General features: G+C 40.7%; 25 non-coding genes and 12 pseudogenes across 25 annotated transcripts; all 37 read left to right on the top strand.

Annotated features, from left to right (window-relative positions):
- Window positions 1–42,940: 42,940 nt before the first annotated feature.
- On the top strand, window positions 42,941–43,059 carry LOC143007134 (5S ribosomal RNA). Its single transcript, XR_012964355.1, has one exon. It is a non-coding gene; the product is annotated as a 5S ribosomal RNA (ribosomal RNA).
- Window positions 43,060–43,516: 457 nt separating this feature from the next.
- LOC143007185 (5S ribosomal RNA) lies at window positions 43,517–43,635 on the top strand. The gene has a single exon (XR_012964404.1). It is a non-coding gene; the product is annotated as a 5S ribosomal RNA (ribosomal RNA).
- A 439-nt stretch (window positions 43,636–44,074) lies between these two features.
- Window positions 44,075–44,194, top strand: LOC143007218 (5S ribosomal RNA; annotated as a pseudogene).
- A 463-nt stretch (window positions 44,195–44,657) lies between these two features.
- On the top strand, window positions 44,658–44,776 carry LOC143007254 (5S ribosomal RNA). Its single transcript, XR_012964419.1, has one exon. It is a non-coding gene; the product is annotated as a 5S ribosomal RNA (ribosomal RNA).
- Window positions 44,777–45,021: 245 nt separating this feature from the next.
- On the top strand, window positions 45,022–45,140 carry LOC143007250 (5S ribosomal RNA). Its single transcript, XR_012964418.1, has one exon. It is a non-coding gene; the product is annotated as a 5S ribosomal RNA (ribosomal RNA).
- Window positions 45,141–45,603: 463 nt separating this feature from the next.
- On the top strand, window positions 45,604–45,722 carry LOC143007223 (5S ribosomal RNA; annotated as a pseudogene).
- A 7,625-nt stretch (window positions 45,723–53,347) lies between these two features.
- On the top strand, window positions 53,348–53,466 carry LOC143007217 (5S ribosomal RNA; annotated as a pseudogene).
- Window positions 53,467–53,911: 445 nt separating this feature from the next.
- On the top strand, window positions 53,912–54,030 carry LOC143007269 (5S ribosomal RNA). Its single transcript, XR_012964433.1, has one exon. It is a non-coding gene; the product is annotated as a 5S ribosomal RNA (ribosomal RNA).
- Window positions 54,031–54,275: 245 nt separating this feature from the next.
- LOC143007167 (5S ribosomal RNA) lies at window positions 54,276–54,394 on the top strand. Its single transcript, XR_012964387.1, has one exon. It is a non-coding gene; the product is annotated as a 5S ribosomal RNA (ribosomal RNA).
- A 472-nt stretch (window positions 54,395–54,866) lies between these two features.
- Window positions 54,867–54,985, top strand: LOC143007174 (5S ribosomal RNA). The gene has a single exon (XR_012964393.1). It is a non-coding gene; the product is annotated as a 5S ribosomal RNA (ribosomal RNA).
- Window positions 54,986–55,442: 457 nt separating this feature from the next.
- LOC143007275 (5S ribosomal RNA) lies at window positions 55,443–55,561 on the top strand. The gene has a single exon (XR_012964439.1). It is a non-coding gene; the product is annotated as a 5S ribosomal RNA (ribosomal RNA).
- Window positions 55,562–55,808: 247 nt separating this feature from the next.
- LOC143007241 (5S ribosomal RNA) lies at window positions 55,809–55,927 on the top strand (annotated as a pseudogene).
- A 244-nt stretch (window positions 55,928–56,171) lies between these two features.
- Window positions 56,172–56,290, top strand: LOC143007155 (5S ribosomal RNA). The gene has a single exon (XR_012964375.1). It is a non-coding gene; the product is annotated as a 5S ribosomal RNA (ribosomal RNA).
- Window positions 56,291–56,749: 459 nt separating this feature from the next.
- On the top strand, window positions 56,750–56,868 carry LOC143007133 (5S ribosomal RNA). Its single transcript, XR_012964354.1, has one exon. It is a non-coding gene; the product is annotated as a 5S ribosomal RNA (ribosomal RNA).
- A 239-nt stretch (window positions 56,869–57,107) lies between these two features.
- On the top strand, window positions 57,108–57,226 carry LOC143007239 (5S ribosomal RNA; annotated as a pseudogene).
- A 460-nt stretch (window positions 57,227–57,686) lies between these two features.
- On the top strand, window positions 57,687–57,805 carry LOC143007293 (5S ribosomal RNA). Its single transcript, XR_012964456.1, has one exon. It is a non-coding gene; the product is annotated as a 5S ribosomal RNA (ribosomal RNA).
- Window positions 57,806–58,053: 248 nt separating this feature from the next.
- Window positions 58,054–58,172, top strand: LOC143007191 (5S ribosomal RNA). The gene has a single exon (XR_012964409.1). It is a non-coding gene; the product is annotated as a 5S ribosomal RNA (ribosomal RNA).
- A 245-nt stretch (window positions 58,173–58,417) lies between these two features.
- Window positions 58,418–58,536, top strand: LOC143007287 (5S ribosomal RNA). The gene has a single exon (XR_012964450.1). It is a non-coding gene; the product is annotated as a 5S ribosomal RNA (ribosomal RNA).
- A 463-nt stretch (window positions 58,537–58,999) lies between these two features.
- On the top strand, window positions 59,000–59,118 carry LOC143007215 (5S ribosomal RNA; annotated as a pseudogene).
- Window positions 59,119–59,363: 245 nt separating this feature from the next.
- On the top strand, window positions 59,364–59,482 carry LOC143007235 (5S ribosomal RNA; annotated as a pseudogene).
- A 460-nt stretch (window positions 59,483–59,942) lies between these two features.
- Window positions 59,943–60,061, top strand: LOC143007292 (5S ribosomal RNA). The gene has a single exon (XR_012964455.1). It is a non-coding gene; the product is annotated as a 5S ribosomal RNA (ribosomal RNA).
- Window positions 60,062–60,309: 248 nt separating this feature from the next.
- LOC143007190 (5S ribosomal RNA) lies at window positions 60,310–60,428 on the top strand. Its single transcript, XR_012964408.1, has one exon. It is a non-coding gene; the product is annotated as a 5S ribosomal RNA (ribosomal RNA).
- Window positions 60,429–60,673: 245 nt separating this feature from the next.
- LOC143007286 (5S ribosomal RNA) lies at window positions 60,674–60,792 on the top strand. Its single transcript, XR_012964449.1, has one exon. It is a non-coding gene; the product is annotated as a 5S ribosomal RNA (ribosomal RNA).
- A 463-nt stretch (window positions 60,793–61,255) lies between these two features.
- On the top strand, window positions 61,256–61,374 carry LOC143007284 (5S ribosomal RNA). Its single transcript, XR_012964447.1, has one exon. It is a non-coding gene; the product is annotated as a 5S ribosomal RNA (ribosomal RNA).
- Window positions 61,375–61,619: 245 nt separating this feature from the next.
- LOC143007189 (5S ribosomal RNA) lies at window positions 61,620–61,738 on the top strand. Its single transcript, XR_012964407.1, has one exon. It is a non-coding gene; the product is annotated as a 5S ribosomal RNA (ribosomal RNA).
- Window positions 61,739–61,983: 245 nt separating this feature from the next.
- On the top strand, window positions 61,984–62,102 carry LOC143007224 (5S ribosomal RNA; annotated as a pseudogene).
- A 457-nt stretch (window positions 62,103–62,559) lies between these two features.
- Window positions 62,560–62,678, top strand: LOC143007183 (5S ribosomal RNA). Its single transcript, XR_012964402.1, has one exon. It is a non-coding gene; the product is annotated as a 5S ribosomal RNA (ribosomal RNA).
- Window positions 62,679–63,135: 457 nt separating this feature from the next.
- Window positions 63,136–63,254, top strand: LOC143007198 (5S ribosomal RNA; annotated as a pseudogene).
- Window positions 63,255–63,493: 239 nt separating this feature from the next.
- Window positions 63,494–63,612, top strand: LOC143007281 (5S ribosomal RNA). The gene has a single exon (XR_012964444.1). It is a non-coding gene; the product is annotated as a 5S ribosomal RNA (ribosomal RNA).
- Window positions 63,613–64,069: 457 nt separating this feature from the next.
- Window positions 64,070–64,188, top strand: LOC143007211 (5S ribosomal RNA; annotated as a pseudogene).
- Window positions 64,189–64,427: 239 nt separating this feature from the next.
- LOC143007137 (5S ribosomal RNA) lies at window positions 64,428–64,546 on the top strand. Its single transcript, XR_012964358.1, has one exon. It is a non-coding gene; the product is annotated as a 5S ribosomal RNA (ribosomal RNA).
- Window positions 64,547–64,791: 245 nt separating this feature from the next.
- LOC143007280 (5S ribosomal RNA) lies at window positions 64,792–64,910 on the top strand. The gene has a single exon (XR_012964443.1). It is a non-coding gene; the product is annotated as a 5S ribosomal RNA (ribosomal RNA).
- A 6,389-nt stretch (window positions 64,911–71,299) lies between these two features.
- LOC143007132 (5S ribosomal RNA) lies at window positions 71,300–71,418 on the top strand. The gene has a single exon (XR_012964353.1). It is a non-coding gene; the product is annotated as a 5S ribosomal RNA (ribosomal RNA).
- A 244-nt stretch (window positions 71,419–71,662) lies between these two features.
- LOC143007197 (5S ribosomal RNA) lies at window positions 71,663–71,781 on the top strand. The gene has a single exon (XR_012964413.1). It is a non-coding gene; the product is annotated as a 5S ribosomal RNA (ribosomal RNA).
- Window positions 71,782–72,244: 463 nt separating this feature from the next.
- Window positions 72,245–72,363, top strand: LOC143007205 (5S ribosomal RNA; annotated as a pseudogene).
- A 239-nt stretch (window positions 72,364–72,602) lies between these two features.
- On the top strand, window positions 72,603–72,721 carry LOC143007186 (5S ribosomal RNA). Its single transcript, XR_012964405.1, has one exon. It is a non-coding gene; the product is annotated as a 5S ribosomal RNA (ribosomal RNA).
- A 460-nt stretch (window positions 72,722–73,181) lies between these two features.
- Window positions 73,182–73,300, top strand: LOC143007244 (5S ribosomal RNA; annotated as a pseudogene).
- The last annotated feature ends 29,793 nt before the right edge of the window (window positions 73,301–103,093 follow it).

The raw sequence follows: 103,093 nt of genomic DNA, 5'->3' as shown, positions 1-103,093 counted from the left end.
GACAGAAATGTCATCAATGTGTGTAAATTTGGGGCAAATTGGGGAATATTGAAAATTTTGGAAAAAAGTTGAACCCCGGGTCATCAATTTTTGAAACTGGGGAAAAATTGAAAAGCCCATATCTGTGACAAGGAAGGAGATAGAGAGCTAAATTTTCAGACGCAGCATCCAGACAGAAATGCCATCAATTTGTGTAAATTTGGGACAAATTGGGGAATATTGAAAATTTTCTAAAAATGTTGACCCGGGTCATCAATTTTTGAAACTGGAGAAAAATTGAAAAGCCCATATATGTGACAAGGAAGGAGATAGAGAGCTAAATTTTCAGACGCAGCATCCAGACAGAAATCCCATCAATTTGTGTAAATTTGGGACAAATTGGGGAATATTGAAAATTTCCTAAAAATGTTGACCCGGGTCATCAATTTTTGAAACTGGAGAAAACTTGAAAAGCCCATATCTGTGACAAGGAAGGAGATAGAGAGCTACAATTTCAGACGCAGCATCCAGGCAGAAATGCCATCAATGTGTGTAAATTTGAGACGAATTGGGGAATATTGAACATTTTCTAAAAATGTTGACCCCGGGTCATCGATTCTTGAAACTAGAGAAAACTTGAAAAGCCCATATCTGTGACAAGGAAGGAGATAGAGAGCTAAAATTTCAGACGCAGCATCCAGACAGAAATGCCATCAATGTGTGTAAATTTGGGACAAATTGGGGAATACTGAAAATTTTGGAAAAAAGTTGAACCCCGGGTCAACAATTTTTGAAACTGGAGAAAAATTGAAAAGCCCATATCTGTGACAAGGAAGGAGATAGAGAGCTAAATTTTGAGACGCAGCATCCAGACAGAAATCCCATCAATTTGTGTAAATTTGGGACAAATTGGGGAATATTGAAAGTTTTCTAAAAATGTTGACCAGGGTCATCAATTTTTGAAACTGGAGAAAACTTGAAAAGCCCATATCTGTGACAAGGAAGGAGATAGAGAGCTACAATTTCAGACGCAGCATCCAGGCAGAAATGCCATCAATGTGTGTAAATTTGGGGCAAATTGGGGAATATTGAAAATTTTCTAAAAATGTTGACCCGCGGGTCATGGATTTTTGAAACTGGAGAAAACTTGAAAAGCCCATATCTGTGACAAGGAAGGAGATAGAGAGCTAAAATTTCAGACGCAGCATCCAGACAGAAATGCCATCAATGTGTGTAAATTTGGGGCAAATTGGGGAATATTGAACATTTTCTAAAAATGTTGACCAGGGTCATCAATTTTTGAAACTGGAGAAAACTTGAAAAGCCCATATCTGTGACAAGGAAGGAGATAGAGAGCTACAATTTCAGACGCAGCATCCAGGCAGAAATGCCATCAATGTGTGTAAATTTGGGGCAAATTGGGGAATATTGAAAATTTTCTAAAAATGTTGACCAGGGTCATCAATTTTTGAAACTGGAGAAAACTTGAAAAGCCCATATCTGTGACAAGGAAGGAGATAGAGAGCAACAATTTCAGACGCGGCATCCAGGCAGAAATGCCATCAATGATTGTAAATTTGGGACAAATTGGGGAATATTGAAAATTTTTGAAAAAAGTTGACCCCCGGGTAATCGATTTTTGAAACTGGAGAAAACTTTAAAAGCCCATATCTGTGACAAGGAAGGAGATAGAGAGCAACAATTTCAGACGCGGCATCCAGGCAGAAATGCCATCAATGATTGTAAATTTGGGACAAATTGGGGAATATTGAAAATTTTTGAAAAAAGTTGACCCCCGGGTAATCGATTTTTGAAACTGGAGAAAACTTTAAAAGCCCATATCTGTGACAAGGAAGGAGATAGAGAGCTAAAATTTCAGACGCAGCATCCAGGCAGAAATGCCATCAATGTGTGTAAATTTGGGGCAAATTGGGGAATATTGAAAATTTTCTAAAAATGTTGACCCAGGTCATCAATTTTTGAAACTGGAGAAAACTTTAAAAGCCCATATCTGTGACAAGGAAGGAGATAGAGAGCTACAATTTCAGACGCAGCATCCAGGCAGAAATGCCATCAATGTGTGTAAATTTGGGACAAATTGGGGAATATTGAAAATTTTCTAAAAATGTTGACCCGCGAGTCATCAATTCTTGAAACTAGAGAAAACTTGAAAAGCCCATATCTGTTACAAGGAAGGAGATAGAGAGCTACAATTTCAGACGCAGCATCCAGACAGAAATGCCATCAATTTGTGTAAATTTGGGACAAATTGGGGAATATTGAAAATTTTCTAAAAATGTTGACCCGCGGATCATCGATTCTTGAAACTAGAGAAAACTGGAAAAGCCCATATCTGTGACAAGGAAGGAGATAGAGAGCTAAAATTTCAGACGCAGCATCCAGGCAGAAATGCCATCAATGTGTGTAAATTTGGGGCAAATTGGGGAATATTGAAAATTTTCTAAAAATGTTGACCCGCGAGTCATCGATTCTTGAAACTAGAGAAAACTGGAAAAGCCCATATCTGTGACAAGGAAGGAGATAGAGAGCTAAATTTTCAGACGCAGCATCCAGACAGAAATCCCATCAATTTGTGTAAATTTGGGACAAATTGGGGAATATTGAAAATTTTCTAAAAATGTTGACCCGGGTCATCAATTTTTGAAACTGGAGAAAACTTTAAAAGCCCATATCTGTGACAAGGAAGGAGATAGAGAGCTAAAATTTCAGACGCAGCATCCAGACAGAAATGCCATCAATTTGTGTAAATTTGGGGCAAATTGGGGAATATTGAAAATTTTCTAAAAATGTTGACCCGGGTCATCGATTTTTGAACCTGGAGAAAACTTGTAAAGCCCATATCTGTGACAAGGAAGGAGATAGAGAGCTAAATTTTCAGACGCAGCATCCAGACAGAAATCCCATCAATTTGTGTAAATTTGGGACAAATTGGGGAATATTGAAAATTTTCTAAAAATGTTGACCCGGGTCATCAATTATTGAAACTGGAGAAAACTTTAAAAGCCCATATCTGTGACAAGGAAGGAGATAGAGAGCTAAAATTTCAGACGCAGCATCCAGGCAGAAATGCCATCAATGTGTGTAAATTTGGGGCAAATTGGGGAATATTGAAAATTTTGGAAAAAAGTTGAACCCCGGGTCATCAATTTTTGAAACTGGAGAAAACTTGAAAAGCCCATATCTGTGACAAGGAAGGAGATAGAGAGCTAAAATTTCAGACGCAGCATCCAGACAGAAATGTCATCAATGTGTGTAAATTTGGGGCAAATTGGGGAATATTGAAAATTTTGGAAAAAAGTTGAACCCCGGGTCATCAATTTTTGAAACTGGGGAAAAATTGAAAAGCCCATATCTGTGACAAGGAAGGAGATAGAGAGCTAAATTTTCAGACGCAGCATCCAGACAGAAATGCCATCAATTTGTGTAAATTTGGGACAAATTGGGGAATATTGAAAATTTTCTAAAAATGTTGACCCGGGTCATCAATTTTTGAAACTGGAGAAAAATTGAAAAGCCCATATATGTGACAAGGAAGGAGATAGAGAGCTAAATTTTCAGACGCAGCATCCAGACAGAAATCCCATCAATTTGTGTAAATTTGGGACAAATTGGGGAATATTGAAAATTTCCTAAAAATGTTGACCCGGGTCATCAATTTTTGAAACTGGAGAAAACTTGAAAAGCCCATATCTGTGACAAGGAAGGAGATAGAGAGCTACAATTTCAGACGCAGCATCCAGGCAGAAATGCCATCAATGTGTGTAAATTTGAGACGAATTGGGGAATATTGAACATTTTCTAAAAATGTTGACCCGCGGGTCATCGATTCTTGAAACTAGAGAAAACTTGAAAAGCCCATATCTGTGACAAGGAAGGAGATAGAGAGCTAAAATTTCAGACGCAGCATCCAGACAGAAATGCCATCAATGTGTGTAAATTTGGGACAAATTGGGGAATACTGAAAATTTTGGAAAAAAGTTGAACCCCGGGTCAACAATTTTTGAAACTGGAGAAAAATTGAAAAGCCCATATCTGTGACAAGGAAGGAGATAGAGAGCTACAATTTCAGACGCAGCATCCAGGCAGAAATGCCATCAATGTGTGTAAATTTGGGGCAAATTGGGGAATATTGAAAATTTTCTAAAAATGTTGACCAGGGTCATCAATTTTTGAAACTGGAGAAAACTTGAAAAGCCCATATCTGTGACAAGGAAGGAGATAGAGAGCAACAATTTCAGACGCGGCATCCAGGCAGAAATGCCATCAATGATTGTAAATTTGGGACAAATTGGGGAATATTGAAAATTTTTGAAAAAAGTTGACCCCCGGGTAATCGATTTTTGAAACTGGAGAAAACTTTAAAAGCCCATATCTGTGACAAGGAAGGAGATAGAGAGCTAAATTTTCAGACGCAGCATCCAGACAGAAATCCCATCAATGTGTGTAAATTTGGGACAAATTGGGGAATATTGAAAATTTCCTAAAAATGTTGACCCGGGTCATCAATTTTTGAAACTGGAGAAAACTTGAAAAGCCCATATCTGTGACAAGGAAGGAGATAGAGAGCTACAATTTCAAACGCAGCATCCAGGCAGAAATGCCATCAATGTGTGTAAATTTGAGACGAATTGGGGAATATTGAACATTTTCTAAAAATGTTGACCCGCGGGTCATCGATTCTTGAAACTAGAGAAAACTTGAAAAGCCCATATCTGTGACAAGGAAGGAGATAGAGAGCTAAAATTTCAGACGCAGCATCCAGACAGAAATGCCATCAATGTGTGTAAATTTGGGACAAATTGGGGAATATTGAAAATTTGGGAAAAAAGTTGAACCCCGGGTCATCAATTTTTGAAACTGGAGAAAAATTGAAAAGCCCATATCTGTGACAAGGAAGGAGATAGAGAGCTAAATTTTGAGACGCAGCATCCAGACAGAAATGCCATCAATTTGTGTAAATTTGGGACAAATTGGGGAATATTGAAAATTTTCTAAAAATGTTGACCCGGGTCATCAATTTTTGAAACTGGAGAAAAATTGAAAAGCCCATATATGTGACAAGGAAGGAGATAGAGAGCTAAATTTTCAGACGCAGCATCCAGACAGAAATCCCATCAATTTGTGTAAATTTGGGACAAATTGGGGAATATTGAAAGTTTTCTAAAAATGTTGACCCGGGTCATCAATTTTTGAAACTGGAGAAAACTTTAAAAGCCCATATCTGTGACAAGGAAGGAGATAGAGAGCTAAAATTTCAGACGCAGCATCCAGACAGAAATGCCATCAATTTGTGTAAATTTGAGACAAATTGGGGAATATTGAAAATTTTCTAAAAATGTTGACCCGGGTCATCAATTTTTGAAACTGGAGAAAAATTGAAAAGCCCATATATGTGACAAGGAAGGAGATAGAGAGCTAAATTTTCAGACGCAGCATCCAGACAGAAATCCCATCAATTTGTGTAAATTTGGGACAAATTGGGGAATATTGAAAATTTTCTAAAAATGTTGACCCGGGTCATCAATTTTTGAAACTGGAGAAAACTTTAAAAGCCCATATCTGTGACAAGGAAGGAGATAGAGAGCTAAAATTTCAGACGCAGCATCCAGACAGAAATGCCATCAATTTGTGTAAATTTGAGACAAATTGGGGAATATTGAAAATTTTCTAAAAATGTTGACCCGGGTCATCAATTTTTGAAACTGGAGAAAAATTGAAAAGCCCATATATGTGACAAGGAAGGAGATAGAGAGCTAAATTTTCAGACGCAGCATCCAGACAGAAATCCCATCAATTTGTGTAAATTTGGGACAAATTGGGGAATATTGAAAATTTTCTAAAAATGTTGACCCGGGTCATCAATTTTTGAAACTGGAGAAAACTTTAAAAGCCCATATCTGTGACAAGGAAGGAGATAGAGAGCTTAAATTTCAGATGCAGCATCCAGACAGAAATGTCATCAATGTGTGTAAATTTGGGGCAAATTGGGGAATATTGAAAATTTTGGAAAAAAGTTGAACCCCGGGTCATCAATTTTTGAAACTGGAGAAAAATTGAAAAGCCCATATCTGTGACAAGGAAGGAGATAGAGAGCTAAATTTTCAGACGCAGCATCCAGACAGAAATGTCATCAATGTGTGTAAATTTGGGGCAAATTGGGGAATATTGAAAATTTTGGAAAAAAATTGAACCCCGGGTCATCAATTTTTGAAACTGGGGAAAAATTGAAAAGCCCATATCTGTGACAAGGAAGGAGATAGAGAGCTAAATTTTCAGACGCAGCATCCAGACAGAAATGCCATCAATTTGTGTAAATTTGGGACAAATTGGGGAATATTGAAAATTTTCTAAAAATGTTGACCCGGGTCATCAATTTTTGAAACTGGAGAAAAATTGAAAAGCCCATATATGTGACAAGGAAGGAGATAGAGAGCTAAATTTTCAGACGCAGCATCCAGACAGAAATCCCATCAATTTGTGTAAATTTGGGACAAATTGGGGAATATTGAAAATTTCCTAAAAATGTTGACCCGGGTCATCAATTTTTGAAACTGGAGAAAACTTGAAAAGCCCATATCTGTGACAAGGAAGGAGATAGAGAGCTACAATTTCAAACGCAGCATCCAGGCAGAAATGCCATCAATGTGTGTAAATTTGAGACGAATTGGGGAATATTGAACATTTTCTAAAAATGTTGACCCGCGGGTCATCGATTCTTGAAACTAGAGAAAACTTGAAAAGCCCATATCTGTGACAAGGAAGGAGATAGAGAGCTAAAATTTCAGACGCAGCATCCAGACAGAAATGCCATCAATGTGTGTAAATTTGGGACAAATTGGGGAATATTGAAAATTTGGGAAAAAAGTTGAACCCCGGGTCATCAATTTTTGAAACTGGAGAAAAATTCAAAAGCCCATATCTGTGACAAGGAAGGAGATAGAGAGCTAAATTTTGAGACGCAGCATCCAGACAGAAATGCCATCAATTTGTGTAAATTTGGGACAAATTGGGGAATATTGAAAATTTTCTAAAAATGTTGACCCGGGTCATCAATTTTTGAAACTGGAGAAAAATTGAAAAGCCCATATATGTGACAAGGAAGGAGATAGAGAGCTAAATTTTCAGACGCAGCATCCAGACAGAAATCCCATCAATTTGTGTAAATTTGGGACAAATTGGGGAATATTGAAAATTTCCTAAAAATGTTGACCCGGGTCATCAATTTTTGAAACTGGAGAAAACTTGAAAAGCCCATATCTGTGACAAGGAAGGAGATAGAGAGCTACAATTTCAGACGCAGCATCCAGGCAGAAATGCCATCAATGTGTGTAAATTTGAGACGAATTGGGGAATATTGAACATTTTCTAAAAATTTTGACCCGCGGGTCATCGATTCTTGAAACTAGAGAAAACTTGAAAAGCCCATATCTGTGACAAGGAAGGAGATAGAGAGCTAAAATTTCAGACGCAGCATCCAGACAGAAATGCCATCAATGTGTGTAAATTTGGGACAAATTGGGGAATATTGAAAATTTTGGAAAAAAGTTGAACCCCGGGTCATCAATTTTTGAAACTGGAGAAAAATTGAAAAGCCCATATCTGTGACAAGGAAGGAGATAGAGAGCTAAATTTTGAGACGCAGCATCCAGACAGAAATCCCATCAATTTGTGTAAATTTGGGACAAATTGGGGAATATTGAAAGTTTTCTAAAAATGTTGACCCGGGTCATCAATTTTTGAAACTGGTGAAAAATTGAAAAGCCCATATATGTGACAAGGAAGGAGATAGAGAGCTAAATTTTCAGACGCAGCATCCAGACAGAAATCCCATCAATTTGTGTAAATTTGGGACAAATTGGGGAATATTGAAAATTTCCTAAAAATGTTGACCCGGGTCATCAATTTTTGAAACTGGAGAAAACTTGAAAAGCCCATATCTGTGACAAGGAAGGAGATAGAGAGCTACAATTTCAGACGCAGCATCCAGGCAGAAATGCCATCAATGTGTGTAAATTTGAGACGAATTGGGGAATATTGAACATTTTCTAAAAATGTTGACCCGCGGGTCATCGATTCTTGAAACTAGAGAAAACTTGAAAAGCCCATATCTGTGACAAGGAAGGAGATAGAGAGCTAAAATTTCAGACGCAGCATCCAGACAGAAATGCCATCAATGTGTGTATATTTGGGGCAAATTGGGGAATATTGAAAATTTTGGAAAAAAGTTGAACCCCGGGTCATCAATTTTTGAAACTGGAGAAAAATTGAAAAGCCCATATCTGTGACAAGGAAGGAGATAGAGAGCTAAATTTTGAGACGCAGCATCCAGACAGAAATCCCATCAATTTGTGTAAATTTGGGACAAATTGGGGAATATTGAAAGTTTTCTAAAAATGTTGACCCGGGTCATCAATTTTTGAAACTGGAGAAAACTTTAAAAGCCCATATCTGTGACAAGGAAGGAGATAGAGAGCTAAAATTTCAGACGCAGCATCCAGACAGAAATGCCATCAATTTGTGTAAATTTGAGACAAATTGGGGAATATTGAAAATTTTCTAAAAATGTTGACCCGGGTCATCAATTTTTGAAACTGGAGAAAAATTGAAAAGCCCATATATGTGACAAGGAAGGAGATAGAGAGCTAAATTTTCAGACGCAGCATCCAGACAGAAATGCCATCAATGTGTGTAAATTTGAGACGAATTGGGGAATATTGAACATTTTCTAAAAATGTTGACCCGCGGGTCATCGATTCTTGAAACTAGAGAAAACTTGAAAAGCCCATATCTGTGACAAGGAAGGAGATAGAGAGCTAAAATTTCAGACGCAGCATCCAGACAGAAATGCCATCAATGTGTGTAAATTTGGGACAAATTGGGGAATATTGAAAATTTGGGAAAAAAGTTGAACCCCGGGTCATCAATTTTTGAAACTGGAGAAAAATTGAAAAGCCCATATCTGTGACAAGGAAGGAGATAGAGAGCTAAATTTTGAGACGCAGCATCCAGACAGAAATGCCATCAATTTGTGTAAATTTGGGACAAATTGGGGAATATTGAAAATTTTCTAAAAATGTTGACCCGGGTCATCAATTTTTGAAACTGGAGAAAAATTGAAAAGCCCATATATGTGACAAGGAAGGAGATAGAGAGCTAAATTTTCAGACGCAGCATCCAGACAGAAATCCCATCAATTTGTGTAAATTTGGGACAAATTGGGGAATATTGAAAATTTCCTAAAAATGTTGACCCGGGTCATCAATTTTTGAAACTGGAGAAAACTTGAAAAGCCCATATCTGTGACAAGGAAGGAGATAGAGAGCTACAATTTCAGACGCAGCATCCAGGCAGAAATGCCATCAATGTGTGTAAATTTGAGACGAATTGGGGAATATTGAACATTTTCTAAAAATTTTGACCCGCGGGTCATCGATTCTTGAAACTAGAGAAAACTTGAAAAGCCCATATCTGTGACAAGGAAGGAGATAGAGAGCTAAAATTTCAGACGCAGCATCCAGACAGAAATGCCATCAATGTGTGTAAATTTGGGACAAATTGGGGAATATTGAAAATTTTGGAAAAAAGTTGAACCCCGGGTCATCAATTTTTGAAACTGGAGAAAACTTGAAAAGCCCATATCTGTGACAAGGAAGGAGATAGAGAGCTACAATTTCAGACGCAGCATCCAGGCAGAAATGCCATCAATGTGTGTAAATTTGAGACGAATTGGGGAATATTGAACATTTTCTAAAAATTTTGACCCGCGGGTCATCGATTCTTGAAACTAGAGAAAACTTGAAAAGCCCATATCTGTGACAAGGAAGGAGATAGAGAGCTAAAATTTCAGACGCAGCATCCAGACAGAAATGCCATCAATGTGTGTAAATTTGGGACAAATTGGGGAATATTGAAAATTTTGGAAAAAAGTTGAACCCCGGGTCATCAATTTTTGAAACTGGAGAAAAATTGAAAAGCCCATATCTGTGACAAGGAAGGAGATAGAGAGCTAAATTTTGAGACGCAGCATCCAGACAGAAATCCCATCAATTTGTGTAAATTTGGGACAAATTGGGGAATATTGAAAGTTTTCTAAAAATGTTGACCCGGGTCATCAATTTTTGAAACTGGAGAAAACTTTAAAAGCCCATATCTGTGACAAGGAAGGAGATAGAGAGCTAAAATTTCAGACGCAGCATCCAGACAGAAATGCCATCAATTTGTGTAAATTTGAGACAAATTGGGGAATATTGAAAATTTTCTAAAAATGTTGACCCGGGTCATCAATTTTTGAAACTGGAGAAAAATTGAAAAGCCCATATATGTGACAAGGAAGGAGATAGAGAGCTAAATTTTCAGACGCAGCATCCAGACAGAAATCCCATCAATTTGTGTAAATTTGGGACAAATTGGGGAATATTGAAAATTTTCTAAAAATGTTGACCCGGGTCATCAATTTTTGAAACTGGAGAAAACTTTAAAAGCCCATATCTGTGACAAGGAAGGAGATAGAGAGCTAAAATTTCAGACGCAGCATCCAGACAGAAATGCCATCAATTTGTGTAAATTTGAGGGCAAATTGGGGAATATTGAAAATTTTCTAAAAATGTTGACCCGGGTCACCGATTTTTGAACCTGGAGAAAACTTGTAAAGCCCATATCTGTGACAAGGAAGGAGATAGAGAGCTAAATTTTCAGACGCAGCATCCAGACAGAAATCCCATCAATTTGTGTAAATTTGGGACAAATTGGGGAATATTGAAAATTTCCTAAAAATGTTGACCCGGGTCATCAATTTTTGAAACTGGAGAAAACTTGAAAAGCCCATATCTGTGACAAGGAAGGAGATAGAGAGCTACAATTTCAGACGCAGCATTAAGGCAGAAATGCCATCAATGTGTGTAAATTTGAGACGAATTGGGGAATATTGAACATTTTCTAAAAATTTTGACCCGCGGGTCATCGATTCTTGAAACTAGAGAAAACTTGAAAAGCCCATATCTGTGACAAGGAAGGAGATAGAGAGCTAAAATTTCAGACGCAGCATCCAGACAGAAATGCCATCAATGTGTGTAAATTTGGGACAAATTGGGGAATATTGAAAATTTTGGAAAAAAGTTGAACCCCGGGTCATCAATTTTTGAAACTGGAGAAAAATTGAAAAGCCCATATCTGTGACAAGGAAGGAGATAGAGAGCTAAATTTTGAGACGCAGCATCCAGACAGAAATCCCATCAATTTGTGTAAATTTGGGACAAATTGGGGAATATTGAAAGTTTTCTAAAAATGTTGACCCGGGTCATCAATTTTTGAAACTGGAGAAAAATTGAAAAGCCCATATATGTGACAAGGAAGGAGATAGAGAGCTAAATTTTCAGACGCAGCATCCAGACAGAAATGCCATCAATGTGTGTAAATTTGAGACGAATTGGGGAATATTGAACATTTTCTAAAAATGTTGACCCGCGGGTCATCGATTCTTGAAACTAGAGAAAACTTGAAAAGCCCATATCTGTGACAAGGAAGGAGATAGAGAGCTAAAATTTCAGACGCAGCATCCAGACAGAAATGCCATCAATGTGTGTAAATTTGGGACAAATTGGGGAATATTGAAAATTTGGGAAAAAAGTTGAACCCCGGGTCATCAATTTTTGAAACTGGAGAAAAATTGAAAAGCCCATATCTGTGACAAGGAAGGAGATAGAGAGCTAAATTTTGAGACGCAGCATCCAGACAGAAATGCCATCAATTTGTGTAAATTTGGGACAAATTGGGGAATATTGAAAATTTTCTAAAAATGTTGACCCGGGTCATCAATTTTTGAAACTGGAGAAAAATTGAAAAGCCCATATATGTGACAAGGAAGGAGATAGAGAGCTACAATTTTCAGACGCAGCATCCAGACAGAAATCCCATCAATTTGTGTAAATTTGGGACAAATTGGGGAATATTGAAAATTTCCTAAAAATGTTGACCCGGGTCATCAATTTTTGAAACTGGAGAAAACTTGAAAAGCCCATATCTGTGACAAGGAAGGAGATAGAGAGCTACAATTTCAGACGCAGCATCCAGGCAGAAATGCCATCAATGTGTGTAAATTTGAGACGAATTGGGGAATATTGAACATTTTCTAAAAATTTTGACCCGCGGGTCATCGATTCTTGAAACTAGAGAAAACTTGAAAAGCCCATATCTGTGACAAGGAAGGAGATAGAGAGCTAAAATTTCAGACGCAGCATCCAGACAGAAATGCCATCAATGTGTGTAAATTTGGGACAAATTGGGGAATATTGAAAATTTTGGAAAAAAGTTGAACCCCGGGTCATCAATTTTTGAAACTGGAGAAAAATTGAAAAGCCCATATCTGTGACAAGGAAGGAGATAGAGAGCTAAATTTTGAGACGCAGCATCCAGACAGAAATCCCATCAATTTGTGTAAATTTGGGACAAATTGGGGAATATTGAAAGTTTTCTAAAAATGTTGACCCGGGTCATCAATTTTTGAAACTGGTGAAAAATTGAAAAGCCCATATATGTGACAAGGAAGGAGATAGAGAGCTAAATTTTCAGACGCAGCATCCAGACAGAAATCCCATCAATTTGTGTAAATTTGGGACAAATTGGGGAATATTGAAAATTTCCTAAAAATGTTGACCCGGGTCATCAATTTTTGAAACTGGAGAAAACTTGAAAAGCCCATATCTGTGACAAGGAAGGAGATAGAGAGCTACAATTTCAGACGCAGCATCCAGGCAGAAATGCCATCAATGTGTGTAAATTTGAGACGAATTGGGGAATATTGAACATTTTCTAAAAATGTTGACCCGCGGGTCATCGATTCTTGAAACTAGAGAAAACTTGAAAAGCCCATATCTGTGACAAGGAAGGAGATAGAGAGCTAAAATTTCAGACGCAGCATCCAGACAGAAATGCCATCAATGTGTGTATATTTGGGGCAAATTGGGGAATATTGAAAATTTTGGAAAAAAGTTGAACCCCGGGTCATCAATTTTTGAAACTGGAGAAAAATTGAAAAGCCCATATCTGTGACAAGGAAGGAGATAGAGAGCTAAATTTTGAGACGCAGCATCCAGACAGAAATCCCATCAATTTGTGTAAATTTGGGACAAATTGGGGAATATTGAAAGTTTTCTAAAAATGTTGACCCGGGTCATCAATTTTTGAAACTGGAGAAAACTTTAAAAGCCCATATCTGTGACAAGGAAGGAGATAGAGAGCTAAAATTTCAGACGCAGCATCCAGACAGAAATGCCATCAATTTGTGTAAATTTGAGACAAATTGGGGAATATTGAAAATTTTCTAAAAATGTTGACCCGGGTCATCAATTTTTGAAACTGGAGAAAAATTGAAAAGCCCATATATGTGACAAGGAAGGAGATAGAGAGCTAAATTTTCAGACGCAGCATCCAGACAGAAATCCCATCAATTTGTGTAAATTTGGGACAAATTGGGGAATATTGAAAATTTTCTAAAAATGTTGACCCGGGTCATCAATTTTTGAAACTGGAGAAAACTTTAAAAGCCCATATCTGTGACAAGGAAGGAGATAGAGAGCTAAAATTTCAGACGCAGCATCCAGACAGAAATGCCATCAATTTGTGTAAATTTGAGGGCAAATTGGGGAATATTGAAAATTTTCTAAAAATGTTGACCCGGGTCACCGATTTTTGAACCTGGAGAAAACTTGTAAAGCCCATATCTGTGACAAGGAAGGAGATAGAGAGCTAAATTTTCAGACGCAGCATCCAGACAGAAATGCCATCAATGTGTGTAAATTTGGGACAAATTGGGGAATATTGAAAATTTTCTAAAAATGTTGACCCGGGTCATCAATTTTTGAAACTGGAGAAAACTTTAAAAGCCCATATCTGTGACAAGGAAGGAGATAGAGAGCTTAAATTTCAGACGCAGCATCCAGACAGAAATGTCATCAATGTGTGTAAATTTGGGGCAAATTGGGGAATATTGAAAATTTTGGAAAAAAGTTGAACCCCGGGTCATCAATATTTGAAACTGGAGAAAAATTGAAAAGCCCATATCTGTGACAAGGAAGGAGATAGAGAGCTAAAATTTCAGACGCAGCATCCAGACAGAAATGTCATCAATGTGTGTAAATTTGGGGCAAATTGGGGAATATTGAAAATTTTGGAAAAAAGTTGAACCCCGGGTCATCAATTTTTGAAACTGGAGAAAAATTGAAAAGCCCATATCTGTGACAAGGAAGGAGATAGAGAGCTAAAATTTCAGACGCAGCATCCAGACAGAAATGCCATCAATTTGTGTAAATTTGAGACAAATTGGGGAATATTGAACATTTTCTAAAAATGTTGACCCGCGGGTCATCGATTCTTGAAACTAGAGAAAACTTGAAAAGCCCATATCTGTGACAAGGAAGGAGATAGAGAGCTACAATTTCAGACGCAGCATCCAGACAGAAATGCCATCAATGTGTGTAAATTTGGGGCAAATTGGGGAATATTGAAAATTTTCTAAAAATGTTGACCCGGGTCATCAATTTTTGAAACTGGAGAAAACTTTAAAAGCCCATATCTGTGACAAGGAAGGAGATAGAGAGCTAAAATTTCAGACGCAGCATCCAGACAGAAATGCCATCAATTTGTGTAAATTTGAGACAAATTGGGGAATATTGAACATTTTCTAAAAATGTTGACCCGCGGGTCATCGATTCTTGAAACTAGAGAAAACTTGAAAAGCCCATATCTGTGACAAGGAAGGAGATAGAGAGCTACAATTTCAGACGCAGCATCCAGACAGAAATGCCATCAATGTGTGTAAATTTGGGGCAAATTGGGGAATATTGAAAATTTTCTAAAAATGTTGACCCGGGTCATCAATTTTTGAAACTGGAGAAAACTTTAAAAGCCCATATCTGTGACAAGGAAGGAGATAGAGAGCTAAAATTTCAGACGCAGCATCCAGGCAGAAATGCCATCAATGTGTGTAAATTTGGGGCAAATTGGGGAATATTGAAAATTTTGGAAAAAAGTTGAACCCCGGGTCATCAATTTTTGAAACTGGAGAAAACTTTAAAAGCCCATATCTGTGACAAGGAAGGAGATAGAGAGCTAAAATTTCAGACGCAGCATCCAGACAGAAATGCCATCAATTTGTGTAAATTTGAGACAAATTGGGGAATATTGAACATTTTCTAAAAATGTTGACCCGCGGGTCATCGATTCTTGAAACTAGAGAAAACTTGAAAAGCCCATATCTGTGACAAGGAAGGAGATAGAGAGCTACAATTTCAGACGCAGCATCCAGACAGAAATGCCATCAATGTGTGTAAATTTGGGGCAAATTGGGGAATATTGAAAATTTTCTAAAAATGTTGACCCGGGTCATCAATTTTTGAAACTGGAGAAAACTTTAAAAGCCCATATCTGTGACAAGGAAGGAGATAGAGAGCTAAAATTTCAGACGCAGCATCCAGGCAGAAATGCCATCAATGTGTGTAAATTTGGGGCAAATTGGGGAAAATTGAAAATTTTCTAAAAATGTTGACCCGCGGGTCATCGTTTTTTGAAACTGGAGAAAACTTGAAAAGCCCATATCTGTGACAAGGAAGGAGATAGAGAGCTAAAATTTCAGACGCAGCATCCAGACAGAAATGCCATCAATGTGTGTAAATTTGGGACAAATTGGGGAATATTGAAAATTTTGGAAAAAAGTTGAACCCCGGGTCATCAATTTTTGAAACTGGAGAAAAATTGAAAAGCCCATATCTGTGACAAGGAAGGAGATAGAGAGCTAAATTTTGAGACGCAGCATCCAGACAGAAATCCCATCAATTTGTGTAAATTTGGGACAAATTGGGGAATATTGAAAGTTTTCTAAAAATGTTGACCCGGGTCATCAATTTTTGAAACTGGAGAAAACTTTAAAAGCCCATATCTGTGACAAGGAAGGAGATAGAGAGCTAAAATTTCAGACGCAGCATCCAGACAGAAATGCCATCAATTTGTGTAAATTTGAGACAAATTGGGGAATATTGAAAATTTTCTAAAAATGTTGACCCGGGTCATCAATTTTTGAAACTGGAGAAAAATTGAAAAGCCCATATATGTGACAAGGAAGGAGATAGAGAGCTAAATTTTCAGACGCAGCATCCAGACAGAAATCCCATCAATTTGTGTAAATTTGGGACAAATTGGGGAATATTGAAAATTTTCTAAAAATGTTGACCCGGGTCATCAATTTTTGAAACTGGAGAAAACTTTAAAAGCCCATATCTGTGACAAGGAAGGAGATAGAGAGCTAAAATTTCAGACGCAGCATCCAGACAGAAATGCCATCAATTTGTGTAAATTTGAGGGCAAATTGGGGAATATTGAAAATTTTCTAAAAATGTTGACCCGGGTCACCGATTTTTGAACCTGGAGAAAACTTGTAAAGCCCATATCTGTGACAAGGAAGGAGATAGAGAGCTAAATTTTCAGACGCAGCATCCAGACAGAAATCCCATCAATTTGTGTAAATTTGGGACAAATTGGGGAATATTGAAAATTTCCTAAAAATGTTGACCCGGGTCATCAATTTTTGAAACTGGAGAAAACTTGAAAAGCCCATATCTGTGACAAGGAAGGAGATAGAGAGCTACAATTTCAGACGCAGCATTAAGGCAGAAATGCCATCAATGTGTGTAAATTTGAGACGAATTGGGGAATATTGAACATTTTCTAAAAATTTTGACCCGCGGGTCATCGATTCTTGAAACTAGAGAAAACTTGAAAAGCCCATATCTGTGACAAGGAAGGAGATAGAGAGCTAAAATTTCAGACGCAGCATCCAGACAGAAATGCCATCAATGTGTGTAAATTTGGGACAAATTGGGGAATATTGAAAATTTTGGAAAAAAGTTGAACCCCGGGTCATCAATTTTTGAAACTGGAGAAAAATTGAAAAGCCCATATCTGTGACAAGGAAGGAGATAGAGAGCTAAATTTTGAGACGCAGCATCCAGACAGAAATCCCATCAATTTGTGTAAATTTGGGACAAATTGGGGAATATTGAAAGTTTTCTAAAAATGTTGACCCGGGTCATCAATTTTTGAAACTGGAGAAAAATTGAAAAGCCCATATATGTGACAAGGAAGGAGATAGAGAGCTAAATTTTCAGACGCAGCATCCAGACAGAAATGCCATCAATGTGTGTAAATTTGAGACGAATTGGGGAATATTGAACATTTTCTAAAAATGTTGACCCGCGGGTCATCGATTCTTGAAACTAGAGAAAACTTGAAAAGCCCATATCTGTGACAAGGAAGGAGATAGAGAGCTAAAATTTCAGACGCAGCATCCAGACAGAAATGCCATCAATGTGTGTAAATTTGGGACAAATTGGGGAATATTGAAAATTTGGGAAAAAAGTTGAACCCCGGGTCATCAATTTTTGAAACTGGAGAAAAATTGAAAAGCCCATATCTGTGACAAGGAAGGAGATAGAGAGCTAAATTTTGAGACGCAGCATCCAGACAGAAATGCCATCAATTTGTGTAAATTTGGGACAAATTGGGGAATATTGAAAATTTTCTAAAAATGTTGACCCGGGTCATCAATTTTTGAAACTGGAGAAAAATTGAAAAGCCCATATATGTGACAAGGAAGGAGATAGAGAGCTACAATTTTCAGACGCAGCATCCAGACAGAAATCCCATCAATTTGTGTAAATTTGGGACAAATTGGGGAATATTGAAAATTTCCTAAAAATGTTGACCCGGGTCATCAATTTTTGAAACTGGAGAAAACTTGAAAAGCCCATATCTGTGACAAGGAAGGAGATAGAGAGCTACAATTTCAGACGCAGCATCCAGGCAGAAATGCCATCAATGTGTGTAAATTTGAGACGAATTGGGGAATATTGAACATTTTCTAAAAATTTTGACCCGCGGGTCATCGATTCTTGAAACTAGAGAAAACTTGAAAAGCCCATATCTGTGACAAGGAAGGAGATAGAGAGCTAAAATTTCAGACGCAGCATCCAGACAGAAATGCCATCAATGTGTGTAAATTTGGGACAAATTGGGGAATATTGAAAATTTTGGAAAAAAGTTGAACCCCGGGTCATCAATTTTTGAAACTGGAGAAAAATTGAAAAGCCCATATCTGTGACAAGGAAGGAGATAGAGAGCTAAATTTTGAGACGCAGCATCCAGACAGAAATCCCATCAATTTGTGTAAATTTGGGACAAATTGGGGAATATTGAAAGTTTTCTAAAAATGTTGACCCGGGTCATCAATTTTTGAAACTGGTGAAAAATTGAAAAGCCCATATATGTGACAAGGAAGGAGATAGAGAGCTAAATTTTCAGACGCAGCATCCAGACAGAAATCCCATCAATTTGTGTAAATTTGGGACAAATTGGGGAATATTGAAAATTTCCTAAAAATGTTGACCCGGGTCATCAATTTTTGAAACTGGAGAAAACTTGAAAAGCCCATATCTGTGACAAGGAAGGAGATAGAGAGCTACAATTTCAGACGCAGCATCCAGGCAGAAATGCCATCAATGTGTGTAAATTTGAGACGAATTGGGGAATATTGAACATTTTCTAAAAATGTTGACCCGCGGGTCATCGATTCTTGAAACTAGAGAAAACTTGAAAAGCCCATATCTGTGACAAGGAAGGAGATAGAGAGCTAAAATTTCAGACGCAGCATCCAGACAGAAATGCCATCAATGTGTGTATATTTGGGGCAAATTGGGGAATATTGAAAATTTTGGAAAAAAGTTGAACCCCGGGTCATCAATTTTTGAAACTGGAGAAAAATTGAAAAGCCCATATCTGTGACAAGGAAGGAGATAGAGAGCTAAATTTTGAGACGCAGCATCCAGACAGAAATCCCATCAATTTGTGTAAATTTGGGACAAATTGGGGAATATTGAAAGTTTTCTAAAAATGTTGACCCGGGTCATCAATTTTTGAAACTGGAGAAAACTTTAAAAGCCCATATCTGTGACAAGGAAGGAGATAGAGAGCTAAAATTTCAGACGCAGCATCCAGACAGAAATGCCATCAATTTGTGTAAATTTGAGACAAATTGGGGAATATTGAAAATTTTCTAAAAATGTTGACCCGGGTCATCAATTTTTGAAACTGGAGAAAAATTGAAAAGCCCATATATGTGACAAGGAAGGAGATAGAGAGCTAAATTTTCAGACGCAGCATCCAGACAGAAATCCCATCAATTTGTGTAAATTTGGGACAAATTGGGGAATATTGAAAATTTTCTAAAAATGTTGACCCGGGTCATCAATTTTTGAAACTGGAGAAAACTTTAAAAGCCCATATCTGTGACAAGGAAGGAGATAGAGAGCTAAAATTTCAGACGCAGCATCCAGACAGAAATGCCATCAATTTGTGTAAATTTGAGGGCAAATTGGGGAATATTGAAAATTTTCTAAAAATGTTGACCCGGGTCACCGATTTTTGAACCTGGAGAAAACTTGTAAAGCCCATATCTGTGACAAGGAAGGAGATAGAGAGCTAAATTTTCAGACGCAGCATCCAGACAGAAATGCCATCAATGTGTGTAAATTTGGGACAAATTGGGGAATATTGAAAATTTTCTAAAAATGTTGACCCGGGTCATCAATTTTTGAAACTGGAGAAAACTTTAAAAGCCCATATCTGTGACAAGGAAGGAGATAGAGAGCTTAAATTTCAGACGCAGCATCCAGACAGAAATGTCATCAATGTGTGTAAATTTGGGGCAAATTGGGGAATATTGAAAATTTTGGAAAAAAGTTGAACCCCGGGTCATCAATATTTGAAACTGGAGAAAAATTGAAAAGCCCATATCTGTGACAAGGAAGGAGATAGAGAGCTAAAATTTCAGACGCAGCATCCAGACAGAAATGTCATCAATGTGTGTAAATTTGGGGCAAATTGGGGAATATTGAAAATTTTGGAAAAAAGTTGAACCCCGGGTCATCAATTTTTGAAACTGGAGAAAAATTGAAAAGCCCATATCTGTGACAAGGAAGGAGATAGAGAGCTAAAATTTCAGACGCAGCATCCAGACAGAAATGCCATCAATTTGTGTAAATTTGAGACAAATTGGGGAATATTGAACATTTTCTAAAAATGTTGACCCGCGGGTCATCGATTCTTGAAACTAGAGAAAACTTGAAAAGCCCATATCTGTGACAAGGAAGGAGATAGAGAGCTACAATTTCAGACGCAGCATCCAGACAGAAATGCCATCAATGTGTGTAAATTTGGGGCAAATTGGGGAATATTGAAAATTTTCTAAAAATGTTGACCCGGGTCATCAATTTTTGAAACTGGAGAAAACTTTAAAAGCCCATATCTGTGACAAGGAAGGAGATAGAGAGCTAAAATTTCAGACGCAGCATCCAGACAGAAATGCCATCAATTTGTGTAAATTTGAGACAAATTGGGGAATATTGAACATTTTCTAAAAATGTTGACCCGCGGGTCATCGATTCTTGAAACTAGAGAAAACTTGAAAAGCCCATATCTGTGACAAGGAAGGAGATAGAGAGCTACAATTTCAGACGCAGCATCCAGACAGAAATGCCATCAATGTGTGTAAATTTGGGGCAAATTGGGGAATATTGAAAATTTTCTAAAAATGTTGACCCGGGTCATCAATTTTTGAAACTGGAGAAAACTTTAAAAGCCCATATCTGTGACAAGGAAGGAGATAGAGAGCTAAAATTTCAGACGCAGCATCCAGGCAGAAATGCCATCAATGTGTGTAAATTTGGGGCAAATTGGGGAAAATTGAAAATTTTCTAAAAATGTTGACCCGCGGGTCATCCGTTTTTGAAACTGGAGAAAACTTGAAAAGCCCATATCTGTGACAAGGAAGGAGATAGAGAGCTAAAATTTCAGACGCAGCATCCAGACAGAAATGTCATCAATGTGTGTAAATTTGGGGCAAATTGGGGAATATTGAAAATTTTGGAAAAAAGTTGAACCCCGGGTCATCAATTTTTGAAACTGGAGAAAACTTTAAAAGCCCATATCTGTGACAAGGAAGGAGATAGAGAGCTAAAATTTCAGACGCAGCATCCAGACAGAAATGCCATCAATTTGTGTAAATTTGAGACAAATTGGGGAATATTGAACATTTTCTAAAAATGTTGACCCGCGGGTCATCGATTCTTGAAACTAGAGAAAACTTGAAAAGCCCATATCTGTGACAAGGAAGGAGATAGAGAGCTACAATTTCAGACGCAGCATCCAGACAGAAATGCCATCAATGTGTGTAAATTTGGGGCAAATTGGGAATATTGAAAATTTTCTAAAAATGTTGACCCGGGTCATCAATTTTTGAAACTGGAGAAAACTTTAAAAGCCCATATCTGTGACAAGGAAGGAGATAGAGAGCTAAAATTTCAGACGCAGCATCCAGACAGAAATGTCATCAATGTGTGTAAATTTGGGGCAAATTGGGGAATATTGAAAATTTTGGAAAAAAGTTGAACCCCGGGTCATCAATTTTTGAAACTGGAGAAAACTTTAAAAGCCCATATCTGTGACAAGGAAGGAGATAGAGAGCTAAAATTTCAGACGCAGCATCCAGACAGAAATGCCATCAATTTGTGTAAATTTGAGACAAATTGGGGAATATTGAACATTTTCTAAAAATGTTGACCCGCGGGTCATCGATTCTTGAAACTAGAGAAAACTTGAAAAGCCCATATCTGTGACAAGGAAGGAGATAGAGAGCTACAATTTCAGACGCAGCATCCAGACAGAAATGCCATCAATGTGTGTAAATTTGGGGCAAATTGGGGAATATTGAAAATTTTCTAAAAATGTTGACCCGGGTCATCAATTTTTGAAACTGGAGAAAACTTTAAAAGCCCATATCTGTGACAAGGAAGGAGATAGAGAGCTAAAATTTCAGACGCAGCATCCAGGCAGAAATGCCATCAATGTGTGTAAATTTGGGGCAAATTGGGGAAAATTGAAAATTTTCTAAAAATGTTGACCCGCGGGTCATCGTTTTTTGAAACTGGAGAAAACTTGAAAAGCCCATATCTGTGACAAGGAAGGAGATAGAGAGCTAAAATTTCAGACGCAGCATCCAGACAGAAATGTCATCAATGTGTGTAAATTTGGGGCAAATTGGGGAATATTGAAAATTTTGGAAAAAAGTTGAACCCCGGGTCATCAATTTTTGAAACTGGAGAAAACTTGAAAAGCCCATATCTGTGACAAGGAAGGAGATAGAGAGCTAAAATTTCAGACGCAGCATCCAGACAGAAATGCCATCAATTTGTGTAAATTTGGGGCAAATTGGGGAATATTGAAAATTTTCTAAAAATGTTGACCCGGGTCATCGATTTTTGAACCTGGAGAAAACTTGTAAAGCCCATATCTGTGACAAGGAAGGAGATAGAGAGCTAAATTTTAAGACACAGCATCCAGACAGAAATCCCATCAATTTGTGTAAATTTGGGACAAATTGGGGAATATTGAAAATTTTCTAAAAATGTTGACCCGGGTCATCAATTTTTGAAACTGGAGAAAACTTGAAAAGCCCATATCTGTGACAAGGAAGGAGATAGAGAGCTAAATTTTCAGACGCAGCATCCAGACAGAAATCCCTTCAATTTGTGTAAATTTGGGACAAATTGGGGAATATTGAAAATTTTCTAAAAATGTTGACCCGGGTCATCAATTTTTGAAACTGGAGAAAACTTTAAAAGCCCATATCTGTGACAAGGAAGGAGATAGAGAGCTAAAATTTCAGACGCAGCATCCAGACAGAAATGCCATCAATTTGTGTAAATTTGAGACAAATTGGGGAATATTGAACATTTTCTAAAAATGTTGACCCGCGGGTCATCGATTCTTGAAACTAGAGAAAACTTGAAAAGCCCATATCTGTGACAAGGAAGGAGATAGAGAGCTACAATTTCAGACGCAGCATCCAGACAGAAATGCCATCAATGTGTGTAAATTTGGGGCAAATTGGGGAATATTGAAAATTTTCTAAAAATGTTGACCCGGGTCATCAATTTTTGAAACTGGAGAAAACTTTAAAAGCCCATATCTGTGACAAGGAAGGAGATAGAGAGCTAAAATTTCAGACGCAGCATCCAGGCAGAAATGCCATCAATGTGTGTAAATTTGGGGCAAATTGGGGAAAATTGAAAATTTTTCTAAAAATGTTGACCCGCGGGTCATCGTTTTTTGAAACTGGAGAAAACTTTAAAAGCCCATATCTGTGACAAGGAAGGAGATAGAGAGCTAAAATTTCAGACGCAGCATCCAGACAGAAATGTCATCAATGTGTGTAAATTTGGGGCAAATTGGGGAATATTGAACATTTTGGAAAAAAGTTGAACCCCGGGTCATCAATTTTTGAAACTGGAGAAAACTTTAAAAGCCCATATCTGTGACAAGGAAGGAGATAGAGAGCTAAAATTTCAGACGCAGCATCCAGACAGAAATGCCATCAATTTGTGTAAATTTGAGACAAATTGGGGAATATTGAACATTTTCTAAAAATGTTGACCCGCGGGTCATCGATTCTTGAAACTAGAGAAAACTTGAAAAGCCCATATCTGTGACAAGGAGGGAGATAGAGAGCTACAATTTCAGACGCAGCATCCAGACAGAAATGCCATCAATGTGTGTAAATTTGGGGCAAATTGGGGAATATTGAAAATTTTCTAAAAATGTTGACCCGGGTCATCAATTTTTGAAACTGGAGAAAACTTTAAAAGCCCATATCTGTGACAAGGAAGGAGATAGAGAGCTAAATTTTCAGACGCAGCATCCAGACAGAAATCCCATCAATTTGTGTAAATTTGGGACAAATTGGGGAATATTGAAAATTTTCTAAAAATGTTGACCCGGGTCATCAATTTTTGAAACTGGAGAAAACTTGAAAAGCCCATATCTGTGACAAGGAAGGAGATAGAGAGCTAAAATTTCAGACGCAGCATCCAGACAGAAATGCCATCAATTTGTGTAAATTTGAGACGAATTGGGGAATATTGAACATTTTCTAAAAATGTTGACCCGCGGGTCATCGATTCTTGAAACTAGAGAAAACTTGAAAAGCCCATATCTGTGACAAGGAAGGAGATAGAGAGCTACAATTTCAGACGCAGCATCCAGACAGAAATGCCATCAATGTGTGTAAATTTGGGGCAAATTGGGGAATATTGAAAATTTTCTAAAAATGTTGACCCGGGTCATCAATTTTTGAAACTGGAGAAAACTTTAAAAGCCCATATCTGTGACAAGGAAGGAGATAGAGAGCTAAAATTTCAGACGCAGCATCCAGACAGAAATGTCATCAATGTGTGTAAATTTGGGGCAAATTGGGGAATATTGAAAACTTTGGAAAAAAGTTGAACCCCGGGTCATCAATTTTTGAAACTGGAGAAGAATTGAAAAGCCCATATCTGTGACAAGGAAGGAGATAGAGAGCTAAAATTTCAGATGCAGCATCCAGACAGAAATGCCATCAATTTGTGTAAATTTGGGAGAAATTGGGGAATATTGAAAATTTTGGAAAAATGTTGACCCGGGTCATCAATTTTTGGAACTGGAGAAAACTTTAAAAGCCAATATCTGTGACAAGGAAGGAGATAGAGAGCTACAATTTCAGACGCAGCATCCAGACAGAAATGCCATCAATGTGTGTAAATTTGGGGCAAATTGGGGAATATTGAAAATTTTCTAAAAATGTTGACCCGGGTCATCGATTTTTGAACCTGGAGAAAACTTGTAAAGCCCATATCTGTGACAAGGAAGGAGATAGAGAGCTAAAATTTCAGACGCAGCATCCAGACAGAAATGCCATCAATTTGTGTAAATTTGAGACGAATTGGGGAATATTGAACATTTTCTAAAAATGTTGACCCGCGGGTCATCGATTCTTGAAACTAGAGAAAACTTGAAAAGCCCATATCTGTGACAAGGAAGGAGATAGAGAGCTACAATTTCAGACGCAGCATCCAGACAGAAATGCCATCAATGTGTGTAAATTTGGGGCAAATTGGGGAATATTGAAAATTTTCTAAAAATGTTGACCCGGGTCATCAATTTTTGAAACTGGAGAAAACTTTAAAAGCCCATATCTGTGACAAGGAAGGAGATAGAGAGCTAAAATTTCAGACGCAGCATCCAGACAGAAATGTCATCAATGTGTGTAAATTTGGGGCAAATTGGGGAATATTGAAAACTTTGGAAAAAAGTTGAACCCCGGGTCATCAATTTTTGAAACTGGAGAAGAATTGAAAAGCCCATATCTGTGACAAGGAAGGAGATAGAGAGCTAAAATTTCAGATGCAGCATCCAGACAGAAATGCCATCAATTTGTGTAAATTTGGGAGAAATTGGGGAATATTGAAAATTTTGGAAAAATGTTGACCCGGGTCATCAATTTTTGGAACTGGAGAAAACTTTAAAAGCCAATATCTGTGACAAGGAAGGAGATAGAGAGCTACAATTTCAGACGCAGCATCCAGACAGAAATGCCATCAATGTGTGTAAATTTGGGGCAAATTGGGGAATATTGAAAATTTTCTAAAAATGTTGACCCGGGTCATCGATTTTTGAACCTGGAGAAAACTTGTAAAGCCCATATCTGTGACAAGGAAGGAGATAGAGAGCTACAATTTCAGACGCAGCATCCAGGCAGAAATGCCATCAATTTGTGTAAATTTGGGACAAATTGGGGAATATTGAAAATTTTCTAAAAATGTTGACCCGCAGGTCATCGATTCTTGAAACTAGAGAAAACTTGAAAAGCCCATATCTGTGACAAGGAAGGAGATAGAGAGCTACAATTTCAGACGCAGCATCCAGGCAGAAATGCCATCAATGTGTGTAAATTTGGGGCAAATTGGGGAATATTGAAAATTTTCTAAAAATGTTGACCCGGGTCATCGATTTTTGAACCTGGAGAAAACTTGAAAAGCCCATATCTGTGACAAGGAAGGAGATAGAGAGCTAAAATTTCAGACGCAGCATCCAGGCAGAAATGTCATCAATGTGTGTAAATTTGGGGCAAATTGGGGAATATTGAAAATTTGGGAAAAAAGTTGAACCCCGGGTCATCAATTTTTGAAACTGGAGAAAAATTGAAAAGCCCATATATGTGACAAGGAAGGAGATAGAGAGCTAAATTTTGAGACGCAGCATCCAGACAGAAATCCCATCAATTTGTGTAAATTTGGGACAAATTGGGGAATATTGAAAGTTTTCTAAAAATGTTGACCCGGGTCATCAATTTTTGAAACTGGAGAAAACTTTAAAAGCCCATATCTGTGACAAGGAAGGAGATAGAGAGCTAAAATTTCAGACGCAGCATCCAGACAGAAATGCCATCAATTTGTGTAAATTTGAGACAAATTGGGGAATATTGAAAATTTTCTAAAAATGTTGACCCGGGTCATCAATTTTTGAAACTGGAGAAAAATTGAAAAGCCCATATATGTGACAATGAAGGAGATAGAGAGCTAAATTTTCAGACGCAGCATCCAGACAGAAATCCCATCAATTTGTGTAAATTTGGGACAAATTGGGGAATATTGAAAATTTTCTAAAAATGTTGACCCGGGTCATCAATTTTTGAAACTGGAGAAAACTTTAAAAGCCCATTTCTGTGACAAGGAAGGAGATAGAGAGCTAAAATTTCAGACGCAGCATCCAGACAGAATTCCCATCAATTTGTGTAAATTTGGGACAAATTGGGGAATATTGAAAATTTTCTAAAAATGTTGACCCGGGTCATCAATTTTTGAAACTGGAGAAAACTTTAAAAGCCCATATCTGTGACAAGGAAGGAGATAGAGAGCTAAAATTTCAGACGCAGCATCCAGACAGAAATGTCATCAATGTGTGTAAATTTGGGGCAAATTGGGGAATATTGAAAATTTTGGAAAAAAGTTGAACCCCGGGTCATCAATTTTTGAAACTGGAGAAAAATTGAAAAGCCCATATCTGTGACAAGGAAGGAGATAGAGAGCTAAAATTTCAGACGCAGCATCCAGACAGAAATGCCATCAATGTGTGTAAATTTGGGGCAAATTGGGGAATATGGAAAATTTTCTAAAAATTTTGACCCGGGTCATCAATTTTTGAAACTGGAGAAAACTTTAAAAGCCCATATCTGTGACAAGGAAGGAGATAGAGAGCTAAATTTTCAGACGCAGCATCCAGACAGAAATGCCATCAATGTGTGTAAATTTGGGGCAAATTGGGGAATATGGAACATTTTCTAAAAATTTTGACCCGGGTCATCAATTTTTGAAACTGGAGAAAACTTTAAAAGCCCATTTCTGTGACAAGGAAGGAGATAGAGAGCTAAAATTTCAGACGCAGCATCCAGACAGAAATCCCATCAATTTGTGTAAATTTGGGACAAATTGGGGAATATTGAAAATTTTCTAAAAATGTTGACCCGGGTCATCAATTTTTGAAACTGGAGAAAACTTTAAAAGCCCATATCTGTGACAAGGAAGGAGATAGAGAGCTAAATTTTCAGACGCAGCATCCAGACAGAAATCCCTTCAATTTGTGTAAATTTGGGACAAATTGGGGAATATTGAAAATTTTCTAAAAATGTTGACCCGGGTCATCAATTTTTGAAACTGGAGAAAACTTTAAAAGCCCATATCTGTGACAAGGAAGGAGATAGAGAGCTAAAATTTCAGACGCAGCATCCAGACAGAAATGCCATCAATTTGTGTAAATTTGAGACAAATTGGGGAATATTGAACATTTTCTAAAAATGTTGACCCGCGGGTCATCGATTCTTGAAACTAGAGAAAACTTGAAAAGCCCATATCTGTGACAAGGAAGGAGATAGAGAGCTACAATTTCAGACGCAGCATCCAGACAGAAATGCCATCAATGTGTGTAAATTTGGGGCAAATTGGGGAATATTGAAAATTTTCTAAAAATGTTGACCCGGGTCATCAATTTTTGAAACTGGAGAAAACTTTAAAAGCCCATATCTGTGACAAGGAAGGAGATAGAGAGCTAAAATTTCAGACGCAGCATCCAGGCAGAAATGCCATCAATGTGTGTAAATTTGGGGCAAATTGGGGAAAATTGAAAATTTTCTAAAAATGTTGACCCGCGGGTCATCCTTTTTTTGAAACTGGAGAAAACTTGAAAAGCCCATATCTGTGACAAGGAAGGAGATAGAGAGCTAAAATTTCAGACGCAGCATCCAGACAGAAATGTCATCAATGTGTGTAAATTTGGGGCAAATTGGGGAATATTGAAAATTTTGGAAAAAAGTTGAACCCCGGGTCATCAATTTTTGAAACTGGAGAAAACTTTAAAAGCCCATATCTGTGACAAGGAAGGAGATAGAGAGCTAAAATTTCAGACGCAGCATCCAGACAGAAATGCCATCAATTTGTGTAAATTTGAGACAAATTGGGGAATATTGAACATTTTCTAAAAATGTTGACCCGCGGGTCATCGATTCTTGAAACTAGAGAAAACTTGAAAAGCCCATATCTGTGACAAGGAGGGAGATAGAGAGCTACAATTTCAGACGCAGCATCCAGACAGAAATGCCATCAATGTGTGTAAATTTGGGGCAAATTGGGGAATATTGAAAATTTTCTAAAAATGTTGACCCGGGTCATCAATTTTTGAAACTGGAGAAAACTTTAAAAGCCCATATCTGTGACAAGGAAGGAGATAGAGAGCTGAAATTTCAGACGCAGCATCCAGGCAGAAATGCCATCAATGTGTGTAAATTTGGGGCAAATTGGGGAAAATTGAAAATTTTCTAAAAATGTTGACCCGCGGGTCATCGTTTTTTGAAACTGGAGAAAACTTGAAAAGCCCATATCTGTGACAAGGAAGGAGATAGAGAGCTAAAATTTCAGACGCAGCATCCAGACAGAAATGTCATCAATGTGTGTAAATTTGGGGCAAATTGGGGAATATTGAAAATTTTGGAAAAAAGTTGAACCCCGGGTCATCAATTTTTGAAACTGGAGAAAACTTGAAAAGCCCATATCTGTGACAAGGAAGGAGATAGAGAGCTAAAATTTCAGACGCAGCATCCAGACAGAAATGCCATCAATTTGTGTAAATTTGGGGCAAATTGGGGAATATTGAAAATTTTCTAAAAATGTTGACCCGGGTCATCGATTTTTGAACCTGGAGAAAACTTGTAAAGCCCATATCTGTGACAAGGAAGGAGATAGAGAGCTAAATTTTAAGACACAGCATCCAGACAGAAATCCCATCAATTTGTGTAAATTTGGGACAAATTGGGGAATATTGAAAATTTTCTAAAAATGTTGACCCGGGTCATCAATTTTTGAAACTGGAGAAAACTTGAAAAGCCCATATCTGTGACAAGGAAGGAGATAGAGAGCTAAAATTTCAGACGCAGCATCCAGACAGAAATGCCATCAATTTGTGTAAATTTGAGACGAATTGGGGAATATTGAACATTTTCTAAAAATGTTGACCCGCGGGTCATCGATTCTTGAAACTAGAGAAAACTTGAAAAGCCCATATCTGTGACAAGGAAGGAGATAGAGAGCTACAATTTCAGACGCAGCATCCAGACAGAAATGCCATCAATGTGTGTAAATTTGGGGCAAATTGGGGAATATTGAAAATTTTCTAAAAATGTTGACCCGGGTCATCAATTTTTGAAACTGGAGAAAACTTTAAAAGCCCATATCTGTGACAAGGAAGGAGATAGAGAGCTAAAATTTCAGACGCAGCATCCAGACAGAAATGTCATCAATGTGTGTAAATTTGGGGCAAATTGGGGAATATTGAAAATTTTGGAAAAAAGTTGAACCCCGGGTCATCAATTTTTGAAACTGGAGAAAACTTGAAAAGCCCATATCTGTGACAAGGAAGGAGATAGAGAGCTAAAATTTCAGACGCAGCATCCAGACAGAAATGCCATCAATTTGTGTAAATTTGGGGCAAATTGGGGAATATTGAAAATTTTCTAAAAATGTTGACCCGGGTCATCAGTTTTTGAACCTGGAGAAAACTTGTAAAGCCCATATCTGTGACAAGGAAGGAGATAGAGAGCTAAATTTTAAGACACAGCATCCAGACAGAAATCCCATCAATTTGTGTAAATTTGGGACAAATTGGGGAATATTGAAAATTTTCTAAAAATGTTGACCCGGGTCATCAATTTTTGAAACTGGAGAAAACTTGAAAAGCCCATATCTGTGACAAGGAAGGAGATAGAGAGCTCAAATTTCAGACGCAGCATCCAGACAGAAATGCCATCAATTTGTGTAAATTTGAGACGAATTGGGGAATATTGAACATTTTCTAAAAATGTTGACCCGCGGGTCATCGATTCTTGAAACTAGAGAAAACTTGAAAAGCCCATATCTGTGACAAGGAAGGAGATAGAGAGCTACAATTTCAGACGCAGCATCCAGACAGAAATGCCATCAATGTGTGTAAATTTGGGGCAAATTGGGGAATATTGAAAATTTTCTAAAAATGTTGACCCGGGTCATCAATTTTTGAAACTGGAGAAAACTTTAAAAGCCCATATCTGTGACAAGGAAGGAGATAGAGAGCTAAAATTTCAGACGCAGCATCCAGACAGAAATGTCATCAATGTGTGTAAATTTGGGGCAAATTGGGGAATATTGAAAACTTTGGAAAAAAGTTGAACCCCGGGTCATCAATTTTTGAAACTGGAGAAGAATTGAAAAGCCCATATCTGTGACAAGGAAGGAGATAGAGAGCTAAAATTTCAGATGCAGCATCCAGACAGAAATGCCATCAATTTGTGTAAATTTGGGAGAAATTGGGGAATATTGAAAATTTTGGAAAAATGTTGACCCGGGTCATCAATTTTTGGAACTGGAGAAAACTTTAAAAGCCAATATCTGTGACAAGGAAGGAGATAGAGAGCTACAATTTCAGACGCAGCATCCAGACAGAAATGCCATCAATGTGTGTAAATTTGGGGCAAATTGGGGAATATTGAAAATTTTCTAAAAATGTTGACCCGGGTCATCGATTTTTGAACCTGGAGAAAACTTGTACAGCCCATATCTGTGACAAGGAAGGAGATAGAGAGCTAAAATTTCAGACGCAGCATCCAGACAGAAATGCCATCAATTTGTGTAAATTTGAGACGAATTGGGGAATATTGAACATTTTCTAAAAATGTTGACCCGCGGGTCATCGATTCTTGAAACTAGAGAAAACTTGAAAAGCCCATATCTGTGACAAGGAAGGAGATAGAGAGCTACAATTTCAGACGCAGCATCCAGACAGAAATGCCATCAATGTGTGTAAATTTGGGGCAAATTGGGGAATATTGAAAATTTTCTAAAAATGTTGACCCGGGTCATCAATTTTTGAAACTGGAGAAAACTTTAAAAGCCCATATCTGTGACAAGGAAGGAGATAGAGAGCTAAAATTTCAGACGCAGCATCCAGACAGAAATGTCATCAATGTGTGTAAATTTGGGGCAAATTGGGGAATATTGAAAACTTTGGAAAAAAGTTGAACCCCGGGTCATCAATTTTTGAAACTGGAGAAGAATTGAAAAGCCCATATCTGTGACAAGGAAGGAGATAGAGAGCTAAAATTTCAGATGCAGCATCCAGACAGAAATGCCATCAATTTGTGTAAATTTGGGAGAAATTGGGGAATATTGAAAATTTTGGAAAAATGTTGACCCGGGTCATCAATTTTTGGAACTGGAGAAAACTTTAAAAGCCAATATCTGTGACAAGGAAGGAGATAGAGAGCTACAATTTCAGACGCAGCATCCAGACAGAAATGCCATCAATGTGTGTAAATTTGGGGCAAATTGGGGAATATTGAAAATTTTCTAAAAATGTTGACCCGGGTCATCGATTTTTGAACCTGGAGAAAACTTGTAAAGCCCATATCTGTGACAAGGAAGGAGATAGAGAGCTACAATTTCAGACGCAGCATCCAGGCAGAAATGCCATCAATTTGTGTAAATTTGGGACAAATTGGGGAATATTGAAAATTTTCTAAAAATGTTGACCCGCAGGTCATCGATTCTTGAAACTAGAGAAAACTTGAAAAGCCCATATCTGTGACAAGGAAGGAGATAGAGAGCTACAATTTCAGACGCAGCATCCAGGCAGAAATGCCATCAATGTGTGTAAATTTGGGGCAAATTGGGGAATATTGAAAATTTTCTAAAAATGTTGACCCGGGTCATCAATTTTTGGAACCTGGAGAAAACTTTAAAAGCCAATATCTGTGACAAGGAAGGAGATAGAGAGCTACAATTTCAGACGCAGCATCCAGACAGAAATGCCATCACTGTGTGTAAATTTGGGGCAAATTGGGGAATATGGAAAATTTTCTAAAAATGTTGACCCGGGTCATCAATTTTTGAAACTGGAGAAAACTTTAAAAGCCCATATCTGTGACAAGGAAGGAGATAGAGAGCTAAAATTTCAGACGCAGCATCCAGGCAGAAATGTCATCAATGTGTGTAAATTTGGGGCAAATTGGGGAATATTGAAAATTTGGGAAAAAAGTTGAACCCCGGGTCATCAATTTTTGAAACTGGAGAAAAATTGAAAAGCCCATATATGTGACAAGGAAGGAGATAGAGAGCTAAATTTTCAGACGCAGCATCCAGACAGAAATGCCATCAATTTGTGTAAATTTGAGACAAATTGGGGAATATTGAAAATTTTCTAAAAATGTTGACCCGGGTCATCAATTTTTGAAACTGGAAAAAAATTGAAAAGCCCATATATGTGACAAGGAAGGAGATAGAGAGCTAAATTTTCAGACGCAGCATCCAGACAGAAATCCCATCAATTTGTGTAAATTTGGGACAAATTGGGGAATATTGAAAATTTTCTATAAATGTTGACCCGGGTCATCAATTTTTGAAACTGGAGAAAACTTTAAAAGCCCATTTCTGTGACAAGGAAGGAGATAGAGAGCTAAAATTTCAGACGCAGCATCCAGACAGAAATCCCATCAATTTGTGTAAATTTGGGACAAATTGGGGAATATTGAAAATTTTCTAAAAATGTTGACCCGGGTCATCAATTTTTGAAACTGGAGAAAACTTTAAAAGCCCATATCTGTGACAAGGAAGGAGATAGAGAGCTAAAATTTCAGACGCAGCATCCAGACAGAAATGTCATCAATGTGTGTAAATTTGGGGCAAATTGGGGAATATTGAAAATTTTGGAAAAAAGTTGAACCCCGGGTCATCAATTTTTGAAACTGGAGAAAAATTGAAAAGCCCATATCTGTGACAAGGAAGGAGATAGAGAGCTAAAATTTCAGACGCAGCATCCAGACAGAAATGCCATCAATGTGTGTAAATTTGGGGCAAATTGGGGAATATGGAAAATTTTCTAAAAATGTTGACCCGGGTCATCAATTTTTGAAACTGGAGAAAACTTTAAAAGCCCATATCTGTGACAAGGAAGGAGATAGAGAGCTAAAATTTCAGACGCAGCATCCAGACAGAAATGTCATCAATGTGTGTAAATTTGGGGCAAATTGGGGAATATTGAAAATTTTGGAAAAAAGTTGAACCCCGGGTCATCAATTTTTGAAACTGGAGAAAAATTGAAAAGCCCATATCTGTGACAAGGAAGGAGATAGAGAGCTAAAATTTCAGACGCAGCATCCAGACAGAAATGCCATCAATGTGTGTAAATTTGGGGCAAATTGGGGAATATGGAAAATTTTCTAAAAATGTTGACCCGGGTCATCAATTTTTGAAACTGGAGAAAACTTTAAAAGCCCATTTCTGTGACAAGGAAGGAGATAGAGAGCTAAAATTTCAGACGCAGCATCCAGACAGAAATCCCATCAATTTGTGTAAATTTGGGACAAATTGGGGAATATTGAAAATTTTCTAAAAATGTTGACCCGGGTCATCAATTTTTGAAACTGGAGAAAACTTTAAAAGCCCATATCTGTGACAAGGAAGGAGATAGAGAGCTAAAATTTCAGACGCAGCATCCAGACAGAAATGCCATTAATTTGTGTAAATTTGAGACAAATTGGGGAATATTGAACATTTTCTAAAAATGTTGACCCGCGGGTCATCGATTCTTGAAACTAGAGAAAACTTGAAAAGCCCATATCTGTGACAAGGAAGGAGATAGAGAGCTAAAATTTCAGACGCAGCATCCAGGCAGAAATGCCATCAATGTGTGTAAATTTGGGGCAAATTGGGGAAAATTGAAAATTTTCTAAAAATGTTGACCCGCGGGTCATCGTTTTTTGAAACTGGAGAAAACTTGAAAAGCCCATATCTGTGACAAGGAAGGAGATAGAGAGCTAAAATTTCAGACGCAGCATCCAGACAGAAATGTCATCAATGTGTGTAAATTTGGGGCAAATTGGGGAATATTGAAAATTTTGGAAAAAAGTTGAACCCCGGGTCATCAATTTTTGAAACTGGAGAAAACTTTAAAAGCCCATATCTGTGACAAGGAAGGAGATAGAGAGCTACAATTTCAGACGCAGCATCCAGACAGAAATGCCATCAATGTGTGTAAATTTGGGGCAAATTGGGGAATATTGAAAATTTTCTAAAAATGTTGACCCGGGTCATCAATTTTTGAAACTGGAGAAAACTTTAAAAGCCCATATCTGTGACAAGGAAGGAGATAGAGAGCTAAAATTTCAGACGCAGCATCCAGGCAGAAATGCCATCAATGTGTGTAAATTTGGGGCAAATTGGGGAAAATTGAAAATTTTCTAAAAATGTTGACCCGCGGGTCATCGTTTTTTGAAACTGGAGAAAACTTGAAAAGCCCATATCTGTGACAAGGAAGGAGATAGAGAGCTAAAATTTCAGACGCAGCATCCAGACAGAAATGTCATCAATGTGTGTAAATTTGGGGCAAATTGGGGAATATTGAAAATTTTGGAAAAAAGTTGAACCCCGGGTCATCAATTTTTGAAACTGGAGAAAACTTGAAAAGCCCATATCTGTGACAAGGAAGGAGATAGAGAGCTAAAATTTCAGACGCAGCATCCAGACAGAAATGCCATCAATTTGTGTAAATTTGGGGCAAATTGGGGAATATTGAAAATTTTCTAAAAATGTTGACCCGGGTCATCGATTTTTGAACCTGGAGAAAACTTGTAAAGCCCATATCTGTGACAAGGAAGGAGATAGAGAGCTAAATTTTAAGACACAGCATCCAGACAGAAATCCCATCAATTTGTGTAAATTTGGGACAAATTGGGGAATATTGAAAATTTTCTAAAAATGTTGACCCGGGTCATCAATTTTTGAAACTGGAGAAAACTTGAAAAGCCCATATCTGTGACAAGGAAGGAGATAGAGAGCTAAAATTTCAGACGCAGCATCCAGACAGAAATGCCATCAATTTGTGTAAATTTGAGACGAATTGGGGAATATTGAACATTTTCTAAAAATGTTCACCCGCGGGTCATCGATTCTTGAAACTAGAGAAAACTTGAAAAGCCCATATCTGTGACAAGGAAGGAGATAGAGAGCTACAATTTCAGACGCAGCATCCAGACAGAAATGCCATCAATGTGTGTAAATTTGGGGCAAATTGGGGAATATTGAAAATTTTCTAAAAATGTTGACCCGGGTCATCAATTTTTGAAACTGGAGAAAACTTTAAAAGCCCATATCTGTGACAAGGAAGGAGATAGAGAGCTAAAATTTCAGACGCAGCATCCAGACAGAAATGTCATCAATGTGTGTAAATTTGGGGCAAATTGGGGAATATTGAAAACTTTGGAAAAAAGTTGAACCCCGGGTCATCAATTTTTGAAACTGGAGAAAACTTTAAAAGCCCATATCTGTGACAAGGAAGGAGATAGAGAGCTAAAATTTCAGACGCAGCATCCAGGCAGAAATGCCATCAATGTGTGTAAATTTGGGGCAAATTGGGGAAAATTGAAAATTTTCTAAAAATGTTGACCCGCGGGTCATCGTTTTTTGAAACTGGAGAAAACTTGAAAAGCCCATATCTGTGACAAGGAAGGAGATAGAGAGCTAAAATTTCAGACGCAGCATCCAGACAGAAATGTCATCAATGTGTGTAAATTTCGGGCAAATTGGGGAATATTGAAAATTTTGGAAAAAAGTTGAACCCCGGGTCATCAATTTTTGAAACTGGAGAAAACTTGAAAAGCCCATATCTGTGACAAGGAAGGAGATAGAGAGCTAAAATTTCAGACGCAGCATCCAGACAGAAATGCCATCAATTTGTGTAAATTTGGGGCAAATTGGGGAATATTGAAAATTTTCTAAAAATGTTGACCCGGGTCATCGATTTTTGAACCTGGAGAAAACTTGTAAAGCCCATATCTGTGACAAGGAAGGAGATAGAGAGCTAAATTTTAAGACACAGCATCCAGACAGAAATCCCATCAATTTGTGTAAATTTGGGACAAATTGGGGAATATTGAAAATTTTCTAAAAATGTTGACCCGGGTCATCAATTTTTGAAACTGGAGAAAACTTGAAAAGCCCATATCTGTGACAAGGAAGGAGATAGAGAGCTAAAATTTCAGACGCAGCATCCAGACAGAAATGCCATCAATTTGTGTAAATTTGAGACGAATTGGGGAATATTGAACATTTTCTAAAAATGTTGACCCGCGGGTCATCGATTCTTGAAACTAGAGAAAACTTGAAAAGCCCATATCTGTGACAAGGAAGGAGATAGAGAGCTCAAATTTCAGATGCAGCATCCAGACAGAAATGCCATCAATTTGTGTAAATTTGGGAGAAATTGGGGAATATTGAAAATTTTTGAAAAATGTTGACCCGGGTCATCAATTTTTGGAACTGGAGAAAACTTTAAAAGCCAATATCTGTGACAAGGAAGGAGATAGAGAGCTACAATTTCAGACGCAGCATCCAGACAGAAATGCCATCAATGTGTGTAAATTTGGGGCAAATTGGGGAATATTGAAAATTTTCTAAAAATGTTGACCCGGGTCATCGGTTTTTGAACCTGGAGAAAACTTGTAAAGCCCATATCTGTGACAAGGAAGGAGATAGAGAGCTAAAATTTCAGACGCAGCATCCAGACAGAAATGCCATCAATTTGTGTAAATTTGAGACGAATTGGGGAATATTGAACATTTTCTAAAAATGTTGACCCGCGGGTCATCGATTCTTGAAACTAGAGAAAACTTGAAAAGCCCATATCTGTGACAAGGAAGGAGATAGAGAGCTACAATTTCAGACGCAGCATCCAGACAGAAATGCCATCAATGTGTGTAAATTTGGGGCAAATTGGGGAATATGGAAAATTTTCTAAAAATGTTGACCCGGGTCATCGATTTTTGAACCTGGAGAAAACTTGTAAAGCCCATATCTGTGACAAGGAAGGAGATAGAGAGCTAAAATTTCAGACGCAGCATCCAGGCAGAAATGTCATCAATGTGTGTAAATTTGGGGCAAATTGGGGAATATTGAAAATTTGGGAAAAAAGTTGAACCCCGGGTCATCAATTTTTGAAACTGGAGAAAAATTGAAAAGCCCATATATGTGACAAGGAAGGAGATAGAGAGCTAAATTTTGAGACGCAGCATCCAGACAGAAATCCCATCAATTTGTGTAAATTTGGGACAAATTGGGGAATATTGAAAGTTTTCTAAAAATGTTGACCCGGGTCATCAATTTTTGAAACTGGAGAAAACTTTAAAAGCCCATATCTGTGACAAGGAAGGAGATAGAGAGCTAAAATTTCAGACGCAGCATCCAGACAGAAATGCCATCAATTTGTGTAAATTTGAGACAAATTGGGGAATATTGAAAATTTTCTAAAAATGTTGACCCGGGTCATCAATTTTTGAAACTGGAGAAAAATTGAAAAGCCCATATATGTGACAAGGAAGGAGATAGAGAGCTAAATTTTCAGACGCAGCATCCAGACAGAAATCCCATCAATTTGTGTAAATTTGGGACAAATTGGGGAATATTGAAAATTTTCTAAAAATGTTGACCCGGGTCATCAATTTTTGAAACTGGAGAAAACTTTAAAAGCCCATTTCTGTGACAAGGAAGGAGATAGAGAGCTAAAATTTCAGACGCAGCATCCAGACAGAAATCCCATCAATTTGTGTAAATTTGGGACAAATTGGGGAATATTGAAAATTTTCTAAAAATGTTGACCCGGGTCATCAATTTTTGAAACTGGAGAAAACTTTAAAAGCCCATATCTGTGACAAGGAAGGAGATAGAGAGCTAAAATTTCAGACGCAGCATCCAGACAGAAATGCCATCAATTTGTGTAAATTTGAGGGCAAATTGGGGAATATTGAAAATTTTCTAAAAATGTTGACCCGGGTCACCGATTTTTGAACCTGGAGAAAACTTGTAAAGCCCATATCTGTGACAAGGAAGGAGATAGAGAGCTAAATTTTCAGACGCAGCATCCAGACAGAAATCCCATCAATTTGTGTAAATTTGGGACAAATTGGGGAATATTGAAAATTTTCTAAAAATGTTGACCCGGGTCATCAATTTTTGAAACTGGAGAAAACTTTAAAAGCCCATATCTGTGACAAGGAAGGAGATAGAGAGCTAAAATTTCAGACGCAGCATCCAGACAGAAATGCCATCAATTTGTGTAAATTTGAGACAAATTGGGGAATATTGAACATTTTCTAAAAATGTTGACCCGCGGGTCATCGATTCTTGAAACTAGAGAAAACTTGAAAAGCCCATATCTGTGACAAGGAAGGAGATAGAGAGCTACAATTTCAGACGCAGCATCCAGACAGAAATGCCATCAATGTGTGTAAATTTGGGGCAAATTGGGGAATATGGAAAATTTTCTAAAAATGTTGACCCGGGTCATCGATTTTTGAACCTGGAGAAAACTTGTAAAGCCCATATCTGTGACAAGGAAGGAGATAGAGAGCTAAAATTTCAGACGCAGCATCCAGACAGAAATGTCATCAATGTGTGTAAATTTGGGGCAAATTGGGGAATATTGAAAATTTGGGAAAAAAGTTGAACCCCGGGTCATCAATTTTTGAAACTGGAGAAAAATTGAAAAGCCCATATATGTGACAAGGAAGGAGATAGAGAGCTAAATTTTGAGACGCAGCATCCAGACAGAAATCCCATCAATTTGTGTAAATTTGGGACAAATTGGGGAATATTGAAAGTTTTCTAAAAATGTTGACCCGGGTCATCAATTTTTGAAACTGGAGAAAACTTTAAAAGCCCATATCTGTGACAAGGAAGGAGATAGAGAGCTAAAATTTCAGACGCAGCATCCAGACAGAAATCCCATCAATTTGTGTAAATTTGGGACAAATTGGGGAATATTGAAAATTTTCTAAAAATGTTGACCCGGGTCATCAATTTTTGAAACTGGAGAAAACTTTAAAAGCCCATTTCTGTGACAAGGAAGGAGATAGAGAGCTAAAATTTCAGACGCAGCATCCAGACAGAAATCCCATCAATTTGTGTAAATTTGGGACAAATTGGGGAATATTGAAAATTTTCTAAAAATGTTGACCCGGGTCATCAATTTTTGAAACTGGAGAAAACTTTAAAAGCCCATATCTGTGACAAGGAAGGAGATAGAGAGCTAAAATTTCAGACGCAGCATCCAGACAGAAATGCCATCAATTTGTGTAAATTTGAGGGCAAATTGGGGAATATTGAAAATTTTCTAAAAATGTTGACCCGGGTCACCGATTTTTGAACCTGGAGAAAACTTGTAAAGCCCATATCTGTGACAAGGAAGGAGATAGAGAGCTAAATTTTCAGACGCAGCATCCAGACAGAAATCCCATCAATTTGTGTAAATTTGGGACAAATTGGGGAATATTGAAAATTTTCTAAAAATGTTGACCCGGGTCATCAATTTTTGAAACTGGAGAAAACTTTAAAAGCCCATATCTGTGACAAGGAAGGAGATAGAGAGCTAAAATTTCAGACGCAGCATCCAGACAGAAATGCCATCAATTTGTGTAAATTTGAGACAAATTGGGGAATATTGAACATTTTCTAAAAATGTTGACCCGCGGGTCATCGATTCTTCAAACTAGAGAAAACTTGAAAAGCCCATATCTGTGACAAGGAAGGAGATAGAGAGCTAAAATTTCAGACGCAGCATCCAGACAGAAATGTCATCAATGTGTGTAAATTTGGGGCAAATTGGGAAATATTGAAAATTTTCTAAAAATGTTGACCCGGGTCATCGATTTTTGAACCTGGAGAAAACTTGTAAAGCCCATATCTGTGACAAGGAAGGAGATAGAGAGCTAAATTTTAAGACGCAGCATCCAGACAGAAATCCCATCAATTTGTGTAAATTTGGGACAAATTGGGGAATATTGAAAATTTTCTAAAAATGTTGACCGGGGTCATCAATTTTTGAAACTGGAGAAAACTTGAAAAGCCCATATCTGTGACAAGGAAGGAGATAGAGAGCTAAAATTTCAGACGCAGCATCCAGACAGAAATGCCATCAATTTGTGTAAATTTGAGACGAATTGGGGAATATTGAACATTTTCTAAAAATGTTGACCCGCGGGTCATCGATTCTTGAAACTAGAGAAAACTTGAAAAGCCCATATCTGTGACAAGGAAGGAGATAGAGAGCTACAATTTCAGACGCAGCATCCAGACAGAAATGCCATCAATGTGTGTAAATTTGGGGCAAATTGGGGAATATTGAAAATTTTCTAAAAATGTTGACCCGGGTCATCAATTTTTGAAACTGGAGAAAACTTTAAAAGCCCATATCTGTGACAAGGAAGGAGATAGAGAGCTAAAATTTCAGACGCAGCATCCAGACAGAAATGTCATCAATGTGTGTAAATTTGGGGCAAATTGGGGAATATTGAAAACTTTGGAAAAAAGTTGAACCCCGGGTCATCAATTTTTGAAACTGGAGAAAAATTGAAAAGCCCATATCTGTGACAAGGAAGGAGATAGAGAGCTAAAATTTCAGACGCAGCATCCAAACAGAAATGCCATCAATGTGTGTAAATTTGGGGCAAATTGGGGAATATTGAACATTTTCTAAAAATGTTGACCCGCGGGTCATCGATTCTTGAAACTAGAGAAAACTTGAAAAGCCCATATCTGTGACAAGGAAGGAGATAGAGAGCTAAAATTTCAGACGCAGCATCCAGACAGAAATGCCATCAATTTGTGTAAATTTGAGACAAATTGGGGAAAATTGAACATTTTCTAAAAATGTTGACCCGCGGGTCATCGATTCTTGAAACTAGAGAAAACTTGAAAAGCCCATATCTGTGACAAGGAAGGAGATCGAGAGCTAAAATTTCAGACGCAGCATCCAGGCAGAAATGCCATCAATGTGTGTACATTTGGGGCAAATTGGGGAATATTGAAAATTTTCTAAAAATGTTGACCCGCGGGTCATAGATTTTTGAAACTGGAGAACACTTGAAAAGCCCATATCTGTGACAAGGAAGGGGATAGAGAGCTAAAATTTCAGACGCAGCATCCAGACAGAAATGCCATCAATGTGTGTAAATTTGGGGCAAATTGGGGAATATTGAAAATTTGGGAAAAAAGTTGACCCCCGGGTCATCGATTTTTGAAACTGGAGAAAACTTGAAAAGCCCATATCTGTGACAAGGAAGGAGATAGAGAGCTAAAATTTCAGACGCAGCATCCAGGCAGAAATGCCATCAATGTGTGTAAATTTGGGGCAAATTGGGGAATATTGAAAATTTTCTTAAAATGTTGACCCGGGTCATCAATTTTTGGAACTGGAGAAAACTTTAAAAGCCCATATCTGTGACAAGGAAGGAGATAGAGAGCTACAATTTCAGACGCAGCATCCAGACACAAATGCAATCAATTTGTGTAAATTTGGGACAAATTGGGGAATATTGAAAATTTTCTAAAAATGTTGACCCGCGGGTCATCGATTCTTGAAACTAGAGAAAACTTACAAAGCCCATATCTGTGACAAGGAAGGAGATAGAGAGCTACAATTTCAGACGCAGCATCCAGGCAGAAATGCCATCAGTTTGTGTAAATTTGGGACAAATTGGGGAATATTGAAAATTTTCTAAAAATGTTGACCCGCGGGTCATCGATTCTTGTAACTAGCGAAAACTTGAAAAGCCCATGTCTGTGACAAGGAAGGAGATAGAGAGCTACAATTTCAGAAGCAGCATCCAGGCAGAAATGCCATCAATGTGTGTAAATTTGGGGCAAATTGGGGAATATTGAAAATTTGGGAAAAAAGTTAACCCCCGGGTCATCGATTTTTGAAACTGGAGAAAACTTTAAAAGCCCATATCTGTGACAAGGAAGGAGATAGAGAGCTAAAATTTCAGACGCAGCATCCAAACAGAAATGCGATCAATTTGTGTAAATTTGGGGCAAATTGGGGAATATTAAAAATTTTCTAAAAATGTTGACCCGCGGGTCATCGATTCTTGTAACTAGAGAAAACTTGAAAAGCCCATGTCTGTGACAAGGAAGGAGATAGAGAGCTACAATTTCAGAAGCAGCATCCAGGCAGAAATGCCATCAATGTGTGTAAATTTGGGGCAAATTGGGGAATATTGAAAATTTGGGAAAAAAGTTGACCCCGGGTCATCGATTTTTGAAACTGGAGAAAACTTTAAAAGCCCATATCTGTGACAAGGAAGGAGATAGAGAGCTAAAATTTCAGACGCAGCATCCAGACAGAAATGCCATCAATTTGTGTAAATTTGGGGCAAATTGGGGAATATTGAAAATTTTCTAAAAATGTTGACCCGCGGGTCATCGATACTTGAAACTAGAGAAAACTTGAAAAGCCCATATCTGTGAAAAGGAAGGAGATAGAGGCTTCAGTGTTCTTCTGATGAAGGCATCATGTAAATTGTGATATACATGAACTTGAGTGTAGTCATGTGTACACGGTGACTTGAACTGGGTCTGTCTCACCTATAAAGAGCCTCTGTGTGGCTGCACTCCTCGTTTACGGCCATACCACTCTGAACACGCCTGATCTCGTTTGATCTCGGAAGCTAAGCAGCTTCGGGCCAGGTTAGTACTTGGATGGGAGACCGCCTGGGAATACCCGGTGCCGTAAGCATTTTGGCCCTCTGAGCAGCAGACCTCACCTGGTCCTCCTCCCTCATGTTTCACTCCCTCTGTCAACACGCAATTTCCCTCGGGAGAATAAAGTTGTATCTTATCTTATCGTATATGAAAGCATACATTCAGAAAATGAGTATTGCATATGGTCATAATATGAGAAGATTGAATGCACATGAGAAGTGAAGTACACGAGCCACTGTGTGACGATGATGATGATGATGATGATGATGATGATGAAAGTGAGCATCAGAGATGTTAGTGGTCCCTCTTTATGTTCTATGTGATGATTATCAGTTTCATTAGGTAAGACTTCATTATCCAGAAATGTGTGTTTCTGATGAAGGCATCATGTAAATTGTGATATACATGAACTTGAGTGTAGTCATGTGTACACGGTGACTTGAACTGGGTCTGTCTCACCTATAAAGAGCCTCTGTGTGGCTGTTCTCCTCTTTTTCGGCCATACCACTCTGAAAATGCCCGATCTCGTCTGATCTCAGAAGCTAAGCAGCGTCGGGCCAGGTTAGTACTTGGATGGGAAACCGCCTGGGAATACCCGGTGCCGTAAGCATTTTGGCCCTCTGAGCAGAAGGCCCCACCTGGTCCTCCTCCCTCATGTTTCACTCCCTCTGTCAACACGCAATTTCCCTCGGGAGAATAAAGTTGTATCTTATCTTATCGTATATGAAAGCATACATTCAGAAAATGAGTATTGCATATGGTCATAATATGAGAAGATTGAATGCACATGAGAAGTGAAGTACACGAGCCACTGTGTGACGATGATGATGATGAAGGTGAGCGTCAGAGATGTTAGTGGTCCTTCTTTATGTTCTATGTGATGATTATCAGTTTCATTAGGTAAGACTTCATTATCCAGAAATGTGTGTTTCTGATGAAGGCATCATGTAAATTGTGATATACATGAACTTGAGTGTAGTCATGTGTACACGGTGACTTGAACTGGGTCTGTCTCACCTATAAAGAGCCTCTGTGTGGCTGCTCTCCTCGTTTACGGCCATACCACTCTGAACACGCCTGATCTCGTCTGATCTCGGAAGCTAATCAGCGTCGGGCCAGGTTAGTACTTGGATGGGAGACCGCAATGGGAATACCCGGTACCGTAAGCATTTTGGCCCTCTGAGCAGCAGGCCTCACCTGGTCCTCCTCCCTCATGTTTCACTCCCTCTGTCAACACGCAAGTTCCCTCGGGAGAATAAAGTTGTATCTTATCTTATCTTATATGAAAGCATACATTCAGAAAATGAGTATTGCACATGGGCATAATATGAGAAGATTGAATGCACATGAGAATTGAAGTACACGAGCCACTGTGTGACGATGATGATGATGATGATGATGATGATGATGATGATGAAAGTGAGCTTCAGAGATGTTAGTGGTCCCTCTTAATGTTCTATGTGATGATTATCAGTTTCATTGGGTAAGACTTCATTATCCAGAAATGTGTGTTTTTGATGAAGGCATCATGTAAATTGTGATATACATGAACTTGAGTGTAGTCATGTGTACACGGTGACTTGAACTGGGTCTGTCTCACCTATAAAGAGCCTCTGTGTGGCTGCTCTCCTCGTTTACGGCCATACCACTCTGAACACGCCCGATCTCGTCTGATCTCGGAAGCTAATCAGCGTCGGGCCAGGTTAGTACTTGGATGGGAGACCGCCTGGGAATACCCGGTGCCGTAAGCATTTTGGCCCTCTGAACAGCAGGCCTCACCTGGTCCTCCTCCCTTATGTTTCACTCCCTCTGTCAACACGCAATTTCCCTCGGGAGAATAAAGTTGTGTCTTATCTTATCTGAAATGTTAGTGTTCTTCTGATGAAGGCATCATGTAAATTGTGATATACATGAACTTGAGTGTAGTCATGTGTACACGGTGACTTGAACTGGGTCTGTCTCACCTATAAAGAGCCTCTGTGTGGCTGCTCTTCTCGTTTACGGCCATACCACTCTGAACACGCCCGATCTCGTCTGATCTCGGAAGCTAAGCAGCGTTGGGCCAGTTTAGTACTTGGATGGGAGACCGCTTGGGAATACCTGGTGCCGTAAGCATTTTGGCCCTCTGAGCAGCAGGCCTCACCTGGTGCTCCTCCCTCATGTTTCACTCCCTCTGTCAACACCCAATGTCCCTCGGGAGAATAAAGTTGTATCTTATCTTATCTTATATGAAAGCATACATTCAGAAAATGAGTATTGCACATGGGCATAATATGAGAAGATTGAATGCACATGAGAAGTGAAGTACACGAGCCACTGTGTGACGATGATGATGATGATGATGATGAAGATGATGATGATGAAAGTGAGCGTCAGAGATGTTAGTGGTCCCTCTTTATGTTCTATGTGATGATCATCAGTTTCATTAGGTAAGACTTCATTATCCAGAAATGTGTGTTTCTGATGAAGGCATCATGTAAATTGTGATATACATGAACTTGAGTGTAGTCATGTGTACACGGTGACATGAACTGGGTCTGTCTCACCTATAAAGAGCCTCTGTGTGGCTGCTCTCCTCGTTTACGTCCATAACACTCTGAACACGCCCGATCTCGTCTGATCTCGGAAGCTAATCAGCGTCGGGCCAGGTAAGTACTTGGATGGGAGACCGCCTTGGAATACCCGGTGCCGTAAGCATTTTGGCCCTCTGAGCAGCAGGCCTCACCTGGTCCTCCTCCCTCATGTTTCACTCCCTCTGTCAACACGCAATTTCTCTCGGGAGAATAAAGTTGTATCTTATCTTTTCTGAAATGTTAGTGTTCTTCTGATGAAGGTGTTGCACACTTGAAGAAAGTAATACTCTCAACGGCGTGCTGGGAAAAGTTTTTCGTTTAATCCAAAGTTTCCACAATACAGCTCACTTCACCATTTACATCTCCCGCCTTCCGTTCTCAGTGGCTACTTCTTCTCTCTCTCACCGTTATGCAACTGCATTATATCCCAGTACTACAGCGCCACTTCTGGCCAAAACATGCAACAACATCGTAACAAAAGAAAATAAAAGGCCACAACTTAATGGAAAAGGGACCAAAGAAAAGACTAAATGGGGGGTATGTCACACTCTCCCCTGCTTAACTAAATGTCGTCCCGACATTTCCCGTCTCAGTTCATCCTGTTTAAGACAATTTGATCACTTCCAGGTTAGAGTCCATTATTCAAGACACATATCTAATGACAGATTTCACATCACACTTATCTCCCCTTAATGTCATGTGTTAAACAGAGGAAGTCATTGTGCACTATGACAACTATCTATTTACTCCGCTGTGTTCACGGGAATAGGCGTGATCTTTGACCTGTAGCGAAATCACATAGAATCTCACACTTCATATATTCTAATAACTCTTTTCTTCATATCATTTCGTTATAAGAGTCTCTTTACAGTTAGTCTTTTCAACCATACTCCTGTAAATACAATATCTTACAACCACCATTTCCTCTTCAGTTATACTTGTGCGATTCTAAATGTGAGAACTGACTTTGTGTGGGCCTATATAAACTAAAAGTATTTTTTTTCTTTTAAACAACACATTAACATTTTCCATCCATCATATGACTTTGACATGAACTAACAAATTGTATTCATCTTAAAACTGGATGGCTTGAACTTACAACTTTAAAGTGCATCATATAATCTCATAACTTTAATTCAATTAACTGTGGGCTGCCCCAACCTATCATATGCGAGTGTTTTGGGTGCAGGTCTATTTCTGAAAGGATATCGTCTCGCAGGTGGTGAAGATGATGGATACTCTTCTCCCTCATTGCTTGCGGTCTCCAGCTCAGCCTCTTCTATATCCTCACTCAGGCCTGCTGTCACAGTCACTTCATTTTCCAGTCCAGTCCCGATCTGTTCTTCTTGCTCTCTGTCCGTGTCTGATGTCCACAGGGTCTGTTCTCCCATCACATCGTCTCCCTCAGGTGCTGGTGTTGCAGCCCGTGGCTGAAACTCTGTAGCCTCTGGTCTGAGGTTCCTTCTGGTTTGTGCTGCGGAGTCTCCTTGGGGCCATCTGGACATGCATCGCCAGTCATCCTCTTCAGAGTCAGATGAACACTCGGGTTCTGCATTCTGTTTTGTCGGTGTCTTTTTCTCTTTGTGTGGTCTCTCACCTCTTTTCTTTTCAGGCTTGTGTGACTCAACTGGCAGGAAGTCACAGGGGAGCAGCAGATTTCGATGAAGCACTCTGGTGCGGCCCTGGCCATCCTCTGGTTGTACTTCATAAACTGGACTTTCTGGGTGTTTTCTCTTGACCACTACATGGACTTTGTCTTCCCAGAATGACCTGAGTTTTCCGGGTCCACCTCTTTCAGTCAAGTTCCTAATGAGAACTCTGCAGCCAGGATACAGCTCTGCACCTTGAACCTTCCGGTCATACAGGTTTTTCCCCCTCTCTCCGCTTGCCTTCGCAGCCTTGGAGGCTAACTGGTACGCCTCCTCCATCCTCTGTTTCCATTTCTTGGCATAGTCATCATGAGATGTACTGCCATCACTGTGGGGGATACTGAACATGATGTCAATAGGCAATCTGGGGTTACGACCAAAGAGCAGGTAATATGGTGCGTATCCAGTGGACTCATTGCGCGTGCAATTGTAGGCGTGTATTACTTTGGCAAGAGAATTCTTCCAATCTGCTTTAGCTTGGTCATCTAGGTTACGCAACATGGCCAGCAGGGTGCGGTTGAAGCGTTCCACTTGACCGTTCCCCTGGGGGTGGTACGGGGTGGTGCGAGAACCTTGGATGCCAGAGTATTTTTGGAGCTCTGCAAACAACTTATTCTCAAATTCTCTACCCTGATCATGGTGTAATTTCGTGGGGAAGCCGAATTGGAGGACAAAGTCACCGAATATCTTCTCAGCTGCAGTTCGAGCACTGTTGTTAGACATTACATTACATTACAATCATTTAGCAGACGCTTTTATCCAAAGCGACTTACATTACATTACCACCCTTCGCAGAGGGGGGAGCAATTTAGGGTTCGTAGCCTTGCTCAGGGGCACCTCGGCAGGGACTCGAACTGGTAACCCTCCGGTTACCAAGCGGAAGCTCTACCCACTGAGCTACTGCCTCCCCTATAGTTAGTACATGCATACGCCTGAGCGAATCGTGTAAAATGGTCCATGACCACCAGAATGTACTCATATCCTCCTTTACACTTCTCTAGGTGCATGAAGTCAATTGAGACCAGCTCAAAGGGGTATGTTGTCACAATACTGGTAAGTGGTGCTCTTACTGCTTTCTGTGGTCTTTTCCGTTTCACACAGCTACAGACCTTGTTGATGTGATGCTCAACGTCTCTCTGCATATGAGGCCAAAAGAAACGCTCACGGATCAGATGGAGTGTCCGTTCAACGCCCAAGTGTCCCATCTCTTCATGCAGCTCTCTCAGGATGAGGGGACGGAACTTTGGAGGCACAACCAGTTGTGTTCGTGTTGCTGTCTGTCGCCGGAGAACATCCTCAGCATCAATCACCAACTTCGCTTTCTCCCTTGCAAACACTGCCAACTCACTGTGAGTGTCTTTCACCCTCGGCCACTGCTGTTGTGCGACCTGCTGTTTCACCTGCTTCAGCAGTAGATCCTCGTCTTGAGCGGCTCTCAGTGCTTGAGGGGCGATCTGCTTTGCTGCGTTCATCCGCGGCTCACTGCTCAGCTCTGCGATGGCTGTGGTGATGGTCACTGGACACAGCAACGGCTCTCTCTCCACCTGGTGAACTGACAACCCTTTGGAGACACTGGCCAAGATCTCAGACTGTATCTTTTGTGAACAGGTTAGCATATACTTCTCTATGTCAAGGGGCATTCTCGATAGCCCGTCTGCGTCAGAGTTAGACTTCCCTGGCCTGTACTTAATTGAAGTCTGCCAATTCAGCCACCCATCTCAGCAACGTGGCATTCAATTTAGCTGTTGTCAGCACATATGTCAGAGGGTTATTATCTGTATATACTACAAACGATGGAGTGTAATACAAATAATCCCTAAACCTCTCGCATATAGCCCATTTCATTGCTAAAAACTCTAGCTTACCAGAATGTAGATGGTAATTCTTCTCTGGAGCAGAGAGTGTGCGGGAGCCATACGCAATGACCTTTAACCTTCCCTCCTGTTTTTGATAGAGCACCGCTCCAAGTCCATCCTGGGACGCATCACAATGCATAATGAACGGTTCTTCAAAGTTTGGGTAGCCCAGCACAGGAGGACTGGAGAGGTAATCTATCAGCTGACTGAGAACTGTACTGTGTTCTTCTGTCCACCTGATACGTTGATGTGAGGGTACCTGGCTTTGCTTTGTCTTTCTCACCCCAGCCTTCTGCTTCTTTGTGCCTTTAGGGGTCTCACTGCCTGGTATCTCAGCGCACAGCAGTGCATAGAGAGGCTTAGCTATGCGAGAGAAGTTTGGGATATAGGCTCGGTAGTATGAGATGAATCCTAGCACTTTCCGCACCTCACCCACTGTCGCTGGCTTCCTCTGCTTCATCTCTTGCACTGGGGCTACTTCTGCAGGATCCATTGTGTAGCCTTCCTTCGATACGATCTTTCCCAGAAATCTGACCTGGTTCTTAAAGAGCTCACATTTCTTTGCAGTCAATTTCACCCCGTGCTGTTGGTAGCGCTGAAACACTTTTCTCACATCTTTCAGGTGATTATCAAATGTTTGGCTATGAACCAGATTATCGTCTAGATATGGCTCGCAAATTTCATCTCTGAGTCCAGATAGACACTCCTCCATGCTGCGCTGGAATTCGGAGGGTGCTGTAGACAAGCCAAAAGGGATTCGGATCCACTCATATAGGCCCCAGGGTGTTATAAAAGCTGTGAGTGGTCTACTACTTTCTTCCACGAACCCCTGATGGTAGGCCTTGCCTTGATCTAACACTGAAAACCATGCACTCCCATGTAAACTATCTAGCATATCTTGAATGCGGGGAATAGGGTGGCGATCTGGCAGAGACTTACGGTTGAGTTCTCTGTAGTCACAGCACAGACGGAGGTTCCCATCTTTTTTCCGCACACAGACAATGGGAGATGAGTAATGTGACCTAGATTTTTGGATCCAGCCGCTATTTAACAAGTCTTCTAAGTACTGTTTTACTTCTTTGTGAAGTGGCTTAGGCACAGACACATAGGTACGTCTTACCGGTGTTGTATCTGTGAGTCTGATTTTCAGTTGTAGGGAAGGGATGTATCCCACATCATCATCGTCTCTGGCGAACGCTCTGCATTCCTCCCTCAACATCTGCTTCACTCGCGCTGCTGAGCAAGGGGGAGGTGAATCAGTGTGATTGGTGGGTCCCACCTTTCCTCGTCCACCGCTGTCCTTCCATCAGGCTCAGGCTCATCCTCCCTGCTGACCTCTGGACGTTCGACTGGAGAAGCTGGTCGGGGAGTGACTGGCTTGGCGTCCACTGGATAGACAGCTTTGACCAGTTGAACCTGCCCCAACACTGTGCGTGGGCTCAGGGTGACATCATGACAGGTGTTATTGGTGATGGGCAGTGCTATGCGAGAATATGTCCCTTCGCTAAGAGTCATCATGCTCTCTGACATTCTCAGGCCATCTGGCCAGGGGGCATGTTCATCAGGCAGAAAAAGGGCTTCTTGACTGGACAGTAGAGGACCTGTTCTCACAGCACATTTTATAGTTCTCACCTGACCTGCTGGGATCACTTCCTTCTGCCTGCCCACTCTCACTAGGCCGTCACTGCACTCAGGGTCACTGTTTTGAATAATTTTCACTAACATTTCAGTCTTTTTACAGCTAAAAGAGAAAGCTGTGCTCACAGCCTGTGTTATTACTTCATGTGGACCCTCCACACCATTCTTTAACAACAGTTCAATTACATTGTAACCAATGATTGGCTCTTCTGCTGCTCCTTCCTCACCTGTCACGAGCATGGGCACCTGAAGCGTGAACTCTGGAGCATGTGATGGGTCTAGGTGGAACGTGACCTCCACCCAGCCTAGGAAAGGGATGTCGGTCTGGTTGACAGCTTTCCCCACAAAAGGACCAGGGCCGAGGAGTTCTTCAGTGCTCCGTACCTTCACCTCTGGGATGCAGTTCTTCCTCCAGGTCTCATTGATAAGGCAGACTTGCGATCCAGTGTCCCATAAGGCTTGAGTCTTCACCCCATCTAGGTAGCAACTCACCATGCACTTCTTTCCAATAAGTCTCAGCAGCTGTGAATGGTGACGAGGGGAGATGTGGCTAATATAAGCAGAACCTGCCAATCTTCCACCTGGGGAACACCTTTCTGCTCGCAGTCTCTCTTCTAATTGTACAATGCTTTCTCTAAGAATAGTAGGGGTGTTGAGTGACCTGCTATGCTGTTCTTGAGTGTCAGGGGAGGTACATTCTACAGTCTGTCCTTTGATATTAGCTGAATCAGTGTTGCCTCTTGAGTTCCTTTGGCCTCTGCATCCTCTTGAGAGGTGTCCACTCAGGCCACATTTGAAGCAGTGGTCACACTGTTCCTCTTCACCCCGGTCTTGACATCCTCTGCATGCCCTCTTCCCTCTGTTTTGGAACTGGTGAGATGGTCGTGCTGAGTACTGAACATTCTTCCTCAGCTCAGCCACTTCCTCTCTCAGCTGTTTCACTGCATCCATCAGTTCAGTTTCTGAAGAGCTTTTTGGAGTTTTTATCTTCTGACTTTTAACACTGGCCTTGACTGAAGTGCTGTGTTCAGATGGCTGGTCATTGTCTGTTTCCCTGTCACTATACAGCTGGTAAGTAGTTGTTTCTGTTTTTAGCTCATTTATTCTGGCTGGCTTATTTGGGATACTTTTCTTCAATTTCTGCTGTGTCTCCCAATCAACAGCAGCAGCATCATTCATTTTCTCTATCAATATCTCGTCAGTCACTCCTAGATCATCTAGGTGAGGTTTCAGCTGCATTTTAACATTATCACTCAGTAGTCCTGTACTGACTGACCTAAGAAACTTCTTCTGAATGAGGTCTGGGCTATACTGTACATCTGAGCTGGCATCTTCTGCAGCCGCCAGTAGCCTCTCTTTGAGTTCAACTGCACGAAAAAGAAAATTCTGAGGGGATTCTTTTGCATCTTGAGTTATGTTAATGAGTCTGTGGAACATATCTGTAGTGTTGTTTTCTTTGAAATGGGCTTTAAGAATCGTCTTCAACTGCACGAGTGTCAAATTATTTTTGTCTTCCAGCATATCACGTAAACTGAGCCCTGGTGTAGCAGCTTTTACTACGGCTTCAACAATTTCTACATCACTGTGGCCTTTACGTTTTTCAGAGTCTATTTGGTACATGAGGTTAGTGTATGATAACTTGTCTTTCTGCCCCAATTCACCTATCTGGCCATTAATCCGAAACTCGCGTCTGATAACCACTTCAGGGGCTCTGGAGAATGGGAGCTCTGGCGGGCTAGCCGTCCTGTTCATTTTTTCCCGAAGCCGACTCATTTCCTCCTCGAGCATTTTGGTCGACGTCTGGAATGTCAACTGCATTTCAGCATACTGTTTTTGTAGCTTTTGTAGCTCCTCTTCATTTTTATCATACCTCTCTGGTTTGGGCGCGTTTTCTCTCAATCGCTTAGCTGTAGCTAACAACTCTTGCCCAAATGTCTCTGCTACATCTTGTTCCTCCTCTTCAAAAGCATTCTCTACTGACTCATTAATTGCTCGGATCAACGTGTGTTTCTTCTCCTTGTCTGATGAAACTTTAGCTCGGATACACACTTCTTTTAGCTGTTCCACGTTTAGCCGACACAGTAGCTCCGTTAGCTGATCCTGTAACTGCTCCAGCTCCATTTTGCGTGTTCCAACGTTCGTTCTTTTTTTTTTTCTTCAGACTTCTTTTTTGTATCACGTTGAGTCCCTGTTCGGGCGCCAATTTTGTTGCACACTTGAAGAAAGTAATACTCTCAACGGCGTGCTGGGAAAAGTTTTTCGTTTAATCCAAAGTTTCCACAATACAGCTCACTTCACCATTTACATCTCCCGCCTTCCGTTCTCAGTGGCTACTTCTTCTCTCTCTCACCGTTATGCAACTGCATTATATCCCAGTACTACAGCGCCACTTCTGGCCAAAACATGCAACAACATCGTAACAAAAGAAAATAAAAGGCCACAACTTAATGGAAAAGGGACCAAAGAAAAGACTAAATGGGGGGTATGTCACAAAGGCATCATGTAAATTGTGATATACATGAACTTGAGTGTAGTCATGTGTACACGGTGACTTGAACTGGGTCTGTCTCACCTATAAAGCGCCTCTGTGTGGCTCCTCTCCTCGTTTTTACGGCCATACCACTCTGAACACACCCGATCTCTTCTGATCTCAGAAGCTAAGCAGCGTCCGGCCAGGTTAGTACTTGGATGGGAGACCGCCTGGGAATACCCGGTGCCGTTAGCATTTTGGCCCTCTGAGCAGCAGGCCTCACCTGGTCCTCCTTCCTCATGTTTAACTCCCTCTGTAAACACGCAATTTCCCACGGGAGAATAAAGTTGTATCTTATCTTATCTTATATGAAAGCATACATTCAGAAAATGAGTATTGCACATGGTCATAATATGAGAAGATTGAATGCACATGAGAAGTGAAGAACACGAGCCACTGTGTGACAATGATGATGATGAGGATGAAAGTGAGCGTCAGAGATGTAAGTGGTCCCTCTGTATGTTCTATGTGATGATTATCAGTTTCATTAGGTAAGACTTCATTATCCAGAAATGTGTGTTTCTGATGAAGGCATCATGTAAATTGTGATATACATGAACTTGAGTGTAGTCATGTGTACACGGTGACTTGAACTGGGTCTGTCTCACCTATAAAGAGCCTCTTGGTGGCTGCTCTCCTCGTTTACGGCCATACCACTCTGAACACGCCCGATCTCGTCTGATCTCGGAAGCTAATCAGCGTCGGGCCAGGTTAGTACTTGGTTGGGAGACCACCTGGGAATACCCGGTGCCGTAAGCATTTTGGCCCTCTGAGCAGCAGGCCTCACCTGGTCCTCCTCCCTCATGTTTCACTCCCTCTGTCAACACGCAATTTCCATCTGGAGAATAAAGTTGTATCTTATCTTATCTGAAATGTTAGTGTTCTTCTGATGAAGGCATCATGTAAATTGTGATATACATGAACTTGAGTGTAGTCATGTGTACACGGTGACTTGAACTGGGTCTGTCTCACCTATAAAGAGCCTCTGTGTGGCTGCTCTCCTCGTTTATGGCCATACCACTCTGAACACGCCCGATCTCTTCTGATCTCAGAAGCTAAGCAGCGTCGGGCCAGGTTAGTACTTGGATGGGAGACCGCCTGGGAATACCCGGTGCCGTTAGCATTTTGGCCCTCTGAGCAGCAGGCCTCACCTGGTCCTCCTTCCTCATGTTTCACTCACTCAGTGAACACGCAAGTTCCCTCGGGAGAATAAAGTTGTATCTTATCTTATCTTATATGAAAGCATACATTCAGAAAATGAGTATTGCACATGGTCATAATATGAGAAGGTTGAATGCACATGAGAAGTGAAGTACACGAGCCACTGTGTGACGAAGATGATGATGATGATGATGATGATGATGATGATGATGATGATGAAAGTGAGCGTCAGAGATGTTAGTGGTCCCTCTTTATGTTCTATGTGATGATTATCAGTTTCATTAGGTAAGATTTCATTATCCAGAAATGTGTGTTTCTGATGAAGGCATCATGTAAATTGTGATATACATGAACTTGAGTGTAGTCATGTGTACACGGTGACTTGAACTGGGTCATTCTCACCTATAAAGAGCCTCTGTCTGGCTGCTCTCCTCGTTTACGGCCATACCACTCTGAACACGCCCAGTCTCGTCTGATCTCGGAAGCTAATCAGCGTCGGGCCAGGTTAGTACTTGGATGGGAGACCGCCTGGGAATACCCGGTGCCGTAAGCATTTTGGCCCTCTGAGCAGCAGGCCTCACCTGGTCCTCCTCCCTCATGTTTCACTCCCTCTGTCAACACGCAATTTCTCTCGGGAGAATAAAGTTGTATCTTATCTTATCTTATATGAAAGCATACATTCAGAAAATGAGTATTGCACATGGGCATAATATGAGATGATTGAATGCACATGAGGAGTGAAGTACAGGAGCCACTGTGTGACGATGATGATGATGATGATGATGATGAGGATGAAAGTGAGCGTCAGAGATGTAAGTGGTCCCCCTGTATGTTCTATGTGATGATTATCAGTTTCATTAGGTAAGACTTCATTATCCAGAAATGTGTGTTTCTGATGAAGGCATCATGTAAATTGTGATATACATGAACTTGAGTGTAGTCATGTGTACACGGTGACTTGAACTGGGTCTGTCTCACCTATAAAGAGCCTCTCTGTGGCTGCTCTTCTCGTTTACGGCCATACCACTCTGAACACGCCCGATCTCGTCTGATCTCGGAAGCTAAGCAGCGTCGGGCCGGGTTAGTACTTGGATGGGAGACCGCCTGGGAATACCCGGTGCAGTAAGCATTTTGGCCCTCTGAGCAGCAGGCCTCACCTGGTCCTCCTCCCTCATGTTTCACTCCCTCTGTCAACACGCAATTTCCCTCGGGAGAATAAAGTTGTATCTTATCTTATCAGAAAAATGTTAGTGTTCTTCTGATGAAGGCATCATGTAAATTGTGATATACATGAACTTGAGTGTAGTCATGTGTACACGGTGACTTGAACTGGGTCTGTCTCACCTATAAAGAGCCTCTGTGTGGCTGCTCTCCTCGTTTACGGCCATACCACTCTATACACGCCCGATCTCGTCTGATCTCGGAAGCTAATCAGCGTCTAGCCAGGTTAGTACTTGGATGGGAGACCGCCTGGGAATACCCGGTGCAGTAAGCATTTTGGCCCTCTGAGCAGCAGGCCTCACCTGGTCCTCCTCCCTCATGTTTCACTCCCTCTGTCAACACGCAATTTCCCTCGGGAGAATAAAGTTGTATCTTATCTTATCTGAAATGTTAGTGTTCTTCTGATGAAGGCATCATGTAAATTGTGATATACATGAAATGAGTGTAGTCATGCGTACACGGTGACTTGAACTGGGTCTGTCTCACCTATAAAGAGCCTCTGTGTGGCTGCTCTCCTCGTTTCCGGCCATACCACTCTGAACACGCCTGATCTCGTCTGATCTCGGAAGCTAAGCAGCGTCGGGCCAGGTTAGTACTTGGCTGGGAGACCGCCTGGGAATACCCGGTGCCGTAAGCATTTTGGCCCTCTGAGCAGCAGGCCTCACCTGGTCCTCCTCTCTCATGACTCCCTCTGTCAACAACCAATGTCCCTCGGGAGAATAAAGTGGTATCTTATCTTATCTTATATGAAAGCATACATTCAGAAAATGAGTATTGCACATGGGCATAATATGAGATGATTGAATGCACATGGGGAGTGAAGTACAGGAGCCACTGTGTGACGATGATGATGATGATGATGATGATGATGATGAGGAGAAAAGTGAGCGTCAGAGATGTAAGTGGTCCCTCTGTATGTTCTATGTGATGATTATCAGTTTCATTAGGTAAGACTTTATTATCCAGAAATGTGTGTTTCTGATGAAGGCATCATGTAAATTGTGATATACATGAACTTGAGTGTAGTCATGTGTACACGGTGACTTGAACTGGGTCTGTCTCACCTATAAAGAGCCTCTGTGTGGCTGCTCTCCTAGTTTACGGCCATACCACTCTGAACACGCCCGATCTCGTCTGATCTCGGAAGCTAATCAGCGTCGGGCCAGGTTAGTACTTGGATGGGAGACCGCCTGGGAATACCCGGTGCAGTAAGCATTTTGGCCCTCTGAGCCGCAGGCCTCACCTGGTCCTCCTCGTTTCACTCCCTCAGTGAACACGCAATTTCCCTCGGGAGAATAAAGTTGTATCTTATCTTATCTGAAATGTTAGTGTTTTTCTGATGAAGGCATCATGTAAATTGTGATATACATGAACTTGAGTGTAGTCATGCGTACACGGTGACTTGAACTGGGTCTGTCTCACCTATAAAGAGCCTCTGTGTGGCTGCTCTCCTCGTTTACGGCCATACCACTCTGAACACGCCAGATCTCGTCTGATCTCGGAAGCTAAGCAGCGTCGGGCCAGGTTCGTACTTGGATGAGAGACAGCCTAGGAATACCCGGTGCCGTAAGCATTTTGGCCCTCTGAGCAGCAGGCCTCACCTGGTCCTCCTCCCTCATGTTTCACTCCCTCTGTCAACACCCAATGTCCCTCGGGAGAATAAAGTTGTATCTTATCTTATCTTATATGAAAGCATACATTCAGAAAATGAGTATGGCACATGGGCATAATATGAGATGATTGAATGCACATGAGAAGTGAAGTACACGAGCCACTGTGTGACGATGATGATGATGATGATGATGATGATGATGATGAAAGTGAGCGTCAGAGATGTTAGTGGTCCCTCTTTATGTTCTATGTGATGATTATCAGTTTCATTAGGTAAGACTTCATTATCCAGAAATGTGTGTTTCTGATAAAGGCATCATGTAAATTGTGATATACATGAACTTGAGTGTAGTCATGTGTACACGGTGACTTGAACTGGGTCTGTCTCACCTATAAAGAGCCTCTGTGTGGCTGCTCTCCTCGTTTACGGCCATACCACTCTGAACACGCCCGATCTCGTCTGATCTCGGAAGCTAAGCAGCGTCGGGCCAGGTTAGTACTTGGATGGGAGACCGCCTGGGAATACCCGGTGCAATAAACATTTTGGCCCTCTGAGCAGCAGGCCTCACCTGGTCCTCCTCCTCCCACATGTTTCACTCCCTCTGTGAACACGCAATTTCCCTCGGGAGAATAAAGTTGTATCTTATCTTATCAGAAATGTTAGTGTTCTTCTGATGAAGGCATCATGTAAATTGTGATATACATGAACTTGAGTGTAGTCATGTGTACACGGTGACTTGAACTGGGTCTGTCTCACCTATAGAGAGCCTCTGTGTGGCTGCTCTCCTCGTTTACGGCCATACCACTCTGAACACGCCCGATCTCGTCTGATCTCGGAAGCTAATCAGCGTCTGGCCAGGTTAGTACTTGGATGGGAGACCGCCTGGGAATACCCGGTGCAGTAAGCATTTTGGCCCTCTGAGCAGCAGGCCTCACCTGGTCCTCCTCCCTCATGTTTCACTCCCTCTGTCAACACGCAATTTCCCTCGGGAGACTAAAGTTGTATCTCATCTTATCTGAAATGTTAGTGTTCTTCTGATGAAGGCATCATGTAAATTGTGATATACATGAACTTGAGTGTAGTCATGCGTACACGGTGACTTGAACTGGGTCTGTCTCACCTATAAAGAGCCTCTGTGTGGCTGCTCTCCTCGTTTCCGGCCATACCACTCTGAACACGCCTGATCTCGTCTGATCTCGGAAGCTAAGCAGCGTCGGGCCAGGTTAGTACTGGGATGGGAGACCGCCTGGGAATACCCGGTGCCGTAAGCATTTTGGCCCTCTGAGCAGCAGGCCTCACCTGGTCCTCCTCCCTCATGTTTCACTCCCTCTGTCAACAACCAATGTCCCTCGGGAGAATAAAGTTGTATCTTTTCTTACCTTATATGAAAGCATACATTCAGAAAATGAGTATTGCACATGGGCATAATATGAGATGATTGAATGCACATGGGGAGTGAAGTACAGGAGCCACTGTGTGACGATGATGATGATGATGATGATGATGATGATGAGGATAAAAGTGAGCGTCAGAGATGTAAGTGGTCCCTCTGTATGTTCTATGTGATGATTATCAGTTTCATTAGGTAAGACTTTATTATCCAGAAATGTGTGTTTCTGATGAAGGCATCATGTAAATTGGGATATACATGAACTTGAGTGTAGTCATGCGTACACGGTGACTTGAACTGGGTCTGTCTCACCTATAAAGAGCCTCTGTGTGGCTGCTCTCCTCGTTTACGGCCATACCACTCTGAACACGCCTGATCTCGTCTGATCTCGGAAGCTAATCAGCGTCTGGCCAGGTTAGTACTTGGATGGGAGACCGCCTGGGAATACCCGGTGCAGTAAGCATTTTGGCCCTCTGAGCAGCAGGCCTCACCTGGTCCTCCTCCCTCATGTTTCACTCCCTCTGTCAACACGCAATTTCCCTCGGGAGAATAAAGTTGTATCTTATCTTATCTGAAATGTTAGTGTTCTTCTGATGAAGGCATCATGTAAATTGGGATATACATGAACTTGAGTGTAGTCATGCGTACACGGTGACTTGAACTGGGTCTGTCTCACCTATAAAGAGCCTCTGTGTGGCTGCTCTCCTCGTTTACGGCCATACCACTCTGAACACGCCTGATCTCGTCTGATCTCGGAAGCTAAGCAGCGTCGGGCCAGGTTCGTACTTGGATGAGAGACAGCCTAGGAATACCCGGTGCCGTAAGCATTTTGGCCCTCTGAGCAGCAGGCCTCACCTGGTCCTCCTCCCTCATGTTTCACTCCCTCTGTCAACACCCAATGTCCCTCGGGAGAATAAAGTTGTATCTTATCTTATCTTATATGAAAGCATACATTCAGAAAATGAGTATGGCACATGGGCATAATATGAGATGATTGAATGCACATGAGAAGTGAAGTACACGAGCCACTGTGTGACGATGATGATGATGATGATGATGATGATGATGATGAAAGTGAGCGTCAGAGATGTTAGTGGTCCCTCTTTATGTTCTATGTGATGATTATCAGTTTCATTAGGTAAGACTTCATTATCCAGAAATGTGTGTTTCTGATAAAGGCATCATGTAAATTGTGATATACATGAACTTGAGTGTAGTCATGTGTACACGGTGACTTGAACTGGGTCTGTCTCACCTATAAAGAGCCTCTGTGTGGCTGCTCTCCTCGTTTACGGCCATACCACTCTGAACACGCCCGATCTCGTCTGATCTCGGAAGCTAAGCAGCGTCGGGCCAGGTTAGTACTTGGATGGGAGACCGCCTGGGAATACCCGGTGCAATAAACATTTTGGCCCTCTGAGCAGCAGGCCTCACCTGGTCCTCCTCCTCCCACATGTTTCACTCCCTCTGTGAACACGCAATTTCCCTCGGGAGAATAAAGTTGTATCTTATCTTATCAGAAATGTTAGTGTTCTTCTGATGAAGGCATCATGTAAATTGTGATATACATGAACTTGAGTGTAGTCATGTGTACACGGTGACTTGAACTGGGTCTGTCTCACCTATAGAGAGCCTCTGTGTGGCTGCTCTCCTCGTTTACGGCCATACCACTCTGAACACGCCCGATCTCGTCTGATCTCGGAAGCTAATCAGCGTCTGGCCAGGTTAGTACTTGGATGGGAGACCGCCTGGGAATACCCGGTGCAGTAAGCATTTTGGCCCTCTGAGCAGCAGGCCTCACCTGGTCCTCCTCCCTCATGTTTCACTCCCTCTGTCAACACGCAATTTCCCTCGGGAGACTAAAGTTGTATCTCATCTTATCTGAAATGTTAGTGTTCTTCTGATGAAGGCATCATGTAAATTGTGATATACATGAACTTGAGTGTAGTCATGCGTACACGGTGACTTGAACTGGGTCTGTCTCACCTATAAAGAGCCTCTGTGTGGCTGCTCTCCTCGTTTCCGGCCATACCACTCTGAACACGCCTGATCTCGTCTGATCTCGGAAGCTAAGCAGCGTCGGGCCAGGTTAGTACTGGGATGGGAGACCGCCTGGGAATACCCGGTGCCGTAAGCATTTTGGCCCTCTGAGCAGCAGGCCTCACCTGGTCCTCCTCCCTCATGTTTCACTCCCTCTGTCAACAACCAATGTCCCTCGGGAGAATAAAGTTGTATCTTTTCTTATCTTATATGAAAGCATACATTCAGAAAATGAGTATTGCACATGGGCATAATATGAGATGATTGAATGCACATGGGGAGTGAAGTACAGGAGCCACTGTGTGACGATGATGATGATGATGATGATGATGATGATGAGGATAAAAGTGAGCGTCAGAGATGTAAGTGGTCCCTCTGTATGTTCTATGTGATGATTATCAGTTTCATTAGGTAAGACTTTATTATCCAGAAATGTGTGTTTCTGATGAGGGCATCATGTAAATTGTGATATACATGAACTTGAGTGTAGTCATGTGTACACGGTGACTTGAACTGGGTCTGTCTCACCTATAAAGAGCCTCTGTGTGGCTGCTCTTCTCGTTTTCGGCCATACCACTCTGAACACGCCCGATCTCGTCTGATCTCGGAAGCTAAGCAGCGTCGGGCCAGGTTAGTACTTGGATGGGAGACCGCCTGGGAATACCCGGTGCAGTAAACATTTTGGCCCTCTGAGCAGCAGGCCTCACCTGGTCCTCCTCCCACATGTTTCACTCCCTCTGTGAACACGCAATTTCCCTCGGGAGAATAAAGTTGTATCTTATCTTATCAGAAATGTTAGTGTTCTTCTGATGAAGGCATCATGTAAATTGTGATATACATGAACTTGAGTGTAGTCATGTGTACACGGTGACTTGAACTGGGTCTGTCTCACCTATAAAGAGCCTCTGTGTGGCTGCTCTCCTCGTTTACGGCCATACCACTCTGAACACGCCCGATCTCGTCTGATCTCGGAAGCTAATCAGCGTCTGGCCAGGTTAGTACTTGGATGGGAGACCGCCTGGGAATACCCGGTGCAGTAAGCATTTTGGCCCTCTGAGCAGCAGGCCTCACCTGGTCCTCCTCCCTCATGTTTCACTCCCTCTGTCAACACGCAATTTCCCTCGGGAGAATAAAGTTGTATCTTATCTTATCTGAAATGTTAGTGTTCTTCTGATGAAGGCATCATGTAAATTGTGATATACATGAACTTGAGTGTAGTCATGCGTACACGGTGACTTGAACTGGGTCTGTCTCACCTATAAAGAGCCTCTGTGTGGCTGCTCTCCTCGTTTACGGCCATACCACTCTGAACACGCCTGATCTCGTCTGATCTCGGAAGCTAAGCAGCGTCAGGCCAGGTTCGTACTTGGATGAGAGACCGCCTAGGAATACCCGGTGCCGTAAGCATTTTGGCCCTCTGAGCAGCAGGCCTCACCTGGTCCTCCTCCCTCATGTTTCACTCCCTCTGTCAACACCCAATGTCCCTCGGGAGAATAAAGTTGTATCTTATCTTATCTTATATGAAAGCATACATTCAGAAAATGAGTATGGCACATGGGCATAATATGAGAAGGTTGAATGCACATGAGAAGTGAAGTACACGAGCCACTGTGTGACGATGATGATGATGATGATGATGATGATGATGAAAGTGAGCGTCAGAGATGTTAGTGGTCCCTCTTTATGTTCTATGTGATGATTATCAGTTTCATTAGGTAAGACTTCATTATCCAGAAATGTGTGTTTCTGATAAAGGCATCATGTAAATTGTAATATACATGAACTTGAGTGTAGTCATGTGTACACGGTGACTTGAACTGGGTCTGTCTCACCTATAAAGAGCCTCTGTGTGGCTGCTCTCCTCGTTTCCGGCCATACCACTCTGAACACGCCTGATCTCGTCTGATCTCGGAAGCTAAGCAGCGTCGGGCCAGGTTAGTACTTGGATGGGAGACCGCCTGGGAATACCCGGTGCAGTAAGCATTTTGGCCCTCTGAGCAGCAGGCCTCACCTGGTCCTCCTCCCTCATGTTTCACTCCCTCTGTCAACAACCAATGTCCCTCGGGAGAATAAAGTGGTATCTTATCTTATCTTATATGAAAGCATACATTCAGAAAATGAGTATTGCACATGGGCATAATATGAGATGATTGAATGCACATGGGGAGTGAAGTACAGGAGCCACTGTGTGACGATGATGATGATGATGATGATGATGAGGATAAAAGTGAGCGTCAGAGATGTAAGTGGTCCCTCTGTATGTTCTATGTGATGATTATCAGTTTCATTAGGTAAGACTTTATTATCCAGAAATGTGTGTTTCTGATGAAGGCATCATGTAAATTGTGATATACATGAACTTGAGTGTAGTCATGTGTACACGGTGACTTGAACTGGGTCTGTCTCACCTATAAAGAGCCTCTGTGTGGCTGCTCTCCTCGTTTACAGCCATACCACTCTGAACACGCCCGATCTCGTCTGATCTCGGAAGCTAATCAGCGTTGGGCCAGGTTAGTACTTGGATGGGAGACAGCCTGGGAATACCCGGTGCAGTAAGCATTGTGGCCCTCTGAGCCGCAGGCCGCACCTGGTCCTCCTCGTTTCACTCCCTCTGTCAACACGCAATTTCCCTCGGGAGAATAAAGTTGTATCTTATCTTATCAGAAATGTTAGTGTTCTTCTGATGAAGGCATCATGTAAATTGTGATATACATGAACTTGAGTGTAGTCATGTGTACACGGTGACTTGAACTGGGTCTGTCTCACCTATAAAGAGCCTCTGTGTGGCTGCTCTCCTCGTTTCCGGCCATACCACTCTGAACACGCCTGATCTCGTCTGATCTCGGAAGCTAAGCAGCGTCGGGCCAGGTTAGTACTTGGATGGGAGACCGCCTGGGAATACCTGGTGCCGTAAGCATCTTGGCCCTCTGAGCAGCAGGCCTCACCTGGTCCTCCTCCCTCATGTTTCACTCCCTCTGTCAACAACCAATGTCCCTCGGGAGAATAAAGTGGTATCTTATCTTATCTTATATGAAAGCATACATTCAGAAAATGAGTATTGCACATGGGCATAATATGAGATGATTGAATGCACATGGGGAGTGAAGTACAGGAGCCACTGTGTGACGATGATGATGATGATGATGATGATGAGGATAAAAGTGAGCGTCAGAGATGTAAGTGGTCCCTCTGTATGTTCTATGTGATGATTATCAGTTTCATTAGGTAAGACTTTATTATCCAGAAATGTGTGTTTCTGATGAAGGCATCATGTAAATTGTGATATACATGAACTTGAGTGTAGTCATGTGTACACGGTGACTTGAACTGGGTCTGTCTCACCTATAAAGAGCCTCTGTGTGGCTGCTCTCCTCGTTTACAGCCATACCACTCTGAACACGCCCGATCTCGTCTGATCTCGGAAGCTAATCAGCGTCGGGCCAGGTTAGTACTTGGATGGGAGACAGCCTGGGAATACCCGGTGCAGTAAGCATTGTGGCCCTCTGAGCCGCAGGCCGCACCTGGTCCTCCTCGTTTCACTCCCTCTGTCAACACGCAATTTCCCTCGGGAGAATAAAGTTGTATCTTATCTTATCAGAAATGTTAGTGTTCTTCTGATGAAGGCATCATGTAAATTGTGATATACATGAACTTGAGTGTAGTCATGTGTACACGGTGACTTGAACTGGGTCTGTCTCACCTATAAAGAGCCTCTGTGTGGCTGCTCTCCTTGTTTACGGCCATACCACTCTGAACACACCCGATCTTGTCTGATCTCGGAAGCTAATCAGCGTCGGGCCAGGTTAGTACTTGGATGGGAGACCGCCTGGGAATACCCGGTGCCGTACGCATTTTGGCCCTCTGAGCAGCAGGCCTCACCTGGTCCTCCTCCCTCATGTTTCACTCCCTTTGTCAACACGCAATTTCCATCTGGAGAATAAAGTTGTATCTTATCTTATCTGAAATGTTAGTGTTCTTCTGATGAAGGCATCATGTAAATTGTGATATACATGAACTTGAGTGTAGTCATGTGTACACGGTGACTTGAACTGGGTCTGTCTCACCTATAAAGAGCCTCTGTGTGGCTGCTCTCCTCGTTTACGGCCATACCACTCTGAACACGCCCGATCTCGTCTGATCTCGGAAGCTAATCAGCGTCGGGCCAGGTTAGTACTTGGATGGGAGACCGCCTGGGAATACCCGGTGCCGTACGCATTTTGGCCCTCTGAGCAGCAGGCCTCACCTGGTCCTCCTCCCTCATGTTTCACTCCCTTTGTCAACACGCAATTTCCATCTGGAGAATAAAGTTGTATCTTATCTTATCTGAAATGTTAGTGTTCTTCTGATGAAGGCATCATGTAAATTGTGATATACATGAACTTGAGTGTAGTCATGTGTACACGGTGACTTGAACTGGGTCTGTCTCACCTATAAAGAGCCTCTGTGTGGCTGCTCTCCTCGTTTACGGCCATACCACTCTGAACACGGAAGTAAGAGGAGGTGTGTGTTAGCTCCAGGCGTGCGTGTATTTTGACTGATCCTGTGCGGCAATTTTGATTTTGAGTTTGAACTGTGGCGTTTCTTTAAGCCCAGATTTTTCGTTTCTTTGATAGCTCGGTTTTTGGAGCCACCCCCAGCAGTTTTGACTGTCTGGGGGACACTTTAAGTTATTTATTTGTTTGTTTGGTTTGTGTTTTCCTGATGGAAAATAGTTTATACTGTGCTCCAAGCATGGTGAGAACCAGAGGAAAGGGAGCCAGAGTCGCTGCACCGGGCCCGGACCGGACGGCCGAGGCAAACGAGCCGATGGTGAAAGACGATCGGGCGTACAGGACCGTGGACGGTCAGAATATGACGGGAGAAAATGAGGACACACGTGCGGTGACAGCTCCTGACGTAGCCGAAAATGCGGAAGGAGGAAGAGGGCAGGAGAGAGAAATCATCAGAGAGGAAGAGATACGGATTATTAAGGATAAAGCTGAAGAGTTTCAGCAAAATTTAACGCTCGCCCTGGAGCTGATTGGAGAAGATAAAGTGACCGCAATGGAGCTGATCCAGGCAATACAAGACACTTGTGGGAAAATCATCGCCTGCCGGTACACGGGCAGAAATAAATATGAGATCACAATGAATCACCCGAAGGAGAAAGAAAGACTATTGGACGGCATAAAAATTGGACAGACCGCGATCATGTCCAAGGAGTTATGTAATGATGAGCTGGTGGTCTCGTTTCTGGGGCTGCCGGCGTATATCACGGACAGCGTCATTCTGGGCAAGCTGAACAGCTGGGGAGTAAGTGCAGTATCCCCGATCATCAGGAGAATGTGGCCGGGAACTAGAATTGCTGACGGAACAAGATATGTGAAAGTTAAATTCACGGAGACGGTCCAATCACTTCCATATTCGACCAAGTTTGAGACGGCTTTTGGAGCAGAGTTCTTCAGAGTTTTGCACGACAAACAGGTGAAAGTGTGCAGACAGTGCATACAGACTGGTCATATCCTGAGGGACTGTCCAGATTTCCTTTGTAGAAAATGTGGAGAGCAGGGGCACTATGCAAGGGAGTGCATGGGCAGAGGGAACAAATGCCAGAGCTGCAAAAAGGAGAGCAGCAGATGTGTTTGTGAGGACGTTGATCATGCTCCAGGGACGGGAGGAAAGCAACGTGAGGAGCAGGAAGAATCGAGAGAGAATATCTCTGAGAGGGAGGAGACCGAGAAGGATCGTGCGGAGGGGGAAGCGGAGAAAGGAAGAGACATACTGGAGTCGGACGGAGAGCAAGGAATGGAGGTGAGAGGATCGACAGCTGAGGTGCCGGGACATGGAGACGCAGCAGAGGGGCAGAGTGTGGATACATCGGAGAGAAAGGAGAGGAAGGTGAAAATTGTTCAACTTCAGCGGCCCCCAGAATCAGACTCAGAGATATGCTTGACGGGGTCTCAAGAGTCGGGGAACTCGGAGTCTGATATGGACCTCGGAAACAGCCAGGAGCTGGGGAAGAGAAGACTGCAATGGATGCTGAAGACAAGGGGATCAAAAAGAGGAAAAAGTAAGACGTGAACTGTAGCATAAAGATGATGGGCCTGATTTATCTCTATGTATTTACAATGTTAAAAATACTATCGCAAAACACAAACGGCTTAAGATGTATTAACAAGATGCGAGATGTTTTAAGGGTGGATACTTTTGACATCCTCTGTGTACAAGAGACTAAGTGGACAAGGGAGTGGAGAAGCTATCTGAGGGATACATGGGCTGGAAAAGTGTGGGCAAACAACGGTGTAAATGGACGAGCCGGAGTCGCTATTTTTGCTAAAGGAGATAAGATCCAAAATGTTAAGGAAATAGTGAAGGATGATGAGGGAAGGGTGATCGGTATTGAATTTATTTACAGGAATGTGCTTTACAAACTTTTGAATATTTATGCACCGAATGAGGACAACAAGCGTGGAATTTTCTTTGATCAACTAAAACCGCATTTGGGAGGGAACATTTGTGTAGTGGGGGATTTTAACTGTGCACTTACGAGGTTGGATATATCAAGCAACAATACATACAAAAGTGATATAAGTAGGAAATCGCTAAATGAGCTTTTTGACTATTTCAACCTGGTAGATCTGTGGAGGGTGCGCAATATGGGAGAAAGGGGCTTTTCCAGACGACAGACGGTTCTGGGGAAACTTAAACAGTCCAGGATTGACTTATGTCTATTAGCATCTGGGCTGGAAAAAAAGATTTCAAAATGCTGGTATGAGTTCACAGGGTTTAGCGATCATGCAAGGTTATGGGTGGAGCTGGGGGAGAAAGAGCACAAAGGTGGAGGGTTATGGTGTTTAAATAACAGTGTTTTGCTGGATGGAAAATATAGGGAGAAAGTTGAAAATCTACTGAAAGAAAGAAAAAGAGAACTGCAGGGTGAGGATGGTATAAATATGGGGGAGTGGTGGGAGGAGGTGAAATTGCACATCAAAAAAGTGACAATAAACTATTGTAAAAATAAAATGGAGAAGGAAAGAAGGACTGAGTATAGTTTAAGAGACCAGATTAATAAAGAGCTGGAAAGGTCGATTGCAGAGGAAAACTTCAACAATCTAAAATATCTCATGCTGAGAAAACAATTAGATGAGCTTGAGAAGAAACGGAGCAGAGGGGCAGCTATCAGATCAAGGATGAAGGATATTTTAGAAGGGGAAAAGAATACAAGTTTCTTTTTAGGGCTTGAAAAAAGACAGCAAAAGAAAGCTCATCTGCAAAACCTGAAAAATGAAGAGGGTAAGACAATGGAGAAGACAGGGGAAATGCTGGAGGTGGCTCATAAACATTTTAAAAAACTTTTTTCAAAGATGGAGGTAAACTCTACAGACCAGAGTGTTTTTGAAGGGATAGAAAAAAAATTAGGGGAAGAGGACAGAGCAGACTGTGATAAAAACATAACAGAGGAAGAATTGGAAAGAGCAATAAATGGTTTGAATAAGAACAAAAGTCCAGGGCTGGATGGGTTATCGGGGGAATTTTACATCACCTTTAAACAGGTGATAAAGCCAATTCTCCTGAGAATCTTTCAATGCATGGAGCGGGAGGGGAAAGCATCTGGGGACTTCTTCACGGGGCTAATCCGAGTGGTGTATAAGAATAAGGGTGACAAAGGTGATTTGGGGAATTATAGGCCAATTAGTCTGCTAAATACAGATTATAAAATACTGGCTAAAATCCTGGCAAACAGATTGAAGGAGGTGATAGGCACAGTGGTGAATCCCTGTCAGTGTTATGGTGTGGTAGGGAGAGACATTAGTGACATCATCTTATCGATCCAGGACATCTTTGACAAAATGAATCAGAAGGGAGGGCTGTACATAGGGGTTGATTTAGAGAAGGCGTTTGATAGGGTGGATCATGATTTTTTGTTTAAAACACTGGGAAAGATGGGTTTCGGGGAAGGTTTCACTAAATGGATTAGGTTAATATATAGGAATGCCATCAGTAGGGTGAAAATAAACGGGAGGTTAACTGAGAGCTTCGCTCTGGAGAGGTCAATCAGGCAAGGATGCCCGCTTTCAGCTATGTTATACTCCATAGCGGCAGAACCCTTGTCTGCCCTCATTAGGAGGGACCCAGGGATTTTGGGGATTGAAATGGAAGATAAAACGGACACAAAAATCTACCAGTACGCAGATGACATAAGTATTACGGTTAGGGATGAGAGGAGTGTAGACAGGGTGCTGCAGCATGTAGAGTGCTATGAGAGGGCATCTGGGGCCAAAATCAATGCGGAAAAAACCGAGCTAATGGGCTTTGGTGATGGTTTCGATTGTGTAAATAAATGGAATTTTGTAAAGAGAAATGAAATGGTGAAGGTTTTGGGTGTATACGTAGGTAAGAATCGAGATGCAGCAACAAAACAAACGTGGGGTGAAATAGAGGGAAAAATCAAAATGCGATTGGATTTCTGGTCCGGGAGGAAATTGAATCTAAGGGGTAAAGTGATAGTAACTAACGCCCTCCTCCTGTCCAAGTGTCAGTATGCGCTAAGAGTCTGTGAAATGCCGGACAGGGTAATAGGAAAGCTGAATGACATGATGAGTGCTTTCATCTGGAATAAAAAACAGCATTTGATAGCCAGGAAGGTGCTCATCAATGGGCAGAAGGAGGGCGGTTTGAAATTGGTGGACCTGAAAAGTAAAAAGCTTAGTGCACGGATTCGACTGTTAGGGAAATTTATGGGAAACGCAAAGATTTACGCGTGGCAGAAGTGCCTCGACTCTTGCCTACAGGGGTGGGATAATAGAGGAGTGTTTAATCTATGTAGGGAAACGGAGCAAAGGGAAAGAGCACAGGTTAATGCATTTACAGGGGAAATACTTGAAGCGTGGAATATTTTACTGGGGGATTTAAAGTTTAGATGTGAGACTGCGGAGCAGGTGTTACACCAACCAGTTTTCAGAAATCCGGCAATAAGGTGCCAGGGGAAGGTATTTTCAGGGAGGTACTTGGAGGAACTAGGTTTAAATCAGGTGAAGCACTTTATCCAAAGAGGTGGTGGATTTCTGCAGGAGGAAGTAATCCAGGAGGTCAGGGGAAGATTAGGGAAAGTGAGACCAATAGAAATCAAAAGACTATGCCAGAGAATTTTAGAGGGGTTACCTCAGAGCTGGGTGGCGCTGGTGAAGGGGAGGAGGGCAGAGAAGGCTCTGGAGTTGGTCAGTTTCTCCCTCATCCAAGGAGGGAAAGAGCATGACATACGATCAGTTAACTCCAAGATACTATATAGAGTGTTTTTGGGAAAGGAAAAGAAGAAAGCGGCAGCTGAGGAAGTATGGCTAAGGCAGTTCCATGGGCTTCAGAGGGAGCACATTTGGTCAGATCTAAATGTGAAGTTCATTTCATCAGAGTGCTTTGATACAAATTTCAGGCTCAGACACAATAGAATATTTGTCAATTTGGTGCTAAACCAGATAAATAGACTCAACAGCAAGGTTTGTGATATATGTGAGGTGGAAGTGGAGACATTTAGGCACTTTATTTTTGAATGTAAGGAGTTAAAAGTGTTTTTTGAGAAACTGGACCAATGCTTCCAAAAATGTAGAGTCACAATCACGGAAAAGGAAAAATGGGAGAGGTTTTTTCTATTTGGGTATAAGGAAAGGAAAGCAGGGGTGAACAAATGGCTTATCAATTACATTCTGAGTTATGCCAAACATGTCATCAGACTTCGGAGAAACTATTCACATTTCGAGGACAAAAAAGTGAACATCTGGAGATTTTTCTGTAACTTTATGAAAATGAATGTGAGTCTGCTGTGGGATGGTGGGGACAAGAATTTCAAACAAAAGGTGCTGGAAGATAACTGTCTATTTGTGTGTGGAAATCAGGGTGGGGTGCAAATGTCAATAGGTCAAGGGTGAGGGGTGATGGGTGAAGGAAGAAAAAAAAAAAAAAAAGATGTGATGAATGGTGTTATGGATTGTTGGAAATAATTTGATTTGATTTGAAATGACTTGTATTTACTTGTGTAAAATGTATTTGTAAAAATATTTATTTTTTGATAATAAAAGAGAAAAAAAAAAAAAAAAAAACACGCCCGATCTCTTCTGATCTCAGAAGCTAAGCAGCGTCGGGCCAGGTTAGTACTTGGATGGGAGACCGCCTGGGAATACCCGGTGCCGTAAGCATTTTGGCCCTCTGAGCAGCAGGCGTCACCTGGTCCTCCTTCCTCATGTTTCACTCACTCTGTGAACACCCAAGTTCCCTCGGGAGAATAAAGTTGTATCTTATCTTATCTTATATGAAAGCATACATTCAGAAAATGAGTATTGCACATGGGCATAATATGAGAAGATTGAATGCACATGAGAAGTGAAGTACACAAGCCACTGTGTGACGATGATGATGATGATGATGAAAGTGAGCGTCAGAGATGTTAGTGGTCCCTCTGTATGTTCTATATCAGTTTCATTAGGCAAGACTTCATTATCCAGAAATGTATGTTTCTGATGAAGGCATCATGTAAATTATGATATACATGAACTTGAGTGTAGTCATGTGTACACGGTGACTTGAACTGGGTCTGTCTCACCTATGAAGAGCCTCTGTGTGGCTGCTCTCTTGTTTACGGCCATACCACTCTGAACACGCCCGATCTCGTCTGATCTCGGAAGATAAGCAGTGTAGGGCCAGGTTAGTACTTGGATGGGAGACCGCCTGGGAATACCCGGTGCCGTAAGCATTTTGGCCCTCTGAGCAGCAGGCCTCACCTGGTCTTCCTCCCTCATGTTTCACTCCCTCTGTCAACACGCAATTTCCCTCGGGAGAATAAAGTTGTATCTTATCTTATCTGAAATGTTAGTGTTCTTCTGATGAAGGCATCATGTAAATTGTGATATACATGAACTTGAGTGTAGTCATGTGTACACGGTGACTTGAACTTGGTCTGTCTCACCTATAAAGAGCCTCTGGTGGCTGCTCTTCTATTTTACGGCCATACCACTCTGAACACGCCCGATCTCGTCTGATCTCGGAAGCTAAGCAGCGTCGGGCCAGGTTAGTACTTGGATGGGAGACCGCCTGGGAATACCCGGTGCCGTAAGCATTTTGGCCCTCTGAGCAGCAGGCCTCACCTGGTCCTCCTCCCTCATGTTTCACTCCCTCTGTCAACACCCAATGTCCCTCGGGAGAATAAAGTTGTATCTTATCTTATCTTATATGAAAGCATACATTCAGAAAATGAGTATTGCACATGGGCATAATATGAGATGATTGAATGCACATGAGGAGTGAAGTACACGAGCCACTGTGTGACGATGATGATGATGATGATGATGATGATGATGAGGATAAAAGTGAGCGTCAGAGATGTAAGTGGTCCCTCTGTATGTTCTATGTGATGATTATCAGTTTCATTAGGTAAGACTTTATTATCCAGAATTGTGTGTTTCTGATGAAGGCATCATGTAAATTGTGATATACATGAACTTGAGTGTAGTCATGTGTACACGGTGACTTGAACTGGGTCTGTCTCACCTATAAAGAGCCTCTGTGTGGCTGCTCTCCTCGTTTACGGCCATACCACTCTGAACACGCCCGATCTCGTCTGATCTCGGAAGCTAATCAGCGTCGGGCCAGGTTAGTACTTGGATGGGAGACAGCCTGGGAATACCCGGTGCAGTAAGCATTTTGGCCCTCTGAGCCGCAGGCCTCACCTGGTCCTCCTCGTTTCACTCCCTCTGTGAACACGCAATTTCCCTTGGGAGAATAAAGTTGTATCTTATCTTATCTGAAATGTTAGTGTTTTTCTGATGAAGGCATCATGTAAATTGGGATATACATGAACTTGAGTGTAGTCATGCGTACACGGTGACTTGAACTGGGTCTGTCTCACCTATAAAGAGCCTCTGTGTCGCTGCTCTCCTCGTTTACGGCCATACCACTCTGAACACGCCTGATCTCGTCTGATCTCGGAAGCTAAGCAGCGTCGGGCCAGGTTCGTACTTGGATGAGAGACCGCCTAGGAATACCCGGTGCCGTAAGCATTTTGGCCCTCTGAGCAGCAGGCCTCACCTGGTCCTCCTCCCTCATGTTTCCCTCCCTCTGTCAACACCCAATGTCCCTCGGGAGAATAAAGTTGTATCTTATCTTATCTTATATGAAAGCATACATTCAGAAAATGAGTATGGCACATGGGCATAATATGAGATGATTGAATGCACATGAGAAGTGAAGTACACGAGCCACTGTGTGACGATGATGATGATGATGATGATGATGATGATGATGAACGTGAGCGTCAGAGATGTTAGTGGTCCCTCTTTATGTTCTATGTGATGATTATCAGTTTCATTAGGTAAGACATCATTATCCAGAAATGTGTGTTTCTGATAAAGGCATCATGTAAATTGTGATATACATGAACTTGAGTGTAGTCATGTGTACATGGTGACTTGAACTGGGTCTGTCTCACCTATAAAGAGCCTCTGTGTGGCTGCTCTCCTCGTTTACGGCTATAACACTCTGAACACGCCCGATGTCTTCTGATCTCAGAAGCTAAGCAGCGTCGGGCCAGGTTAGTACTTGGATGGGAGACCGCCTGGGAATACCCGGTGCCGTTAGCATTTTGGCCCTCTGAGCAGCAGGCCTCACCTGGTCCTCCTTCCTCATGTTTCACTCACTCTGTGAACACGCAAGTTCCCTCAGGAGAATAAAGTTGTATCTTATCTTATCTTATATGAAAGCATACATTCAGAAAATGAGTATTGCACATGGGCATAATATGAGAAGATTGAATGCACATGAGAAGTGAAGTACACGAGCCACTGTGTGACGATGATGATGATGATGATGATGATGATGATGAAAGTGCGCAGCATCCAGGCAGAAATGCCATCAATGTGTGTAAATTTGGGACAAATTGGGGAATATTGAAAATTTTCTAAAAATGTTGACCCGCGGGTCATCGATTTTTGAAACTGGAGAAAACTTGAAAAGCCCATATCTGTGACAAGGAAGGAGATAGAGAGCTAAAATTTCAGACGCAGCATCCAGACAGAAATGCCATCAATTTGTGTAAATTTGGGACAAATTGGGGAATATTGAAAATTTTCTAAAAATGTTGACCCGCGGGTCATCGATTCTTGAAACTGGAGAAAACTTGAAAAGCCCATATCTGTGACAAGGAAGGAGATAGAGAGCTAAAATTTCAGACACAGCATCCAGACAGAAATGCCATCAATTTGTGTAAATTTGGGACAAATTGGGGAATATTGAAAATTTTCTAAAAATTTTGACCCGCGGGTCATCGATTCTTGAAACTAGAGAAAACTTGAAAAGCCCATATCTGTGACAAGGAAGGAGATAGAGAGCAAAAATTTCAGACGCAGCATCCAGACAGAAATGCCATCAATTTGTGTAAATTTGGGACAAATTGGGGAATATTGAAAATTTTCTAAAAATTTTGACCCGCGGGTCATCGATTCTTGAAACTAGAGAAAACTTTAAAAGCCCATATCTGTGACAAGGAAGGAGATAGAGAGCTAAAATTTCAGACGCAGCATCCAGACAGAAATGCCATCAATTTGTGTAAATTTGGGACAAATTGGGGAATATTGAAATTTTTTTAAAAATGTTGACCCGCGGGTCATCGATTCTTGAAACTAGAGAAAACTTGAAAAGCCCATATCTGTGACAAGGAAGGAGATAGAGAGCTACAATTTCAGACGCAGCATCCAGGCAGAAATGCCATCAATGTGTGTAAATTTGGGACAAATTGGGGAATATTCAAAATTTTGGAAAAAAGTTGACCCCCGGGTAATCGATTTTTGAAACTGGAGAAAACTTTAAAAGCCCATATCTGTGACAAGGAAGGAGATAGAGAGCTAAAATTTCAGACGCAGCATCCAGACAGAAATGCCATCAATTTGTGTAAATTTGGGACAAATTGGGGAATATTGAAAATTTTCTAAAAATGTTGACCCGCAGGTCATCGATTCTTGAAACTAGAGAAAACTTGAAAAGCCCATATCTGTGACAAGGAAGGAGATAGAGAGCTAAAATTTCAGACGCAGCATCCAGGCAGAAATGCCATCAATTTGTGTAAATTTGGGACAAATTGGGGAATATTGAAAGTTTTCTAAAAATGTTGACCCGCGGGTCATCGATTCTTGAAACTAGAGAAAACTTGAAAAGCCCATATCTGTGACAAGGAAGGAGATAGAGAGCTACAATTTCAGACGCAGCATCTAGGCAGAAATGCCATCAATTTGTGTAAATTTGGGACAAATTGGGGAATATTGAAAATTTTCTATCTGTGACAAGGAAGGAGATAGAGAGCTAAAATTTCAGGCGCAGCATCCAGGCAGAAATGCCATCAATGTGTGTAAATTTGGGGCAAATTGGGGAATATTGAAAATTTTCTAAAAATGTTGACCCGGGTCATCGATTCTTGAAACTAGAGAAAACTTGAAAAGCCCATATCTGTGACAAGGAAGGAGATAGCATCCAGGCAGAAATGCCATCAATGTGTGTAAATTTGGGACAGATTGGGGGATATTGAAAATTTTCTAAAAATGTTGACCCGGGTCATCGATTCTTGAAACTAGAGAAAACTTGAAAAGCCCATATCTGTGACAAGGAAGGAGATAGAGAGCTACAATTTCAGATGCAGCATCCAGGCAGAAATGCCATCAATTTGTGTAAATTTGGGACAAATTGGGGAATATTGAAAATTTTCTAAAAATGTTGACCCCCGGGTCATCGATTCTTGAAACTAGAGAAAACTTGAAAAGCCCATATCTGTGACAAGGAAGGAGATAGAGAGCTACAATTACAGACGCAGCATCCAGGCAGAAATGCCATCAATGTGTGTAAATTTGGGGCAAATTGGGGAATATTGAAAATTTGGGAAAAAAGTTGACCCGCGGGTCATCGATTCTTGAAACTGGAGAAAACTTGAAAAGCCCATATCTGTGACAAGGAAGGAGATAGAGAGCTAAAATTTCAGACACAGCATCCAGACAGAAATGCCATCAATTTGTGTAAATTTGGGACAAATTGGGGAATATTGAAAATTTTCTAAAAATTTTGACCCGCGGGTCATCGATTCTTGAAACTAGAGAAAACTTGAAAAGCCCATATCTGTGACAAGGAAGGAGATAGAGAGCAAAAATTTCAGACGCAGCATCCAGACAGAAATGCCATCAATTTGTGTAAATTTGGGACAAATTGGGGAATATTGAAAATTTTCTAAAAATTTTGACCCGCGGGTCATCGATTCTTGAAACTAGAGAAAACTTTAAAAGCCCATATCTGTGACAAGGAAGGAGATAGAGAGCTAAAATTTCAGACGCAGCATCCAGACAGAAATGCCATCAATTTGTGTAAATTTGGGACAAATTGGGGAATATTGAAATTTTTTTAAAAATGTTGACCCGCGGGTCATCGATTCTTGAAACTAGAGAAAACTTGAAAAGCCCATATCTGTGACAAGGAAGGAGATAGAGAGCTACAATTTCAGACGCAGCATCCAGGCAGAAATGCCATCAATGTGTGTAAATTTGGGACAAATTGGGGAATATTCAAAATTTTGGAAAAAAGTTGACCCCCGGGTAATCGATTTTTGAAACTGGAGAAAACTTTAAAAGCCCATATCTGTGACAAGGAAGGAGATAGAGAGCTAAAATTTCAGACGCAGCATCCAGACAGAAATGCCATCAATTTGTGTTAATTTGGGACAAATTGGGGAATATTGAAAATTTTCTAAAAATGTTGACCCGCAGGTCATCGATTCTTGAAACTAGAGAAAACTTGAAAAGCCCATATCTGTGACAAGGAAGGAGATAGAGAGCTAAAATTTCAGACGCAGCATCCAGGCAGAAATGCCATCAATTTGTGTAAATTTGGGACAAATTGGGGAATATTGAAAGTTTTCTAAAAATGTTGACCCGCGGGTCATCGATTCTTGAAACTAGAGAAAACTTGAAAAGCCCATATCTGTGACAAGGAAGGAGATAGAGAGCTACAATTTCAGACGCAGCATCTAGGCAGAAATGCCATCAATTTGTGTAAATTTGGGACAAATTGGGGAATATTGAAAATTTTCTATCTGTGACAAGGAAGGAGATAGAGAGCTAAAATTTCAGGCGCAGCATCCAGGCAGAAATGCCATCAATGTGTGTAAATTTGGGGCAAATTGGGGAATATTGAAAATTTTCTAAAAATGTTGACCCGGGTCATCGATTCTTGAAACTAGAGAAAACTTGAAAAGCCCATATCTGTGACAAGGAAGGAGATAGCATCCAGGCAGAAATGCCATCAATGTGTGTAAATTTGGGACAGATTGGGGGATATTGAAAATTTTCTAAAAATGTTGACCCGGGTCATCGATTCTTGAAACTAGAGAAAACTTGAAAAGCCCATATCTGTGACAAGGAAGGAGATAGAGAGCTACAATTTCAGATGCAGCATCCAGGCAGAAATGCCATCAATTTGTGTAAATTTGGGACAAATTGGGGAATATTGAAAATTTTCTAAAAATGTTGACCCCCGGGTCATCGATTCTTGAAACTAGAGAAAACTTGAAAAGCCCATATCTGTGACAAGGAAGGAGATAGAGAGCTACAATTACAGACGCAGCATCCAGGCAGAAATGCCATCAATGTGTGTAAATTTGGGGCAAATTGGGGAATATTGAAAATTTGGGAAAAAAGTTGACCCGCGGGTCATCGATTCTTGAAACTAGAGAAAACTTGAAAAGCCCATATCTGTGACAAGGAAGGAGATAGAGAGCTACAATTTCAGACGCAGCATCCAGGCAGAAATGCCATCAATGTGTGTAAATTTGGGGCAAAATGGGGAATATTGAAAATTTTGGAAAAAAGTTGACCCCCGGGTCATCGATTTTTGAAACTGGAGAAAACTTGAAAAGCCCATATCTGTGACAAGGAAGGAGATAGAGAGCTAAAATTTCAGACGCAGCATCCAGGCAGAAATGCCATCAATGTGTGTAAATTTGGGGCAAATTGGGGAATATTGAGAATTTTTGGAAAAAAGTTGACCCCCGGGTCATCGATTTTTGAAACTGGAGAAAACTTGAAAAGCCCATATCTGTGACAAGGAAGGAGATAGAGAGCTAAAATTTCAGACGCAGCATCCAGACAGAAATGCCATCAATTTGTGTAAATTTGGGACAAATTGGGGAATATTGAAAATTTTCAAAAAATGTTGACCCGGGTCATCAATTTTTGAAACTGGAGAAAACTTGAAAAGCCCATATCTGTGACAAGGAAGGAGATAGAGAGCTAAAATTTCAGACGCAGCATCCAGGCAGAAATGCCATCAATGTGTGTAAATTTGGGGCAAATTGGGGAAAATTGAAAATTTGGGAAAAAAGTTGGCCCCCGGGTCAGCGATTTTTGAAACTGGAGAAAACTTGAAAAGCCCATATCTGTGACAAGGAAGGAGATAGAGAGCTAAAATTTCAGACGCAGCATCCAGGCAGAAATGCCATCAATGTGTGTAAATTTGGGGCAAATTGGGGAATATTGAACACTTTCTAAAAATGTTGACCCGGGTCAACGATTTTTGAAACTGGAGAAAACTTGAAAAGCCCATATCTGTGACAAGGAAGGAGATAGAGAGCTAAAATTTCAGACGCAGCATCCAGGCAGAAATGCCATCAATGTGTGTAAATTTGGGGCGAATTGGGGAATAGTGAAAATTTTTGGAAAAAAGTTGACCCCCGGGTCATCGATTTTTGAAACTGGAGAAAACTTGAAAAGCCCATATCTGTGACAAGGAAGGAGATAGAGAGCTAAAATTTCAGACGCAGCATCCAGACAGAAATCCCATCAATTTGTGTAAATTTGGGACAAATTGGGGAATATTGAAAATGTTCTAAAAATGTTGACCCGCGGATCATCGATTCTTGAAACTAGAGAAAACTTGAAAAGCCCATATCTGTGACAAGGAAGGAGATAGAGAGCTACAATTTCAGACGCAGCATCCAGGCAGAAATGCCATCAATGTGTGTAAATTTGGGGCAAATTGGGGAATATTGAAAATTTTCAAAAAATGTTGACCCGGGTCATCAATTTTTGAAATTGGAGAAAACTTGAAAAGCCCATATCTGTGACAAGGAAGGAGATAGAGAGCTAAAATTTCAGACGCAGCATCCAGACAGAAATCCCATCAATTTGTGTAAATTTGGGACAAATTGGGGAATATTAAAAATTTTCTAAAAATGTTGACCCGCGGGTCATCGATTCTTGAAACTAGAGAAAACTTGAAAAGCCCATATCTGTGACAAGGAAGGAGATAGAGAGCTAAAATTTCAGACGCAGCATCCAGGCAGAAATGCCATCAATGTGTGTAAATTTGGGGCAAATTGGGGAATATTGAAAATTTTGGAAAAAAGTTGACCCCCGGGTCATCGATTTTTGAAACTGGAGAAAACTTTAAAAGCCCATATCTGTGACAAGGAAGGAGATAGAGAGCTAAAATTTCAGACGCAGCATCCAGGCAGAAATGCCATCAATGTGTGTAAATTTGGGGCAAATTGGGGAATATTGAAAATTTTCTAAAAATGTTGACCCGCGGGTCATCGATTCTTGAAACTAGAGAAAACTTGAAAAGCCCATATCTGTGACAAGGAAGGAGATAGAGAGCTACAATTTCAGACGCAGCATCCAGGCAGAAATGCCATCAATGTGTGTAAATTTGGGGCAAATTGGGGAAAATTGAAAATTTGGGAAAAAAGTTGGCCCCCGGGTCAGCGATTTTTGAAACTGGAGAAAACTTGAAAAGCCCATATCTGTGACAAGGAAGGAGATAGAGAGCTAAAATTTCAGACGCAGCATCCAGGCAGAAATGCCATCAATGTGTGTAAATTTGGGGCAAATTGGGGAATATTGAACACTTTCTAAAAATGTTGACCCGGGTCAACGATTTTTGAAACTGGAGAAAACTTGAAAAGCCCATATCTGTGACAAGGAAGGAGATAGAGAGCTAAAATTTCAGACGCAGCATCCAGACAGAAATGCCATCAATTTGTGTAAATTTGGGACAAATTGGGGAATATTAAAAATTTTCTAAAAATTTTGACCCGCGGGTCATCGATTCTTGAAACTAGAGAAAACTTGAAAAGCCCATATCTGTGACAAGGAAGGAGATAGAGAGCTACAATTTCAGACGCAGCATCCAGACAGAAATGCCATCAATTTGTGTAAATTTGGGACAAATTGGGGAATATTAAAAATTTTCTAAAAATTTTGACCCGCGGGTCATCGATTCTTGAAACTAGAGAAAACTTGAAAAGCCCATATCTGTGACAAGGAAGGAGATAGAGAGCTACAATTTCAGACGCAGCATCCAGGCAGAAATGCCATCAATGTGTGTAAATTTGGGGCAAAATGGGGAATATTGAAAATTTTCAAAAAATGTTGACCCGGGTCATCAATTTTTGAAACTGGAGAAAAATTGAAAAGCCCATATCTGTGACAAGGAAGGAGATAGAGAGCTAAAATTTCAGACGCAGCATCCAGGCAGAAATGCCATCAATGTGTGTAAATTTGGGGCAAATTAGGGAATAGTGAAAATTTTTGGAAAAAAGTTGACCCCCGGGTCATCGATTTTTGAAACTGGAGAAAACTTGAAAAGCCCATATCTGTGACAAGGAAGGAGATAGAGAGCTAAAATTTCAGACGCAGCATCCAGACAGAAATCCCATCAATTTGTGTAAATTTGGGACAAATTGGGGAATATTGAAAATGTTCTAAAAATGTTGACCCGCGGATCATCGATTCTTGAAACTAGAGAAAACTTGAAAAGCCCATATCTGTGACAAGGAAGGAGATAGAGAGCTAAAATTTCAGACGCAGCATCCAGGCAGAAATGCCATCAATGTGTGTAAATTTGGGGCAAATTGGGGAATATTGAAAATTTTCAAAAAATGTTGACCCGGGTCATCAATTTTTGAAATTGGAGAAAACTTGAAAAGCCCATATCTGTGACAAGGAAGGAGATAGAGAGCTAAAATTTCAGATGCAGCATCCAGACAGAAATGCCATCAATTTGTGTAAATTTGGGACAAATTGGGGAATATTAAAAATTTTCTAAAAATGTTGACCCGCGGGTCATCGATTCTTGAAACTAGAGAAAACTTGAAAAGCCCATATCTGTGACAAGGAAGGAGATAGAGAGCTAAAATTTCAGACGCAGCATCCAGGCAGAAATGCCATCAATGTGTGTAAATTTGGGGCAAATTGGGGAATATTGAAAATTTTGGAAAAAAGTTGACCCCCGGGTCATCGATTTTTGAAACTGGAGAAAACTTTAAAAGCCCATATCTGTGACAAGGAAGGAGATAGAGAGTTAAAATTTCAGACGCAGCATCCAGGCAGAAATGCCATCAATGTGTGTAAATTTGGGGCAAATTGGGGAATATTGAACACTTTCTAAAAATGTTGACCCGGGTCAACGATTTTTGAAACTGGAGAAAACTTGAAAAGCCCATATCTGTGACAAGGAAGGAGATAGAGAGCTAAAATTTCAGACGCAGCATCCAGGCAGAAATGCCATCAATGTGTGTAAATTTGGGGCGAATTGGGGAATAGTGAAAATTTTTGGAAAAAAGTTGACCCCCGGGTCATCGATTTTTGAAACTGGAGAAAACTTGAAAAGCCCATATCTGTGACAAGGAAGGAGATAGAGAGCTAAAATTTCAGACGCAGCATCCAGACAGAAATCCCATCAATTTGTGTAAATTTGGGACAAATTGGGGAATATTGAAAATGTTCTAAAAATGTTGACCCGCGGATCATCGATTCTTGAAACTAGAGAAAACTTGAAAAGCCCATATCTGTGACAAGGAAGGAGATAGAGAGCTACAATTTCAGACGCAGCATCCAGGCAGAAATGCCATCAATGTGTGTAAATTTGGGGCAAATTGGGGAATATTGAAAATTTTCAAAAAATGTTGACCCGGGTCATCAATTTTTGAAATTGGAGAAAACTTGAAAAGCCCATATCTGTGACAAGGAAGGAGATAGAGAGCTAAAATTTCAGACGCAGCATCCAGACAGAAATCCCATCAATTTGTGTAAATTTGGGACAAATTGGGGAATATTAAAAATTTTCTAAAAATGTTGACCCGCGGGTCATCGATTCTTGAAACTAGAGAAAACTTGAAAAGCCCATATCTGTGACAAGGAAGGAGATAGAGAGCTAAAATTTCAGACGCAGCATCCAGGCAGAAATGCCATCAATGTGTGTAAATTTGGGGCAAATTGGGGAATATTGAAAATTTTGGAAAAAAGTTGACCCCCGGGTCATCGATTTTTGAAACTGGAGAAAACTTTAAAAGCCCATATCTGTGACAAGGAAGGAGATAGAGAGCTAAAATTTCAGACGCAGCATCCAGGCAGAAATGCCATCAATGTGTGTAAATTTGGGGCAAATTGGGGAATATTGAAAATTTTCTAAAAATGTTGACCCGCGGGTCATCGATTCTTGAAACTAGAGAAAACTTGAAAAGCCCATATCTGTGACAAGGAAGGAGATAGAGAGCTACAATTTCAGACGCAGCATCCAGGCAGAAATGCCATCAATGTGTGTAAATTTGGGGCAAATTGGGGAAAATTGAAAATTTGGGAAAAAAGTTGGCCCCCGGGTCAGCGATTTTTGAAACTGGAGAAAACTTGAAAAGCCCATATCTGTGACAAGGAAGGAGATAGAGAGCTAAAATTTCAGACGCAGCATCCAGGCAGAAATGCCATCAATGTGTGTAAATTTGGGGCAAATTGGGGAATATTGAACACTTTCTAAAAATGTTGACCCGGGTCAACGATTTTTGAAACTGGAGAAAACTTGAAAAGCCCATATCTGTGACAAGGAAGGAGATAGAGAGCTAAAATTTCAGACGCAGCATCCAGACAGAAATGCCATCAATTTGTGTAAATTTGGGACAAATTGGGGAATATTAAAAATTTTCTAAAAATTTTGACCCGCGGGTCATCGATTCTTGAAACTAGAGAAAACTTGAAAAGCCCATATCTGTGACAAGGAAGGAGATAGAGAGCTACAATTTCAGACGCAGCATCCAGACAGAAATGCCATCAATTTGTGTAAATTTGGGACAAATTGGGGAATATTAAAAATTTTCTAAAAATTTTGACCCGCGGGTCATCGATTCTTGAAACTAGAGAAAACTTGAAAAGCCCATATCTGTGACAAGGAAGGAGATAGAGAGCTACAATTTCAGACGCAGCATCCAGGCAGAAATGCCATCAATGTGTGTAAATTTGGGGCAAAATGGGGAATATTGAAAATTTTCAAAAAATGTTGACCCGGGTCATCAATTTTTGAAACTGGAGAAAAATTGAAAAGCCCATATCTGTGACAAGGAAGGAGATAGAGAGCTAAAATTTCAGACGCAGCATCCAGGCAGAAATGCCATCAATGTGTGTAAATTTGGGGCAAATTAGGGAATAGTGAAAATTTTTGGAAAAAAGTTGACCCCCGGGTCATCGATTTTTGAAACTGGAGAAAACTTGAAAAGCCCATATCTGTGACAAGGAAGGAGATAGAGAGCTAAAATTTCAGACGCAGCATCCAGACAGAAATCCCATCAATTTGTGTAAATTTGGGACAAATTGGGGAATATTGAAAATGTTCTAAAAATGTTGACCCGCGGATCATCGATTCTTGAAACTAGAGAAAACTTGAAAAGCCCATATCTGTGACAAGGAAGGAGATAGAGAGCTAAAATTTCAGACGCAGCATCCAGGCAGAAATGCCATCAATGTGTGTAAATTTGGGGCAAATTGGGGAATATTGAAAATTTTCAAAAAATGTTGACCCGGGTCATCAATTTTTGAAATTGGAGAAAACTTGAAAAGCCCATATCTGTGACAAGGAAGGAGATAGAGAGCTAAAATTTCAGATGCAGCATCCAGACAGAAATGCCATCAATTTGTGTAAATTTGGGACAAATTGGGGAATATTAAAAATTTTCTAAAAATGTTGACCCGCGGGTCATCGATTCTTGAAACTAGAGAAAACTTGAAAAGCCCATATCTGTGACAAGGAAGGAGATAGAGAGCTAAAATTTCAGACGCAGCATCCAGGCAGAAATGCCATCAATGTGTGTAAATTTGGGGCAAATTGGGGAATATTGAAAATTTTGGAAAAAAGTTGACCCCCGGGTCATCGATTTTTGAAACTGGAGAAAACTTTAAAAGCCCATATCTGTGACAAGGAAGGAGATAGAGAGTTAAAATTTCAGACGCAGCATCCAGGCAGAAATGCCATCAATGTGTGTAAATTTGGGGCAAATTGGGGAATATTGAACACTTTCTAAAAATGTTGACCCGGGTCAACGATTTTTGAAACTGGAGAAAACTTGAAAAGCCCATATCTGTGACAAGGAAGGAGATAGAGAGCTAAAATTTCAGACGCAGCATCCAGGCAGAAATGCCATCAATGTGTGTAAATTTGGGGCGAATTGGGGAATAGTGAAAATTTTTGGAAAAAAGTTGACCCCCGGGTCATCGATTTTTGAAACTGGAGAAAACTTGAAAAGCCCATATCTGTGACAAGGAAGGAGATAGAGAGCTAAAATTTCAGACGCAGCATCCAGACAGAAATCCCATCAATTTGTGTAAATTTGGGACAAATTGGGGAATATTGAAAATGTTCTAAAAATGTTGACCCGCGGATCATCGATTCTTGAAACTAGAGAAAACTTGAAAAGCCCATATCTGTGACAAGGAAGGAGATAGAGAGCTACAATTTCAGACGCAGCATCCAGGCAGAAATGCCATCAATGTGTGTAAATTTGGGGCAAATTGGGGAATATTGAAAATTTTCAAAAAATGTTGACCCGGGTCATCAATTTTTGAAATTGGAGAAAACTTGAAAAGCCCATATCTGTGACAAGGAAGGAGATAGAGAGCTAAAATTTCAGACGCAGCATCCAGACAGAAATCCCATCAATTTGTGTAAATTTGGGACAAATTGGGGAATATTAAAAATTTTCTAAAAATGTTGACCCGCGGGTCATCGATTCTTGAAACTAGAGAAAACTTGAAAAGCCCATATCTGTGACAAGGAAGGAGATAGAGAGCTAAAATTTCAGACGCAGCATCCAGGCAGAAATGCCATCAATGTGTGTAAATTTGGGGCAAATTGGGGAATATTGAAAATTTTGGAAAAAAGTTGACCCCCGGGTCATCGATTTTTGAAACTGGAGAAAACTTTAAAAGCCCATATCTGTGACAAGGAAGGAGATAGAGAGCTAAAATTTCAGACGCAGCATCCAGGCAGAAATGCCATCAATGTGTGTAAATTTGGGGCAAATTGGGGAATATTGAAAATTTTCTAAAAATGTTGACCCGCGGGTCATCGATTCTTGAAACTAGAGAAAACTTGAAAAGCCCATATCTGTGACAAGGAAGGAGATAGAGAGCTACAATTTCAGACGCAGCATCCAGGCAGAAATGCCATCAATGTGTGTAAATTTGGGGCAAATTGGGGAAAATTGAAAATTTGGGAAAAAAGTTGGCCCCCGGGTCAGCGATTTTTGAAACTGGAGAAAACTTGAAAAGCCCATATCTGTGACAAGGAAGGAGATAGAGAGCTAAAATTTCAGACGCAGCATCCAGGCAGAAATGCCATCAATGTGTGTAAATTTGGGGCAAATTGGGGAATATTGAACACTTTCTAAAAATGTTGACCCGGGTCAACGATTTTTGAAACTGGAGAAAACTTGAAAAGCCCATATCTGTGACAAGGAAGGAGATAGAGAGCTAAAATTTCAGACGCAGCATCCAGACAGAAATGCCATCAATTTGTGTAAATTTGGGACAAATTGGGGAATATTAAAAATTTTCTAAAAATTTTGACCCGCGGGTCATCGATTCTTGAAACTAGAGAAAACTTGAAAAGCCCATATCTGTGACAAGGAAGGAGATAGAGAGCTACAATTTCAGACGCAGCATCCAGACAGAAATGCCATCAATTTGTGTAAATTTGGGACAAATTGGGGAATATTAAAAATTTTCTAAAAATTTTGACCCGCGGGTCATCGATTCTTGAAACTAGAGAAAACTTGAAAAGCCCATATCTGTGACAAGGAAGGAGATAGAGAGCTACAATTTCAGACGCAGCATCCAGGCAGAAATGCCATCAATGTGTGTAAATTTGGGGCAAAATGGGGAATATTGAAAATTTTCAAAAAATGTTGACCCGGGTCATCAATTTTTGAAACTGGAGAAAAATTGAAAAGCCCATATCTGTGACAAGGAAGGAGATAGAGAGCTAAAATTTCAGACGCAGCATCCAGGCAGAAATGCCATCAATGTGTGTAAATTTGGGGCAAATTAGGGAATAGTGAAAATTTTTGGAAAAAAGTTGACCCCCGGGTCATCGATTTTTGAAACTGGAGAAAACTTGAAAAGCCCATATCTGTGACAAGGAAGGAGATAGAGAGCTAAAATTTCAGACGCAGCATCCAGACAGAAATCCCATCAATTTGTGTAAATTTGGGACAAATTGGGGAATATTGAAAATGTTCTAAAAATGTTGACCCGCGGATCATCGATTCTTGAAACTAGAGAAAACTTGAAAAGCCCATATCTGTGACAAGGAAGGAGATAGAGAGCTAAAATTTCAGACGCAGCATCCAGGCAGAAATGCCATCAATGTGTGTAAATTTGGGGCAAATTGGGGAATATTGAAAATTTTCAAAAAATGTTGACCCGGGTCATCAATTTTTGAAATTGGAGAAAACTTGAAAAGCCCATATCTGTGACAAGGAAGGAGATAGAGAGCTAAAATTTCAGATGCAGCATCCAGACAGAAATGCCATCAATTTGTGTAAATTTGGGACAAATTGGGGAATATTAAAAATTTTCTAAAAATGTTGACCCGCGGGTCATCGATTCTTGAAACTAGAGAAAACTTGAAAAGCCCATATCTGTGACAAGGAAGGAGATAGAGAGCTAAAATTTCAGACGCAGCATCCAGGCAGAAATGCCATCAATGTGTGTAAATTTGGGGCAAATTGGGGAATATTGAAAATTTTGGAAAAAAGTTGACCCCCGGGTCATCGATTTTTGAAACTGGAGAAAACTTTAAAAGCCCATATCTGTGACAAGGAAGGAGATAGAGAGTTAAAATTTCAGACGCAGCATCCAGGCAGAAATGCCATCAATGTGTGTAAATTTGGGGCAAATTGGGGAATATTGAAAATTTTGGAAAAAAGTTGACCCCCGGGTCATCGATTTTTGAAACTGGAGAAAACTTTAAAAGCCCATATCTGTGACAAGGAAGGAGATGGAGAGCTAAAATTTCAGACGCAGCATCCAGACAGAAATCCCATCAATTTGTGTAACTTTGGGGCAAATTGGGGAATATTGAAAATTTTGGAAAAAAGTTGACCCCCGGGTCATCGATTTTTGAAACTGGAGAAAACTTGAAAAGCCCATATCTGTGACAAGGAAGGAGATAGAGAGCAAAAAATTTCAGACGCAGCATCCAGGCAGAAATGCCATCAATGTGTGTAAATTTGGGGCAAATTGGGGAATAGTGAACATTTTTGGAAAAAAGTTGACCCCCGGGTCATCGATTTTTGAAACTGGAGAAAACTTGAAAAGCCCATATCTGTGACAAGGAAGGAGATAGAGAGCTACAATTTCAGACGCGGCATCCAGGCAGAAATGCCATCAATGTGTGTAAATTTGGGGCAAATTGGGGAATATTGAAAATTTTCAAAAAATGTTGACCCGGGTCATCAATTTTTGAAATTGGAGAAAACTTGAAAAGCCCATATCTGTGACAAGGAAGGAGATAGAGAGCTAAAATTTCAGACGCAGCATCCAGACAGAAATCCCATCAATTTGTGTAAATTTGGGGCAAATTGGGGAATATTGAAAATTTTGGAAAAAAGTTGACCCCCGGGTCATCGATTTTTGAAACTGGAGAAAACTTTAAAAGCCCATATCTGTGACAAGGAAGGAGATAGAGAGCTAAAATTTCAGACGCAGCATCCAGACAGAAATCCCATCAATTTGTGTAAATTTGGGGCAAATTGGGGAATATTGAAAATTTTCTAAAAATGTTGACCCGCAGATCATCGATTCTTGAAACTAGAGAAAACTTGAAAAGCCAATATCTGTGACAAGGAAGGAGATACAGAGAGCTGCAATTTCAGACGCAGCATCCAGGCAGAAATGCCATCAATGTGTGTAAATTTGGGGCAAATTGGGGAATATTGAAAATTTTCTAAAAATGTTGACCCGGGTCATCAATTTTTGAAACTGGAGAAAACTTGAAAAGCCCATATCTGTGACAAGGAAGGAGATAGAGAGCTAAAATTTCAGACGCAGCATCCAGACAGAAATGCCATCAATTTGTGTAAATTTGGGACAAATTGGGGAATATTGAACACTTTCTAAAAATGTTGACCCGCGGGTCATCGATTCTTGAAACTAGAGAAAACTTGAAAAGCCCATATCTGTGACAAGGAAGGAGATAGAGAGCTAAAATTTCAGACACAGCATCCAGACAGAAATGCCATCAATGTGTGTAAATTTGGGGCAAATTGGGGAATATTGAAAATTTTCAAAAAATGTTGACCCGGGTCATCAATTTTTGAAATTGGAGAAAACTTGAAAAGCCCATATCTGTGACAAGGAAGGAGATAGAGAGCTAAAATTTCAGATGCAGCATCCAGACAGAAATGCCATCAATTTGTGTAAATTTGGGACAAATTGGGGAATATTGAAAATTTTCGAAAAATGTTGACCCGCGGGTCATCGATTCTTGAAACTAGAGAAAACTTGAAAAGCCCATATCTGTGACAAGGAAGGAGATAGAGAGCTAAAATTTCAGACGCAGCATCCAGGCAGAAATGCCATCAATGTGTGTAAATTTGGGGCAAATTGGGGAATATTGAAAATTTTGGAAAAAAGTTGACCCCCGGGTCATCGATTTTTGAAACTGGAGAAAACTTTAAAAGCCCATATCTGTGACAAGGAAGGAGATAGAGAGCTAAAATTTCAGACGCAGCATCCAGGCAGAAATGCCATCAATGTGTGTAAATTTGGGGCAAATTGGGGAATATTGAAAATTTTGGAAAAATGTTGACCCGCGGATCATCGATTCTTGAAACTAGAGAAAACTTGAAAAGCCCATATCTGTGACAAGGAAGGAGATACAGAGAGCTGCAATTTCAGACGCAGCATCCAGGCAGAAATGCCATCAATGTGTGTAAATTTGGGGCAAATTGGGGAATATTGAAAATTTTCTAAAAATGTTTACCCGGGTCATCAATTTTTGAAACTGGAGAAAACTTGAAAAGCCCATATCTGTGACAAGGAAGGAGATAGAGAGCTAAAATTTCAGACGCAGCATCCAGACAGAAATGCCATCAATTTGTGTAAATTTGGGACAAATTGGGGAATATTAAAAATTTCTAAAAATGTTGACCCGCGGGTCATCGATTCTTGAAACTAGAGAAAACTTGAAAAGCCCATATCTGTGACAAGGAAGGAGATAGAGAGCTAAAATTTCAGACGCAGCATCCAGGCAGAAATGCCATCAATGTGTGTAAATTTAGGGCAAATTGGGGAATATTGAACATTTTCTAAAAATATTGACCCGCGGGTCATCGATTTTTGTAACTAGAGAAAACTTGAAAAGCCCATATCTGTGACAAGGAAGGAGATAGAGAGCTAAAATTTCAGACGCAGCATCCAGGCAGAAATGCCATCAATGTGTGTAAATTTGGGGCAAATTGGGGAATATTGAAAATTTTATCGATTTTTGAAACTGGAGAAAACTTGAAAAGCCCATATCTGTGACAAGGAAGGAGATAGAGAGCTAAAATTTCAGACGCAGCATCCAGGCAGAAATTCCATCAGTGTGTGTAAATTTGGGGGAAATTGGGGAATATTGAAAATTTGGTAAAAACGTTAGCCCGCGGGTCATTGATTTTTGCAAGTGGAGAAAACTTGAAAAGCCCCTATCTGTGACAAGGAAGGAGATAGAGAGCTAAAATTTCAGACAAAGCATCCAGGCAGAAATTCCATCAGTGTGTGTAAATTTGGGGGGAATTGGGGAATATTGAAAATTTGGGAAAAACTTTGACCCGCGGGTCATCGATTCTAGTAACTAGAGATAACTTGAAATGCCCATATCTTGGACAAGGAAGGAGATAAAGAGCTAAAATTTCAGACCAGCATCCAGGCAGAAATGCCATCAATGTTTGTGAATTTGGGGCAAATTGGGGAATATTGAAAATTTGGGAAAAACATTGACCCGCGGGTCATCGATTCTTGACACTACAGATAACTTGAAAAGCCCATATCTTGGACAAGGAAGAAGCTAAAGAGCTCAAAAAATCCCCACACACACACTCTGGGGGGCACGATGATTCATTGGTATGAGTTTAAAGGAAATTTAAATTTTGGTCATTTTTTCCAGAGGAGGTAAGGGGGGACCCTTATCCACTTTGACTTTTTTTGGATGGGCCATATCTTGGCCTAGGAAACACACAAAAAGCCCCAAATTCACACACAACATCCCCATGGCACCAGGATTCTTCGGTACAAGTTTGGAGTCATTTTGACAATTTTGACTGAAATCCAATTTCTTTAAAAGCCCATATCTTGTACAAGGAAGAAGCTAAAGAGCTCAAAAAATCCACACACACACTCTGTAGGCACGATGATTCATTGGTATGAGTTTAAAGAAAATTTAAATTTTGGTCATTTTTTTCAGAGGAGGTAAGGGGGGACCCTTATCCACTTTGACTTTTTTTTGGATGGGCCATATCTTGGCATAGGAAACACATAAAAAGCCCCAAATTCACACACAACATCCCCATGGCACCAGGATTCTTTGGTGCAAGTTTGGAGTCATTTTGACAATTTTGACCGAAATCCAATTCCTTTAAAAGCCATATCTTGGACAAGGAAGAAGCTAAAGAGCTCAAAAAATCCACACACACACTTATGGGGGCACGATGATTCATTGGTATGAGTTTAAAGAAAATTTAAATTTTGGTCATTTTTTCAGAGGAGGTAAGGGGGGACCCTTATCCACTTTGACTTTTTTTGGATGGGCCATATCTTGGCCTAGGAAACACACAAAAAGCCCCAAATTCACACACAACATCCCCATGGCACCAGGATTCTTTGGTGCAAGTTTGGAGTCATTTTGACAATTTTGTCCAAATTCAAATTCCTTAAAAAGCCCATATCTTGGACAAGGAGGAAGCTAAAGAGCTCAAAATATCCCCACACACACTCTGGGGGGCACGATGATTCATTGGTATGAGTTTAAAGAAAATTTAAATTTTGGTAATTTTTTTCAGAGGAGGTAAGGGGGGACCCTTATCCACTTTGACTTTTTTTTTGATGGGCCATATCTTGGCCTAGTAAACACACAAAAAGCCCCAAATTCACACACAACATCCCCATGGCACCAGGATTCTTTGGTGCAAGTTTGGAGTCATTTTGACAATTTTGACTGAAATCCAATTCTTTAAAAGCCCATATCTTGGACAAGGAAGAAGCTAAAGAGCTCAAAAAATCCACACACACACTTATGGGGGCACGATGATTCATTGGTATGAGTTTAAAGAAAATTTAAATTTTGGTCATTTTTTCAGAGGAGGTAAGGGGGGACCCTTATCCACTTTGACTTTTTTTGGATGGGCCATATCTTGGCCTAGGAAACACACAAAAAGCCCCAAATTCACACACAACATCCCCATGGCACCAGGATTCTTTGGTACAAGTTTGGAGTCATTTTGACAATTTTGACCGAAATCCAATTGCTTTAAAAGCCCATATCTTGGACAAGGAAGAAGCTAAAGAGCTCAAAAAATACACACACACACTCTGGGGGGCACGATGATTCATCGGTATGAGTTTAAAGAAAATTTAAATTTTGTTAATTTTTTTCAGAGGAGGTAAGGGGGGACCCTTATCCACTTTGACTTTTTTTTGGATGGGCCATATCTTGGCCTAGGGAACACACAAAAAGCCCCAAATTCACACACAACATCCCCATGGCACCAGGATTCTTTTGTACAAGTTTGGAGTCATTTTGACAATTTTGACCGAAATCCAATTCCTTTAAAAGCCCAAATCTTGGACAAGGAGGAAGCTAAAGAGCTCAAAAATACACACGCACACTCTGGGGGGCACGATGATTCATTGGTATGAGTTTAAAGAAAATTTAAATTTTGGTCATTTTTTTCAGAGGAGGTAAGGGGGGACCCTTATCCACTTTGACTTTTTTTTTGATGGGCCATATCTTGTCCTAGGAAACACACAAAAAGCCCCAAATTCACACACAACATCCCCATGGCACCAGGATTCTTTGGTACAAGTTTGGAGTCATTTTGACAATTTTGACCGAAATCCAATTCCTTTAAAAGCCCATATCTTGGACAAGGAAGAAGCTAAAGAGCTCAAAAAATCCATACACACACTCTGGGGGGCACGATGATTCATTGGTATGAGTTTAAATTAAATTTAAATTTTGGTCATTTTTTTCAGAGGAGGTAAGGGGGGACCCTTATCCACTTTGACTTTTTTTGGATGGGCCATATCTTGGCCTGGGAAACACACAAAAAGCCCCAAATTCACACACAACATCCCCATGGCACCAGGATTCTTTGGTACAAGTTTGGAGTCATTTTGACAATTTTGACCTAAATCCAATTTCTTAAAAAGCCCATATCTTGTACAAGGAAGAAGCTAAAGAGCTCAAAAAATTCCACACACACACTCTGTAGGCACGATGATTCATTGGTATGAGTTTAAAGGAAATTTAAATTTTGGTCATTTTTTTCAGAGGAGGTAAGGGGGGACCCTTATCCACTTTGACTTTTTTTGGATGGGCCATATCTTGGCCTAGGAAACACACAGAAAGCCCCAAATTCACACACAACATCCCCATGGCACCAGGATTCTTTGGTGCAAGTTTGGAGTCATTTTGACAATTTTGTCCTATTCCAATTCCTTAAAAAGCCCATATCTTGGACAAGGAGGAAGCTAAAGAGCTCAAAATATCCCCACACACACTCTGGGGGGCACGATGATTCATTGGTATGAGTTTAAAGAAAATTTAAATTTTGTTAATTTTTTTCAGAGGAGGTAAGGGGGGACCCTTATCCACTTTGACTTTTTTTTTGATGGGCCATATCTTGGCCTAGTAAACACACAAAAAGCCCCAAATTCACACACAACATCCCCATGGCACCAGGATTCTTTGGTGCAAGTTTGGAGTCATTTTGACAATTTTGACTGAAATCCAATTCTTTAAAAGCCCATATCTTGGACAAGGAAGAAGCTAAAGAGCTCAAAAAATCCACACACACACTCTGGGGGGCACGATGATTCATTGGTATGAGTTTAAAGAAAATTTAAATTTTGGTAATTTTTTTCAGAGGAGGTAAGGGGGGACCCTTATCCACTTTGACTTTTTTTTGGATGGGCCATATCTTGGCCTAGGGAACACACAAAAAGCCCCAAATTCACACACAACATCCGCATTGCACCAGGATTCTTTGGTGCAAGTTTGGAGTCATTTTGACAATTTTGACTGAAATCCAATTCCTTTAAAAACCCATATCTTGGACAAGGAGGAAGCTAAAGAGCTCAAAAATACACACACACACTCTGGGGGGCACGATGATTCATTGGTATGAGTTTAAAGAAAATTTAAATTTTGGTCATTTTTTTCAGAGGAGGTAAGGGGGGACCCTTATCCACTTTGACTTTTTTTGGATGGGCCATATCTTGGCCTAGGAAACACACAGAAAGCCCCAAATTCACACACAACATCCCCATGGCACCAGGATTCTTTGGTGCAAGTTTGGAGTCATTTTGACAATTTTGTCCTATTCCAATTCCTTAAAAAGCCCATATCTTGGACAAGGAGGAAGCTAAAGAGCTCAAAATATCCCCACACACACTCTGGGGGGCACGATGATTCATTGGTATGAGTTTAAAGAAAATTTAAATTTTGTTAATTTTTTTCAGAGGAGGTAAGGGGGGACCCTTATCCACTTTGACTTTTTTTTTGATGGGCCATATCTTGGCCTAGTAAACACACAAAAAGCCCCAAATTCACACACAACATCCCCATGGCACCAGGATTCTTTGGTGCAAGTTTGGAGTCATTTTGACAATTTTGACTGAAATCCAATTCTTTAAAAGCCCATATCTTGGACAAGGAAGAAGCTAAAGAGCTCAAAAAATCCACACACACACTCTGGGGGGCACGATGATTCATTGGTATGAGTTTAAAGAAAATTTAAATTTTGGTAATTTTTTTCAGAGGAGGTAAGGGGGGACCCTTATCCACTTTGACTTTTTTTTGGATGGGCCATATCTTGGCCTAGGGAACACACAAAAAGCCCCAAATTCACACACAACATCCGCATTGCACCAGGATTCTTTGGTGCAAGTTTGGAGTCATTTTGACAATTTTGACTGAAATCCAATTCCTTTAAAAACCCATATCTTGGACAAGGAGGAAGCTAAAGAGCTCAAAAATACACACACACACTCTGGGGGGCACGATGATTCATTGGTATGAGTTTAAAGAAAATTTAAATTTTGGTCATATTTTTCAGAGGAGGTAAGGGGGGACCCTTATCCACTTTGACTTTTTTTTTGATGGGCCATATCTTGTCCTAGGAAACACACAAAAAGCCCCAAATTCACACACAACATCCCCATGGCACCAGGATTCTTTGGTACAAGTTTGGAGTCATTTTGACAATTTTGACCGAAATCCAATTGCTTTAAAAGCCCATATCTTGGACAAGGAAGAAGCTAAAGAGCTCAAAAAATCCATACACACACTCTGGGGGGCACGATGATTCATTGGTATGAGTTTAAATTAAATTTAAATTTTGGTCATTTTTTTCAGAGGAGGTAAGGGGGGACCCTTATCCACTTTGACTTTTTTTGGATGGGCCATATCTTGGCCTGGGAAACACACAAAAAGCCCCAAATTCACACACAACATCCCCATGGCACCAGGATTCTTTGGTACAAGTTTGGAGTCATTTTGACAATTTTGACCTAAATCCAATTTCTTAAAAAGCCCATATCTTGTACAAGGAAGAAGCTAAAGAGCTCAAAAAATTCCACACACACACTCTGTAGGCACGATGATTCATTGGTATGAGTTTAAAGGAAATTTAAATTTTGGTCATTTTTTTCAGAGGAGGTAAGGGGGGACCCTTATCCACTTTGACTTTTTTTGGATGGGCCATATCTTGGCCTAGGAAACACACAGAAAGCCCCAAATTCACACACAACATCCCCATGGCACCAGGATTCTTTGGTGCAAGTTTGGAGTCATTTTGACAATTTTGTCCTATTCCAATTCCTTAAAAAGCCCATATCTTGGACAAGGAGGAAGCTAAAGAGCTCAAAATATCCCCACACACACTCTGGGGGGCACGATGATTCATTGGTATGAGTTTAAAGAAAATTTAAATTTTGGTAATTTTTTTCAGAGGAGGTAAGGGGGGACCCTTATCCACTTTGACTTTTTTTTTGATGGGCCATATCTTGGCCTAGTAAACACACAAAAAGCCCCAAATTCACACACAACATCCCCATGGCACCAGGATTCTTTGGTGCAAGTTTGGAGTCATTTTGACAATTTTGACTGAAATCCAATTCTTTAAAAGCCCATATCTTGGACAAGGAAGAAGCTAAAGAGCTCAAAAAATCCACACACACACTCTGGGGGGCACGATGATTCATTGGTATGAGTTTAAACAAAATTTAAATTTTGGTAATTTTTTTCAGAGGAGGTAAGGGGGGACCCTTATCCACTTTGACTTTTTTTTGGATGGGCCATATCTTGGCCTAGGGAACACACAAAAAGCCCCAAATTCACACACAACATCCGCATTGCACCAGGATTCTTTGGTGCAAGTTTGGAGTCATTTTGACAATTTTGACTGAAATCCAATTCCTTTAAAAACCCATATCTTGGACAAGGAAGAAGCTAAAGAGCTCAAAAAATCCACACACACACTCTGGGGGGCACGATGATTCATCGGTATGAGTTTAAAGTAAATTTAAATTTTGTTAATTTTTTTCAGAGGAGGTAAGGGGGGACCCTTATCCACTTTGACTTTTTTTTTGATGGGCCATATCTTGGCCTAGGAAACACACAAAAAGCCCCAAATTCACACACAACATCCCCATGGCACCAGGATTCTTTGGTGCAAGTTTGGAGTCATTTTGACAATTTTGGCCCGAAATCCAATTCCTTTAAAAGCCCAAATCTTGGACAAGGAGGAAGCTAAAGAGCTCAAAAATACACACACACACTCTGGGGGGCACGGTGATTCATTGGTATGAGTTTAAAGAAAATTTAAATTTTGGTCATTTTTTTCAGAGGAGGTAAGGGGGGACCCTTATCCACTTTGACTTTTTTTTGGATGGGCCATATCTTGGCCTAGGAAACACACAAAAAGCCCCAAATTCACACACAACATCCCCATGGCACCAGGATTCTTTTGTACAAGTTTGGAGTCATTTTGACAATTTTGACCGAAATCCAATTCCTTTAAAAGCCCAAATCTTGGACAAGGAGGAAGCTAAAGAGCTCAAAAATACACACACACACTCTGGGGGGCACGATGATTCATTGGTATGAGTTTAAAGAAAATTTAAATTTTGGTCATTTTTTTCAGAGGAGGTAAGGGGGGACCCTTATCCACTTTGACTTTTTTTTTGATGGGCCATATCTTGGCCTAGGAAACACACAAAAAGCCCCAAATTCACACACAACATCCCCATGGCACCAGGATTCTTTGGTGCAAGTTTGGAGTCATTTTGACAATTTTGGCCCGAAATCCAATTCCTTTAAAAGCCCAAATCTTGGACAAGGAGGAAGCTAAAGAGCTCAAAAATACACACACACACTCTGGGGGGCACGGTGATTCATTGGTATGAGTTTAAAGAAAATTTAAATTTTGGTCATTTTTTTCAGAGGAGGTAAGGGGGGACCCTTATCCACTTTGACTTTTTTTTGGATGGGCCATATCTTGGCCTAGGAAACACACAAAAAGCCCCAAATTCACACACAACATCCCCATGGCACCAGGATTCTTTTGTACAAGTTTGGAGTCATTTTGACAATTTTGACCGAAATCCAATTCCTTTAAAAGCCCAAATCTTGGACAAGGAGGAAGCTAAAGAGCTCAAAAAATACACACACACACTCTGGGGGGCACGATGATTCATTGGTATGAGTTTAAAGAAAATTTAAATTTTGGTAATTTTTTTCAGAGGAGGTAAGGGGGGACCCTTATCCACTTTGACTTTTTTTTGGATGGGCCATATCTTGGCCTAGGGAACACACAAAAAGCCCCAAATTCACACACAACATCCGCATTGCACCAGGATTCTTTGGTGCAAGTTTGGAGTCATTTTGACAATTTTGACTGAAATCCAATTCCTTTAAAAACCCATATCTTGGACAAGGAGGAAGCTAAAGAGCTCAAAAATACACACACACACTCTGGGGGGCACGATGATTCATTGGTATGAGTTTAAAGAAAATTTAAATTTTGGTCATATTTTTCAGAGGAGGTAAGGGGGGACCCTTATCCACTTTGACTTTTTTTTTGATGGGCCATATCTTGTCCTAGGAAACACACAAAAAGCCCCAAATTCACACACAACATCCCCATGGCACCAGGATTCTTTGGTACAAGTTTGGAGTCATTTTGACAATTTTGACCGAAATCCAATTGCTTTAAAAGCCCATATCTTGGACAAGGAAGAAGCTAAAGAGCTCAAAAAATCCATACACACACTCTGGGGGGCACGATGATTCATTGGTATGAGTTTAAATTAAATTTAAATTTTGGTCATTTTTTTCAGAGGAGGTAAGGGGGGACCCTTATCCACTTTGACTTTTTTTGGATGGGCCATATCTTGGCCTGGGAAACACACAAAAAGCCCCAAATTCACACACAACATCCCCATGGCACCAGGATTCTTTGGTACAAGTTTGGAGTCATTTTGACAATTTTGACCTAAATCCAATTTCTTAAAAAGCCCATATCTTGTACAAGGAAGAAGCTAAAGAGCTCAAAAAATTCCACACACACACTCTGTAGGCACGATGATTCATTGGTATGAGTTTAAAGGAAATTTAAATTTTGGTCATTTTTTTCAGAGGAGGTAAGGGGGGACCCTTATCCACTTTGACTTTTTTTGGATGGGCCATATCTTGGCCTAGTAAACACACAAAAAGCCCCAAATTCACACACAACATCCCCATGGCACCAGGATTCTTTGGTGCAAGTTTGGAGTCATTTTGACAATTTTGACTGAAATCCAATTCTTTAAAAGCCCATATCTTGGACAAGGAAGAAGCTAAAGAGCTCAAAAAATCCACACACACACTCTGGGGGGCACGATGATTCATTGGTATGAGTTTAAACAAAATTTAAATTTTGGTAATTTTTTTCAGAGGAGGTAAGGGGGGACCCTTATCCACTTTGACTTTTTTTTGGATGGGCCATATCTTGGCCTAGGGAACACACAAAAAGCCCCAAATTCACACACAACATCCGCATTGCACCAGGATTCTTTGGTGCAAGTTTGGAGTCATTTTGACAATTTTGACTGAAATCCAATTCCTTTAAAAACCCATATCTTGGACAAGGAAGAAGCTAAAGAGCTCAAAAAATCCACACACACACTCTGGGGGGCACGATGATTCATCGGTATGAGTTTAAAGTAAATTTAAATTTTGTTAATTTTTTTCAGAGGAGGTAAGGGGGGACCCTTATCCACTTTGACTTTTTTTTTGATGGGCCATATCTTGGCCTAGGAAACACACAAAAAGCCCCAAATTCACACACAACATCCCCATGGCACCAGGATTCTTTGGTGCAAGTTTGGAGTCATTTTGACAATTTTGGCCCGAAATCCAATTCCTTTAAAAGCCCAAATCTTGGACAAGGAGGAAGCTAAAGAGCTCAAAAATACACACACACACTCTGGGGGGCACGGTGATTCATTGGTATGAGTTTAAAGAAAATTTAAATTTTGGTCATTTTTTTCAGAGGAGGTAAGGGGGGACCCTTATCCACTTTGACTTTTTTTTGGATGGGCCATATCTTGGCCTAGGAAACACACAAAAAGCCCCAAATTCACACACAACATCCCCATGGCACCAGGATTCTTTTGTACAAGTTTGGAGTCATTTTGACAATTTTGACCGAAATCCAATTCCTTTAAAAGCCCAAATCTTGGACAAGGAGGAAGCTAAAGAGCTCAAAAATACACACACACACTCTGGGGGGCACGATGATTCATTGGTATGAGTTTAAAGAAAATTTAAATTTTGGTCATTTTTTTCAGAGGAGGTAAGGGGGGACCCTTATCCACTTTGACTTTTTTTTTGATGGGCCATATCTTGGCCTAGGAAACACACAAAAAGCCCCAAATTCACACACAACATCCCCATGGCACCAGGATTCTTTGGTGCAAGTTTGGAGTCATTTTGACAATTTTGGCCCGAAATCCAATTCCTTTAAAAGCCCAAATCTTGGACAAGGAGGAAGCTAAAGAGCTCAAAAATACACACACACACTCTGGGGGGCACGGTGATTCATTGGTATGAGTTTAAAGAAAATTTAAATTTTGGTCATTTTTTTCAGAGGAGGTAAGGGGGGACCCTTATCCACTTTGACTTTTTTTTGGATGGGCCATATCTTGGCCTAGGAAACACACAAAAAGCCCCAAATTCACACACAACATCCCCATGGCACCAGGATTCTTTTGTACAAGTTTGGAGTCATTTTGACAATTTTGACCGAAATCCAATTCCTTTAAAAGCCCAAATCTTGGACAAGGAGGAAGCTAAAGAGCTCAAAAAATACACACACACACTCTGGGGGGCACGATGATTCATCGGTATGAGTTTAAAGAAAATTTAAATTTTGTTAATTTTTTTCAGAGGAGGTAAGGGGGGACCCTCATCCACTTTGACTTTTTTTTTTGATGGGCCATATCTTGGCCTAGGGAACACACAAAAAGCCCCAAATTCACACACAACATCCCCATGGCACCAGGATTCTTTTGTACAAGTTTGGAGTCATTTTGACAATTTTGACCGAAATCCAATTCCTTTAAAAGCCCAAATCTTGGACAAGGAGGAAGCTAAAGAGCTCAAAAATACACACACACACTCTGGGGGGCACGATGATTCATTGGTATGAGTTTAAAGAAAATTTAAATTTTGGTCATTTTTTTCAGAGGAGGTAAGGGGGGACCCTTATCCACTTTGACTTTTTTTTGGATGGGCCATATCTTGTCCTAGGAAACACACAAAAAGCACCAAATTCACACACAACATCCCCATGGCACCAGGATTCTTTGGTACAAGTTTGGAGTCATTTTGACAATTTTGACCGAAATCCAATTGCTTTAAAAGCCCATATCTTGGACAAGGAAGAAGCTAAAGAGCTCAAAAAATCCAAACACACACTCTGGGGGGCACGATGATTCATTGGTATGAGTTTAAAGAAAATTTAAATTTTGGTTATTTTTTTTCAGAGGAGGTAAGGGGGGACCCTTATCCACTTTGACTTTTTTTTGGATGGGCCATATCTTGGCCTAGGGAACACACAAAAAGCCCCAAATTCACACACAACATCCCCATGGCACCAGGATTCTTTGGTGCACGTTTGGAGTCATTTTGACAATTTTGTCCAAATTCCAATTCCTTAAAAAGCCCATATCTTGGACAAGGAAGAAGCTAAAGAGCTCAAAAAATCCACACACACACTCTGGGGGGCACGATGATTCATTGGTATGAGTTTAAAGAAAATTTAAATTTTGGTCATTTTTTTCAGTGGAGGTAAGGGGGGACCCTTATCCACTTTGACTTTTTTTTGGATGGGCCATATCTTGGCCTAGGGAACACACAAAAAGCCCCAAATTCACACACAACATCCCCATGGCACCAGGATTCCTTGGTGCAAGTTTGGAGACATTTTGACAATTTTGGCCCGAAATCCAATTCCTTTAAAAGCCCAAATCTTGGACAAGGAGGAAGCTAAAGAGCTGAAAAATACACACACACACTCTGGGGGGCACGATGATTCATTGGTATGAGTTTAAAGAAAATTTAAATTTTGTTAATTTTTTTCAGAGGAGGTAAGGGGGGACCCTTATCCACTTTGACTTTTTTTTGGATGGGCCATATCTTGGCCTAGGGAACACACAAAAAGCCCCAAATTCACACACAACATCCCCATGGCACCAGGATTCCTTGGTGCAAGTTTGGAGACATTTTGACAATTTTGGCCCGAAATCCAATTCCTTTAAAAGCCCAAATCTTGGACAAGGAGGAAGCTAAAGAGCTCAAAAATACACACACACACTCTGGGTGGCACGATGATTCATTGGTATGAGTTTAAAGAAAATTTAAATTTTGGTAATTTTTTTCAGAGGAGGTAAGGGGGGACCCTTATCCACTTTGACTTTTTTTTGGATGGGCCATATCTTGGCCTAGTAAACACACAAAAAGCCCCAAATTCACACACAACATCCCCATGGCACCAGGATTCTTTGGTGCAAGTTTGGAGTCATTTTGACAATTTTGACTGAAATCCAATTCTTTAAAAGCCCATATCTTGGACAAGGAAGAAGCTAAAGAGCTCAAAAAAACCACACACACACTCTGGGGGGCACGATGATTCATTGGTATGAGTTTAAAGAAAATTTAAATTTTGGTAATTTTTTTCAGAGGAGGTAAGGGGGGACCCTTATCCACTTTGACTTTTTTTTGGATGGGCCATATCTTGGCCTAGGAAACACACAAAAAGCCCCAAATTCACACACAACATCCCCATGGCACCAGGGTTCTTTGGTACAAGTTTGGAGTCATTTTGACAATTTTGACCGAAATCCAATTCCTTTAAAAGCCCATATCTTGGACAAGGAAGAAGCTAAAGAGCTCAAAAAATACACACACACACTCTGGGGGGCACGATGATTCATCGGTATGAGTTTAAAGAAAATTTAAATTTTGGTAATTTTTTTCAGAGGAGGTAAGGGGGGACCCTTATCCACTTTGACTTTTTTTTGGATGGGCCATATCTTGGCCTAGGGAACACACAAAAAGCCCCAAATTCACACACAACATCCCCATGGCACCAGGATTCTTTGGTACAAGTTTGGAGTCATTTTGACAATTTTGACCGAAATCCAATTCCTTTAAAAGCCCATATCTTGGACAAGGAAGAAGCTAAAGAGCTCAAAAAATACACACACACACTCTGGGGGGCACGATGATTCATCGGTATGAGTTTAAAGAAAATTTAAATTTTGGTAATTTTTTTCAGAGGAGGTAAGGGGGGACCCTTATCCACTTTGACTTTTTTTTGGATGGGCCATATCTTGGCCTAGGGAACACACAAAAAGCCCCAAATTCACACACAACATCCCCATGGCACCAGGATTCTTTTGTACAAGTTTGGAGTCATTTTGACAATTTTGACCGAAATCCAATTCCTTTAAAAGCCCAAATCTTGGACAAGGAGGAAGCTAAAGAGCTCAAAAATACACACACACACTCTGGGGGGCACGATGATTCATTGGTATGAGTTTAAAGAAAATTTAAATTTTGGTCATTTTTTTCAGAGGAGGTAAGGGGGGACCCTTATCCACTTTGACTTTTTTTTTGATGGGCCATATCTTGTCCTAGGAAACACACAAAAAGCCCCAAATTCACACACAACATCCCCATGGCACCAGGATTCTTTGGTACAAGTTTGGAGTCATTTTGACAATTTTGACCGAAATCCAATTGCTTTAAAAGCCCATATCTTGGACAAGGAAGAAGCTAAAGAGCTCAAAAAATCCACACACACACTCTGGGGGGCACGATGATTCATTGGTATGAGTTAAAAGAAAATTTAAATTTTGGTAATTTTTTTCAGAGGAGGTAAGGGGGGACCCTTATCCACTTTGACTTTTTTTTTGATGGGCCATATCTTGGCCTAGTAAACACACAAAAAGCCCCAAATTCACACACAACATCCCCATGGCACCAGGATTCTTTGGTGCAAGTTTGGAGTCATTTTGACAATTTTGACTGAAATCCAATTGCTTCAAAAGCCCATATCTTGGACAAGGAAGAAGCTAAAGAGCTCAAAAAATCCACACACACACTCTGGGGGGCACGATGATTCATCGGTATGAGTTTAAAGAAAATTTAAATTTTGTTAATTTTTTTCAGAGGAGGTAAGGGGGGACCCTTATCCACTTTTACTTTTTTTTTGATGGGCCATATCTTGGCCTAGGAAACACAAAAAAAAGCCCCAAATTCACACACAACATCCC

The sequence above is a fragment of the Genypterus blacodes genome, unplaced genomic scaffold, assembly GCF_046128005.1.
Source record: "Genypterus blacodes isolate CSIRO-AG114 ecotype Tasmania unplaced genomic scaffold, CSIRO-AGI_Gbla_v1 ptg000083l_1, whole genome shotgun sequence".
In the NCBI taxonomy this organism is placed as follows: Eukaryota; Metazoa; Chordata; class Actinopteri; order Ophidiiformes; family Ophidiidae; genus Genypterus; species Genypterus blacodes.
Note: the sequence above shows the minus strand (reverse complement) of the source record. Positions and strands in the feature narration are given on the sequence as shown.